Source organism: Populus alba, chromosome 10, assembly GCF_005239225.2.
Source record: "Populus alba chromosome 10, ASM523922v2, whole genome shotgun sequence".
NCBI classification, from domain to species: Eukaryota; Viridiplantae; Streptophyta; class Magnoliopsida; order Malpighiales; family Salicaceae; genus Populus; species Populus alba.
Genome location: NC_133293.1, coordinates 11,546,447 through 11,669,104, shown reverse-complemented (window position 1 = coordinate 11,669,104; position 122,658 = coordinate 11,546,447). Strand labels below are relative to the sequence as shown.

The following is a 122,658-nucleotide window of genomic DNA, read 5'->3' as shown; positions in this document are numbered from 1 at the left end:
ATTTTTTGAGGTTTATTTTAGACAACTCATTTATCTTGCAACCCCACTCAAAAGTTTAAGTAAATCTCTTGCATTTTCTTTTTTTATTTTTGAATTAAAAAAAAATGGTAAATTTCTTGGCCAAGGAAAATATTGGGTGAAAGAAGTTTCGGGATATAATTTTGTTTTCTTATTTTTTCGGCTCCACAATATAGACATTAGGTTTTTTTAATATAAACATTGTATATAATACCAAAAATTTTATATCCAAATTACTTTTATATCAATTTTATCATTAAGCTATGCTACAAATTATAGTTGTAACATTAAAACTATTTGATTCCTAATTATTTGATAACTCTCAATTTCTTGATTAGGATTTCTAATTATTGGATGATTCTTTAATCTAGTTTCAAAGTTATCAAACTTGAGCTCAATTAAGGCCCAACTAGAGAGAAAAGATGGAAAGAGAAATGAATGAGACAAATTGCCAAATCATGTTAGCTTATTATGTTCATGTCATAACTTCGAGCTATGAATTTAATAGTTTTAATTTGAGTGGATTAAAATTAATTTAATATATTATTGTTTTTTGTTTTGATCCTTATTTTTTTGTTTTATTTTATCCTTTGACGACCCAATTACGCTTGATTAAATTAGGCAAATGTTAGAACAATAATGAACTTCAAAATTTTTGGGAGCCATATTGAGTTTTTAACATAAAAAACCAGGTCAGCATGTGGGTTAGTTTGATAAAATGAGCCACGCTGAGCTAACTCCAACACAGTTGTAGTTAAAACTAAGACCATGCAAAGAACCACAACATGATGCAAAGCTGAATAAATTAAAGCATATAAATTATGTTAATAAGTTAGTTTTTCACTTCAAATTGTATTTTTCTTTTTTTTTCAAAAAGAATATTGACACTTGATTAAATAAATATGTTAAATAACATGACACGTCATGTGATTTTTTTTTGTTTTTATTTATTATTAATAATTTTTTATTTTATTAATACATGGAATAATCAATTAATTAATTTTATTGATCACGATTGTCAAACTTTGAATTTGCATTTGAATGTGCATTTCAGATTTTTCATCGCGGACAACAAAACTAGTCAATGCTATGAAGTAATATTTTGTTTCATTTTATTTTTTACAATAAAAGTATCTTTGAGTTCAGGGTTTCTCTCCCTTTTGGCATAGCAGAGCTCCGACATGAAGCCCGCACAATAGGGGTTTTTAGCTCGGTGATAGATCACAACTGCATTGTTGTGCCTAGACTGTGAGGGCTACTGGCCACATAAGTAGGCTTGTCCCTTTTTATTGGTTTTTTTTTTAACGTCCATAAGTATTTTTTGAAAAATAAATTTATTTTTTATATTTTTAGATTATTTTAATATATTAATATTAAAAAAAAATTATTTGTTTATAAATTTAAATAAAAAATCATTACTACGGTACTGATACTCTCCGAGTTATAAAAAACCTATTAATTTCGTACATCAAAACTAGATTTCTTATTTTCTAGTTTTAAACAAGCCATCTAATACATTCAGAACAAATAATAACTTTTGTTGATATGAATTATTATATACACATTTTAGCGCCTCTTGAACATTGAAAAAACAAAAAAATGGGCAACATATCAAAAGGTAAAGGAGTTTATTACTGTTATGTAATTAACTGCAAGATCCCATGGTAATTATAAGTAGAAAGTCAAGTCAAAGTTGACAGCTTCAAGGGTCCTTCCATGAGATAGCAAAAAGAAACCGGCAGCTCGCCATTTCACCGAATCGCGGCAACTCTCGGGGCCTTTTTTTTCCCCTCTCTATGTTGAACTATTCTTTTAGGTGGTCAAAAGGAGAGAACAAGCAGTACGTATGTGTTCAGATGGAAAACATTCAGATTTCAGAGGGTTCGGCTGTATATGATCAAGAAAGTTAATTAGTGCTATTTTTTAAGCATTATTTTAGGTTTATGTAAAAAAAATGTACTATTAAAACTGTTTTAAAAGAGATTTAGTATCCATTGATATGGAAATTAGCCTAAAAAACTATCCTATTTTTGAGAAATGGAAATCCTTCTGTCGGTCAAATTAAATTTTTTTTTTTGTTAAAAAATAATTTTTTATATGTTTTTGATTATTTTGATGTGTTAATTTTAAAAATAATTTTTTAAAAATTAAAAGTATTATTTTAATATATTTTAAAATAAAAAATATTTTAAAAAATAATCACAACTATATTTTTAAACAAAGAATCACGAGAAGAATTCCAACATAAACTTCCTGGATTTTCTAGTTTCAATTGCTCATGTCGCCTAACGTAAAACGTGTCCCTTTTTAAGACACAAGTGTATTTTCATATTTGACTACGTCTATATACCTTCTCGGGTAGGAAAAAATGTGCAAATGCATGCACCGGTAAGCATCGGGTGTTCCTTGCAAGACTTCACTGTCCAATGTTTCCCTTTTTTTTTTTTATGAAATATTATATTTCTATAGGTAAACTGTCCTTTTCTTTTATTTGTCAAGCAAAATTTTCATTTTCAATGACCAGGGAAACACTAATCGTAAAAGCACGTTTCGAGAGAGAGAGAAATTTGGCAAAACAACATTTTGAAATTTGAAGGGGTCAACATTGTTAAGAGCACACAAAGTAAATGATGGAGAAGAAGAAGAATAAGAAGAAACAACTATGCAATAAAGTGATTTTTACGTGGTTTTGTTGTGTATTAGTTAGTTAATTGACCTGAAATTCACCACAGATTAGATAGATATTTTTAAATGTTAAAAAAATATTAAAAATATAGAGATTTTTTTTTTATTGTGTCATTAAATATGGTTTAATGGCCAATCTTTAGACCTCGCGACTTAGCTCTTTACATAACTTGAATTTCCAACTAAATCACGAGGGAGGTAGCATAAATTAAATTAATTGATCTCATTGGCACAAATATAATTTTGATAATCAATAAAAACATGTCATAGCTTTTAACAAAATTTTCAAAATACAACTTTTTAAAAAAAAAAATACTGAAATAGTGACAAATTAGATTGATCTCAACTCCCTGGCGACATGTCTCATGGATTATATTGAGTTTAATAATTTTTTATAAAATATATTTTTTAATCATATAATAAAAATATATATGTTCACCAAAATTAAATATCAACCTAAAAAATAAATATTTATTCGAGACAATGATAACCCTATAGAGAACAATAAAAAATAAAGCACGCATTTTATTTTTCAGCCAATCTAATAATGCACGATAGAATTAAGGAAAAAAAAATAAAAATCAAAGGACCAAAAACAAAAATATCATTTTCATCCGGTGATAGATAAACTCATCAAATTTACGAACCTAGTTACCTGGGCTAACACTCCGAACCTGTGAATCATACTAATAAACCAGGTAACTTGCGCTAACACATCAAATCTGTGAATGAGGTGATGAACTCCTGTGAGATTAATTTTTTTTCTAAAAATATTTTTTTATTTAACTATGTGATAACAAAAACTAGATGATCACAAAATTAAACACCAAACTCTAGTGGGATTGCAATTTTTTTATTTAATATTGAGATGTTGAAAAGATAAAAAAAGCTAAACTAGTCAAATATATGAACCAAGTGAATCAGTCAAACTTATGAACATATCCATGGAATTTATAAAATTTAATAACATGAATTTTCTTTAAAACTATTTTTTTTTTAGAATATGAAAAAAAAAACAAGCAGAAAAAAAAGTCAAGTTCAATAAAAAGAGAGAGAGAGGGAGAAAAGACACCTCAAACAAAACCATTTTTGGTTTGTTATTTTTTTCCCTACAAATAATGGGAAAAACTAAAAGACAAACATAGATCAACATATTTAATATTATAATAATATTGATAATTTACTTGGTTGTATTTAATAAATTTGTTTATTAAATTTAATTTCAAATAGAAATTGACACACACACAAGATTTATTGGTTAAAATAAAAAATAAAAATATATTATGCAAGGCTACACATATTAAAAATATCATAAGAAATAAATATTTTTTATTTCTAAAAATAAATTTAATATATTTAAATTACAAATGAATCAAACTAATCTCTTAAAACATTTAACAAATCCAATATAACTAAAAATTAATATACATGTAAAAAAATTAAAAAAAATCATATAGAAGTAAATTAAAAACTTAAATATTATTTAACGAAATATAAAAAAATTTCAAAATTTAAAAACAAATCAAGACTATAAAAAAAAAAAAAAGAATAAGGTAAGGCTTAGCGCCTGATCCATGTTCAACGGGCCTGCGAGCGGGCCTGAAAGTCAGGACCCGTCACGCGGCCCAGTGTTTTTAAAAAAGATAACGGGGTGGAGTCGTCCTCCTCGATGGGCCTCGAGTAAGGTCTGTATATACTGTGAAGGTTTCTCAAGTTTCCTCTAATGATATAGTTTACAACTTTACATCTTTTCCATCATAAAAAAAGAAAGAAAGTATACCGTAATTTTAAAGCGAAAAGGGAGCAAGAGGATAATTTTGAAAACAGCCCCTTATACTGTTAAATTTTAAAGCGGAAAGCGCTTTCCTTTGGCCCTTTTTTATTTCTCTCTCTCAAATTTAACGGCCGGGAAACCTCGCCTTTTAACCCTTATATTTGTACTAATCTCGCATACAAGCCCCATTTTTATCACCTTTTGTCAATTCCATCTCATTAGATTCAATTGTATACAAACTTCCCATTTTCCCATTGACTATTTCTTACGTAGAATTTAACAGTGATATGAAATATATCTTTCAACAAGAAAGTGTGTCACGTGATGCTCAACTTTTTAAAAATGTGCAAGACAAAAAAAAATTCTAAAAAACCCAATAATTTTATTTTTTAAAATGGGATTTTTTTATTTAAAATAATTGAGAATTATATGATATTATACTAACCTAATAAAATATTTGAAAAATTCAAGAATAAAAGAATAGAGGAGTCTCAGTCACTAAAACTTGGAAATTTTAGGAACCACGAAAATGTTTTTTGGACATGTTCAACCATTATTATTTTTTATTTATTTCTCAAGCATTTTAGGAAAATATAATTTTTTATACTACCAAACAGGTAGTTTCATCTTGGCTGTTGAGAATAAATAAAATTTTTATGTTTTGAATATTTTTTAAAAAATAATAATTAAAGGGCGAGTCTTATAAGAATGAGTTTAATTAGTACCACATAACTTTAAAGCATTTATTATTATTATTATCATTTTTTTTTTGTGAACGTCACATGATAGTCTTTTTGCATAAAAATAGGCGACACATGGCCATTAATTTAGGTCTTAACAGGAGTTAATAGTGCACTTAAGCTGGTTTAAAATCGAGCCTAACGAACGAAGGGTAAATTTGATCGAATTCTTTTTACAGGGTCTGAAGTAGTTGAGACAGACAGAGATGCAACCACGCCTGAAAGCCGAAACATATCTCGATCTTTTGGCGTTCATTCAAGTGTAGTGTCAGACAAAGCTACCCTGGTTCTCCTTTGATCCCCCCTACTAAAGGCATCGTTTTGAGATCCATCATCCGCAGGTATGATTAGTCTCGAACACACAGTTGGATTTGTTTATGTATCATGCGGCTCGTAATTTTTTGCTCAGATCTAATCGATCCCTCTATTCATTCATCTATTTTTCATAGCAATTTAGCTAAAGAGCATCCGTTTTATTGAGGGTTTTATTGTGAATCCTTGTGTTCTGCAAATCTATTTTTAAGATTAGGGTTTCTGTAATGTGACGGTGATTTTGAATTTAGAGCTCTGGGTCGAATTCCTTTTTTCTATTATTAGGTTTTTTGTTTATTAATCTGCTCAAAAGGGGATCGGTTTTGCTTAGTTTCTATAGTGAATTAGCAGGATCTGAATTTCTGTGAATTCTCCTCGTGTGGGTGGTGCTTTTATTCAGTTATTTTCTTATGAATCGTTTGAATTGATTAATTAATTTAATTCGTCAAAATCACACATATTTTGACTTAACAGAAATAGACTAGGTCTGTTAAAAATTCTCCCAATGTTCATAGTTGCGTATCTTCTGAAAGTAGAAATACCAGGTCTGATGACTGCCTCTATGCTTATTAATTGATACGATATTTATTCGGCTTTCATTTTTTGGGCAACAGACGACAAGTATTTGTTACTTTGTAGGAGAAAAGAATCGTTTTGATTACAAAATGCCGTCTCAGAAAATTGAAACTGGCCATGAAGACACTGTCCATGATGTTGCAATGGATTATTATGGCAAGCGGATTGCAACTGCATCATCGGATCAATCAATCAAGATAGTTGGGGTGAACAACAATTCTTCTCAGCATCTTGCAAATCTGACCGGGCACCAAGGCCCAGTTTGGCAAGTAGCTTGGGCTCACCCGAAATTTGGCTCGTTGCTTGCTTCATGTTCTTATGATGGGCGAGTCATAATTTGGAAGGAGGGTAATCAGAATGATTGGATCCAAGCTCATGTTTTTGATGATCACAAATCATCTGTCAATTCCATTGCTTGGGCACCTCATGAACTGGGCCTTTGTTTGGCGTGCGGTTCATCTGATGGGAATATATCTGTTTTTACTGCACGAGCTGATGGCAATTGGGACACATCGAGGATTGATCAAGCTCACCCTGCTGGTGTAACTTCTGTTTCATGGGCCCCATCCACGGCACCCGGTGCCCTTGTTGGTTCTGGTTTGCTTGACCCTGCTCAGAAGCTTTGCTCAGGTGGTTGTGATAATACCGTCAAAGTGTGGAAACTGTATAATGGGAATTGGAAGCTGGATTGCTTTCCAGCTCTTAATATGCATGCTGATTGGGTGAGGGATGTTGCTTGGGCACCCAACTTGGGCCTTCCAAAATCTACTATCGCTAGTGCCTCGCAGGATGGGAAGGTTATTATATGGACCGTGGCAAAGGAAGGTGATCAATGGGAAGGTAAGGTCTTGCATGATTTCAAGGCTCCAGTTTGGAGGGTCTCGTGGTCACTAACTGGAAACATATTGGCTGTTGCTGATGGGAACAGCAATGTAACATTGTGGAAAGAAGCTGTAGATGGGGAGTGGCAACAGGTGACAACTGTTGATGCCTAGGACTTGTGATCTTAAAACTTTTACTTGTAAAACTAGATCGTTTTGATTCCATGATAATCCGTGTTGGAACTCTTCTCCCTTTCACATCTCACCCTACCCTTCAACATTATTCCATTTCTGACTACTGTGCTAGATATTTTTGGATGCAAAATTTTGAACTTTAGTTTTGATTGTTGTGTGCGCAATTAGTAGACTTTTTTTTTCTTTCTCCCATGAATTGATGGATATCATGTTCGATGGATATTTGGACAGTTTCGATATTTTGACAACATAGTGGGGAGGTTATGATTTTATAACCGTTTCTCTGTGTTCACCAACACGGTTACTAGTTTATCTTGGCCATATGTTTGTAACTATTTTCGCCTGGTAAATCTGTTCTGTAAACTTTGAGTCGGAAACCAAAGCGGTGGTGGGACTGTGATGATACCCCCTGTTCAAGCTACTTGGAACTCCAGTATATTGATATAGATGATGGTCATTCGGGACAACTCATTGTTTAGGAACTTCTTGGGGTTTTTTTTTTTTTTTTTTTTTTTTTAACCTGCGCTTCGCCCGGGTTTAATCGTTTTTTTCCAACCTTAAAAATTGTGAAGACATCGGGAAGTAAAAAATTGATGCATCCAAAACACTTTTAAATTACTTAAATAATAACATATTAGATGATCCTTTTGAATTACTTAAATAATGATATATTTGATGTTTTTTTATAAAAAATAATTGGAACGGCAGCACCATGATGAATATAAGTTAAGACAGTGGGTTAAGAACATGATTAATCTTTAAAATTTATGATTCAGGGTATAAGACAGTGATAATCCTATAAAAATAATATTGAAACAATTCAAGAAGCATGATTCTAGAGAATTAAAAGGTGAAATAAAAAAATCAATTTTAAAATAAAAGAACCAGAAAAAGTGATTTTAGTAAACCTGGTTTAATGTTATAACATTAATGGGGTTAAATTTCTCTGAACCAAAAAAAAAAAGAAAAAAAGATAACATGAAGTTTCTAAAGAAGTAAAAATAAAATAAAATTGAGACTATTGTTATTAAATTCAATAAGCTTCATTAATTTAATAACATTTTTAAAAAAGTAATTTTAATTTAATAATATAAAAAACAAAATAAATTTAAACGGAATCTCCTAAACTTGAGTTAATTATCCAAATTCATAATTCATGAAATTCTAGATTCGTGCTCAATAAAAAGCTCAATCCCGAACCAAATTAATGTTAAATGATTCATCTAAAAAATATCAATTAAAAAAATCATCAAACTAAAAAAAAAAAAAATTTTATCAAAAAAATAATGATCAAACCTAATAGGAAAAAAAATAAAAGGGATGAAATAAAAATAATAATTTTTAAAATAATCTTAATTAAAAAAATATTCAATAAAATACATGGATCCAATTTAAAAGATGAAAAAATTTGAAAAAGAAAATTCATAAAAACTTTTCAAACCAAAATAATCTATTCAAATAAAAAAAAAAAAATTGCAACTAAAAGAAGGACAATATCTCTAAGGAAAAACAAGCTGAAAGGTTCATGCGAAGTTCTTGAGGGCGGCACGCAATTGGAGGTTGAGAGAGAAAAAAATCCAACCAATGACAGAGCAGCGAGGGTTACAAACACCTGTATTATAATTCCCCGAGACTGGAGAGAAAAATCTTTAATATATTATATACCATCCATTCCGTCCGTCCTGTATCTACCAAACTACCGCTGTCAGCGTAGATAAAATTAAGAGAAAGTAACGTCGCGACAATAGTAGTTGTTTTGTCTGAAGTATTGTATCACATCACTAGAAGGATACTTAATTTTTAAAACTAAGGATAGGGAATCAAAGTGGATGTCGAGGAATCGAGATATTTTGTATTTTATTATTGCGACTTATTTGTCAATAAATCCTCATGGCTGAATATTCAAAAAAAAAAAAAAAAAAACTAAAAGCACTTATTTTTCACACCTAGATTAATAGTACTGGGAATTAGAATAATATAATTATCATTTTACTCTTTTATTATACACAAAAATCAACAAGGAAAATGAGCAAACTTCTGGTAAAAATTCGCACTTGAAGGCCTTCATTTAATAAAAAAAAAATTCAAGAATAAGTAAGAAATATATATTAATTAATTATATTTTATGGAATGAAAATTATCCCAACTTAGTAAAAATCTTCAAATACAAAATGAAAATTGCTTAAAGACTCCACTCGTCAAATACACATAAAAAATAATAAAAAACTAATTTATAATTTTTTTATTTATAATTTTATATAAAATCTTTATTAACCTTGACCCAACTCTATAACTATTTAAGATTAAAGATTTGTTTGAAAATATAGGTTGCGGTTGGTTTTCAAAATGTTTTTTATACCGAAATACATTAAAATAAATTTTTTATTTTTTTAAAAAATTATTTTTAAAATCAACACATTAAAATGATAAAAATATAAAAAAAATAATAAAAAAATTAATTTTTTTAAAAATATGAATACAACCATATTTTTAAAATCTCTTTAAATGAAAGAAGTGAACTCACTTGTTTGGCATCAAATATCTATCTTTTTTTTTTTACTTTAACAATACCACCATTTCTTTGAGAATCATGTCAGTGAGACATAATCTACAGCTGGGAAGGGAAATCGGGAGGTTGAAGAAGAGAGTAAAAAGGAAGAGAGCGAGAGAAGGATGTGTGTAAATATATATAGCCTGGGATAATTATAATATTTTTAAATTTTAGGGTTATTAATGGAGTTCAGATCGGGTTCCAAGGTCGAGAAAAGTTATATACACAACCTGCCCTTTCAACTTCCGGTATTACTCGAACGGAATGGGCAAAAAACATTCTTATCTATTTGGATCGGAGAAATTAGCTTGAAAAAAACCTGCAAAAAAGTTAAAAAGCATATAGTTTAGGGGTATTTTCAAGTTACTGAAAAAAGGTTGACGATTCAATGAATGAGATGACGTAGGATAACTTACTGGGAAGGGTTCCCTGCTAACTACGCTGTTTAAGGACTACACGGCATCTCAAAGTTTCACTGATTCAAGGTTTAAAGTTTAGAAAGTTCCGTAACTACTTTTGTTTTTTTTTCCCAGACTTTTTTATGCTCGTAGGATCAAAGGACATATTTACCCTTAACTACAGAATGGTTCTCAATTGAATACCTAATTAAAAAAAATTCCCTACTCGACATGATCCAAATAACTCCATAAGAACCCTCTTTTTTTTTTTTTTGAAATTTTTTTAAAAAATAATATTTAAAGACAAATAGGTCTCTTTTAATTTTTCTAAATGGAAAAATTTAGAGGCAAAAGGTCGATTGGGTAATGAATGCCGAATAGATGGGGAGTTGGAGACCCAAATTTGGAAATTATATTTGTATGATAGTTGGGGATAAAATAGTTATTTTCTTATTTGTTTATTTTTTATCTTATAAACCCGTGGGCCATGGGTATCTTCTTCTCTCCTAACTCCTGTGGTTATCTCTGTTTATAAACGAGATCGATCGATCGGATTAGATTTTATCATCTTCTTCGTCGGAATTGTGATCGAATCTTAGGGTGTTACCAGAGAAGAGAAACATAATAAGATGGGTTCGGTGGAGGAACATTCATCGCTCTTGGAAGATGGACTCATTCAACAGGTATCTCTATCTTTCTCATTCTTCTCCTTTCTTTGAAGCTTCTTATTAGGAATTCACTATTTTACCTACCAATCATTCAAGTCTCCCCAAACCAGTCCCAAGCTTGGAAGATTTTTTTTTGTTCAAAGGTCATGAATATCCTGTTAGAATTGTTACCTAGCTAGCTACATGTTGTACAAAGTTGTTTCTGGGTTCTGGTGTTTTTTGTTGTTGTTATTATTATGAAATTTTGAATCCAAAAGAAGAAATAGAATTGAGAATTGGCAATTTGTTTGGATTAATTTCGGGTTTTTGATGCTTAAATGTTAATTAAAATTGAAACTCAAGACAGCTTTCACATGCAATGAGAAGCTTCGTTTTCTGGTCACTTGCATTTTGCAGTGACGACCACTGCCTCTGTTTATAGAACATTGGAATTGTGATTGTCTTGCGATTGGTGGCAGATGTAATTTACCGCTATGCTTTCTCCAGTATGCAGGTTGTAATCAATGCATAGCAAAGTTTAAGTCTGGGTTTGGGTTTCATAGGGTGCAATCATGGCTGTTTTCAGTTTTTTTTTCTATATATATATATTAAAAAAAAAATTGATTTTGCTAGGTTCCTGGTGACGGAGTAGCTATGTTAGCTTCATCAATAAAGAAGTCTTTTTGGTAGAAAAAAAACAACCAACTGTCCTTGGTAGATTTTTGTGTTTGAGGTTTAGAGCCCTTTTGGGATTTTGGTAGCGTTTGTTTTTCAAAGTGATTTTCACTTGAAAATACATCAAAATAATATTTCTTTATTTTTCAAAATTCATTTGACATCAGCGCATCAAAACAATCTAAAAACACAAAAAAAAACATTAATTTGAAGTGAAAAAAATTCATTTTTTTGCAAAAGCGCTTTTCAACAGCATAAACAAATGGGGCCTTAGAGTCTTGGTTTATGGGTTATTTTGTAAGTAGGGGCAGAAATGTGATTTCTGCATGTTCTGCGATTTGTGGTCTATTTTAGTAAATTTTCAGAATTACTTGGAGTTCTGGTCTTATTTAGGAATTTGGTGTCTAAAATAGCCCAGAATAAGAATATGTATTGATTAACCCAACACTTAAAAGTGTTTGACATATTGTTAGCTTTTGCGGTCGCGGTTTGAAAAATTAGGCTTAAAAAAAGATACAAATTGTAGTTTTTTCTTAACTAAGGTTTCAAGAGAGTTTTTAGTGGTAGCTATGCAAAATTGTGGTGTGGTGAGGGTTGATTAACTGAAAACTTTCAAATTCGTGGTTGGGGGAAAACGCAGACCGCATCATGCCGGACCACATAATCAAATGGAGAAGTTTATTAGTTTATTTCCTAGCCAAGTATGAATTAGTTATCCTAGTCTCTTAGGGAGTCTTAATCTCACTATATAAGAATGCTATGTTTTAATTTTTAGGAGAGTTGAGTTATGAAATAAATTGAGTTTCTTAGAGTCATTTTGAAGGCTTAGTTGCCTAAGTTTCCTTCTATTTTCTCTTATTTCTTGCTTTAATATTCTGTTGCTTCAGTGCTTTGAATTACTGTTCAAATCCTAATTTCTCCTTATTTCTTCCTAAACAAGCTCTATTCTACCGTAATTCCGCAAACAATAAACCTCACCTCACCTCAAATCCTTGGTAGAACAGAAATCTCAAATCTGACCTACATCACCTGGTTTGCCCTTGGCAGTCGTTCAGGTGGCTTTCTTCTTTGATGCTGCATTAGTTGATGGCTAAGATTAACAAGTATCCAGTCCTTGTCAGGTATTGATAAGAGTCCTAAATAATAAAAATACAGGATTTATCTCCAAATTTTGACACGTTAGGTTCACTTTCTTCCGAGGAAATAGATATTTAACTAGCTAGAGGTGTCACGTCCCAGAAACTTTGATTTTTATTGGGTCCAGTGTTTGGTAACTTATTTATATCTGATTAATATAGCCAAGTTCACGTAACATAGAAATTTAGTGGAAAAAAAGACATGAAAATTAAGTAAATTCTTAAACCATCTTGTTCATGTGAACTGCAGTTTAGTGAAATTTAAAAAGCAGCTTGTCTGAACAGTATCTATGATATGCATGTGTGGTGTGTCTTTGCTGTTAATCCTCAATTTCTTGCTTTCTTAGAATTGGGTCTGTTGCCATATAGGTGGAGTGTTCCGATTCTGTCCTGTAATTGTGTCCACGCTGCATATAGAGGGAGCCTGTCTTATCTTTTATTTTTTGGTGGCATTTGAAAGGGTTGGTGCCATTTTTTAACCAGTGCAGAAATACTAGTCTGATTATCTGTGGTCATTATAGATGCCCTTTGGACACACTCACAAGTTGTTAAAATCAGAAACCATGGCTCTCACACATGCAGTTTCGTATTATATTTCCAGGATGAAAGCAATGTCTACACAGGAGATGGCTCAGTTGACATTAATGGGAACCCTGTCCTTAAGCAGAAAACTGGAAACTGGAAAGCATGCCCTTTCATACTGGGTACTATTTATTAAACTTCACGCTACTTGGATGATTAAGTATCCTATTGTCTTTCTGACTTTTATCTTACCTCATACAGGTACTGAATGTTGTGAACGCCTGGCCTACTATGGGATTGCTACTAATCTCGTCACTTACCTTACCAAGAAGCTACATGAAGGAAATGTGTCGGCTGCAAGAAATGTTACCACCTGGTCAGGGACATGCTATCTTACACCCCTCATCGGAGCTGTATTAGCAGATACTTGTTGGGGAAGATATTGGACTATTGCTACTTTCTCCTCAATTTACTTCATTGTAATTGCGAACCAAACTCATTAGTTTTATTCTTTGCCTAAAGCTCTGATCAGTACCTCATTTCTAATGCATGACTATATAGCTTCTATCCATGCTCATATCTCTCAATGTTGATGGAGCTACCTCCGGCTCTTATTACTTTTCTTTTCTTTTAAATACAAGCATGTGGTGAATTTGGGCCTGTTATTCAAAATAATCCCTTGAACGTCTCCAATTTTTAATTCATAAGAGTACCAAAAGTAAGGCTTGTGATTGCTAGAATAGATTATTTGGTGTCTTGATAGAAATGCTCTCTCCTAAGGACCATGTAATGCCTCATCATATAAATGACTGATCAAGTATTACCTTTTGTTGAAAATCTTCTTAGTTTATTCTATGGCCAAGAATTTATGTTTGGATGAGGTAGAAGATGCTTTTTATTTTTTATTTGGTTCCTCTTTTTCTCTTAATTCAATTATTTCTAAGGAATTCACTGGTTTTGATAGCTGTCGTGCAAAGTTTACCTGTCAGTTAAATATTTGAAAAAAAAATATTGCAATTTTGTGATTCATTTAAAGAATTGCAGTCATAACCACGTAAGTATGGCATCTAGATATTATGGAATATCAAAAAGGAACTTGTCTATCTGCCCTGTACGTAGATCACTGTGTTAGTCATAGTGGACTTGATGATCATTCTACAATATATATGTAACATGCCAGAGTAGCCCATCTCTTAAGATTTCTTGCAAATTGTATCAAAGGACTTGGGAAGCACAAAAGAAAGTAACATGATTTAGTTGCAGTGGCTATGCTTTGAAAATAGTGTGATAAAAAGGATATTAAGGATGATTAATGGTGTTGATTACTCCTGTTAAACAATAGTTTCTGCTTTTATCAACTTTCCTTTCTTATGGTTTATTCCAGGAAGCCATGTTTGATGTTTAGGAATGGAAAAGTTTCTTGTTTTGATTGTGCCACTAACCATAACTACAATAAAGTCTGGATGAAGTTTTGTTGATTGTTTCATTTTTTATGTGTCAGATGTATTAGCTACGTCGAGCAAGATCTATATTTTAAAAAACATGCACCACTCCTTTACTTGATGCATGTTTTTTTTCCAGTGTTGGTTAAACTTCTACATGAAAATCGGTGCAGGGAATGTGTGCGTTGACTCTCTCAGCATCTATTCCTGCATTAAAGCCAGCTGAATGCGTAGGTTCTCTGTGCCCTCCAGCAACTCCAGCTCAGTATGCAGTATTCTTTTTTGGCCTCTATCTGATTGCGCTTGGGACAGGTGGCATCAAACCATGTGTTTCATCCTTTGGGGCAGATCAATTTGATGACACTGATCCCAAGGAACGGGTAAAGAAGGGATCTTTCTTCAATTGGTTCTATTTTTCAATCAATATTGGTGCTCTTGTATCAAGTAGTTTTCTGGTATATATTCAAGACAACGCCGGTTGGGGACTAGGATTTGGAATTCCAGCACTGTTCATGGGCATAGCTATTCTTAGCTTCTTTTCAGGCACACCCCTTTACAGATTTCAGAGACCAGGGGGAAGCCCTATTACAAGGATGTGTCAAGTTTTGGTTGCATCATTCCATAAGTGGAATCTGGAGGTTCCTCTAGATAGTAGCCTCCTGTATGAAACACAAGACAAACACTCTGCTATTGAAGGAAGCCGGAAACTGGAGCACAGCGATGAACTAAAGTATTTTCTTATTTCTTTTTAGCTGATTTATTGTTCTCAGATCTGAACATTTTATCCTGATTTGATGTTGGTTTGGTTTTTCTAATCAAAATTCCTAGCTGTTTAGTGATTCATTACCACACAATCAGCAGGAGTGGTTTTGAAGTTTCAACATCCTTACCAAAGTTGAATCTTTTTTTGTGTTTTATAGACAAATGCCAGAGTTGGTCATTCAATTTGAACAGTGGTCAAGAATGGTCTGTCTAGTTAATACTAAAATGCCTTATTTGAAACAGTCTGAGCATAACCAACAAACTCATATAAGCCTTTATGAAAGGTGCTATGCAGAATACACTGAAAATTATTTTTTTCTGTGAAGTTTAATTGCTATCTTATTTTAATTTTTTTTACTAATTGTGTTTTTTTAAGCTTACATTTTTGTAAGTGCTGCTGTGTCTAACATGAGCACACTGTTAAATTTGCTCCCTCTCCCTCTCCACCTTCTAACTTCTGTGTTGCATTTGCTGAAATTTAAATTGATATGTATATATATGTCTTAAGTTTAGAAGTATGTGCAACACAAGAGGCTTAGCTAACACATATTATCCTGTGGAACACTCTTTATTTATTCTCTATCTAGTAGCAGAAGAATCGTGGACTTCCACTTGGATAGATTGTTGGGAACATTTGCTGTTGGATGTTTAATTTCTTATCTGTTCTCCTTTCCTTTGGAACTTCATCTTTCCATGTTCTTGCAATTTTTCATGGCAGTGGAATCTTGTCTCGTGTGGTTTCTGAGGAAAGACTAGAGAGCAAATTTATACATCTAGAATTCCTCTTTAATCTTTACAAATAAGACAATGTCCCAAATGATTACTGTAAAGAAGGTTTCATTGGATCTGTTTTTTGTGTCAATATAATAATAGATTCGTTTTACACTGATCTCACCTTAGTATGTTTGTGTGGAAGTTTTGACATCTAACAAGCACTAAATTGGAGATTTTACTGAATTGCTATTCCATGCAGGTGCCTTGATAAAGCTGCTGTGCTGTCAGAGGCTGAGATGAAAAGTGAGGACTTCCACAACCCTTGGAGGCTTTGTACTGTCACGCAGGTGGAGGAATTGAAGATTTTGATCCGCATGTTTCCAATCTGGGCTACAGGAATTGTCTTTTCCGCTGTGTATGCCCAGATGTCTACTATGTTTGTGGAACAAGGGATGCTGATGGACACGACAATTGGTTCTTTCACAATTCCTCCTGCATCTCTGTCATCATTTGATGTTGTTAGTGTTATTTGCTGGGTGCCAATCTATGATAGGATTGTTGTTCCCATTGCAAGGAAGTTCACAGGAAAAGAGAGGGGCTTCTCAGATTTGCAGCGTATGGGAATTGGCCTGTTCATTTCAGTGTTATCAATGACAGCTGCTGCTTTGGTGGAGATTAAGCGCCTACAGCTTGCGAAAGAGCTTGGGTTGGCTGGTGAAGCTGTTGCAGTGCCTCTCAGTATTTTTTGGCAAATCCCCCAATATATGTTGGTAGGTGCTTCAGAAGTTTTTACATTCATTGGTCAGATGGAATTCTTCTATGAAGAATCTCCAGATGCAATGCGGAGTTTATGCAGTGCGTTGTCACTCCTGACTACGTCTTTGGGTAATTACTTGAGCTCTTTTATTCTGACTATGGTAACTTACTTCACAACCACGGGTGGGAAGCCAGGATGGATCCCCGATAACTTGAATGAGGGCCACCTCGATTATTTCTTCTGGCTTTTAGCTGGCCTCAGCGTTCTCAACATGCTGGTCTATGTTTTCTGTGCGAGGAAATACAAGAAGAAGGCCTCCTAAGGTCCCCGGAAGGGATGGCCCGGTGGCCGGCTGTGGAAAAGGTTAAATTTAAAGACGTTGTGTACATATGCAACTACCGTCACATTATTTGCTTCCAGGTTCGAAGGAATGTGTACTATATTTATCAGCTTAATTTGCTTGTCATATGCCACAACTGTGCCTCTGTATCTTAATCAAACATCACATCTCACTTTATTTTATGGTGTCGCCTTCTGAGTAAATTTAAATGAAGGAGCTGTGGGCACATGATTTTCACAGCTCAGCCTGGTTTACATGCATTATGATTTTCTACTCTCTTGACTTGAAACTGCATCTAACCTTGGTATGTTAGAAAAGCAACTACTACCGTGTGAAAACTAGGTAGGTCTCTAGACGATTTTTTATTCACTTAAATCTTTTAATCCAGCCACCCTCGTATTCATTGGCCGTACTAGATGTTCCAAGATTTATTCAAATTTAGCCCATTACAAGCAATTTTTATTAATTATTAGTGATTTTTGCATTTGTCTGTTATGAACCTATCCCGTCAGAAAAAAATGATTTGTTATATATAATCAAGGGAATATTTCGAAGTTTTTGTTTGCGTACTTTATGAAAATAAATTTAATTATGTCCGGTAAATTCGTATGGTATTGTTTCCTAGTCAAAGTATGTAGAAAAAATGACAATGCATATAATAACAAATAAATCCATTTTAATACGTTACCAGTAAATAAACCGTAGGCTATTTCTGTTAATTTGATGGATATTTAATTTAAAACGAAAAAAGAAAAGTAACATTAAAAAGTAACTTCAAAGCAGACCATGTGATATGCTATTAACCAGTCCATCGTGCTGAGTAGTTCGAATGAATAATATTTTGATTGTGTTATTAAATTTGATTTAATAATTTAATCTTGAAACCGTAGTAATTTATTTGTTTAATTTTAGTTTAAAACTAAATTGTACATGAGCTGGGTCAAATTAAATTAATTGATTTTATGAGTCCAAGTGTAATCTTAATGGTTGGTGAAAATATGACTTGGCTTTAAAAAAAAAAACTTAAAATAATAAGTTTTTTTTAAAAAAATAATGAGACATTGACAAGTTGAATTTTATAAAATTTAATAATATATTTTTTCTTTAAAATTGTATATTTTTTTACAATATGAGAAAAAAAAATATATTAAAAAAATCAAGTTTAATAAAAAAAAAAAAAAAAAACACCTCAATAAACCAATTTTAGCTTTCTAATTTTTTTTCCAGAGAATTGGCCATTGTGATGATTAGAAAAACAAGGTCCATGGTTTTTTCATCCAAAAAAATATTTTCAATTTGTTTTTTATCCAAAACATTTTGAAAACACTATAAATAACCTTATGTAAACTAAACCATGATCTCTAAAAACACACACACAAAAAAAAACTCTTCAAGACTCAAAATCAACCTAAAAAAAAAAAAAATTCAGACTCATATGTTTTTTAGGTTTTTTCAAAGTGAAAAAAAATATAATCCTAACCCTCATCGTTATATGAAACTTTTTGACATAAAAGTTAAAAGTTCTAATGGCCTGAATCTTGCATAGCAGTAGCTTTTTTTTTTTTTTAAGTTGAAATTTGATGGCCTTCTCTCTCTCCTTCACTTTAAAAATGACTAATAAATAAATAAATTTGATATTAAAATAATTTTTGTGAAAATTATAGGGACTGGTACCTAATTACTTTAAAAGATGGGAGTAAAAAATAATTTTTTTGGAACAAATTACATAACTGATACCAATTTTAATTGTTTTTGTCACTCTGTTCTCTTTTCTTTCAAATCAATCCTTACCCTGTAAAAAAAAAACATGCAATTAAGCTCTAAATTGAGATTAAAAGGGTTTAATTGTGTAAAAAATAAATTCAAGAATAAATTAAATTTTTTTAAAAAAAATTTTACTTTTATAATTCACAATAAAATATGAAATGACAAACAATAGTCCACCTGAAAGACATTTTACTTTTCTTGTATAATTTCATTTTTTTTTAATTTGCATAAAAGTTAAGGGGGACACTATTTTCAAGAGAGAGAGTAATACTTGCTCTTTTTTTTTCCGTGTAAAAAATACCAAATCAACCATAGATTAATATGCAAAGGAAGAGAGGGTTCCCAACTCTACATAATAAACAGTTTATATATATTTTTTTTTAATGTAAATATCTGGACTAATTTGCATCCAACTCGATTAATTCAATGAGTTTTGAAATTAACGACTATATAAATCTCTAGTAACTATTGTATTAATAACACAGGATTCGAACCCGAAACTATAGAAAAAACAAATCTCTTAATCTCAAGTTTTTATTATTGGACCATTTACTTATGATTAAAAAAAAATCATAGTTAATAATATATTATATTTTAGTTTGTATTACTTTTCACACTGTACAGCTAATCATGATTCTTCAAATATGTATTAAAAATAACTTTCATAACTATGCTAGTGTGAAATCCTAATATAAAAAAATTTAACTATTAAGTAGAGAATAATGAGTTTTTCTAACCACAAATCATGCATCACTAGTTAAATTCAAATGCCTTTTCCAATATAGACTGCCTGAGCATACTTTTATTATTAATTATTAGCTCTCTCCAATTATTTATTCTTTTAATTAGATTCTCTCAAGTAATGTAAATAATTAATTATACGTTTGCTTTTTTAGACTTATCAAAATCAAACGTACTGATAAAACATATTTAAACTCAAAACTAACAACAAACATGATTTTTTCTTGAAAATTAATGTTTATTTATTTTAATTTTATTAACTTTATTTTTTAAAAAAAATATCAAAACACTACACAAATCTTATAAACTTGGTCATGAAAACGTGCAAGTACCATACCATGAGCATAGATTTTATAGAAGAAAATTATTAAAATGTGATTTTTATTTCCTTGATGATATATGTGAAATTAACAGTTTAAATTGAAAATAGAAATAAATATTCCTTTTAATTCACGAAAAGAGTAGTTATAATTTAATATTTCTCATCCATAATTTGTTTTTAAAAAAATCAGAACTACTATTTATTGAAGGACAAAAAAGAAAAGTACATAATTAATTAGGAAACAAAAAGAAGCAAGACTTGGGCTGGAGGAGAAAGGGCTAAAATATGTGGCCGTGGCCTTAGTGGAAATATCTGTCTCCTAGTTTAATACGATAGAAAGAGAAAACCCTAGGTGTTCTTGCTCCCTGCTGATAACCTGAAGTTCCATCTTCATCTCCTTCCTGCGAATCATCAAACACAATCAAAATAATAAATCTCTATAAAATAATATAAAAGATGAGACCAATCTTGATGAAAGGGCATGAAAGGCCCTTAACATTCCTAAAATACAACAGGGAAGGAGATCTGTTGTTTTCTTGTGCTAAAGATCATAATCCCACCGTCTGGTTCGCCGAAAACGGCGAGCGTTTGGGCACATACCGTGGCCACAACGGAGCCGTTTGGTGTTGCGATGTATCAAGCAAGTTCCTATCTATCTCTCCCCTTCATTGAATTATTTTTTTTGCAAGGCTAAATTATGAAGATTTTTGCTTCATTTTTTTTTGCTGTTTTAGTATGTTAATGTTTTATTGTCTTAGGTTAATTATTATTAACAATGCAGGAGATTCGATGCTGCTGATTACTGCTAGTGCGGATCAGTCGGTGAAGCTGTGGAATGTTCAGACTGGAGCACAATTGTACACATTTAGTTTCAATTCACCGGCTCGGTCTGTCGATTTTTCTGTTGGTGATAAACTTGCTGTTATTACTACCGATCCCTTCATGGGAGTCACTTCTGCCATTAATGTCAAAAGCATCGCAGACGATCCTTCCCAGCGTAAGTTAGTTTATGTTACGGGCCTTATGGCTCATATTACATTTCATTGTGTTGTTGACTTAATGCTATTTTTTTTTGTAGAGAGTGGTGAGTCCGTGCTCACCATCACCGGACCTACGGGACGAATTAACAGAGCTGTTTGGGGGTCCCTCAACAAGACTATCATAAGTGCTGGAGAGGATTCTGTGGTCCGCATATGGGATTCCGAGGTAACAGGCGAGTTATTTTTTGCATTATTATTGTTGTTGTTATATAGGACAGCCAGGGGATATGATCTAGAAGCTACAGAAGTTTGTTTCTTACCTGATGTTCTTCAGGCTAAAAGGCTTAGAAATATTTGTGTGGACCTATATTTTTTGAGAACTCAAATTTAAATTCAACTCAACTAGAGCAGTTCAAGATTTGGTGCTGTAATAGTCCCATACTGGGAAAGTGAAAAGGCACCCTTTACCACTGTCCTGGGGATTATCTGATTTTACTTTTGGTTGTTCTGGAAGACTTGTGTATTTTAAGAGCACAAAATCAAATGTTAAAATTTCTATTTGCAAAGTAAAGAAAAGGTGGAACTTTTTTTCTCTTTCAAGTTTCATGCATAGTTTTTGTTGGAATGTTGCTCGGATGGATATTGCATTAGAGAACCTAAAAGAGAGCTGAAGAGCTCTAATATTTGTGTTAAATTGTTCTATTGGTTGAGATATTGTTTTGATTGAAAATATAAGAAAACAACTACAACTTTTGAATTTTCATTTGCATTCTACCACCAGCTCTGATATTTTGCAGTATTCTGTTTGTTGGTTGGTTTGATGTTTGAGTTTACACTGTGTCTCTCTTATTTGCAGACTGGAAAATTGTTGAAAGAGTCAGACCCAGAAGTTGGGCATAAGAAGCCAATAACATCACTCACAAAATCTGCTGATGGTTCCCACTTCCTGACTGGTTCTCTAGATAAATCTGCCAAGGTAGAGTGCCTGACTTTAACAATTTCTTTTTTCTGAGATTTTCTTGCTGTAAAGGCGGCTTGACATTCTCTTGCACTGCTTGTTTTTCTGCAACTTTGTAGCTCTGGGACACCAGAACTTTAACTCTTATCAAGACCTATGCAACAGAACGCCCGGTTAATGCTGTTACAATGTCTCCACTTCTTGATCATGTATGTGTCACAAAACCTTTTTCTTACTGTTTTCATGTTGTACTCGTGTTTTTTGTAAATTTGTTCATCATTCTTTCAGACTCCATTAAAGAGTTTTGCTGCTTGAAAATGTTACAGATTATTGGCTGTCACTCCTTTATTCCTTTTCCATTAAGATCCTTTTTTATGTGCTGATGAAGCTATCTTGCTGGTCAATTCCCACCATATCTTTGGCAAAGTATACATAGTTACAAGGCTGTCACTCCTTTATTCCTTTTCCATAAAGATCCTTTTTTATGTGCTGATGACGCTATCATGCTGGTCAATTCCCACCATATCTTTGGCAAAGTATACATAGTTACAAGGCTGTCACTCCTTTATTCCTTTTCCATAAAGATCCTTCTTTATGTGCTGATGAAGCTATCATGCTGGTCAATTCCCACCATATCTTTGACAAAGTATACATAGTTACAATTGTTGAATGGGCCTCATTTTGGTAGAATGAATTGGTTTGTAATCACTGTGAAGTATACATAGTTGTTGTCAACCACAATTTGTACAACATCAATCTAGGGAGGCAGATGATTTTCATTACCCTAAACCTTGTGAGCTTATCCTTTGGAGGGCTGACATGTCATTGTATCGAATTAGCTTTTGATTTATAGTCTACTAATTGGTAAGATTATCAGCGTACTTGCCTTTTCAGGACCATAATTTGGTGGACCTAAAATTGGGCTTTTTTTGGTTGATGGTTATTGATGATAAATAAAAGTTGATTATTTGTTCAATTCTTTTCCATGTTTCTTCATTTCATTTTGGTAGGAACTAACTGTTGTTTTTCTTGTAGGTCGTGCTTGGAGGTGGGCAGGATGCATCATCTGTCACCACAACTGATCACCGTGCTGGGAAGTTCGAAGCCAAATTCTACGACAAGGTTACTTCATGCTGATGAATGTTCTTTTTATGATATGAAGATCTGTGGCTGTGCAACCTTTTGAATTTGTCTTATTTGACCATTTTAATTTGCAGGTTCTTCAAGAAGAAATTGGTGGTGTGAAAGGTCATTTTGGACCTATAAATGCTTTGGCGTTCAACCCTGATGGGAAAAGGTATGGTTTCTGCCACATCTTATTTCTTACTTCTTAAATTAGTGTCAATGAATTTTAATCAGATATAATCATCAATGACATTCCATTTTTTAACGCAAATCTTTCTACATAGTATCTGTTTTCTGTAGTTTTAAACAGTTTACCCAAAAACACTTATAAATATAGCATATGGATTTTGCTATAGCACTCATTAGCTGCAGCTATAGATGATGTGTGCATACATGAATAAAATATCATTCTTTGACATGCTAAATGATTTTATTTTTTTGCTAATGCATTGGTTGGCTTTACCTATAGATGATGTTTGTATATATGAATCAAGTACCATGCTTGACCTGCCAAATGAATTTCTTTGAATAAGTTTTTAAATTTATAACCAGTTTGTTTAAGGTTATGGATGATATTGTAAAGTGGTGGCACCTTCCTGGTAATGCTGACACTATCAGATGACCGATATTTGTGGGTGTGATGGTACAGCTGTCCTCATAGACTGGCCATAAACTAACCTGGATAGTTTGCACTGTTTTTGAACAAGGTCATTGAAACTTTCAATGTGTAAACAATGACTATCATTAGTACTGGGGATGATAGTGTGCAAATGTTGAGATGGGTTCTACAAGGTTTGCCATGTGGTAAAAATCGGGAAAAGTTTTTTGAACTTCATGTTCGATTAGTCACACAGATTTTAGCAATATTATTAAGACAATCAATCATTCAGGAATCTGGAAACAATTATTTTCTGGTGTTTTGCGCTCCGTTGCTTAAATAATGTCAAAGCTTTTAATTACCCTTGAATGCTTCGTCTGATTTATTCCATAATCTTTTCGAACCTGTAGTTTCTCAAGTGGAGGTGAGGATGGTTATGTCAGGCTGCACCACTTCGATCCAGATTATTTCAACATAAAGATTTAGATTGTAAGCATATGTATCAATATCAGAATCTAGCCAATAGAGTTCACTTAGCTAATGTTGGAGAGGATTGGAAAGAGTTTTGGTGTGGTGTTGTAAGTTGGAGCGTGGTGCCACACAAGAGATTCTATTTTTGCACATGCTCATCATTTTCCTTCTGTTTTACAACGAAGTTGTTACAATTTTTGTCTGGGGTTATGAGCAAGGAATTTTTGTCTGTTTCAATGTTCCTATCAGTGCATCTTTATTTCAACAACTGTTTGCTCGAACTTGTAATATGAGAACTGATATCCAGTTAAACTCTCGTCTTTGAACTGGTCTATTGTCATAGCAGTTGGGTTTCTTAACAGTGCTTCGGGATTGTCTCAGACAGCCGGTGGCCGTTCAAATTTAACTAACATTATGTTATTCGATCTTATTTTATATCAATTAACGACAACAATCCACAAGGTATTGTGAAATTACCGTCATTATTATAAAAAAAATACAAAGATCCCTTTGGATTTGAAAGAAGCTACGTATTAGAAAAGAAAAGAAAAATATTAAACATGGGAGTAGACAAGTTTAATGTTTTTGATAAATAAACTATGGTGATTTCAGTTACCTTTTGTTTTGTTTTATTTCTTAATTTAAAAAAACATTGTCATGCTAGGTGATGAGAGGGATGAAATCCCAATGGGCATGGTTCTTTTTTGGGTAGATGCAAACAATTAAATTTATGTAATGATGCAGCAGAGAAGGTGATTAACAAGTCAAGTTCGAAAGAGTCGTTGGCTTGGATTGTGAGTTTCCTGGATTCTAAATTGAGGGATGTGAACGGGAGATCAAGAGTCAGAGAAAGGTTCCGAAGATAACTGGTCAAGTTCGAAAGAGGCGTTGATTTTTATTTTTCAAGGCAGTTTGTGAATTAAAAAAAAAAATTTTGATAACTAGCTACATGTTTTTTTTTTTTTAAATTAATTATAAATTAAAAGGCCAATATATGTATTTAACTAAATAAATCAAGACCATTGTTTCAATAAATAAAAATAATAATTAAGGTTTTTATTCGTCGTCTTGTTGCGGGTCAAATATTTTATTTTTGGACATAAGAGAATGAATATACATTTGTTATCAACATGTGTTTGTGACATTAAGTAAAAAATATAACTATAAATAAAAATATTAATGTTTATATATTATAAAATAAAGTGAAATTATACATATTAATAAAAATGTGTAATATTTCAAATTAATTTTTAATATAATGAAGAAATAGAATAATGTTACCATTGATACAGGGAAACACTACTTAATTTTAGTTTTGTTTAGTAATTTTTCAAAAAAGTGCAAAGAAATAAAATTTACAAAAAAAAATCATAAAATAATGAAGATAATAACAAAGAGAATAGTAAAAAAAAAAAAAAAAACTATGTGTAAAATGATCAATATTAAATGAAAAAGGTAAAAAATATATTTTTTTCTTTTAAAAAAAGTATAAAGAAAAAAATATTTTAAAAAAGATAAATGCCAAATATAAAATAATAAATATGACAAGTATAAGGAAAAAAAATAATTTTTTTTTTTAAAATATAAAATTATTTCTACATTTAAAAAGGTTTCGTTTTAGTATATTAAATGTATAATAATGATTTATGTATTAACTCTATTGCGGAAAACGGAATAAGGGCAACTGCAAAAACTATTCTCTTCAATCCGCAGATTAACTGCTTCAACCTTCTTTAAGGTATCCACCAGAACAAAACAATAAAAGAATTTCTCCAGGTACAGATGAGAATTATTTTGGTAACCTTGTTGATGATGATTTTAAAAATCCAGTTCAATTACATGCAAAATAATGAAGCCGAGATGGGCAATAACAGTAACTATAAACAGACAACCTTTGAATACCTACGGATTTACAACATGAATAAAGCGAATCTCAAGCTTAATCCTACAATGAATGACTAACATAGGTCTGCTCCCATGTCCAGAAAATTATGGTGATCACAGTTATTTTTTTAATATTTTTGAATTGTTTTGATATGCTATAAAAATAAATTTCTAAAAATAAAAAATATATATATTTTGTGTTTCTTTTTAAAGTCATTATTGGATGAAAACTCCTTTTTTCTTCCCTAAACAAGTGTTATTAAATGAAGTTCTATAACCCTGATGGAAAAAGGAGTGAACTTCTAGTGATATATTCTTCTTATGGATATCTTTTTGTTGTTTTTTTCTCGGATGTGATACCACCAGCTATGCTGCTCATAAAACCAACCACTTCTGTGGCCATTTTTCTGATGCCTGCATGCTTCGACAGTTTTTAACTGAACAGCGAGGTTGATGCTGTTCAATGCTGCATTACAGCATTATGTAGCAACCTTGAACGAATGTATCTCCCTTGGTTCTCTCACAGCTGGTTTTATGTTTTGATTCCTCAATGATATGATAGCAGTGACGGTGGCACGCATCATTATTAGCCTAGATGCTGCCGTCTATGATTTCTGGGCTCATCAGCGATCAGAGAAATCCAGCGGATCCTCGTAGAAGGCTTCAGCATTCAAATCGTGCCTTGGCCATCCAGCTTTTGCTCACCTTCAACAGCTGTTTATTTTGATTCAGGAAATGTATGGTATCTGCCAAAAAAAGTGGAGATATTGAATTGCGATAAAATTTTGTTAATCAGGATTCGGGGAGTGATGGATTTGTGGCACCACCGGGATCTTGTTTCGAGCATCTGTAGAAGACCTAAAGGAGCATATTATGACTTATTCAGACATGATGAGCATCATGTATGTTAATGTCGTGCAAGATGATTAGTAGTTTTTGTTTGAATTTTCTCGATGGCAGATTCCCCTTTTTTAACAATTTGATGAAAATATTCTGTTATTGGCGTACCAGCGTCACTGCTTGCTTGTGAAGCTTGAGCGTTAGCATGCTGGTAGCAGCTTCGGCCTGCCATCCACTATCCAAAATCCAGCAAGAGGGAGACGTTTCCATGTTTCTTTAAAGCTTCATCCCCTCAATTTTCACTTCGTTGCAGGGAAAGCCACCTCTGCTATAAATGGACTCCGTAGCCATTCCTGCAGCTGGTAAAGATCCAATTATTTCTGTTTATCACTCGAACGTTGACCGAATGTGAATGAAACATGTAACCATCATATTTCATACATATTCGATCAATATTCGAGGGATAAACTAGGAAATATTCGATGAGCTCTGCATCAAGCCAGCCAATCAATGGGATGCTACCCAGGTGTTTCTAGCTTAGATTTTAGACAGAAAAAAGCTGCATCTTGATCGGCTTCACCTGAAGGCTGGAACATATTTCTAGGTCTTCTCCTTGTACTAAACATGTACGATCTGTTAGTACAAGAGGTGTGCAGTACAACATTTTGTGTTAGTACGCAATGGTCTGGAGTACATAACCAATTCGTAAGATGTTACTAGACCAGGATGGTTTCTGCCATGCCTTGTTTTAAGTGCTCTATTATATATAGGCTTTGAAAGGTAAATATTCGATCTAAGCAACTTGCCGGTGCTTGACATTGAGAATTTTTTCCAAGAGGAAAATTTCGCAAGCATATAGGTCGAAAAGTATAGCCATCTAGAAAACAGGAATTTCAATTGAGATCAAAGTAGTAAATACATTCCGGCAGCCGTTCCAGATTTAAATGGAGTTAATATTATAATATACGACACTGTTTTTATACATTTAAAGATTTTATATATATATATCAATTGTCTTGGGGTGTGGATCAGTCCTGGGTCTGATTTTGTTTTTTATATAAAAAAATATATCTATTTTGTGATTATAACATTTGAAACTGGGAATGGAAATTTAGTGTAGTGGTATAAATTATTAGAATTTCACAAGAATTGAAATATTCTTATTTTAAGGTTTGCAAGTTATACTTCGGAAATATTAAAATAGAAACTTGCAATTTGCAAGGGTATTGTAATTATAATTCCAACTTTTATTTATAGAAAAAGAAGGACTCCAAAATTGAAAAGCAGAAAAGAGAAGGCCAATATAGCCCAATGGAAATTAACCGAAGCCACAAGTCCACAATCAAGAAGCCCATGCCACTATCCTGCGGTTGCTAAGGCTCCAGAACGTCAGGACTGAAGTCTGAGAAAGAACGAACATTACATTAGGCTTAGCCAAGCCAAGCCCCGAACTGAATCGAAACAAGAAAGGAGAGGAGAGGAGAACAGAATCCCATAATCAATCAATCAATTGGAGGAGAGAAAGAGATGGAAGTGCCAGGATCATCAAAGCCAATGATAGCAACACAGGAAGAAATGGCTGAGGCAAGGGTCCCAATTCCATACAGAGACCAATGCGCCCATTTGCTGATCCCACTCAACAAGTGCAGGCATGCTGAGTTCTTTCTTCCATGGAAGTGTGAGAACGAGCGCCATGTTTATGAGAAGTGTGAGTATGAGCTTGTCATGGAGAGAATGCTTCAGATGCAGAAGATCCGTGAAGCTGAGGCCAAACTCAAACAATCACACAAGCAAGGAACCATCCCTCTCATCCCCAAGACTGCGAATGCTTAGCCTCTGTTTCTTTCAGTGTTCTGGTAAGTGGGTTTTTCATAAAATTGGAATCTTGATTGCTTTTTGTTGGGCTTTTTTGAGAACTTTGGGTGGTTTGCTTAAGTGGGTTAATAAGTTTTGGCGTTGATTATCTAAGGTGGTTTACGTTGCGGTAAAGCTTTGCAGATTATTAGGGGAAAATTTGGATGATTTTTAGTGCTTGATTGTGATTTAGGGGCTTGCCTTCCTATTGTTTGGTTTTCTGATTATCAATATCTACAGGTTACTGATGAATTGTGATTTTTTCAGTGAGTTATTGAATTTGGAAATTTGGGTTTTGATTATATGACTTGGGTTATGGTCTTGTCGGTACTTGATGGTTTTGAGCTTAAAGTAATGTTTTCTTGATGAAGTTTCAGAACAGTTTTGTAGGAGGCATCTTTTGTTTTCCTCTCTGCAGTGCAGCTAGATTATTTGTTTTGGTTGATTTGTCTGTGTGTTATCTAAAGTCTCCATTGACACAAAGAGATTAGAACAATTTAGTGAGCTAAGAGTCTTAGGACTAATGTTTAGTTTGGAATGGATTTCTTTTTAGCTGTTCGACCAATCAATTAGGTTTGATTGGTTGTGGAGTGACGAGTATTAACATGAATTGGAATGTGGAAGGATGCCCGGACCTTAGTTGGTGATGTGAAATGTTAAGGTAGCTCAAGTAGATCTGCTAGTTCAATATGCATGAGATTGTACAATTTTCAAATCAAGAATTTTTTTTTTTCTTAAAGCGTATATTTCTCAAAGTATTGTGGATGTTTTCCCCAATTCCTGTGACCTATCTCTCAAAACATTGTAGTTAAGTGTCGGAATAGTTTCATTCAAGTGCTTAGTTTCTTTTGAGTAGCTTTTAGTACTATTGAATTTTTCTATGACCTCATGTATTATTCTAGGGATTTGATTGGTTGTGAAGTGGTGAATGTTGCTTCTGCAAAGTTGAGGCTCAAACATGGGTTGTGTAGCATATGCAGAACATGAAGGGGAAATTTGAAAGGGTCCCAGACCCTAGTTCATATTTTGATAGGTTGGGGTACTCGTATCAAGATGGATCGACTAGTTCATACTAATAGTGCCATTCAGCCTATTCTAAGTCCAATTGCTCAAATTTTGAAATGCGGAATAGATTGGTATATGGAAGGCAATTATTTTACTTTGTATGTAATTGAGGAAATCCCTTCGTCATGTGGAACTGATTGGTGATCACTTCTCCATTTTTCTTCAGGGAACATTTTAGGCAGTTGTAATCATGTGAGATGACAATCAGATGATTGTAAAGTCTCCAAAATTTCTCTATTAGGAATTTCTAGTTTCAGTTAAATTTGCAATCAATTCTAATGATTTGTTTTGTTCTTGCAAGAAATCACTCATTGAATTGGTAACTGTGATTTACTTTTGGAATCAGAGCCTGTATCTTACTTTAAATTACTACCGCCCTCTGACTCTAGTTACTAAGCTACCTATACAACTAATCTAATGTAATATAAACAAACTCCACTTGCATGGGAAAAAAAGAGGGGGAAATTTTGATTATCTTTAGTCTCGGCAGTTTTGCAATTGAGAAGTAGGATAAACATTGACAGAAAGCCTTTGAAATCTCCTTCAGGAGTCACTAACATCAATATGTTAATCTGTAATGAGTTTGGATGTGAAGAAACTATTGGAAGCAAGTTCAGTACAGTAATGCTTAGTGCAGACACATGTCCCTTACAAAATCTTTTCCGTTTCTCATTTCAGCTCACATCCACTTTGAGAATATTAAAGAGCAATGTCCTCTGTGAATCATTTCTCCATGAGTTCCATCTTTTCTGATTGTTTTATTTTATAAGGCTAAACTATTGCCCTTGGATAGTACATGAAAGACCATGACAACATGCATATCAGCAAGAGGTGCAACCATGCATATTTAGCTTTAAATGTGATAGTAAAGGTATTTAAATTATTAAACCATCAACTTCAAGCAAATCCATAATTCAACCAGTCTTTAAAGGAAGGACCTGCCACACGTGATTATGTATTGACACGTAGTCTTCTTTCTAATTGTTTAAGATATTGATGTACTTGTTGTAATTGCTAGCAAAGTTCATGATATTTGGCAATAGTGCAGGTGAGATATATTCGTACTTCATACAAATCAAGTTTTTGTGTTACATATCGCGTTTGGTTTTATACCTTCTTAGAACACTTGCAGTGGAAAGATGTGTACATGGACGTCAATGGGGATTGATCCACACATGGCTTGATTTTTTTTTTATTGCTGTTGACAGTTTGGTTGTGTTTTGAAGATGAAGAATAGCAAATATTCATCTACTCTTATCTTTGTAGACAGCAGTCAATTTGAATGTTGATCTACTTGTTATTATTTATACATCTAGTTTTCCTCTATGCGGTTACCATTTACCTCCTACTCTTTTATTTTGTGATTTGGTTTGTGGTTCTTACTCTGCTCTGCATGTTCCGCCCATTGACACTGGTGACAGGAAGCTTTATTACTGAGATATGGGTCGTTTGGTGTTTCTGGCTGCTGTTGGCGGGAAGTTATTTTATTGGGAACTGTCAATCTGGAGACAAATGTTAAACACTCAATAATTTTCGAATATTTTGGGTTCTGCAAACTTGTTCATGGAATAAGTTCCTAACTAGCACTGACATTTTATGATTTCACATCTTTTACTGGATTTGAATTTGGCAAAATTGAATTTTATGGATGATGCTTGGGACAGCAGCGTTGTTGTTGTGCAGACATCACACGTGCCATGGCTATTCTTCATTAGTACAAAAGTGAGTTTTACATAAGATGTGAGATTGGATTTCCAGCATTGTTGATTTTCTTCCTGTTCCCTCATTTTATAGGGCACTATTTAATGAAGTTGCGTTCATCTTTCTGGTTCTCTGCATCACAAGCGTGTGAAAGAATGTAATCGAAAAATTCTTGAGTCGCCCCCATTAATCTTTCTTCTGAGTTTGGGAAGCGATTGCATGCTCTTGTACAATTAGATGGATATATAACATAACCTTATAAATGCTTGATTCTGAAGAGCGCCGTCCCAATTACCGTCGAGTTGATTGGTAAATTTACATACCGATCGTTGGAAGTTGATGCTTCAAATTTCGAAGGACTCGGTCTCGTTTTCTTCTTTGCTGTGGACCATTCATCATTCCTGAAGGAAAACAATGAAGCCCAGCTGAGATTTCAATTTTTTTTGTTCGGTGTCAGGACAGTTTGAGGTAGCAAATAGCTTTTCGTAAATTTCAAAATGGAAAGTATAAACCGCATTCAATTTTAGCAAAAAATTGAAATTTTCCAAGTTGCCAAACGGCCACGTTTTCAAGAATTTCGTATACATTGATCTCGCGGTATGTAATTAGCTATAAACAGGCCCACGAGGTACTGCAGTTCACAGTTTGAGCAATGGAGAAGGCCTGTTAGGCTCCTCCCAAGAGCAGACTTGCTTGGGCTAAGAGGGCATGCAGAACACTGAAAGTTTAAAACATGCTGTAGAAGCCACGACATTATTCTAAATCAATTATATAGCTGTAATGAGTTACTGTATACAAACAGAAAAATTATATAAAAAAGAATTCATAGTGACATCTTTGAAATTTATTTTTCGAAGGTGAGATCGGGTTATTCAGTATAGTGCTGTGTAGCCCTGCAGGCTTGGATCTCCCGCTGTGTGAAAACAAAAATATCAAATTCTTGTCTTTCATTCCTTCTTTTTCCTGGAAAAAGGTCCCCATTGGATGTGTTTGAAGTTCTATACTTGTAGAGCATGGCCCTTCACCTAGAAGTTGTAATAAAAGAAATGTGAAACATGTCCCGATGCCGCAATTCATGTCGTTTTTTCGATATATTAGACAAGATGCATGGAATGAAGAATCCATCCAATTATTCAAACCTTTTGAAACGTTATTATAGTATAATATTGTGACACGAATACACACCTAGAGACTATTTGCACGTGATTTGCACCCAGATGCTCTTGCCCTAGTTAAGATTAGCCTGAGTTGGTAATCTTGACATAATATATTAAGGACACCAACTTCTTTTGGATTCCAAGTTTGAAAACAAGGGCATCATCTCCTTGTTTCTTCTTCTCTCTCTCTTCTCACGCTCGCGCAAAGTCGGCTCTCGACCCATGTGGGAATGAAAGTGATTATGACATTAGTGTTAACAAAAACGGTAAAGCATTGCTTGCAGTAAAGACTCTTCTCAGTTTTCCTGATCTTCTGCTTTAATTTGTCATTACTAAAAAGTGAAATACAGTGCGTGCCAGTTATAGAGAGTCACGACCATCTTTTTTAATGATGGTCAAAGTTTTCTTCTTCTTTATTTTTTTAATTTTATGGGTGGAAATCAACAGTGCAATATATAGTGCTTGATGACTCCTAAAAAATAAACTCTACTAATATATGTTGCATTAGACAAAGTCTGATGGTTTAAAAAAAAAACATGAGAATGATCGAGAAACATTTAAAAATAGTTATTTGATATATTTGTTTCTGATAAAAACAGTTTAAAAAAGAGAGTTGGATCACACGAACGAGCACTCCTGGAGTAAATAATTTGTAGCCATCAAGAAATGGATTAGGAGTAAGGGACACGACACCTGTAGCTGTAAGATTTCTTACGTTAACATGGAAAGAAGTAGAAACCTCGAGAGAATGTTAAACAAGTATCTATATATATATATATATATATATATATATATATATATATAATCTTGGTGAGAATGAGGTAGAGAATACCTAACACGTTGATTTTTATTTTTCTTTTTGGATCGTGTTTCTCTAGAAGAATTCAATCAAAAGTGTGTAGAATAAATAAAAAGGAGCAACTCCAGCACGTGTAAGCTAGGGAATGTTGCGATATTCTTGCCAGGTCAGGCAGTGCATCCTTTTTTTATATGGCTGGCCCAGAGGTTCGAGCCAATCGAACGAAGGCAATTTGTAATATTCAACCACTAGTTCCTCTCTTCAATTATCAAGATTCAAAAGTCAAGCAATGGTGGGTCCTGCTTCTTCGATCATCACATATTCCCTGCGCCAATTTGAAGTTGCATTTTCATGCTACGTCAAATATTAATGATATATTTTCTACTAATAAATTTGCTCGAAGAATCCATGATAGCATCCTGGGATGCTCGGAGTCCATGATAGTTATTTCTTTATATTAATATATTAAACGATTTTATAAAATATCGCTTGAAACACTACACCTCTTTGTTTTGGCATCCACTCATGTATAATCAAATAACGAGAGCGAAGAACAACACAGAAGAGGTCAAGAGTACTTCGTCAGTTCCTTGGCTCTGGCCATGGCTTCTCTCCTCACAGACAAAGGAAGATGGATATTGGGGTGCCAAATGCCGATTTCACAGACCAGAAGGGTGATTGATGGTTTGATATTCATCTGACAACCTGCCTCGACGCCTGTAGCTTGCATTTCAAAGAAAAATAAAGGGGTGACGCTGCACATGCTCCTTTATGTTTTTTTTTTTGTTTTTTCAAACACCTCAGCTATGATCAAAAGTAATTTTTGGCTGCACATAAACATATGACAGGGTGATGACAAAACTAGAATCCATAGTCAAAAAACTACCCTTCATGTAAGTCTTTGAAAATTAATGCACCCACGGTAGCACTGCATTACGACTTTGCGAGAAAGGACAAGTTCTATCGTATTGTCATTTTCGTGTGTATCATAATTAAGTTTCCAAAGGTTACTTCTAGGTCATTTCAAAATTTCAACAAGGCATGTACAGCACGCTAAAGTTAAATAAACATGCATAGACAATGAGCATCGCAATACAAGTCGCCAGGACTCCCCATTTCTAGTAATCCCAGATGTTGTTGTTTTAGCGAGAAGATTTTTTGTTTTTTTTAACTTTCTTAATTTGAATTTTAAAATTAGCATCTGAGAAAATTCTTTTCTTGAATGTATCGGACAAGTATAAGGGATAGGTTCTGATTTTTTTAATAAAAAAAACTTAATTTCTCTTAATTTACAACTTGCAAACATAACCTGATTTTGAAAACACAAAAAAGTAGAGAAAAAGAAAGCGAAAGCGAAAACGAAAACACTCCTTTGATTGCTTTTTATGTAATTAAACTGTCATTTTTAAAAGATCGTGGATCCTCGTTTGATCCAGGAATGTGATTACAGATACTCTAGAATAGAAGTAACAGCAACAAGGTTTGATAAAATGTGTACAACTTACCTGTACCGAAGCTCTTCAATCAAGAAAAGAAACTCAATTATTCAAACTTTTAACCTAATTCATTGACACGAGGTTGTAAAGTCAAGATGGTGGGAACCTTCCCTCAATCATTGTTCATTCCCCCTAGATCATGAGAATGAATAATTTCAATTTTGATATAACCAAAAGGTTTCATTCCTCATTCCTGGATCTGCTGTTCGCAGTAGCTTCCATGCATAGTTTTATATCCAGGTAAAATATCAAAGGATAGTTAGCTTCTTTTCACATTAATATTTTTGAAACTCTATTAACCAAAATACATATAAATTAAAATATTCGTTAGACCAGAGATTAAACTTCGTTTTCTCGTATAAATGTGGGCTCTATAAATGATTTTTACAATAGGGTTCGCATTTATATGAGAGAAATTAATGCAATTATTGATGTACTTAATACCTCAATCAAAATAGCTGGATGCAATTCTCTCTCTCTCCAATATTTCATCTTATCGCGTGCAAACGTCCCGATAATAGAAAAGGCGATGCTTATATCCACGTTCCCAAGATGCCAGGCCTCATGAGAACGGATTGCATTTGATCAAAACGGAGATATATAGATATTAAGTATGGGGTGGGTCAACACTTTCGTTTTAGTTCCTGTTAGGGCAAATTAGCTGGTTGCATACAATTGTGGTTAAATGCATGTAACTAAACACGAAGACTAGAGTTAAAAGTAAGAGAGAAAGAAATTGGCTAAAGGGGGTTAGAAAAAACCTGCATTATGTCTCAATTCTAATGTCTCTTTCAGGGTCTATCGTAATAGGAGTTGCTGTAGGTGACCTTGAGCCGAGATAAAGATGTGGAAAATGTTCGTCGAGGTGCTTTAGATGACCATCTTTTTGACAAACTTTGCTTCGCAAGTGAATGTCAAACTTTATTTGTGTAGCAGGTCATATCATGCATGATAGGCCATGTGGGTAGGATAAAGAAACGATTGCCCATTGCTAAACAATAAAGGATTAGATAGAATTAAAAAATGAAACGACATGGAGATTAATTGAACCTATTCTCAAATGACTACGGATACAGACGAGAAACACATACACATTATACGTCAATATAAGAATATTTAATCTCTTGGGTGGTTAAATTAATCAAATTTTAAATTTATTTTTAATCATCATGAGTTTTAATTTCTTTCAGAATTTCCTATAAAGGTTTATATTATTGTTAATTTTAAAATTTATAAAATTAATTTAGATAAATACCATCTGACTTGAATATACATTTTGGTCCAGAAAATCTAAACATGTGCGAGAATTGTTCTAAAGTGGACTAAATCTCTGATATCTTTTAGGAACGATGCAAGTCTTGAATGAAGTTCGATCCTCTAGCTTTAGAGGTGGCAGCGGTTCGAATCTACACCAATTTCCTTATATCCATGTCTTCTTTGACCCGGAAAATCCATATTTGCCACACCTTCATCCCTAACATGGTTTGAAAGGGTTAAATGGGGATCGAGCTTGTTGACCTGTCGAGCAGTCACCAAATACCCAATCTGACCTAATTGTTTCTTTTTTCAAAGTCATTATTCAAATATCCATTGCATGCGTTGCCTTCGAATATCACATCCTAAGGCCTCGTCTTCACATTAAGCCATGCGATTATCTCCAGGCAGTTGGAGACATGCTATAATCAAACAACCCACCTTAAATATTACTAATTATATAATGATTGATTCAGCTGAATACCTGAATCACTCAAATTCTTTATAAGTTTAACTATTTTGTTGAATTGTATTCCATTAGTACAGTAGTTCTGAAGCTTCGTCTGAGATTGCTATATACTTGTTCTTTGTTAGAAACTTGCATACCAGATTTGATCAAGAACAATATTTGATCTATTATTTTATTTTTTTCTATTTGGAATTATAAATTTAAATATTAATCTACCAGATCTATAAATTAATGGATGTAACTTTTTTATTATTATTCTCTATTAAATTAAATTATTTTATTTTTTTTTATAAATAAATACTTGTTTTCATGAAAAAAGATATATTAAAAAGTCCAAAAGAATAAAATATAGTATGAGAAAGCGATTTGATAGGTTTTGGCTCACAAGACAGCACATGCGTGTCCTAGAAAGTGGTGGAACGCAAATTTAAACATGAAACAAGACAAAAATCCTTTTTTTTTAATCATGTCTGGTGCGTGCACTAACTTCATATCTACGCTTATAAAAACACATACAACAATTTAAGGAAGAAAGAAAAGCTTTATATCCAATGGAAAAGGCTCCGACACAGATAAGAGAAAACAACACCGTTTTGTCAGGAATAACACAATAGGGTAAATTCGCCATTCGTCAGCTATTTTAGTGCAGAAGATTTTATATATATATATATATAATAATCTGAGAAGAGTTTCAAGTTTAATCCACCAGCTCCTTGAAATAGTAGTAATGATGATGTAGCTAGCTGGCTGAAGGAAGGAATTGCAACAGAAACGCAGAGGAACACACACAAAAACACGTAGTCTACGTCACTAGTTCTCTCTTAGCTCGGCGATTTGACGAGACTTCTCATAAAAAACAACAACACTATAAATGAGAAAACAAAACCCTACTTGCTATGTATAGTACTGGCTAGCTACTATATATTCCTTCATTTAACCATGAAAAAAAAATTCTCCAGATTCTCTCTCTATCTCATGTGGAATGCTCTCTCTCTTGGCAGCCAAAAGAGAAAGAAAAAAAAAATAGAGAGCAGCCAACAATTACTTAACATTCGTTGCGATCAAAGCAGATTTTGCAAAATCCTTTCCGTCTCTCAAAATTATTTCTTACACATTTTTCGAGGCGAGGCGAGGTTGTCAAATTTTCTCTGCCGCACAAGCCAAAAAGTACCCGGCGGCCTCGATGTTAGCTCTAAATCTTATTCACCTTGGCAAAATGTTAGGTAAAAATAAAAATAAATAAATAAAATGATGTTTTTGTGGCGACGCTTTTTTGCTGCCAGAAAATCAGATTTAAGATCGGTAGTAAATATGCGTTTTGTATTTATATTTAGAGCAATTTTTTTTCAAGTTTTTTTTAAATATATTAAAATAATATTATTATTTTATTTTTAAAATTTAATTTGATAACAGCATGTCAAAAAAATCTAAAAAAAATTATTTTTTTTTTCAAAACTGTTTTTTTACATTGCAAAAATAATTAGTAAAAAGATTGATAAAATAATACAATATAAAAAAATAACATGATTTAGAGAGTCACGTGCATCATCTACTATTTGCAAGTGTCAAATATAACGAGAGAGGCTCTCAAATTGTAAAATTTATAAACGCAAGATTCAAAAAAAAAAAAAAAAAGAGGAGAATGAAAAAAAATCTTTGAGACATACTAAAATTTTGATTACCATATCACCGTTGTTATTGAAAAAATTTTGATAGGATAAATTTAATGATATCAATAAAGATCATCATCGATAATTAATATGGGCCACACGAGGGGCCACAGACAATTGAGTCTCGATATTTTTAGACGACTCGCATGACCTCCTTCGTTTACTATTTGTGATCCTTTTTTATTTTATTTGATTTTTATTATTGAGATTTTTTCAATAATATAGGTGTTATCATTGCATAACTTAATTGTGATTTCTATATCTTTTTTTATTATTTATTCTCTCTCTTTATAATATGTGAAAAGATAGGAGAGATAGAAAATTAAAAATAAAATAAAATAATCATAAAGAAACATTGAAGCTCTAGTAACAACATTATTAATATTATTAAAAATATCTTGATAAGAATATTTTAATAACACAAAAAAAAATCACAAATGATAAACAGAATAAATCACACGAGTCGTTCAAAAATATTGAGGCTCACTTGCATTTTGGATATTCATGTGCCAGTTTTAATTGTTATTGATAACTTTTTTGGTTATTGTTAGATTTATATTATTAAGATTTTTTCATGTTATTATTAAAATTGTCGGTGTCTCTTCAAGATTTTTTTCTTTTTTTCTTTCCCTTTTCTTTTCTATCTTTTCTCCTTATTGAATTAGTGTCCAGCAGTTTTATAATTTAAAATAGCTGCCCAGCACGTGACAAATGCACTCGACAAATGTTATGTAAGATTATATATATACTATATTTCTAAAGATTTATTACACAGTAATATTTTATTTATTTTGCTATGTTTGAATCTGAAATAACTTTGTATTTATGTGAAATGTGAATTCTTTCTCGTTCTGATCTTTCTCTTTTAAATCATTCCTTTTGAGCAGGAAATTCCATCATTCCCTTTCTCTGCCATCTCCCATCATCGTCATCATAACTCACCAGTGGAAACGAAAACAAATTCACAGGGATCCTTTGTCTGTGCAGGCCCTACTATACACGCCCCTCTGCACTCTCTGCTTCCCTTCTGCGTGCTCCTTGTTTGAACATTTTATTTTATTTTATCTTGATATTTCTTTTTAAATTATATTTTTTTGGTTGTTGTCAATAGGGGCGCTTTGAGTGCTCCAATAAATATCCCATTTATGATTTTTCCTCCGTGCTACTTTACTAACCTTTATTTCGTTTTTTTTTTTTTTTTCATTTTATGAAGGGTTTATTTATCATTAAATAACAAAATGTCTATAGAGCAATGTTTGAATTTTAAAAAGTTACACTGATATTAGAATAGGAATTCGACCGAAAGAGCAACGAAAATGTACACCATTCATAAATCAAATCACATTCATAAAAAAAAAAAAAAAAAACTTTAAAAATACTAGAGATTTATATAATAATTAATTTTAAAAATTTTTAAAATTAATCAAAATATATATAAGCTGATTCAAATATTCATTTTAATAAAATAATAATAATAATAATAATTTGACATGTTTTATAATAATAGAAATCATCGTAACAATACCAATTAGATTTTAAATCAAGTGAAGAAGTGATGAAATCATACATGCTAGAATTAAAATCAGGTTAAAATATTGTCTTTCACGATATATATATATATTCTCGATCGTGGTAGGTTCACAGTCCATTTTCTATACATGTTAATATTATTTTTTTTAAGAGACACATTTTGATAAACATCTATGGGAGAACAATATAGGTTGAAAAAATATTTAGGAAATAATACAGTTTGCACACAATTATATTTTTTAATATCAATTTTATAAATAACTGCTATTTTGTTTAGTTGTATTTCAAAAAGTATACTTCTTGTAAATTAATTAGTTTATGAAAACAAAAAACTGAGTAGCTAAATATAAGATCTAATGTTAGGAAATAAATAAGAAACGAGATGTGATGTGACATTACAAGAGAAATATAAGAATAGAAAAAATAATGGGTTAGGAGGACATATATAATAATTTATTTTTAATATAATTGATATTGTTAAAAATATATAAATTAGAAGATTTTAACTGTATTTTAAAGATCATCAAACAAAATCATGAATTAACTAGAATAAAATTTCTAACCAATAACAATCTTGCTCAGTGATTTTTCAACATGTTATTAAAATAGTTTTATCAAGATGTTTATAATAGTATTAGTTGTGCTGAAAACAAATTCTACCCATTATTTTTTTTCTCCTCTCTTTTTATTTCATGCCACTTCAAGGTAGAATTTTATAAATGTTAATTAAGAAGACATGAATTTTAAAATAACCATATTTTTTAATATATCAAACCATATTATTTTTTTAATAATTTTTAACGTGTCCCATAACTTCTATTAATCCTTGTTAGAATAATAAAATATCTCAATTTTAAGAGTCTGTTTGGTAATGTGGTTGTGAATTGCTTTTTAAATAATTTTTCGTACTAAAATATATGTCAATGATATTTTTTTATTTTTAAAAATTATTTTTGATATCAGCATATCAAAATAATTTAAAAATATTAAAAATATATTAATTTGAAATAAATAAAAAAATTAAAATTTTTTAATATTTTTTTTTAAAACATAAAAACACTCTAATCAAACAAGAGAATCATTTCCCGAAAACTGGCAACTCGTTAATTTTCTTATGCAAGTAGAGCGTGATCTGATGTAAGTGGATATGTTTAACAACCTTTTTGAAAAAGCATCAGCTGTGAATTAAAAGATCCATGTATTATATCTTACTGGTTAAAAGACAGACAATACAGCATTGAAGTTGTCTCAATGTCACCTACAGGCGACCCAACGCAACAACATGCCAAGAGGAGGACACGTAAGCGAATGTTCAGTCCTGCTATTGTTTTTTCCCTCGTCCTGCAAAGAAATTACACTGCTACGCTTTTGATTATGCTCTACTAGTACATTGAATATGTTACTACGACTACGTATTGGCACCAGACATTACCTTGACACGGCGCGCTTGCTCCAGCCTCAGCCTGATCGTCGATGGGATTTTGGCTGAGAGTTTATAATATTTTTAAATAAAAAACACTTTAATAAACAATAAAAATCAAATTTCAAAACAATTCCTGAAATCATAGTAGTTTTCTTTCGCAGACTAGAATTAGAATTTTGATTCCATTTTGGACGTAAATTTCAAGTTCTTGGTTCCATAAGTGCTCTGATTTGACACGTCAAAGCTAATAAACTCTGGAAAATATAAAAGGGAGAAAAACCTAGATTAATGAGCATAATCTCACCTTACTCCGTTTCTTATTTATTTTTTTTTAAAAATGAAAACACGAAATCGTAATTAATGATCCGCTAAGCTCATGTGAACACTTTAAATAGGTAAATGTCTAAAATGCCCAAGCCAGCCTAAGGCCACACAAGGCCATATCACATCTCACAGGACCCCAGCAGCCTAACAGCCAGCATCTTTAGGCCTGGCACATCAAATCTTCTCGTTGCTCCAAGTCAGTCTGAGAAAGTAAGCGCCTTGGGTTCAAACCAGAAAGAGAGCAGTGAGTGGGCGCGTGGTATGACGCCCGACGTGCGGAGGGTAGGGGAGGAGATTCGGAAGTGGTTGCAGGAGCTTGACAAAAGCTTCCAAAGGAATTAATAAATGCGCGTGGGAGGACGTGTAAGTGCGCGTATCCCAAAGATACAAGAAGAACAGTAGTAGTAATGATAATTCCCTTGGAGTCGTCAGACAGGAAATATGGATATTCTTTTAAACTGAGAGAGAGAGAGGTCTTTTTGTACCCTTTGCCTGCTGCCCACTGTGGTTGCTGCTGATACTAGTAAATGCGCTTTGTCTTCTCCTGACCCGTACAGAAAAAAAAAGTTTTGTAGTGTTGATTTTTAATATTTTTTATTTATTACAGTAAAAAAATTATAAAAATAACATGTGAAATAATACAGCCTCTCAACTCCGAGCAAAAAAATAAATCAACTCAACCATTTACAATTTGGAAACACGGTTTATAGTTCATCTCTCTCCAACACAGTAAAAAAATCAACATCCTTCACAATTTATCAAAATTAGCAAATTTTAATTAAACATGATGAAATTTCATATAACATTTGATTAAATTTAAACTAAATCTATAATTTTTATAACATCAAAACATATAATTTAACTACATCTAAAAATCATCACAGCTCGTTAACGAGCCTGCACCACCCCACCCCACCATGTCCAAGTCGATGACGAGCCTATAGTGCTCGTGGAGGGGTCAGAAACAAAATCACCCAACTCGTAGACAGGTCTGGATCATCTATGGATAGACTACCTCCCTAACTACATGTCATTGTTCACGATAAGTGATCTCATTGTTCGTTTCAAGACAATCGCCATCCGCAACCTCTTGGAATTCACCACAACACAAATTAACCATATTGTTGCACGTCCCATCTCATCATCTCCTTCATGGTAGCGACTACTACTCTTCGAGCCTCCCGTAACAAGTAATGCATCTAATAGACACATTAAAAAATAACAAGCACTTGTAGTCTACAATAACATTGATGGTATTCAATAAATGTTGTGTAGAAAACAAATATTGCACACCATTTGATTTTATATTGGATATGAAGGCTCATAGTGCATCGGATTGCATAGACAACTCAAGAAACACAGCAATACATGTGTAATAAATTGATGTGTTATGGGAAAAATACAATCTCATTTAGTTGTTTATCTTGATTTTTGGATGCCACTTGTAAGCTGCATGAATCACTCAATCAATCTCCTTCTTGCTTACCATAATGATTAATATTGTGCAGCACGTTACTAACATCAACAAGCTAAACTTTCACATCACCTTAAAAGGCTGATGCATCTAAACTATATCAAAGCAATGTAGCGAGATATGTGTTAACCATAAATCATATCTTTCACTGCATAACGATGAAGCTGGTAATATCAAAACATCGACACATGACATCCAAGTAAACTATCAAGATATGAATGACATGTACTTGAAAACAAGTTGAGAGTTAAAAAATTAAATAAATTTATAATCCATACATGTTATGGATTCCGTGTGCCTGGCTCATAATTGTATAATTATTAAACGTGAGTAGAATTTAATGTTAAATGTATAACTCCACACCATTTTACATGACGAAACACAAAGCTATCTCATTTTTCACACTAAATTTACATAAAAATACATGTTATTCAAAATTTGTTAGATTTGATTATTACTTGGATCTCATAAAGAGTTGCCTCTGCGTGTCAACGTTGAACATATTATTACCCCAACAATCTAGGTGATCGACATAGAGATGTTTTCAATACCAAAGTTATATGAATTTATAATCATAGTCTCGTATTAATATTAAAAAATAATTAATTACAGCAAACATAGTTAATTCTTTATTGTAAATTTTTTAAAACAATAAACACTCGATTACCTGTCTCTATTTTTCTACATATGCTTTACATAGTAGCCAGTAGAGACATGCAAACGCACCCCCTTAACTATAGTAAGCAATGTAAAAAGAACATTAGCATTGCATAACATGCCGTTGTTGTGAATATTAGGCCCATGCACGTATGTATTATATATGTTCGAGCATATATCATCAATTGATCATCTATCATATCTTATAAGGGTTTTAAAATCAATGCAGAATCATGTTGATTTATATAAGTCAACAGAAAAAGGATAATAAAAAAGCAGCAACTAGAAATAAAATTTTGATAAATAAATATTGAGGTGATAAAGGGGAAGTTTTATAATTATTTGTTTTACTATCCACATGATAATTAAAATATTACAATTAAATCTCGAGGTGTAGCTCAATTGATTGGATTTTGAGTTTGTTTTTAATGATCATGAGTTTGAATTTTTTTAGAGCCACTAAAAATTTATATAATTATTAATTTTAAAATCTATAAAATTAGTTAAGATATATATAAACTAGTTAATGCTGTCCATTTATTTTTTTTTTTAAATCTAAACAGTTATATGGATGAATTGCGTGTTTTTAATTGGAATTAAAAATCCACTTCGTACATTAATTGCCTTTGGCGTTGGTTAAAGAATTGTGATTGATGTGTTTGACAACGATTTTAATAAAGAAAAAAAATACCACTAGAGCCACTTCAAGAATCAAAAGCTCTCAAATTAGCAGCTTTCAAAACACTTTTTAATTTTATCGAACACGTATCTTTGTATTTTTAAATCGTGATCGATACCATGATAGTTGTATTTTTTTAAACAATATTTAAAAAAAAAATTAAATTTATTTTAATATCAACACATTAAAAAAGTAAAAAAATAAAAATATATTTTTTAAAAAATAAAAATCAATATTTCTAGAAACACCAAACAATCTTTTAATTCTAAAAGAAAGTAAAAAGGATAGAGGATTGGAAGGGGTGCATCCGGCTCGATCATCATGCAGATTTGTCCCAGTAGGCAGCAACCCTTTCTCCACGATTCACCCATTATCTCATCCTTTTACTCTTCAAATTTCTCTGACTGCTTCCCTCAGCTGTTTTTATTTTTGACCGAGCCCGTTTATGCATGTTTCGCCATGCTTTTTGACATGGTTATTGCCACGATTGACCGTTAATCAATAAAATTGAACCACTGGATAACAGATGCGTATCTATTTACAATTAGAAAATTACAGATTAATAAATTTTATTTCCCTGAGTTTTCAAAATTTACGTGTTCATAAATTTTATGGATGGGATGTGTATACCACTCTAATCATTATTGATATATTTTTTTTGATGTTATTTGATTTATCTCGTAAAGATTTTTATGATGGTAATAAAAGTGTTGTGGGAAGAGTTTTGAAGTGATTTTAGGATCTAGTTATTTCTTTTTTCCTTTTATCTTATCTCATTTATTTTTTCTTTGAAATTTATGCCAACCCATTCTAACAATTTAATTAAAATATAACCATTCTCAACGACTTTGATCCAATCATTTTTTTTTTAAATTGACCAATGCTAATTTGCCCAAATATTTCTTAAACCGTGTTATTTAGAGAGAAAAAAGCACAGTGGTTCTCAACTCCAAGCAAACTTGCAATATATGAAATTTCAATAAATTGAAGATATTAATTTATCAAATACAGAGATACTTTGCATCTCCAATTATTTTTCTTCAAAATCAATATACCAAATCCAAAAGACACATAAAACAATTCTTGGCTTAAGATTCACGAAACTTTTCTTCGAGGAAAAAAAACAACAACCGTGCTGCCATGTGCTGCAACGTGAAATTGTGATTACGGTGTTAATAGTTGAAAAGGTATTTCAATAGTCGGCACCGGCTCTCAAGGTGTGGGCGTCGCGCCGCCCTTCATCTCCTCATTAAGCCAACGCAAAACGCCCATAAGAATACAGAGACCTTTACGGAAAGAAAAGGAAAAATACTAGTAAAACCAAAACGTGATTGATTTGAATTTTCTGAATGCCTAATTCCCAAATTCCATGACGGAAACTCCTTTTCCAGTGATTATCCTCTTCGACCCCGCTGTCGTGTTCATCTTTCTCACGATCTCGCCGTTGATTTTTTAAGAGGTAGGTGCCCTTTTGTGGAAATAAGAAATTGACGGTGAAGATTTAGTTATCGGGCTTCAGCTTTTCACCATTGATTTATGTGCCCATATAGTTGATTTTTATGAAAAGGGTTGACTTGGAAAAACACTGGATTTTTTTATCATGCACCGCGCGAAACCTCCCCTACAAAAAAAATAAATGCAATTGAGCTCTATTCTGGTTTCACAATGACTCAACTGTGCAAAAAAATAATAATTTGATGATCAAATTGATTTTTTTAAATTGTATTATTGTAATCCACAATAAAATCCAAGAGGGTGAACAATATTTTGTAAACAGTAAAAACACAATATATTCTAGCTCTCCATATAATGTAATCCATGGTGAAATGATTAATAATGTTTTTGTGAATATTAAAAACACCTCGTGTTTAAGCTTTGTGTATGGTAATTGTTAGAGCACTTCTCATTCATTTTTTCTTATATTTAAAGTTTTAAGGCATCAAACCTGAATGCATGATCCAAATATTTAATGGGTACTAATATCATAACTGTTATGACTTTAAATTCAAGAATAGACAATGAGAAGTTGAAGTTTATAAATTTTGAGTAAAAAACTTAGGTATTTACAACTTTGGCATATGCATGTTTTGTAATATGATTGAATTAAGAAGATCAAATTAGTAATTTTTATTTTTTTAATCATATTTGATTTTATTATAAAAAAAATTCTTACTTTGAATGAATGTGAATAAACCTGAAAACACTAACTTATCCTCCAGTAGTCTTCACAGTAAAAATATTTTAAAAACAATCTAGGTTATGTTGGATATAATATTTACAGATTGATTTAAGTTATAAGTATGTCTAGTTATAAATAATCTTCGAATTAAATAAGAAATTTTTTTAAAAAAATTAAGTCAATATTTTGATTTAATCATAAAGTTAAAATTTTTAAATTCTAAACTATGAATTATAACCTTATATTATATTTCTTATTTTTTTAAAAAAAAATGATTTGAATAATTTCAATCAAATGAGCTTTAATCTTAAAGTTGTTTCTACTTATTTTTATCGTAAATTATTTACAAAAATGACTTTTGAATTATAAATCAAAAACCAAAAACCATAATTTAAAAAATTCACACTAAAATGACTCTTATTCCACACCAGTGGTCCCTAACTAAATCCAAGATAAAAAATCAAATAAAATATGAAAATAGCTTGGTCTTTAAAATGTTGGTTTAACAAGTTGTTTTGAATAAATTATCTACTGTAATTGTATTTAATTATAATTTTTATTTTAAATTCAATTAATAAATAAACTTAATTCACAAATCTGAAAGATACAGAATTCTATTTATTTTGTTTTTTTATCAATATTATAATTATAATGTTATTATTTCAAAAACTCCGGTTGCATGAAATAAATACAGTCAAATGAGTTGTCCTAAAAGAAAAAGACTGTGCTTTCTTTTGGAAACAAGTAAACCAGGATAATACAATAACAATTGACGTGCATTTTCGTGATCATGACGACGTTGGCGTCTTGTGCTCTACAGAACAGAAGATTTTATTTCCTTTCCCTTCTTTTCCTTTTATTCATTCATTTATTATTGCGTATCAATACTTTTTTTTTTTTTTCCACAGAGAATATGCGTCCATAGATTATCCCACCTGAGAAAACGTGGTTAAAAAAATTGGTTTCTCCCTTAATTTTTTAATTTTTAATTTTAAGGTTATATATATATTATTATATATATATTATACTTTCAAACAATACCCAAAAGTATTAATAGTAATAAAGAAGAGAAAGAAAACAAAGGTCAAAGGGAAGCAGTTGGGTGGTGCTGTGCGTGTAGGGTTGGTACTATATATTGGTAATATTATATAGGTGTAATGATTTTCGGTGAAGATCAGAAACTCGTGATCATCACATCAGATTTAGTTTTACTCTTATTTATTCTGATTCTCTCTCCGTGCCTGCTGCAAAAGAGAGGTTTAGAAACAGAACAGAAGCAGAAGCCAGCAGGCAGGTATTGTCAGTCCTCCTTGAGGAATTTACACCCCCGTCTCTCCCTTTTTCCCAGTAACCCTTCTCTCTCTTTCTTAAAACCTCTCTAATCTCCTTTCTCTGTTAAGAATCCTCCGCTCACAATTCTACATGTGTGTAACTTTGTTTTAAGCCTCTGTGTGCCCTGTGCGAATTGCTCCGTTATACCTAGACACTCCCTACAAGATTGAAAGAAAAAGAAGAAGAAAGAAACAACACCTTTTGAGAAGACAAACCAAAGGGGGTAGAAACTGCAGAAGGTTAGGGTTCTGTAAGAGAGCCCGGTTGGCGAAACATTGTTCAGAAGAGGAAAGAAACGGTCTCTTCTAGAATACCCGTTGGATTTTGAAGAAATGGGTAGCTGTGGGAGGAGTGGGGCCGTGAGGCAATATGTAAGATCAAAGGTGCCTCGTTTGAGATGGACTCCCGAGCTTCATCACTGCTTTGTTCATGCCATTGAGAGGCTTGGTGGCCAAGACAGTAAGTAAACTGCTTGTTTTTTGCTGGATTATTGCTTCCTTCATACATTCCTTTTGGTTCTTTCCTTCTAGGCGCTTATGGTGATTTTGTGCTTTTTTAATCCTGTTTGTTTCCTTCTCGTCTCTTCTTTGTAGAGGCTACGCCTAAACTCGTTCTTCAGATGATGGATGTGAAAGGGCTCACCATTTCACATGTGAAAAGCCATCTCCAGGTCGGTCCTTGTTTTCTCAACTACTAGTATAGTTTGGGGTATTTTACTTTTCTTTTTCCTCCTCCATGGGTTTGATTTTCCTGTCTTTTGTATCTTCGAACACACTTGTTTAACCGGTTTGTTTACATGGGGTTTCCTTTGTTTTGACCAGATGTATAGAAGCATGAGGAGTGGTGACCTGGGCAGACTAGGTATCCAAAGCCTTTTGTTTCCTCCCTCTTTGTTTGAATACACATTAATATATCTGTCACTCTCTCTCTCAACTATCACGAACGGGCCTATGTATCCCCAAACTCCCATCTTTCTAATCTTCAAGTTTATATAATATCACTGATTGTCTGCGTATATGCATGCATTAATGACCGACTCTATTATACTTTCCTATAGTGGTTCTTATCCACTGTTCAAATTCAAGGATTATGTACTCACATGTAAACATACATTTTGGAAAAAAATAGCTGCCTTCATTTATAACCTCTCGTTACTATTACAGTTTATGCCAAAAGAGTTGAGAACAAAATAAGCCTTATATCCATTTCGAGTCTTCTAATATTAGCATTTCTGATGAAACTCACAGCCTCACTTGCATCGCCCACCTGCTTTTATCAGTTACAGTTCCTATTTATTTTACTTTCCCTTTTTTCAACTATACAAAAACCAAATTTCTTGGACTTGACACCTTTTTGTATGCGTTCGGTTTGTGTTTCTGTGTTGGTCTCTTTGAACAGATAGGAGCTCCACCCAGCAAAAAAGACACTCTTTTGATGCCTATAACGAGTGTGTTGAAGAAGTAAAAGCCATTGAAGAATCAGATTCTCACTCGATGTACAGGCCTCTCTCTTCAAAAAGGTCAGCGTAGCTTTATCCTTATGGTTTCAGACGTACCAGATATCTAAAAGAAAAGTAGATATATATAGTCATACAGGGTGCAAGAAACAAACAAAAAATGATTTGCAACGTTGCATGATCTTTTCCTTTCAGCCCTTTGCTTTTCTTCTTTTCAGTTTTTTTTTTTGTTTAAACTCTCTTTTCTACAGGGCCAGAATCGAGACCAGGAGTTCATTATCTGAGGAGTTCCTGCAATGCAGCCAAGGAATATGTGAGACACTCTCAAATCCGTACTCTTTTGATGATTATGCGGGAATAAAGGAGGAGGTCAATGGAGTTGGTTTCAAATGGGAGCAGGCCCATTCTAACCCTAAATCTACAGCCTTCTCTCTGCCACATGATCTTTATAACTTCAACCCCTTGAAACGTGAAGTGGAAGAATCTGATTTCCTCAAGGTAGGCTATTAAACCAACCTCGCTCTCTTTCTTTTGCCAGCCTCTCTATTGAGATTGAGTGTAATGTTGTATTTTGGTTCCATCTTTTCAAGTTTCTGCTACCTCCTGCAAGGTAGCCTCCTTTTAGCTTCCGTATAGAGTCTATGGATATAGATAGATACATTAAGGCCCTTCTGCCCAGTGGTAGGATGGAATATCAACGCTTAGTTCGGTCAACTTGCGTCATCTCTATGGCACCATTGTATTTTCATTTCACAGCTTTAATTTAGGTAAAAAAAAAAAGTTGGTTCAAAGGTATATTCTGCTGCTGCAAGGTCTCAAGACTAGTACATTTTCTAAATTGACCATTTTTTATTATATCCTAGTAGATTAGTCCCGAGTCCTGTGTGGTGCTTGGCATCAGATTAAAACCGCCGATGTTAGCCTTTTTAGTTCCTTGGATAGTGGTATCTGATCAGCAACGAGCAATGCCTGCTTTGCTAGTCCAGTTCTTTAAAACTGGGCTTGTCTTCGAACTCCAATTGAATTAAAAAAAAGTAGCAGCAATCAGATATCTTTTTATGTCCTGGAAATTAACAAGCAACTTGATTCTCTTCTAAGTAACAAAGTGCCGTTTATGTAACTTCTTGGCACTCAGAAGTCCTTACGAAATTTAGTTTGAAGGGTTTTCTTTGCTTGGTCCTAACTGGGGTAAAAGCTTGCCAGGATAATGATCTTTACACCACAGTACTCTTACGTACTGTGGTCCATTGTCGCTTTATATAAATGGGGCCTCGAGTGGGAAGAAGGCAGGGAATGCAAAATATCCCTTGGTGCATAGGAGAAATATTAGTTCTTAGAGCCAGTATTAGCGTCGGTAGGACTACTTTTATTGAATCACAGGACTGCCCACATGTGACTAAGGTATAAATGCATTGGGGCTACAGTGCTTCTTTCTTATTCGGTGCCAATTAATTACCAAGGGAAGTAGAGATGAATACCAACAACTTGCCCTAATTATGTATGTCAATGATTTTTCAACTTTTAGTTACACTTTTATGAACTGAGATCCTGGTGACAGCTGCAATGGCTGTTTAGCCTCTTTAGGTCTTGATATCTGTTACTCAAAAGTTTTGATTCTTTAGTACGTAACGCAGAAAAGCTATAAATGACACTGTCACTGTTTTTTCTTCTAAAGATTGCCAAGCTGGAGGGTCAAAAGTGCAAACCAGAGAAGTCACACGCACCTGAGGTTACTGGAAGTGGAAGAGCAGAAGATGAAGAACCTGCAGATTGCGAGTTGTCACTTGCACTCTCACTACCCCAACCTTCCTCACATAGAAGCGATTCTTCATTGACGAGTGAGATCAGCGAGGCATTCTCATCATACTCGAGGTCGAACTTTAAAGACTGCTCCGGCTTTTCTACCGGAAAACGTGATATTAACTTGGATCTGTCTATTGCTCTTTGCGGTGCCTGATCATGTCGACGTGAAAATAAAAAAAAATAGTATGTTCTCTAGATATCTTCATTCGTCTTTCTTTTATATTCTTAGCCGCTGTTAATCTCCCTTTGGTTTAGCTGTTGAGTACTTGAGTTCATTTCCGGGATTCAAATGTTTGGCTTAGAAGATATGCAAATTCGTTTGCTTATTATTGTTCATATTACCAATATTACAAATGACATTCTAGGCCTAATTCACGGAAAATTACCACCTTGTGATTAGCAAATTATGGCAATCTCCTATGCAGCACAGCAGGAGTTGCGCAGGAAAAAAAATTTGGTTTAGGACTCTGGTTTGTGAGCTTTGGTCATCTAAAGAATTAAAAACGGGTTAATTTCATTTTTACCTCTATGAAGCATGCATGTTTATCAAAATAATAATAATAATAATAATTCAAAAGCCTATTCTTTATAGAGCACTCCTCTGAGGTGGTTAATTTTTATTTTACTCGCGCGAAATAAAAGAAGGTTTTATTGATAAAAGAAAAAATTAATATAATATCTCCCTGAAGTGTCTGATTTTGGTCCTGCAAGTCCCTGAAATAAAAATCATGGCATTTTCTTTTATAACAAGTTTTCTTTTAGGGGCTCCTGCCAGCCCCTCCTATCTCCCCTGGTATGAATGTGTGGACACTTCACTCCCTACTTTTTATTTAAAATGCTTGACGTTGTATGGTTTGTACGTGTAATTTCACATAACATCTTATAATTTATACATTAATATCATTAGTTTTCGTTGATATAGTATAAGATTGTCATATTTTTTTAATGGTGGAGTTGCTTTCGGAGGGGCTTTCTGTTATTGGAAAAGAAAACTAAACATTTTTTGATAAATGTAGGAAAGAAAAATAATGAGGATCAATTTTGCTTTGTGTTTTTAAAGAAGAAAGAAACTACCACAAATAATGGATTGTGTTTTTTTTTTTTTATATATATATATATATTTTAATATATTTTTCATCTTACATTGCTGATTTCAAAATGATTATGATTAACTGAGGATCAATTTTACAAAATAAAATTATAATTATTAAACGAGAGGAAAAAATCTAATATAAAAAGAAAAGACTGAATGGAAAAAAAAAACTTGAGAAGGGCCCATGCAAAGGTAAAATATGTTAAAGGGACCAAATAAAATAAAAAAGAAAGAAAGGATGCAAACAGGGTAAAAAAAAACTTGAGGTGATTGACTGTTTATATTTATATGAATAGTATTTTGATCCAAATTTTTATATTGCATTGATAATAATAATAATTAATTCATGTCGTGACAAAATATCCCGATTGATTAAAGCCATGGCGGTTTGGGAAATCACTCTCCATCGAAGAGAAAGTGACAAATTTAACGTCGTCCCTTCGAGGCGGTGGGGCGGCAGAACAAAGCATAACGCGTGATAGCTATCCTCGTAAAAAAAACGAAAATTATCTCAAAACAGATGTTTTTTATTGCTTCTCAATGTATTTTTTATTTTTTATTAATATATCAAAATATCTGAAAATGGTAAAATATTAAATAAATACCCATCAATTATTATAGAAACTGGGCAGCTCCTTAGAGAAGTACTTGCCCCCTCCACTTCTTATAAAGTCAGGTCTCCGCTTAATTTCAAAAGTTGGAACATACAAGAGAAATCCCACACATCTCTATTTTGATATGGCGGCGATTCCGGCGATTTTAATTTCTCTTCTTTCTTCATGTTGGAAAAATCTCACCTGCATAATTTGATACGAAAACAAGCTGACATTCCCTTGCACCATCTTTTACTGCGCTACATATGAATCCTATTCCCTTGCACGCATGTTATTGTCTTGTCAACAAATTAAAAGCATGGCTGCAAATAGACAAAACGACTCACGTTTTGTCTCCTCCAGCCAAGGAGAATCTCCCACCGTCTGGATCCTTCACCTCCTACTTGGTGCTGCGGAACGCTGTAGTTCCTTTGAGATCCGGGCATTAGGTTGCGTGTTTGCGGAGATGATCAATGGGCGACCTCTGTTCCGTGGTGAAACCGGCATTCCTCAGGCACCTGTGATTTTCAGGCAGGGGGCAACCTTCACGCGTTTAATGTTGAAAATTGTCTATCATGCTCTTTACATAAATCTCCGTAAGCCAGTTGCAGAGACCTGGCCCACGTCACTTTCAGCAGATTTATTAGATGGTTTACCGAGTCTGGTTCAATGGTTACGTGTTTAGGACCACATTTACTCCTGCCATATCCTTTTGCAGTGATGCTCTATAATATGAGAGATTAACCCATGGTCAAGAGGGCCTGCTCTCTTTTAATTTGTAAGCGTCAAACTATATATTAGGCTGTGAAAAATAAAATTCTCGTGAGGTTGAAGAAGTACAGGAGTTAGCTTGAGAACATCCCTAAGATTGAAAGAAAAAAAATCCCTATGCGGCTATGTTCCCCAGCTTCTGTTAAGAAAGATGTCAGTTCTTACCATTGGTGCCCTTTCACCGTGTAGAACCTGGTGAAGAAGGTGTTGATCGTTTTCCGGCGAGTCTAAAAAAGTGGTTGCACTATCTGTACACAATGAATTAAGCACTAATTAACACTCTAAAAAAAACAAAAAAATAAACGGAGCACATCTTTAGCTTTTCCGGTGAAAAGAATCACAGCTGAAGAAGCTTTCAACACCCACGCATGCTTCGATAATGTCCTAAGTAATTGCATTATGAAGCCATAAGATACGAGCTGGTATTATGGCACTGGATATTGGTATATGGTTTAATTTCATGATCAAAATACACATCAAACCATCATGGAAAGAGCCTATAGATGCATGGGCCTGCGATTGCATGAAATAAGTATCAAATCAAGTGTATGGGCTTCAAGTGTATTAAAAAATTATTTTAATATATTTATTTTTTTTAAAAATAAAAAGCCACAGTACCAAGCACATGTAAAGTATGGAAACTTGACAACTGCCCTAGACCCAAATCTGAGGACGGTGATTCTCTAGTACCCAGAGGTCAATTGACTCAATTCTATCAGTATTATCATCCTGCTTATTTAATGTTAAAATATTTTTTATTTTAAAATATTTTAAAATAATATTTTTTATTTTTTAAAATTTATTTTTGATATTAATATATCAAAATAATATAAAAATATAAAAAAATATTAATTTGAAGTAAATAAAAATATATATTTATTTTAAATTATTTTAAAAACAGTTTTAAAAATAAATAGTTCATGTGCACTATAACCCACTACACAACTTCACTTGTTTTACGAGTTGAGCTTGTGAGGCCTTTTATGGGACCTGAATGATTTCAAACTCTTCATCTTCAAGGTCAAATGCAAGCAAAACTTCCAATATATGCAACTCCATTTACGCAGATGCTTTCTTCTCGTAAGCCATCAAATTCATAAGGCTGGGTTCTGATGAACCTTATTAATTAATGCTGCTAGGGTTGCTATGCGTCGTGTTTCTGGTATTGAGTTTCATGTTTTTTTGAAAATTTCAAACTTTTTTTACTAAAATTGATTACGCTTTTTAGATCGTTTTGATGTTTAATATCAAAAATAATTTTTAAAAAATAAAAAATATTATTGGCAACAGCAGACATTCAGCACTTTGGGTTCCTTGGTGAAGGCATTGAACCCAAAAGAATAACAGGGTTGATAATACTCTCAAACATGGTCGCCCCCCTTTTTTAATGCTCGTGTTCGGGAGCCTTGTAATTGTTAAAATTGTTGATTTTACTGCACTGTCTGGGCATGGAAACAAATGTAGAGTTAGTATAGAGGCTTTAAAAATATTATTTTTAAAATGTTTATTTATTCAACATAGATAAAATATTTTTATAGTACAATTAAATCCTCTGAATAAATAAATAAATAAATAAAAATATTTTTTGTATAATTATTCTTTCTATGTAGTAACAAGTTTATATAGAGTTAAAATATTATAATGAAATATTATATTTGGTTTTATCTGAACAATTATAAATATCAAAATTAATTAAAAAAAAAACCCCAATATCCATTTAATAAACTCACAAGTGCCAATTGTCATTTTATATATTATAAATATTCATTTTATAATATTAGAAAACATACTAGAGCCGATGCACCATGATTTTTATTTAATTTATTACATAATAAAAACTTACACTTAAAAAATATGTTTCTTTTTGATGCAAGATAGATACTATTATTTTTTTATTCATTTATAAACTACACCGATCTCTTGAGTTGTGCTAGTAATTATGAAAGGCAGATTACACCATTAATAATTTCAGATGCACGATGTGGACCGTCGGTATTATTAGATCTCGAAAACCTAGCTTGTTTCCAAAGAAAGAGGAGGTAGAGGAGGTTCCTTTTGGAGATGACTTGCCTCATCAACGTAGGAAATGAGATTTCCAACAGAAAGAGCCACCCTCTTGTTTCATCGATACGCACAAGAGCCTCGTGCATTTATTCAAGAATTGGAAGTTGGAAAGGAAATATAACTAGAGCTTGAAACGGAGTCAATGATGGAAAAATAAAAACAAAAAACTCAATTTAAGAATAGGATGCAATGGCAGCAGTTCTAACCTACACCTTCCTTCATCACCCCGGCCTCCCCAGAAAAACATGTTCTGATATGATCCGACATTTCTCCGAACCTGATTTAATAATAATGTCATCTTATTTTTTTCTTTTTTTAATAATTCGTTAAAATTCCTTTTTCTTGAACATAAATATATTACATCCTAAAAAAGGGAAAATCTAGATAATTTAGAAATAAAAACCTGACTCGAATCCCACCCCACTTCAGAACCTGGACCAGAAGACCGAATCCAACCCCACAAGTTCAACAAGTCCAGGGAAAGGAAGGCGGAAACATACCTCGGGAAGTAGTATGCTAAATTCGATGTAGAATTCAATTTAATCTCTCATAAGTTTTAACCAATGTTGACTACCATTACAAACAAACAGGGCAAAGATTCACATGTGGTATAGACGACAATTCGAGGTGATAAGAAATGCCAATGGCTGTTTCATCCAGGCTGCTGGTCTGGTTCCATGATCCAAAATCAACCCTATCTATTTTCATCCCGAGAGAAGGCCTATCCTATTTAATCAAACGAATTAAATATGCATCTTTTGCACCATGCTAAGCCATCCAGGTGAAGAAAAACTGGAGAAACCATAGCTGCATGAAGGGCATTATATTGTGATTACCTGTTATGAAGCTTGCCACTCTTGGTTAGGTCGGATATCTTCGCAACATATTAACTCCTATTCCGCGCATTCGCATCAGAAATTAGTGGCTTAATGCAGAGCCGCGGCTTTACACTTACAAGGTTTTGAGGAAGAACAGAGACAGCAGCAACCAATGATCCATTGGGTAATCCAGAAAGAGGCAACAACTCCACGAGAACAGAGAGCTGTAAGATTTCTCATTATGGTCACCAGCCTGAAGACGGGGCAAAAGAAGAGAAATGCATTGACATGTAAGATTAAGAGCTGGCGAGTTCAATCTCACCTCTGGTGATTTGAGATCAACAGCTGACTCTGGTACGGCATCTTTTATTGCAGAAGCCACAACATCAAAGCATTTGCTCCGGTCCAACATGGGAAATGGATCAGAATCTTTTGGATTACCTTTCAAATTCTTCGTGCATGTCTCTTCAATTCCTCTTCTGTTATATCCAACTGCAAACTTCAGGTAAATCACAGTTAATTTATAACGTCACAGCTGAACAATACTCTGATGTTTTCTCTCAATTTAATGCACCCACAACTGCACTCATGCTCACAAGTGAGGCACGGAGAAAGAGAGGTATGTCAAGATGAAAATTCCATTCTATTTCTTTTAGCATCAGAGCAGTTCAGTATTTGCACACAAGACATTAAAAAGGCCAGGTTTGTCTTTTTTTCAAACCATTTGCAGTGGCACAATTCATAGAATAAATCAGTGTTGCTTAACATAAAAACAAAAGAATGCTGTGGAATTCAAGTATTCACAAGTTGTTTCACTCATAATGGCCAAAAAACCCTTGGATATCTACCTAGTAAATTGGAATGCAGGTTAAAACTTCAATTAACCTGTAGGGGCTACCAACCACTTACATATGTTCAGCATAGAAGACTGGACAACCACGGGCACTAATCACAGAATGTAAGCGTACCTTAATAGGCCGTGCAAGTTTATTTTGTTTGTCATTGATGAATTGAAGAACAAGCTTTGACACAACTGCTCGCAGCTCCTTCTCAATTAACAAACAAGTAGCTTGAATAGGGAAAATGCGATGACACCAGCTGCAATTAAATTGACATTTTTTCAGAGCTAGTTAAGATGAGAAAAGGAAATATAGTACCAACATATCGATTGCAAAAATAAATTTATCCATTACCATATATCTAGTCACTAATGAGTTGCTTGTAATAACCTAATGGTTAATCTATAGATTCAGCAAACCAAACAACACACAACAGGAATGTATAACTTCAAACATTCATGATCTGTGACTTTCCAGTTTTGCGTCAACACAAGGAAACTGAGAATGAGGATACATTTCCAGGAGCAGCATAAGCAGACAAAACCACAAAAAGACACATGATGGATTGAAGCAAATGAGGATACATCATAATGCTCGGGTTTGTGGTATCAAAGCCGAGAGTGATGTAGCCATCTTTCCTCACGTTATTCAGTAACATGGGATATGTGTCCTGGATTGTTTGGAAAAGAGTGTGAGACATGTGCTCCCGAAGAGGGTAGAAGATTTTTGATGATCCCCTTTCTGGGGTTTCAAGAAGGATTTTGTAGTGCTGTGCCATGTTTGCTTTTTGATAATTTCAAGTGTTTAGACAGAAGAGGATGATCAAGTCATCAAAGGACATTTCTCCTCAATACAGGTGTTGTGGGATATGATACTTTTTATGCTTCCTCGTGGATTAATTCCAATGAGTATTTCTTTATCCGACATTCAGGAGGATAGTGGTGCTATTTTATTTTGATCCTGCTTCTTTTATTCTTTTCATTTTTTGAGGATAATGATTGTCTTAAATGTTTGTGTGTATTTCAAAGAGATGGCTATGCAGATTGGAGGATGGATTATGAAACATCATTCTATAGAAGACAACAAAACAAAAGCAAAACTGAAAGGGAAAATTTTAATTGCCTTCAATGGAGCACAGAACCATGCTTACTTAAATAAGATAATTTGAGAAATAGAAACCAGTAACACCAACAACTTACAGAGGTGACTTTAAAATCCCAGATTCCAGACATTGGAAAATATTTGATACAACGTCCGCGGTGACAGAGGGATTTTCTCTGGGAAATGTAAGGAGAACCAAACCACTTCCTGTCAGCTTCACTAGTGAAAGAACAAAATCTCTTTCCACAGGTGCATCTGCTTTTGAAAGAGATTGACAATCTTCTTTTGCAGGTCCACCTGTTATTAGGAAGCACAAGCAATATCACAACAAATAAATAATCAAATGCCTAACCATAGGTGTGAGTTGTGAGTAAGAATCCAAAGTCTGTTATCTAGGCTAGAAATTACCACTAATCTCGTCAATAATGCTTCCACTTTTCACATCTTCATCACATTTCACACTGGTTTCATCAGTCAATATTCTCCTTTTCTTAGCGCTTTTATTTTCATCAGATCTTTCCACGCTTTCAGAGCTTCCACTATTGTAGGATTCAGCATACTGCATAGTAATTCAAGATCGCAGTATTAGTATTTACAGATACATATATTTCAAATGTAGTGTTTTTTTCCAATGCCAGGACGTGATATCTCATACAGAATCAACAGGAATAAAATAAAGACACGGTTTCTGTCATTATTATAAGGCTTAAGGGGTATTAAAAAAAAGTCCTACCAAAATCAGCACAGAATTCAAATTCTGTGCAAGAAACTTTTTTCATGAAACAATAATAGAAAGTTATTCAAAGAAAAATGATTTCTCCCAGCTCAACTACCTTAAAATGTTAGTTACCTTTTTTGATAAATATTTTTGAAAATAGTGAAACAAAAGAGTAGAAAACCAACCCAAACCCACCCTATATAGTGTTTGAATATGCAGTATCTCTTAAAGCAAGGGATGTGGGATTATGACATCAAAACACGGATAGGAAACAATGACATAGAATAAAGCAAGCCTATGCACATATAAAGATAAGTGTCTCTTAACCCCATTCAGATTTCTCAATAACAGGTTCCCAAACCCTTGTAAGTTTAAAATTCGCATCCCAAGGAAACCTAAACTTCTTAGAGAAGTTGCAGCATCATTGGCAGCTAGGAGATCTTGTACTACATTTCTATAATAAATCCCACCAATCCTGCCTTGAACCCCCCAAAAAAGGATCTCCACTGCTTTGTTCAACATTTTATTGAGAAACCTCCATAACGAAGATAAAAGAAGTAGAGCCAAATGATTTCCTCCATGAAGGCCTCTAAAGCAGAAAAGTGCCAAGAAACATGACCATTCCCTAAATTGAGAATTTAGATATAACATCCATGTTAAAGGGCTTTATCAAAATCCCAATGTAAGGCCCGTTGAACAGTTATAAATGCTTGTTCAGTTGGAAATAGAAACAATATAAGAAGATAGATGAACAATAACTACCAAGGGCTCTTTCTAGGATAGCAAACTGTCTTCTTATGACTGTTGGTTTAATAGCTCAAGAAATGACTTTTCATATTGAATATCTCTTAGCTTAGCAATAGATGTGATGAGAGGCGGGGCCAGGAATTATTATTATTATTTTTTGTTGGGGGTGGGGGGGGACTAGTTTTGGCCCTGAAATATTTTGCTAGTTTTATGGGGGGCATATTATAATATTTTTTTTGCAGGGGCCAGGCCCCCTACCAGACCCCCCATTACAAGGAACAGTAAGAACTTCTAAAAGCAAGAAACAGATGATGATGAATGTAAACAAGGTAAAGTGAATGAAACCTTTTCAAGGATTGACATGGCTTCTTTTGTAGCACTTTTCTCCCTTTCTGATAAGAAAAGAAAATTTTTGAAGCTTAAAACCCAGATAGATTAAATTTAAGACATGCATGAACAGTTGTCAAGGAGGATAAGATAACAGTTTTTATTGGCTAGAGATATATTTAATAACTTTTACATGCTTAGTTATTGAAAGATAGCAATTAGAAAAATAAAATGCTTGTCACATATCAGTGTTTATAACTCCAGATTCAACATGAATGCAAAATAGGTAACCAAACACATTAACAATAAAGAAACTACAAAAATGGAGCTATAAGGGAAAAAAGATCATATATATGGCGAACTAACATTATGAGTTTCTCAGGTGCGCGATTCAGATTCTTTGCCAGAAACCATAAATTAGATGCTAAGATAGTTTATACAACATGCATAATTTCAACCTCTAGATTCTCTCTTGAAATATCTTTGAGACACGAGCAGTGACTATATAAACACTTCGGCAGCTATGCTGGGTTGTTAATTGTTACTTACTAAAGGGGCGTCTGTGGTCCCTGATTGGTTCTTTTGGGATCATTTATCTATTTAATGAAAAAAGTGAGTTAAAAAACAAATCCAGATGTGGAGCTCAAAATTATGCAATACTACTGCCATCATTCATATCTTAGCGTCTGAACAATAAAACTACCACTCTGAATCCTGAATGACCTAAGATGTAGAAGATGAGATCCAAATTAGCGTTCTTTTGAACTCAAGCATATTCCTGATACATGATCCTAAATGGGTTTTGTGTTTCAAAGAAACATATTTTGTTCTAATTAAAATAATCCCACAAAACTCACAAGTATACCACGTTCCAAGACAAGATTCTAAAGCCCTCACTTCCGACATACAAAAGCCTTCGGCACTAGAGGGAACTAAGAGTAACAGTACTTTATCCAACGTGTTTTGTTGTGGGTCTCTCAATCTCTGGTTTCAGTAACGAAAAGGTTAGGAAAAAAAAATCCTAAAATAGAATAAGCAGATAGACAAAGGAAATTGGGCATTAGGGCATTCAATGTTTTTGCTTGAGAACCTAGTAAAATTAATGAAACGATAAAAAGGTCAATTATAAATAAGAATAGGGAAAGAAAAGAGGAAACTTACTGATGGAGCAGGTGATGAGGAAGCCAGAGTGAGAATGATGAAGAAGGGCAGAAGGTGCGTTGTAATCGAAACGAGGCATGTTTATCACCCCTGCGTGCTGTTCCCATGGCTTCATTCTTTCTTTCTCTGCTACTGCTTCTGATTTCGATTCCATTTTTTCCTTTTCTTCTTCTCCAACTTCTATGTTAACAGACAGTGCAGCCATTTTCAGAGATTTCCAAAGACAGGACAGAGGTTTTGCAGACTTTTAGGCTGTAAACGGGCGGGCAGAAGCTGTTACTTGACTCGGGTTGGAAGCCCATGCTGTTATCCAAGGTTACCAGGTGGCCCAAATTGTTAAAAAACCCAAACAGAAAAGGCAAAAGCCTATACTATTGTTGCCGGGTGGCCCAAGTTGTTGTTACCAGGTGGCCCAAGCTGTTAAAAAAATCCACTCAGAAAAAATTCAAACGGACGTAGGAAGGACCCACCCTCTCAAAATCCGACGTTCTCGTGGATTTCCAAATATTTTAGTACCTCTCTGATGTCTCTATCGCTCGGCAAAAAAATCTACCTGCCCTCCCCGAATCTCACTCTCACTAAATAAATATATCTCAATCAAATAAGCCATGCTACTAAATGAATAAAGCTTCATTGCTCAGGCCCCAATCCACCACCAGGAGACAGTTGCCGGTCACCACCAGACAACTCCTTCGCGCCAGATTCACCCCTAGCTTCCCTGCCTCCACCTCCATGTTTCCTGACTCCACCGTCCCCCGCGCCGTACTCGTCTTCGTTGCCATTTCCATCTCCGTTTTGCTCCTATACGGAGCCGCTGATTCTCTCCGCTTCCAATCCTCCTCCTCTGGTTACTCCTTTAACATCTTCCCTTCTCTCCGCAACAGCAACAACGGCGATTCTAAATTATCAGTGAGTTTCTTTCCCTTGGCGCATTTTAGCACAGATCATATGATTGGTGGCGCACTTTAGCAAATTTATTTCTTTTAGTTTGAGCATTAATGGATGGATTATTAATGTCATCGTATAGATTAATGATGATGGTGATGATGATTATAAGCTGGAGAAAGTATTGAAAGAAGCTGCGATGGAAGATAAGACAGTAATAATTGCCACATTAAATGAAGCATGGGCAGCTCCAAATACAATTATCGATCTGTTCCTTGAAAGCTTTAGAATTGGGCAGGGTACGCGTAGGCTTTTGAATCATTTGGTGATTGTGGCGTTGGATCGAAAGGCATATAAGCGATGTATGGAATCTCATGCGCATTGCTTTGCTCTTGTTACTCAAGGACTTGAGTTTCATGATGAGGCTTATTTTATGACCCCTGCGTATTTGGAGATGATGTGGAGACGCATTGATTTCTTGCGCTCTGTTCTTCAGATGGGCTATAACTTTGTTTTCACGGTAATAATTATTCAATCCCTGTTTTGTTCTCATGTTCTGGGCGGTGATTTTTGTTTACTTGTTCTCTTTGAGAATTGAGATGGATGATTGTTGAATTTTGTTTTATCGTTGCTGAAGTAAATTAATTCCGTCCTGAAATAGGTACATTCAATGCATAGTTAATTGGCTTTTGAATGGAAAATGTTTATCCAATGCGTGCGTAGAGAGTTTACTGAAAGTAATTTTAAGGTTCTTTCAGGAGGTAAATTAAAGGAAAGAATAAGATGGATTGGATGATAGACTTGGTATCAAGTGATTTAATTTTAAGTTTGTGTTGGAATTGGTGCCTTGTTTTTACATTTCTTTTTGAAATGCAACATTTTTTTGTATCCTTCAACTAGCAAAGGTTGATTTTTTTTTTTAATTGTTTTGCTAAAGCTCTTTAGCTAAGCTGATAAGATTGCAAGAGATCGGTGCTGTTAAGGATGCTGAAATGACACTAGTATGCAATTGTTTTGACCTTATTTTCTGGCACACGTCTTTTTGTACCCAGAAAAGTCTGTTATTGTGTCTGCATCGGAATTTTTATTTGTCGGAATAGAATAGCATTCCCCATAAAAAATGCTGCTATTGTTTTCTTTAGTTTAGGAATGCAGATGCTCATTTCAGTATGCATGTTTATGTCTCATCCTAATTTGGTCATCCTATTTTAAATCTTCCACTGCACATTCAATTCATTTGGTTGGTTTTCTCCAGGATGCTGATATTATGTGGTTCAGGGACCCCTTTCCACGGTTTTATTTGGATGCTGATTTCCAGATTGCATGTGATCATTTCTCGGGCAACTCTAGTGATATACAAAACAGACCCAATGGAGGTTTTAACTATGTAAAGTCCAACAACCGCTCAATAGAATTTTACAAGTTCTGGTATTCTTCACGGGAGTCCTATCCTGGATACCATGATCAGGATGTCCTTAATTTTATCAAATTTGATCCTTTCATTGAGGACCTTGGATTGAAGATGAGATTCTTGGACACTGCTTTCTTTGGGGGCCTTTGCGAACCTAGCAAGGATTTGAATTTAGTTTGTACAATGCACGCAAATTGCTGTTATGGTTTGGATAGCAAGCTTCATGATCTTAGAATTATGCTTCAGGATTGGAAAACTTTTTTATCTTTGCCACCAGCCTTGAAAAGATCATCGTCTATGCTGTGGAGGGTTCCCCAAAACTGCAGGTCAGGAAAACATCTGCACATTGTGTGTCTGAATTTGATCATTTAAAACCGTTTCCTTGATGGATTTTATTTTTTTGTTTATTAATCTCATACAGTCTTAATTCTCTCCGTCGATATGATTCTCCGGAAAAGAGTGTTCAACAAAGTTTGCAACAATGAGCTGTGAATGATATGCTTTGAGGGAGTCTTCCCCTTTGCACGCAACATGAGAAGGTAAGGTTTCTGGTTTAAATTCATCAAGTGATATCTTACATATTATGTTCCTCCGTTTGTATGTTATATTGTTAGCAATAAAGCATTGAAATAGCTGAAGGGAAGTGTAGAAGAGATACATCAAAGAGAAAGCAAACAGACCTTACCTAAATTTTGATAAATGACAAAACTTTGCAGAATGTTTGAGGTTGATGGCATAATGCTCTGGAATTCCTGTCAAATTGGCATTCCGAAGCATAGAGACTGTCATAAGTGTCTTACCTGATATTTTTTGTACTCCTTTTCCAACTTGTCATCTAATAAACTAGTTTCAGAGGCGCCAGCTTACAGATATCTGTTTAATCTGCATAAGGTTGATATATACTTCAAATACATATCTAACAGATATTCAGTAAAGAAAAGTACATCACTGAACTTTTCTAAAAGGAATATTGGTCCTCCCCCTTGTGAAGAATATTCAGTTTTCATGTTAATGGCATGCCTTTTGCTGTCGCGTGTCAGTCAGAATTTCTCTCTAGTACTGACTGTACAGGGAGTTGGTACAATAATAATAATAAGTAAAGATCGGTACATGGTCACTCTGTTTGTTTAAGCTCTCAACATTTTCTTTAAAGAATAGTCACTTGTTTGGAAACTTGACAGCATTTGGTTTTGCAACCTTATGCTAACTATTTTCTTTGCTGCATTGACAGACTTTTTGCTGGAGCTAAAATAAAATTCTTGAAGTCAGAAAAACTTCTGATGTACTTGAACCGATCAATCCATAAGTTGGTTGAGTGGTTATAAAAATCTTCTGCTGAGATCTCATCTTTATTTGAACATTTGGTATAAGGCAACCGATCTTGTTGTTTGTTATTTGTTATTTCTCCGGTAGATAGACCTAGGCATGTATAGAACATAGCTTTAATAATGTTTGGCTAGTCGTGATAATTAATTAGATGTATTTCCATGCAACTGCTACTATCAAGCTGTGTTTAATTTTTTTCTTAAGAGTTTTGGAAAACTTGATAGCTGACATTTTTGCTTAAAGCTGTCAACTGGATTTTTATGCTGCTTAAATGGTTTGTAGGAATATGCTAGATGGGCAGCCTCCTGAAGATCTGTGTTTGGGCCAAGTTCTTGCTTTTCTGTGTTGTATCTCTGCCCTACAATATGCACCGAGGGAAAAATGGTACAGGGTATGACAAGTTGGGTGGAATAGTTATTAGCTGTAACTTTGCAGGAATGGTTGTTGAAATTCGAAAAAAAAAAATGTCTGAAGGGTGAATGAATGCTCAGCTGGATGACGGGAGAAGACAAGTCTACACCGTCGCATTGGTTCTTCATGGATTGCGTCGTGAAACTTGGAAACGTAAGCATTGGGCTGTGACTAGTAAGCTGGCCGCCAGGTGCTGCAGGCAGTCGTCCAAAGAAGGTTGATTTGTTTATTTTTTGCAAAGGTTTTCAGAAGCTTATATCAAGCAAACAAAATTCTATGGAAAGAGAAGGAATTTAGTAAGTAGATTTTAATTTTATTCGGCCAACAAGGGTTCTTGAAATTTTGCTAAAACTAGTGAAAATCTTTTTTTTTTTTCCATGTCAAAGGACATGCAATATTTTCCGTTCTTACAAAATCTTTATGTTTATTTAAGTTTATAGTACCTTAAAAAATTAATTAATTCATGTGTTTGATTATGTGTAACAAACCCGATACTTATTAGGGTTGTGATAATAGCAATTTTATTAAATTAAAATAAATTGACTACAAAGATCTAAAAAAGATTAAAGATGGTTTTGAATATATTTGAGGTTGCTCAGGTTTCTTCCTATAGAAAGTCTACAAGTTTTTATCATGATTTAAAATGTTCTAATTTGATAATTTTAGATTTAAATAGAAGTAAATTAAGGATATGATTTTTCTAGTGTTAAACCATCGGGTGTATTTCGTAAACAAGAAAACGACAGCTGGATGAATCCCTCCACCGCAGCCATCCTCAACCGCCATCACCATCATTCAAGCAAGAGACATACCCTGACCCTACTTGCTCAGAAGATAACCCAATATGTTGCCAACGTTTTCGTTCAATCCTCGAATAAAATCCCCAATTCTCTCTCCATCCAAATTGAACCCGAACAAATGTTTCATCTTAATGCATGCGGCTGATTAGGGCAACATCCAGAACTTTCAAGAATTCGCTACCACCCTAGAAATTTCAGCGGAAATCATACAAAACCGCCGCCGCTATAACAAGAAGAATAATTTCTGCTTGCTTTATAAGAAGTCAGCTGTCTTCTTAAGATGAATATATAACTAACCATTTTCCTACAAGATGTTCATTGTTTTCGAATTTATCAATATGGCTATTGGAAAAACAAAATCAATGCACAACTGCTTTACAAACTACACCTTCTAGTGAACATGCTGCTTGGGGAGGGATGTTGAAGAACACCACTGGATAGCAGAGTTCTGTAGCAAGGTTCTGAACATAACTTTCAAACATATGGAATGCATTCTAAACCTATAGAAACAGATAACGGCTTTACATGCAAGTGCAAAAAAATAAATCAACGAGAAGTATAACTAAAATTATAAGATTACATAATCTTTATACACCACCATTATCGGAGTCCAATTGCTCACGGCTTACAAGAACACCCTCATCCCACGTCTCAACATACCTGTGCACATAGAGAATTTGTATTATTTGATTTATATACCAAGATTTGGGGTCATGCAAGTCAAAAGTATTAGTGTTTACACCTAAAGAAGCGCTCCACTTGAGCTCGTGCAAGAAGAAGAAAGATGTATCAGCATGAATGTTCCGGACTTCATAGATTGCATTTATAAATGTAAATCTCGTGTAAATATGTAGATGTGATGTTTATTAATACAATACCAACGTTCATTGCATAACAAAAAGATTATGCCAGGAAATGAGAACAAATTATTGAACAATTATTAATGAGAACAAATTATTGAATAATTATTTTGCATAACATGCCAAATCAATGTTATTGAAGACTGGCTGAGATTAAATAGTATTCCATAGTGAATTGAGCACATACCTTGCTCCATCAACATCAATACAAAGGAAGTGGCCATGTCGCCATCCATCTTGGAAATGGCCAAAAAATACATCACCAAACTTTGAATAGAAGCGGCTTTCACCATTGGCCTTTCCCTTCCAAAAGTTTGCAAACCACCGATCCCCAGAATGAAAATAAAACCAGCCCTACACAACCAAGAAATGCAGAGCAACACTCAAAAACAAAGTTTGAAATGCAATTATTTCCATACCGACAATAAAGGATAAAGTGGCACTTCAGAAAGAAGAGGCCTGGACATAGAGCAGAAAAATGCAGTACATTTAGGTTGGTCTTGATTGAAATTATTAAAGCACAATTTTTTTTTTTTTGTGGGGACACGAATGAGGAGAGGATATAGTGCCTAGGCCCTTGCCATCCTCAATAATGGAAGGTGCAGCAGCAGTTCAGAAAGTAGGGCCCTGGATGTAGAGCAAAGAAAATGCAATGCATATGTGTTGGTCTTGGTTGAATTTATAGAAGCATTTTTTCTTTTGTGGGGACAAAAATGAAAAGAGGATATAGTGCATCGAACCTTGCCATCCCCATATCACCACCCCCACTCGCACAAACCCACCACGCACAGGCACATGTTGTGGATGTGTTTTGGATATTGCCTCTTACTAAAGTAACTACCAAAAAGATTCCCAATGCCGTCGGAACATGTGTACCAAAAATCAGCACCTCTTAGGACTATGTTGCACCTATATATGTATATTTTAATCTTCAAAATGCTTCCAAATGGTGGTTAACGTTATAGAGCCATCCAAGATTAGAGATTTTAGTGTTAGAAATAACCAAGATGTTGCCTTAATGCAGTCACTAAGAATCAATTCTATCTAAATTTGGCACAAAACACAGAGCCTCATAATGCTAGAGAATGATGAAGTTGGTCACAAAGATTCTCTTATTTTGAAGGACATCAGTCAAGTTAGAAAGAGGAGGAAGAGGTGAGAAAAGTGAGACCAACCTTGCCATGCATTACATCATCCCTCCATGATCCCTGGAATACATCCCCATTGCTAAAGTAGAATGTACCTGGGCCTGATCTCTTACCATAGCGCCACATGCCATCATACATGCTTCCATCCTGAAGGATCAGACGGCCCTGCATAATAACTTATTCAAGTGGGTTCTGGTTTCTTCTACTACAGATGAAACAAATATCACCAGAAATTGAACTTTCTGAACATTCTAGGGCTTATAGCAAAGTACCTTCCCTTCTGGCAGACCTCCTTGGCACCGCCCCCTGTAGACGCCTCCCCTGTACTGCATTTCCATAATAGGACTCCACTTCTTTGGTGAATCTCGCTCAGCTTCCTGTGTGAAAATTGGAATCAGAACAGAAATAGATCAATTGATCTCAATGATAGAGGAAAGTTTCTCAATTACCAGAAAGAAAGAAGAAAAGGTAAAGTATTTCAGGTTCATGGTTGCCTGAAAATATCTGAGTGAAATTATGGTTTCTTTGTCCAAAATTACAGTAATTCAAATAAAGGAGTTCCAGCTTAGGAAAAAAATAAAAACAAAAGACAATGCATGGCCATTGAACTGTTTTTATTTCTTCAGAAAATCGGTTTTTAAGGAACTAGTGTTTCACTATCTTTCACTCCATGGTGATGTTACCAAACATGGTTTGAATGTCAGATAACCATTTCAAAGAAAACCCACCACTAACCAACTCCATCTAAACAGATTAAATGCAACAACAATAAATTTGTAGAATTAGTAGAAAATATTGGAGTATTAGAGTTTCATGGTTCTCTCTTTTATGCACAGATAATAACCACACATTCCAATTTATAACTAGAAAATTTAGATGACAAGTCTGACATGAAAATGGGCAGAATTTTCCGTTTAAAATTAAAAGCAGCTCAGATTATTATACTAAAGTACTAGCAAGTACAACTTTCTTCCAGAAACAGGATTATTCCAACAATTAGCCAACAGAAACAGAATGTCTAGCTTCAAAAAAATAGCTTTTCAGATTAGAACCCAGAACCGGACTTGCATTTTTGGATCTGTTTTCATGAGATGGAAATTACCAGCATAGATGCAGCACGAGCAGAAAGAATTCCTTGCTTTTTAAGCACATCAGGATTTTTACCCTTTAACAGTGTGGATGCATTATTATAAAAATCCCTCACTGCTACAAAACCTGCATCACCCCAAGAAGGGATAGTTGAATTAACAAGTGTCTGGCCTTTGAAATCATCCTCAGTTTTAGGTTCTGAGAGTTCTGTGGCATATGAGATGTTCAGACTGCCTTTCGACTCTTCTGAAGGTCTTACACCAACTGGAAGTTGGAAGATGCTCATATCATCAAGCACTGGAGTGGCTCCGGCCCTTTCTTTGGCCCACTCCTGTGCAATCTGATATCCTGGCCCCATATTCCTACTAATGAGTGGTTCCCTTTGGAAAGCAGGAGTTTCTACACGTATGTAAACATGGTGTCAAACAAAGAAATTTAAGACCTCAAAATAGATTAATCCAAGGTGCTTTAACCAATTGAAATTTGTGTAGTCAGCAGGGACTGAAATACAACAAGGAACTTTTTGGTGCAACCTTCCATGTTTTGATTGTAAAAATTAGAAGACTCTATCGTATCTTCTTCTAATAGGCCAACCCCATCTTCTTCAACTCCATTGTTGTAATTCCTAAAATACCAAAAAGCAAAAATATTAGAAAAAACGATGGACTGTGAGTGTAAGAGATCTCAAAATAAACCAATGCTCAACAGAACCTTGAACTATAAATGTCAACATAATCACTGCCTGATACCCTCTCAGAGTCCTTGGAGTGCTTGTCAACACCATTGACTAAACCTTCTACAGAACTTGTATTTTCCACCAAACCAGAGTCTGGTGAATCTATCCCCTTCGATAGCTGTGCATCTTCCATATCTTTTCCTTTGTTGCCATAAGGTTTTTGGTGGGATATCCTCAGAAGTTTAAAAACAAAAGGGAAATGCTGGGCCAGTTTGGAGAATATGCTACTTTTCTGAGGAGCCTGTTGCTCAATACAGCTGGTGATCACATAAAATTTAAATTAAAAATTGAGAAAAAATGCATAACCCTAGATATAAACAAAACCATCACAATTAGCAATGGTATACTTAACATTTACATAGGAATACGGGGGTGAGGGAAGACTTAAGATAAAACCAAACAAAGAAACCACACAATTTAAATGAAGTAGCACACAGCTCTAGGCAATAAAAGAGGTAACTAGAACTACAACAATCATAACTAATGCGATGCAAAGTAGCTTTCTTACATTTTCATTATTTCCAGAAGAACGGTTATCACTGGAAAAGGCTTTTTCAGATTTTCTCAACATTGAGAGACTGTTACATATTCCATAATCAAATGTCAATGCAAAAGGGGAGCGAACGCCTAGTTTGTGGCCTAAACTAACTCAACTCAAGAATGACAGAACAGCATATTAAGGGATACCAACTCCAACCATTGCACAAGGAATTGAGAATCAAGATTTAATCAATTCAAGTTTTTATATGCAGAGCAAGGATTATTACCCTACAATAACAACTGTTGTTACCAGCATGTTGGGCTCCAGATTAGGCTCATGAGATGTACAAATAATGATTTCACCCGTGTAATTTGCTGTTCGTCGGAAAGTAAGCAGAGAGGCATGTACATCTTTGTCGTCCATAAGAATGGAACTTGCAATAATGCATATAACAATTCCATTTAATTCCTGTGCACAACAAACAACCAAAGAATGGACAAACATGAGAGAGCATGCATATGCATTGAGAAAAATGGCTATTCAGTCTTCATATGTAGAGCAAAATCGTTATTTAAAAATATCTATCATTGCATAAGGCAGAAAAGAAGAAGCCATGCCTAGGATACAAGTGCAATCAACACTTGTTGAAACAGTTAAAGGCAAAACTTTTGCAAGTTCTCCACTCAAATTTGTTTTAATTATACCTTAACACCGGCACCAATAAATGGGCAATCATATAGAGCCTGTATAATTGAACTTCTAATGCTGTTACCGGTGCCAAATCCAATTTTTGCTTCTTTGTAGCTCTCCAGTATCTGTAAATGGTTGGGATAGCTTCAGAAGATAAAGCAGAAAAATAACACAGAAAAGAAAACAGACAAATAACAATCTATGAATGAGAAAATTTGTTTAAATCTTGAGTAAAAACCTAAATAAAAAACAAAACAAAACAAGAAAGACAAGAACAATGAAAACGCATGAATAACTTGCACAAATGGGGATAGTCACAGAGACTTACTTTTATAACTTCTGAAACTTTAAGTTCTTTCACATTATTATGCACTGCATCAATTATTTTCTGGTGCATCTCCTGAAAACGACCAGTAATAACCAAATTAGAGGAACCATGGCATGAATATTGATTGTCAAAGAGAAAGGACAGAACACATGCTAACCGAGATAAGAATAGAGATGGCATTTATGGCCATTAAAACAGCACTGTTTGCAGACTTCAAGGCCTCATCTAGAGTGACCAAGTCCTTTTTTAGGAGTGCATCAGTGTCAATATCTGTAATTACAAAACACAACATATAAAGCTTATCAGGCTTACCAGTCTCCTAGCAGCCCCAGTTGTATAGATGATGGTCTACTTTTTATATTGAGCAAAAAACATTAGTTAAATATGACTTAGTCCCTATAGTTTAATGCAACTAATTAACTAATCATTATGGTTTCAGAAACTATATATTCAATCCCTTTACTTTTAAATTCGTTTATAATTTAAAGCTTTCATTTACAGACATACAAAGATAATCCAGGCCTAAATGGGAAAAAAGAGTGAATTCCCAGAAATTGCTTTGGCCACCAGCAAATAGCCTGCTATTTTACTAATGAAACGGTGGCAAATGTGCCAGAGAAAACTAAAAATAGAGGTCATAATAAACAAAGACTTCTAGCTGGTTTTGTGTAAAAAGACGAGTTATTATCGAAGGATATACCGCATTGCTTACCAATACAGAAATTTGTATACTCTTGAAGCTTTCCTACCAAATCTTTCACCTGTGAAATGATAGACAATCACAACGCTGAGGCAAATACTTGATTAGAAAGCCAAATCACAAAATTGTTGCTTCAGACACACTACACGTGAAAAGGGTATAATCTCAATAATTATGGAAAATTCTTATTGATGATATACATTAGACTAGTGGAGAATGGAACAAATAATTAAAATATCCAACTCCAACAAATTTGCAAGTAAGGCTTAGTTGGGTGAGTTGGGTAGAATCTATAGCCAAGAAGTTACAGCTTTCTACTTCCTAAATCCCATGAACTGAGTCAGAAACTGAATAATAAAATTCCTAAAATTAAATGCTCAAATAATAATCCTTCATGTGTTTCTTGGTTCTTCATCAACAAGAGAAAGAGTCTCCTAATTAATTGATATAATTAAACTCCCATGTCTAAAGTGCAATGGAAAGGAAATCTTCCTATCCCAAAGGACAGTGAAAGAAAACAAAAGGAGGTTTCAGATGTCTGAGTCAACAAACATCCAACAAATTTCTGGCCTACCCAACATAAGGCAGTTCTTTGAAATCACCTACGCAAATTACTACTATTTCAGAAAAATGACATATTTTCAGCCTGTTATCTCCTGAAGTTATTGAGTCAGTTAACATGACAAAATGAGCAATGAATGTTATCACCACATATCAGAAAAAATAAACCACATTATAAAGTATTGCATGCAACTTAAAATAATGAACAAGGGATTTTCACTGTCAGATGGAGAGGTTGTTGGGTAGCTTCCAAGTTTCCCGACCATATTTTAATGCACATATGAATAGATACAACTGCAAAGAACATCTTCCAGTGGACTATCATTGATGAATATTTTTATTTTATTTTATTGCAGTAAAAAAGCATCTGACATCAACAGTTTCCAAATACTATACCTCATCTTGGCGCCTTTGTCCTTCAAAACTGAAAGGCTTTAGAAAAATAGCGACAGTAAATCCATTCCTGAACCTCCTTGTTTTAAGAATATCAATTGCTGTAATATGATCCAAGCCATATCCTGCACTAGCCACCTAGAGGGGAAAAAACCACAGCATTGTAAGATTGCTAGTTGAGAATGAGGAAGCAATTAGCATGATATAATTTTTTCTGGTTTCTGTTTATTCATTAAAATTGGATCCTACAGTTAAGTTTTCTTCACAGACCCAGTTATTTCCAAAAAAGTGTTGGAATTATAATGGCATACGTTAAAGAGATACGCAAAAGTATTAAGAATTGAAAAGGGCAAGGTGGGACTTGAAAGATTATATTTCAGAGGATACACTTTCCTAACAAAATCCATTTGGGCAAGCTAGAAATTTCTCAGTTCACATGCTTATATTTTCTGACTACATCTCGTATTTGATGCACTAAAATTGTTTCCCCTTCTCATCAGTGTTGCACAAATACTCCAATTGAACGGACAAGATTTCTAAAGTTGAGGTCTTTGAATCTTTTCTTATTTCAGCAGGCAGCTATGAAGCATTAACGAGATTGATGCCAGATAGTCAATATGACAAGTATTCTGATAACATCAATCATGCTTGTTGTGGTTGATAGATGTGTAAGTCGATAGAGTATTAGATACTCCCTATGCATTGGTAGTTATCATGGTAGTTGCCCTCCATTGTAGCTATCAAGGCAGTTCCTCTTTTTGTTGTGAGTGGAGGAACAATACACAGAGCTGAGGGTACTAAATAACTTCACATGCCAGTCTACCTTCATAAGTATACTAATTTAGTTTTAGCAGATAACAATTTAATCAGACTAACAGCAGCCCAAAATATAAGAGAGTGATAGTTAAGGAATGTACAAACAAGGACAATGGCCTTTGAAGGGAACTTTAGAAACTGCGAAACTTCCATAACCCTTGGATTAACATCTGCAAACATTAATAAAAGAAGAACAAAAAATTGAATTATTGCTAAAAAACAAAAAAAGATTGGTACCTAACCTAAGAAAATTAGAAACGCAAACCTTTTTCAAGAACCCTTTCTTGCAACTGAACATTCACGGAATCTTTGGTTTGAATATTCCTACCAGAAAAAGAAAAGCAAAAACAAATTAAGGAATTGCAAGAGGATCTATGATAAAATAAAGTAAAAAAGAAATAAAGAAAGAATTGAGGTGATACCAAAATCGGAGGAGCGAAGACGATAACTGTAAAGGCGAGTCGAAACAGAAATCAACAACGGCGTCCTTCCTGCTGCCAATGCTAATTACATCAACTAAATCGCCGGATTGTCCTCCCCCGCAAAAATTAATAGCGTCGCTCTTAAAACTCAATGAACCATCATCATCATCCTTCTCTGAGCTCACTTTAATTCGAAGACGACAACGCCTTTTGCAATTCAATCTCTTGCGAAAGAAGCTGCAGCGATCCATGTAAAGGGCGGTTTTGGAGGAGAGAGAAACGGAGTGAAAGCTCGTCAATACAGGAACCTCCATTTTTTTATTTTTTGGAGAATTTGTTACACTTATTTATTTAAATAAGCGAGGGAGGGTTTAGAAAATGAGGAGGGAATAGAGTAAGAGATATCTGTTTGTTATCCACCCCCACCTTAAATCAACTCAGCTGAACTAGGTGAACCAAACAGGGGAGGGGAGGGCTACGAGAAGCGTTAAAACGATCCAAGGGTGGATGCCTCCAAAAACCCTATTTTAAATATCATTCGGTGGCTTTTGATTATTATTATTATTTTTTTATGTTTTTAGATTATAAATTAATTTAAAAGATGATGTTTAGGGGATATTTAGTGGTGTGACAATGATTGTTTTAAATTTTTATTTAGAAATATATTAAAATAATATTTTTTAAAATTTTATTTTTCATTTCAGCATATTAAAACAATTTAAAAATATAAAACATTAAACATAAAAAATATTTTTCTGCAAATTTATATTTGAACAACACTCTTAAACGTGGCTAAATGTATTTTTGAATGAAAATAGTTTTTCAATTCAAAAGACTCCACTCTTGATATTTTAGCTATAACTGTGATGCTTGGATTCTAAACACAGCAGTCTACCCGTCCTGTGGTTATTTCTTTTCGAGAACAAATGGTGTTTGTTAAAATAAAATTGGAAATAAAAATAAAAAATAAATTGATCGCGATTTTCTATTTATAGTCCTGTGGTTAAAGTGACGGTATGAAATCTAAAGAGTTTCTTTTATTCCAGCTTTTACTTTTTGGCCAAATTTATCTCTTCGTGTTTTTTTTTTTTTTAACATTACATGCAACTGAAATATAATTTATTAATAATAATTTATTATTATTATTATCTTATTTATCATATTAATTACTAAATAAATTACATAGATTTGGATTTCAAATTCATTAAATAATACAATGACTCACTTTCTATTTTTTTATTTCAATTTTTGAGAATATGTGGGAATATTACATTACCATATAAATTTTAATTTTTTTTATCCAATATTGATTTCTCACTCTTTTCAATTCTCCAGCCATGTAGAAATGTCTATTTATCTATAGTATATTTACATTGATCATACTTCTTTTCATTCTATTGATGTGATTTCTTGATTGTGACCTCAATTAATTTCACTGACTCGTCCTTGAAGCTCGACCAGCAAAACAATCTCGTCACTGGACATATCAATGTTTTGGCTTCAATAAGATAAATATTTTAAGCTAAAATTCCTACAATAATCAATCAACAAAACTATACCATATTTAAAGTATATTAACAGTTGTTTTTTCTTTAAAAATATATCAAAATAAATTTAAAATAAAAATTTTAACATTAATATATCAAAATAATATAAAAAATTTAAAAATATAATTTTAACCCATCTTTACTCACAATTCAGACAGGAGATTAATTTTAACGCATGCCACGAACATGAGCGTGTAATGTCTATTCTTTTTTAATCTCTTGTAGCGTCACGTTGACTATAAACCAACTTCATAAATCAATGTTTGCTGGTCTAACTTTATAAGTCAATTTTAAGTGTACCTATTCTTCAATTTTGAAAAGACAATTGCACACATTCAATTTCCTTTTTTTTTTTTTCCATGTTTTTATTGAGAATTGTTTTGCATCAAGGGTTAATATTTTTTATTTTATTTTTTTAATTATAAGTGTCTGGATCAACTTATATACACTTTAATTAATCTCTTTGAAATTCTAAAATTAACGATCATGTAAGTTTTCAATAACTCTTAAATTTGTGATACTTGAACTAATAATCTTTGAGAAATAAATTCAGGTCTTGACTAATTAAGTTATATTCTTTAAAATTACATTTTTTATTTTCATGGACATAAATAAATTCAGGCATAAAAATTGTTTTTCACTCATAAATATATTAAAATAATTTTTTTTAAAAAAAATTATTTTTTATGCCAGCGCATCAAAATGATATAAAAATATTAATTTAAAGAAAAAAATTAAAAAAAATTATTATTTTTTAAATATTTTTAAAATACAAAAATAAACATGGCTGAAAAGTGTAATGGTTAAAGAGGTTTGCTTCATTCCATGACTTTTTTTAATTAGAATTTTAAAATCGTAGAATAATTTATTTTTCTAGAAGTTAAAAGGTGTCAAACCCCATAAACTAGTGGTCAAAGTAGAACCAGCTCCTGAATAAAATTATGTGGCAATCGAAGTTCCCGAACAAAATCAAATAGCTAACTAGTCAAATCCAGGTCTTCGTATAATCGGTGTTAACTAAAGCGTGTGAAATGCACGTGGTTCATACCTCAACCTTTAAATTAGTTCAAATTAAAAAAAAATATATTGAAAAAAAGAAAAAAAATCCACTTTTTTTCAATTATTTTCCTTCTCTTTTTCATACTTGATCCGATTTTAAAGCTCGAAATTTAAAAATCACGTGCATCTCACATGCTCGAATCAACACTAGTTGAATGAAAATATGAGTTTATCTAATAAAAAGAATTATATTCAGTTCTTCAATTTTGTTTAGGAATTTCGAGTGTCAGATAATTTATTAAAGGATTAATTCTACTCTGATCAACAGTTCAAACTTCAAAGAGATCTAACGTCTTTTGCATTTTTTTTAAATATTCTAAATTGATACGAAGGGTATGCCTTTAAGATATTATATAAAAAAAAAATTTAATTTCAGTCATCACATAATATAATATAATTATGATTGTTTTTAAATAACTTTTCATGTTAAAATACATGTTAATTATATATTTTTTATTTTTAAAAAATTATTTTTGATATCAACACATCAAAATGATTGAAAATACTAAAAATATATTAATTTAAAGATAATAAAAAATTAAAAAAAATTTAAATTTTTTTTAAAAATATTTTTAAAATATAAAAATAAACAGACTGATAATATAGCTAAATACGGTCAACACAAAAACTTAAATGACTTTTTAAATTCTTTCTGGGGCCATGGCCCCTTCATTTCAAGTTAGCGTGCTGCCCGTGTAGCCCAGGATACCCTTCACCATCAAATATTTTCTTTTCTTTTCTCGCCTACGTATATGTGAATAAAAATTATTCTCGACATATATTAAAAAAAACTCAACAATCCTTGCAATTCATTTTTGAAGAATCAAAACAAAAATAAACAATAAAATTAATTATTCTTACAGAGACAAGAAAGTTTAAAATAAAAAATAAAAGTGTTACATAATATTTATTATCATAGTTTTCAAACCCGGTTTGATTTAACGGGCCGACCCGGGACCAGGTCAACCTGAAACTAAAACCGGGTCGGGTTAAATAAAAAACAGGAAAAAAAAATCATGTGTGACCTGGCAGGTTGATCCGGTCAAAAACCCGGTTACAACCCGTTAACTTAAGTTTTTTTTTACTAAAACAACGTTATTTTAATTTTTTTTAAAACAATTAACCCGGACCTTGAACCAGACTAGGTCTAAAATTTATGCTTATTATATAAAGTTTCAATAAATTTCTATTTTTAAAAAAATCCTTCACTTGAAATAAATTTAGACTGCAACTTACCAACTATGGTCTTATTTATTTATTTTTTCCCGAGAGATTCAAAATTCAAATTACCATTTTAGTTGGCGTTTTAAGGAATATATGTCCACAAAAACTTAATTCTAACAACTAACCTTTTTCATGGATTATTTCATCCAGAATTTTACTTGACTCATGGGCTCTATCCTTAAAAAGGTTAAAAAAATATGTGGGCCTAAAAGGCTAAATTTAGACTTAAAATTCTAAAACTCCAGATATTGATTTCCATGGCTTCTTTATATGTATGGAAACCTAGTAATTTTTCATATCTCATAAAAAGAGAGAACATTGAAAATACTTTCATATTAGGATAACTAGTCTTGTTTATATAATAATTTCCAATTTCATCTAGAAATCAACAAGATTTTCTGAAAAAATATACTTACGATGTTTATTTATTTAAAATTTTCTATAAAAATATTTTTCTAACCATTAAGAAATTGATTTTTTAATAAATATTTTATTTTTTCAATAGCATTTAACTTGTGATTGTGATAAGAAAACTAACACCAAAGTGTACGCATAAATTAAAATAACTAGTGCCCCTTATACATGTTTCATATTTATGTGGAACCCACCTTTACCTGATGGAAGATATGATACTATGCATTACAACGCCTGGGATAATCACTGTGTTGATACTATGTACATATAATATTTATACTATGTATCATATTATATATAATATTGATATTGTGGATCACATTATAAATATTTAGAAGACGGGGGCATTGTATTTTTTATTTTTTATTTCAAAAGCTACTAACAGGTCAAGGCATGGCCGCCAAATTCAAAACTCTTAAATTTAATATTGTTGTCAAACCTAAAATACTTAAAATATTTTTTATATTTAAAAATAATTTGTTATTGACTCACTCCGAAGTATGGCCAATATGCTAATACACACACATTGCAATAGATACATCTCACGTCAACCTTTTATGTCAATTTTAAATTTTCATGTATAAATAATACTAAGAGGTATTGTTATTGTTATTAGTTTTACTACTATCAAGGGTGGGTTTATTTGCCTCGTTTAATGGTCTTTGATAGTGTAATAACGGTTGTTTTTAAAAGTATTTTTTTTTGCTTGAAAATGCATTAAAATATATATTTTTTTATTTTTAAAAATTATTTTGACATAAACACGTCAAAAACAATAAGTTTTTAATATAATACGAAGAGGTATTGTTATTGTTATTATTTTTACTACTATAAAGGGTGGGTATACTTTGCTTTGTTTAGCAGTGTTTGATAGTGTAGTAACGATTGTTTTTCAAAGTGCTTTTCGCGTCGGAAATGTATTAAAATAATTTTTGATATAAGCATATTAAAATAATTCAAAAACATGACAAAAAAACTAAAAAAAAAAGACCAAATTCATCCATAGCTAATCTCCCAAATCCGTGACCGGGTCATCTAGGTGAAATTACCTCGTAGAAAGTAAACCCAAAAAAATCACAAACTCAAATTCTAAGTTGATAAAACAAGCAATTTTTATGTATTTTCTCTTTTTGTTAATTGGGAATTTGATTTATGTGTTTTAATCAGTAACAAAAAAAAAAAGAATAAAGTTTACCCAAGTTAATTTGTTAATCTCAAGACTTAGAACATGAAACTGAAATAACCTCATAAAAAAAAGTTAAAAATATCATGAAACTCGATCCTTATCCAATATAATATTGAAGGATGAAATTGAAAAAATATTAATCTTAAAAAAATACAAAAAATCATCTCAAACTAATCTCTCAAACCTATGACCCGGGTCATAAGGTCGGGATTACCTCGTAGAAAAAAAAACACAAAGCCTAATTTCTAATTGACAAAATATGAAGGGGTAAAATTGTAATTTTTTTTATAGAGGATCTAAAACATAAAAAAACAACAATAAAAAAATAAAGATCAAAATTAACAAAAAAAAATATGAATTACTCGGCCATATTAAGTTGTTTTTTATTTAGTTTAACTTTTTTTTTAAAGTTAGTGTTATCTATTTTTTTTTTTTGAAGTTTAACTTTTTTTTTAGTTTTTTTTTATATTAGATTAATATTGAATCAAACATAGATTCATATATGTTTTTTTTTAAAAAAAATTTTTGTTAGTTTATTTTTGTTGTTATTTTTTTTATATTATTTAAATTATCATATGAACCAATACCTTGGACACTTAGATTTGTTTTTAGCCTAGCATTCTTTTTACATGAAAAACAAAATTGCTCGCGCTTGTGGCAAAGTGCAAATAAAAATATCTAGTAAAAAGACTAAAAAAAGTTAAACATTAGGTTGGTAAGAAAAATGAGTTGTTGGAGAGGATAAATGGGGTATTTGATGGTATAATAAAGTTATTTTTAAAAATAATTTTTTCTTAAAAATATATTAAAAAATATTTTTAATATCAGCATAAACAAACATATTTAAAATATTTATTTTAAATAAAAAATTTTAAACCTTTTAAAAATACAATTTTAAAGGAGTTCGTAAGCAACTCTACGTAAGGAAATAAAATAAAAACGGATGGTATCGTGCTAGGCCGCCGTTATTGAAAATGAATATAAAGCGTGTCCATCTTCGAACAGAACTATCATCCTCGTGATGCCAACATGCTGTTGTGTTGTCACTTAATGGTCTTATTGTCTGGATAGATGCCTCTCTCTTGTTACCATATCTATATCTCCATCGTCGAAGTGACCAATAATTGTCTCTTTAATTATCCTGTTATGTTTCCTATGAAACTAGCTTCATTGAAGGCTTTAAATCTAATTATCCAGCAGGCTGCTGATGAAATGATAAACTAATACCTACGATTATTTTTCTTCGTTTACATATATTTTTGTTTTGTTTTCTAGGTTCATGCAGACCACAGTTAATTGTTGATTATACTCGAGAGTAAAAAGTTACGCCAATTTAATGTGTTCCGACTTGCTTGTAAATAAAAGAGAAAAAATGCTGGAGGTTGTATATACAAAATTAAAAAAAAGCCAAAAAATAAATAAAAACATACAATAATACATAAAAAAATTATAGCCAAAATTAACAAGAGTTTACTAAATAGACCAAATAAAGATGCCTTATAGACCTCTAAACAAGTTCATTCTCGTGTATTAATAATTTTCATCAACTGTTTTAAAACAAAACATCAAATAATAAATAATTTATTAAAAAACTTATCTCAATCTAATAGCTTAAATTGTTATGTCAGACCCCAAAAAAATGATGAGATTCAAACTCACATTATCTTATGTTTAATTAATTTTTATCAAATAAATAAAAATAATGAAATTCGAACTCGTGACCGCTTAGTTATCAAGATTTTAATACTATATCAAATAATCATCTCAACCTAATAATTTAAGTTATTAGGTAAGTACCTAAAATATGATTTATATTATTCTCTTACGTAATTAATTCAAACAATGTCTCCCGATTAATAACTCTTCCTTGAAATCCAATTTGTTTCTAACCAACCAGATTCTCCGCAGGATATCATAACCTAATATAAAAATTACGTCGAGCATATTTTTTTAACAATGAATTCCCATTCAAACAACAATTAATCTATGATGTTCGATATAGACCACTGTAAATTCAACTATCTTAGAAGACAGCTCCATAATTTCCAAAAAATATAGAAAAAAAGGTGACTAACCGTTGATGTATGCATCAATAGGTTAATCCACCGGCGTCGATAGGAATAAAAAACGCAGCTGGCATGGAATAAAAAATATTAATCTGGGAAATTTAAAATAGAATACAACTGTCCCAATCCAGGCTTCAAATTCCCACTTCAAGCACATTAGTCTTTTTACTGCATCACAGTGTTCATGACTACCTGGACCCTATGCATATCACTTTTTATGGAGGCCGTTTGGATATTTAATATTTGAATAGAAATAAAATCATTTCAATATCATTCACTCCATTCTAAGTTTTAGAAGATTTCAAGCAATACAAATGAATTCTACAGCTAATTAATTAAAATTAGAGATGTTTATAATTTTGCAAATCACATTAAAACGCGTGTGATTTGTTTCAGAACTTGATCCCTTAAACATTAACTTCACCACCGTCCTTCTCCCACACAAATATGATTGACGCAATTTTTTCAAGAGATGAGAGAGAGTTGAGTGATTTTTCACTTGTTCAGGTCAAATAAATCTCGCAATTTCAATTAAAACCTGTTTCAAATAAAGACTTTCGATTAGCAAATCAAATCAAATCAATTTACTTAAATAATTACAATCAATCTTAGCATAAAATCGATTCCAAAGAAACTTTTACGATGCCAATTTACCCTTTAACCCTGTAAAATCCCATGGCCAGATTTCAGAGGCAACATCCTAGACATGACGGGGATTCATGTATGAAGCTAGCAAGGAATACTGCAAAGCTTAAGAAGATTAGAGACCGTGCCTGGTGGTTGGATATTAGGTCTTTTCTCCAGGTCGTTCGAAATGACTGAGATGCCCCCACACACCTTGATGTGATAGCCAGTGTCCCTGTTGCATGGAACCGAACTCAACTGGATAAATTCCCGTGTACTTGACAAAGGCTAACTGCTGACCCTTTTTTGCCCTTTGCATGCCAGTCAACCAGAGGGGTGTCAAAAACAGTGATGAACTATGCTATACAGTCCCCAAGCTGATTCTCAGACGGCCACCAGCTCCATGAATGCTGCCGGGGTCCCCAGTCAAGTCTCAGGCGGGCTACCCTAGTTTTTCATCAGTACACAGAAAACCAATCTTGTATCCTTTTTTTTAATATAAAATGTCACCGTTGGAGTACAATTCAAGGAGTTTACTCTCTTCCGCGTGTTTGTTTTTTTTAATTACAAAATACAAGTATTCGGACACGAGAATTTCTATTAAAACAGAGAAACACTCGTACTGATCATCATTAAATTATAGCTGATTGAATTTTATTTATATGATAAGAATTAAGTATTGACCCGTTCAGTCTGGATCGAATGTTTGTACCGCTCGATTCATGCATTATAAATATCCTGTTGAAACTAAATTAATGTACACGTGGTTGAAGTGAGAAACAAAATCAATCGTTTTATGTTTTTTCAAAAAAAGGTATCGCCAAATTTGCTTTGGTTAAATTTGGTTTACTGTTACATGGATCCCAAATGGAAAATTAGTTAAGTATATACTAAATATTTCGCTGTGAGGTCCACTGAGAGAGGGAGTGATGGGGGAAGGTTTGTCTGGAAGTGAATAGCCAGATACGAAATATAAGGGAGAGACGGTGTAGCTGTTCATGCTACCCTCGCAAACCATCCTATGTCGTTTTGTGTGATGGATTGGGTCCACCGACTCGTAAGCCTTACCCCCACCCTGCTCTATCTCTCTCTCAATTAATTATCTTCATTTGGTAATGTCATTATAAGGTAGGAAATTATTGAGCAATATCAAGAAAGGAAAAAAACTGTGAAACAAATTAAGAAGATAAAAAAAATAAAAATAAAAAGAAGTAAATCATGGCATGTATATGTGTTAGTGTATCTGCATGACACCAAATCAAAGAAAGAACAATAGTAACCTCACTCGTTCAAAATCCGAGCGTTTAAAACAAAGGGAACAGAAGAAAAGAGGAATCTAATGCGACGCCATGGGCTGCAATACCTTTTGCCTTTCTCTTCATATATCCCTTGATTTTAGGTTCTCTATCAGATATTATTTCCCATTTTAGGGTTCTCATTAATCAATACCCCAAAGCCTGAATTTGCTGTTTTTTGCCCTTATAAGATAAGAATATCTAGCAGGAGCTTAAATTGCATGTGGGGCTGTGTTGGTTTTCAAGACTATTAATTACCTTGCGAGACTTACAGCAGAAGAAGCGAAGAGAACTCCAAGAAGAAGAAAGAAGGTAGAAGAACTCTCTGAAGAATATGGCTGCTTCTTCTTCGTCGGCGCCTTTTTTTGGAATCAGGGAAGAAGATCAAAACCAGCAGATGAAACAACAGCATTCCTCAACTCCAACTTCATCTTCAGTTCAGGCTCCACCGCCACAGAAGAAAAAGAGAAACCAACCTGGAACACCAAGCAAGTATCATCAATTTTATCTAAAGATCGATCTACCTAGTTACATAAGCAACAAAATGATTTTCTCAATATATATTTCACTCAATCGTTTACATTTTTTCCCATCTTCGTTTATGCTTCTTTCACAAAATTCCAATTAAAAGAAACCTAAGTTTTTTAGTGGAATTGGCATGGATGTATATAGACATATACCATGTTTTAAAAATGTCTTCCCCCAAGTTTCCTTTTCCTTAATTTGTAATTAAAATTTTGATTTTTCTAATAATTTGTTGTTTGTCATTTTTCATAACAGATCCAGACGCAGAGGTGATAGCACTATCTCCCAAGACCCTAATGGCAACAAACAGGTTCATATGTGAGGTATGCAACAAAGGGTTCCAAAGGGAGCAAAATCTACAGCTCCACAGAAGAGGACATAACCTGCCTTGGAAGCTAAAGCAGAAGACTACAAAAGAAGTGAGGAGGAAGGTTTATCTGTGCCCCGAACCCACATGCGTCCACCATGAGCCTTCTAGAGCTCTTGGTGATCTTACTGGAATCAAAAAGCACTACTCAAGAAAACATGGTGAGAAGAAATGGAAGTGTGAGAAGTGCTCAAAAAAATATGCTGTCCAGTCTGATTGGAAAGCCCATTCTAAGACTTGTGGCACTAGAGAATACAGATGTGACTGTGGCACTCTCTTCTCAAGGTAACTGCTAATTAATTAATTAATCACCCCATCTTCTCGTTAATGCTGTACGTATACATCTTCCTCTTCCTTGGAAGGAGGACGGCTATCCCTCGATTCAGATACGACACCAACAAAAAGGTTGAAAGAGAAGAAACGGAAGAGGCGTTACGAGTATAGTACGACCACTAAGCTTATTTGTTTTAGGGCGAAGATTCCTCGATCAAGCGACAAGAGAGAAGAGAAAAGTTTTAATACTTTTTCTCCATTTCTTCTACCCTTCTCTTCAAGTTTTATTTTTCTAAAGACTTTTCAACTGGTTACTGCAGTGGAGATGGTGAGAGAGCAGAAACATGCGCTCGCACGTGAATAATCTATTGAAACTGCCACCATGGTCATCGAGGTTTTGGTGAGAGGCCGATTAACAAAGAGAGAGGAAAAAACAAAAGAGCGAGTACATTTTTTTTCGTTCTCCTCAAAACCACCGCCCTTTTTGGCCGTTTATCCTTTTTCCTATTCACGTGTTGTTGCTATGCCATATTGGAGAGCTTGCTCGTGTATCTTACCATCTTTGTTCTCTTATGGCTTGGCTAGATGTGATCAGGTCTGTGCTCTTGCAGGTACTCCTTTTAATGATGAAGTTAGCTGGGCCCTAACAAACCACCCTTCTCTCCCTTCATCTCCCTCTCTTCCCCCATTGATTCCGTTCTGCTAGAGCTGCGTGGTCTTACAGCTTAGAGAGAGAATTGCAGTGACATATATGGGGGTGTTTAGAGTTGATCACCAAGGAAGGGTTTCAATAGATGTGATGATTTTAGACTGGTTCCTCGTTTTTGAACAGTCAGCCCACAAGCGGGAAATCAGCAGGCATCATGAGACTCGCATTAAAAAGAAGTCCTGAAATGGACTTTCTTTGATTGATGTCTTATCATGAGGTTAAACACATTCTCTTGTTGCATTTATTGAAGGGCCAGTTCTTCAAATGGTGTTACATGGTTGATTGTTTAATAATACTGTCCCTGTCCAAACCTCTCTCACACCTACCCCTCCATTGCCCTTAATTACTATGTTTCTGTCTCCTAAGGAAATTATGGTTGAACTCCTCTCTTTCACATTCTTCTCTACTTTCTACATTTTTTTACCAACCTAAGTCTTCAATTATTGAAGACTCATGCATCCTAAACACCCCTCTGCCCTTCCCCATGCTTCATGTACCATTTTTCTACAACTCCTTTTATTTTTACAGCCGGTATGGAACCCTAGTTTTTATTTGGATGTGATGTATAGCTATTCTAAGTACTGGATCTACAAGCCTTTGTCATTTAATTGCTGGACCACGACAATTCGGGCGCCTTTTGCTGAAGATGGGACGCATCAAGAAAATGGGGAAGCCAAGAATAATGGACAGGAACTCATGAAATCTTCATATATATATATATATGTGTGTGTGTGTGTGTGTGTATTGATTAAATGCCGGCCATCAGTCACGGAGATGAACTTAATTTTTCTTTATTGGCTCTATAATTTGGATTAACTATATATATGTATTAGAATCACGCGTCTATTATCACAGTTTCTATAATAGTAGTGGACATACTCATGTGCCTTGAGGTAGCTGGCATCATATTTCACAATTATTCATATCTATAACTATGTATTTTTTTCTTTCAAAATTGTATAGTTTGATGTAGTAGAGCTAGCAGACATAAATTCCTGTTTATAGTTCTTTTCAACTTTTCTTTCGTCTGTGTACTTTTACTATCTCTCTGAGATGATCTAATAGCTTCTTCTCCTAATAATTGTTGCAGGCGTGACAGCTTTATCACTCACAGGGCATTCTGTGATGCGCTGGCTCAAGAAAGTGCAAGAAACCCTCCTACCAACTTGAACTCAATTGGAAGCCATCTGTATGGAAGTAGCAACATGACCTTAGGCTTATCTCAAGTAGGAACTCAAATCTCCTCATTACAGGACCACAACAACCAGTCTACTGACGTTTTACGACTTGGTGGCGGTGGTGCCCGGACTGGACAATTCGATCATCTTCTCCCTTCATCAATTGGTTCATCGTCGTTTCGACCTCCACAGCAAATGCCCTCACCTGCTTTCTTCATGCAAGAACCAAACCAGAATTATCATGATGAAAACCAATCTCAGCAAGACTTGTTGCAAAATAAGACGTTCCATCATGGACTGATGCAATTTGCTGATATTCACAACACCACAGGCAACCCTCCCTCTGCTGGCAATCTGTTCAACCTCAGCTTTCTTTCCAATAGTAGCACCGCAAGCAGCATTTCCAACAGCAACAATGCAAACAATTCCAACAGCAACCTACCACCTTCAGGATTGCTAATGCCCAGTCATTTCAACAACCAAAATGGTGTTGGTGGTGGTGAAGGGAGTAATATCTTCTCAAACAATGTAATGGGTAATCAAATGACCTCCGGTGTCCCTTCTCTCTACAGCTCTTCGGTTCAGAATGATAACATGGTCTCTCATATGTCTGCTACCGCGCTGCTTCAAAAGGCTGCTCAAATGGGTTCAAGTTCAAGCAACAACAGTGCCTCATTACTTAGAAGTTTTGGTAGCTCTTCCTCAAGTGGTAACAAATCAGATAGGCCGCTTGTTGGTGGGAACATTAGTGGCATGTTCAGCGAAAACGAGAATAATCTTCATGACCTAATGAACTCATTTGCTCCTGGGAATTCCTCCATGTTTGGTTCCGGACATGCACAAGAAAACCCCTATGATGGATATACTGCAAGCAGGACAAGTTTGGAGCAAGAAAAGCAGCACCACGGCCCAAATTTTGGCAACACTAATATGGATGAAGCAAAGTTGCACCAAAGTCTCAATGCAAGCATTGGTGGGTCTGATAGATTGACAAGAGACTTTCTTGGTGTTGGTCCTCAAATAGTGAGAAGCATGAGTGGATCATCAGGGTTTTCACAGAGAGAAAAACAGCAGCAGCCACAGCGTCAGCATCATGGCATGGATATGGGCGGCTCCTCCTTGGATTCAGAGAGACATAACGCGAATATTTCTGCGGCGCCGACAAGCCAATCTTTCGGAGGAAATGGGAGTTTTCAGTGAAGAAAAAAAATGCTAGATGACAAAAGTAGCGGTACGTGAACTAAACTCTCTTCTACTATAGTCTAGTGACGTTTTTAATGATCATACTCGGATATGATTAGAAAGTAAAATTTTTCTGCTTCCATTGGTAAATGTGTCCTTGATGGTTTTACCTTTCTTTTGGGGGTTTTGGAAAAAAAGAATTTCTATCCCTATTATCTGTCTGACCTGTTTCTTTGCATGAGGGGAGCAGTCATGAGATGGGAGAACATGTATTGGCTTTTCACTTTTGTTTCTTTTCTTGTCCTTTTGTTCTTATTTCTTTTTACCTGAATTTCTTTTTTCCTACACATATATCTGCCCGAGTCACGAGTGCTAGCTGCCGGGCTTAGGGTGCTCAAACGAAATGTCTTTTCTGTTTGGTCATGTGTCCACTTCCAGATGTCTAATTAATTTTATTAGGCTCCTATTTATAGATTTTTAAGTATATTATAGCTGATTTTTACTGGTTGAAAATCAATTTTAGCATTTAGGAATGCATTTTCTTATCTCTCGTGGATAGTCTTCTATTATTATAATATGCCTAATTGTGTGAGAATAGGATAAATCCAACTTCTACTATCATTATCATTAGTAGTAGTAGTAGTAACTTTGCTAAGTGTGCATGATTTCCCACGAAAAGTATACTAGGGGAAAAAGTCTTAGAAGTAGGCCAGACTTTCTCCCACTTTGGCTCCTCCTTTCCCATTTGAATTTTGGCACCTTGACAGAAACTAATGGCAGTAATCGATAATCCAATGATTTAGCGGAAGGGATGAAGTGAAATTGGGGTTAAATGTTAGGCTAACTCTCCCTAGCTCATCCCCTATTATTATATTTTTCTTCCTTTCTATTTCCTTTAATACTTGAAGAGCATGCCTTGCAGTATATCTACGATTTCTTTCCCTCTCTGAATTTACCGTGATATAAAAAATATACTTAAAAAACAATTCAAACACCATGAACAATTATTTTTCAAATCACTAGCTAGTAGAATAACTCAATCTTATTTTCAAATATCGAAACAAACACATACAAGCTCAGGGAAGAAATTATTTCGTGGTTGCATTTAGCAGGAGGAGAACGTACATATTAGAGCCCCACCACTTAGTTTTTCTGATAGGAAATTAAGAAGCCCCACCACATGCGATAACAGCCATGACCGAGACACTTTCTACCGCTGCATGGTAAACTCACTCCCCCTCCCGAGTACAATCACTTTTAATTGAAGAAGAAAATGATTATCGATATTATTTCATTAATTCTAAACTTTTTCTCTCCGTGTCATGATATATATGCCAATTAAAAGCTTAACCCAGAATCTTTTTTCCTTTTTCTGTAAGTAGTGCTTCGTTTGATGTCCAAATTGGGAGGTTAATTCCGATGGCATTTTTTTTATCAGGCCGAAAAAAGAAAGAAAGAGAACATGTGATTAACAAAGTTCGGGATCGTTTTCCAGGTCAGGAATGCGAGTCGTTTCGTGGAAGAAAGGCCTTTTGGAGACATGATCATGCAGTTACCCCGGAGATCTTCACATCATGGGGTTTCAATAAGAGAGGCAGCTCAATTTTCTTCAAGCTGTTTCTTAATCTTCTCTTCGAACACCTCAACTGTACCTAAGAGTTTTAAGGATTTCATGTCTTGGATAGTGACTTCTATAGCCGCAGTCTTTTCATGTTTGCTTTCGGACCAGTGTTACTTTATTTTCTGGTAGTTAACAGTAATATTACTATACAACAATTCAGGAACTTTCGTATATTTGCTTTACTTGAAAAAAGAAGAAGATTATATATAGTGGGTCATATGATAATATGCCATGTATATAATATGCTAGAAAGTTGGAGCTTAATTTTGCAAGAGAGAAGTTTGCAGGACAACGTGTGTGGGGACCCTCACCTTTGAAATGAAATCACTCCATGAGGCATTTTTTGTGGACTGAAATGTCACCATTCTTGCATCCTTGCTAGATTTCCTGTCTCGATTTCAAAAAAAGCAAAACACCGTTTTATTGGATTTCTTTGGATCCATTGCCACCACGTAGATAGGTTTGTACAACTTCGTGTCATCAGTCCTAGAGCAAGTCCAGAATTCATCAGAAGCGGCCAGAAATTAAGAAGAGTACAAATTGAAAAAAATCACGCGTATTAGTTGTTGAGTTGACTGATGTGTGTTTGTGATATAGACTACAAATTCAGATTTATGTTTCTAAGAAAATAATTGAGCGGTTAACATTTGAGATCCTCACTTTGAAATATTAGATTTATAAAAAGAGAAAACCCATTAGTTTTTGTGATGAAGAAAAAAAATTAAAAAGAAATCGTCACTCCCCAAAACATCAAATATCAGGAAATCTCCATGTATAATTTTTATACCATCAAATACTTTAATCCAAACACAAATATAAGTAATAATATAAAACTTTAATCTGAATAATTGTCCCATTATCCATAATTAATTAAACATCAACCGAATTCCTTCTTTATTTAGAATCCATATGGCTAAGATAAAAATCCTTATGAAAAAGGATGAGTTTTCATGACTGAATTATAATCAAAATAAATCCATGATGATTTACTTAGAAATTCTCATAACATGATATAACCAAGTTATATCAGTTCATGTCACATCAAACATTTCACATCAAATATATCACATGCACGCCTCGCCCGCGAGCATGCATCACATTTCATCATAATCATATAATATATTTCATTATAATTGTTCACACCATATGCAATCACAAATATTTTAAAATTACTTTTTAAAAAATACACTTATATCAACTACGCACTCCATCTGCACACAAACATTTTATAAATACTTATAAAACATATTCATATTGATCACCCACAGTCATATATCGAGTTTTCACCTCATGATATTCGACCACTTTCCATATAAAAAAGCTGTATGTGGTATCTGACCTTAACTTGTTGAAATCGTATCATCCATCTTTCCCCTTTCTCGTCATTTCCTTCTTCCTCTCTTCTTCTTCTCCTTTCTGTTTTTTTCTCTTTTGTTTCTGGCTTCTTCTCCTTCTTCCGGTTTGATCTCTTTTGCTTCTGGCTTCTTCTTCTTTTTTTACCCCCCCCAACACACACATCAAATTATATGAAAAGTTGAATTTGTTCCTTAATAAAAAAAATCCAGATTATTACAGAAATGTTTATATATTAAGAGTAATAGAAATGGCTGGTAAAGATTTCCCAATGAATCACTTACTTTCAGATTGTGCCAGTGCAAGAAAAAGTCCCTGCTACGTATAACCTTTAATTTCTTTATCACAGGCGAGAGAGTAAACTCTATATTTTTGAACATATATAGAAAGAAAGAAACAATTTACATAATTTGGTTTTGTATTCTACTGCTTTTAATATATATCTCGTAGAACAAGCGACTACGAAATGCGGATGCTAAAGTAGCTGTTGATATTTTGTTGAAACAGTCTTTTTAATCTCTTCTTTAGTCATTTTCATTACTACATGTGAAAGCACAGCATATGATTCTTATTATTATGATTACTATTATATATATAATAAAAAACTGCTAGTAGCTTGGTCTGAAGATCTCTTTTGATTTTTAGCTTGGTAATTTAGCTTGACAGATCTGTTTGCATGGAGGCAAAGCTGCATCCTATGGTTGTTTCTTTGTTTGGTGGTTTTCTTGGTCCTTTTCCTCTTCGTTTGTTTCATCTGCTAAACCTGAGTGTTATGCAGATTTGTATCTTCTCCTTTCCGCCATCTTTTGGCGTTTTAATGCAATACTTTAGCTATATAAAAAAAATCTGTTAAATACTTTCAATCTAGTTAGAGCTCCCTTAATCACTGTTAAAACTAAGATTTACCATGACAGATCCTATTCTATGTGGAAGAAGGAACACTAGTACACTAAAAATATATCTCATAAAAATTAAATCCATAAATGGATGGATATAGATGGCCACGTGTTGGACCAAAATATGAATAATGTTTACCCATTATCCTTTCATGAGCTGTTCATTTTTAAAATGGATATTCATATTTATCCTCTTAAACCCACTTGACTCATAATTTTCTATCCATCAATCCATTTAAATCCACGTGTAGGGAATTATTGCAATATGTATTTATTTTTTTTAATTCAAGGATTAAAAGGTTTTATCATAAAAGCATAAGGACAAATTAAAAAACTCAATTAAAGACATATTTACAGGAAAAATAAAATATAGAAACTAGAATAACTTCCTCCAAAAACTAGGGGACTAAAATGAATATTGATGAAAATCTTACTTTTCTCTTGTACATGTATTGCTTCTTCGGATATGTTTTTAAATAAGTTAAATGGGCAATCCTTATCTAACTCCACCCAACCCGTTTAAGAGTATTTTTTGGGGTTAATCCATTAATGTCCTATTTAAATTTTGTACCAATCCTTTTTATGACCCATAACGCAAATACGACTTGATGTAACCAGTCTTGAGTCCTAGGAGATTTTTTTTGTTAGAATGAAAAATAATGTTTCATTAATACCAAAATAAATGAAAATATATCATTATTTTCATTTATAAAAAAAAGATAACAAACATGAAAATTGAATCAAGCTATTGAAAAAGATAGTGAAAATAATAACAATAAAAACTAGCATTCTATGCAGTAACTTAACCAACTAAATTTTTAAAATTTTTTACTCCTGAGAGGTGTAGTTTAAGTGGTCAGACCTTGAGTTTGCTTTCTAAAGATCATTAATTCGAGTGCCACAAATCTCAGGACCGCTGGAGACTTATCTGGTTATTAACTTCAGGATCTCGAAGATTAGTCGAGGCACGTGTAAGCTAACCCGGATACTAATGGTTACAAAACAAATTAAAAATTCTCAAACTTGTATTAAATTTGCATAAACTTGTAACACCACATGATCACAAATGACTTGAAGTAATCTTCAATTAATATGGTAGTGTTTTGTTCCTATCTTTGAACAAAAAGAAAAAAAGACAATATAGATAATTTGGTTAAAGAGACAAAGAATGAGACATAAAAATAAATGTTTTTGGAATTTTTTGGAGTGAATAATTGTGCCTTCAAAATATGAGGTGATATGTAACCAAAGACAATATTTATATTTTTTTTATTTCTAAAATATCATTGTAAAAAACTTTCAATTTCAAAATTGTCTAATTAAAACATGTAAGGATAAAAATGATTACAATCATAGATTTCAAACCCAACATGGAGCAAACTCCAAGTCACTAGTCGAGGTCTGGGTCACAATCATATTGACCCGGGTCGATGTAAGAATAAAAATAGTTATTATCATAGTTTTAAAACTCGTTTCAGAGGTCTACCCAGGATAAAGGCTCAAGTCATGAGTGAGGTTTATTATTGACCCGAGTGAATATAAGAACAAAATGATTATTTTTATAGTTTTAAAATTTAACTCGGGGGTCGACTTAGGACAAAACCTCAATTGTATGTCAGGAGGGTTAACATAAAATTAAAATTGGTTATTATCATAGGTTTAAAACTCAATTCTAGAGTCAATTTGAGGCAAGGCCCGGGTCACATATCAGAAGGGTCAACCCAGTTTAACCTGAGTCAATGTAATTATAAAAAATATGATTATTATAGTTTCAAAACTAGACTTAAGGGTCGATTAGGACAAGACCTATGTTATGAATCAGGAGGGTCAACACAGGTTAATCCGGGTAAATGTATAGATAAAAGTGGTTATTATCATATTTTTAAAACCTAACTCGGGAGTTGATACAAGGCAAGGTTCAGGTTACAAGTCAGGAGGGTAAACCTTATTGACTCAATTTTTTTATATATATTTAAAAATAATCAAAGTAATCTTGTTTTGACAAAGATTTTTTGTCAAAAAAATCAACGAGTTTTTAACATGTGTTTTATATCGAGTTGACCTAAGTTTTTTTTTATCATGTCAGGTCAAGCCAATATTTCCTATATTTTTTCTTAAACTCGGACCAGTGCAGACCCCAGACCAATCCACTAGGCCAGTCCTAATTTTATAACTAAGGTTATTATAATACCATTCTTTTCAACATTCAATATAAATTAAAGTAAAAAAAATAATATAATATTATTTTTTTTCAATATGTAAGTTTGACAACAATACATATTAAGGGTAAAATAGACTTTTTTATATTTTATTATTTCTTATTCACCATAATTAAAACTTGATATAAAAAAAATTATTTTTTCTTGTATATCACCACCAAACATAATTTTATCTTTATTTTTTATTTTTGTCTCTATTGTCTCTATTTTTTTTATTCCAAGATAGTAACAAAACACTACCTTAAAAAAACATGTTTATGCTGCACTAGAAATAATATTTGTCAATTAGTATCAAAGTCTTCCAACCAATTAGAAAATATCACCAATTAAATTCTTATTTAAAAGGAAAAAAAACTAAAACAAGGAACCAATTCCTTAATAAGAGAAAACTAAGCTTCTAATAAGAGGGGGACACAAATAAAAAAATCTATAAAATGTAGATCTAGACACTGATTTATATCTATCTATAAATACACAAATAATTCAATCTAAAAATCACACAAATCATATTTTTATTAAAATTAAATAGAAAAAAAAGAGAGAGAGAAGAGGAGAGAAAAATGAGGGAGGAGAAAGGAGAAGAAAGTAAAAGAAGTGGCTGCCATAGGTAATATCATCGACGACAACAATAATTATTTTTTAGGGAGGGGGGCTTTGTCAAAGATAAAGGAAATAGAAAAAAGTTAGGGTTTCAGTAAGTCATAAGAGACTTGTGTGTGGTGTTCTGAAGTGATATGCAAATATTCGCTACTTGTAGATATAAAAGAAATATAGCCCAATTAACTTAGATATAAATTTAAAGCTTACATATCCATGTTGGGTTATATATATAGTCAAAGAATAATCTTATACAATTCAAAAGATTAAACAGTGAAGTAGGGTTCTAATAATAATTTTATAATATTTTTTTCAATAAAAATTATTTGGGATTGAATTTACTTTTATGATTAATCTTAAACTTAATTAGAGAGAATAAAAATGATAAGATTCAAAATATTTTAATTTTTAAGATTTTAATATCATGTTAAATAATCATCTTAATAAAACAAATATAAGCTATCATACTAGATTTTAATAATAATTTTATTTTATTTTCTAAACATTACAAATATCTACATTTTATTTTGTATATATCAAATTTTTATTAGTAAAATTGTTAAATCTTATAATAAAAACATTAAATTAACTACTAATTCAACAAGTATTGTAGCTCAACTAGTATTAACATATCCCCTCCCTTGAAAAAATATCGAACACAAAATTCAATGTTATACTCAATTATCCAATAAGCCAAATAGAAGAAGACAATTCAAGAAACATAACCATTTACCGTCAACATAAACTAATGGAGGGGGGCCTGGTATCATTGCTTTGTGCTTTTGAAGAGCTACTCGCTACGATTATAGAATAATAGTTGCTTGCTTCAACAGAGAAAGATATTCATTATTATTTGTCTTGTACAGGTTGTTTGGATTTGTCGATGACCATATTCTATTTGTTTTTGAAGAGGCAATCACCCACTTGACTTAAAATTAAATTATGTACATGTATTTATTTATAAAGAACAACAAAACAAATATTTGAAGATTCAGATTGATCAATTCGGTCAGAAGAAAACTGTAAAGCAAAGAAGGAAGGAGCTGCTTTATATCTCGAGCAGCAAGTGGTCAGCTCAACCAACCCAAAAGCTCGATGCCTACGTATCTCATAGGCTTTTCCACCGAGGTAACCAACTGCATCATCAGTTGAACAATCAACAGAGTCGAGCCTGGAGAAGAAAGTTTCAAAACAATGCTTTGGGGGAGAAGTCCAAAATTTGAAAGCATGTTAGACAGGGCTTTCACAGTCACGGATTAATGATTCCAGAAGGAGATAGAACAGACAGAAATCACGACAAATTTGCCCTATAATTGCGATAGCGAACATTTATGGTGCCTTTTCCTGCCGTTTCTGCAGAATATATGGCCAGGATTACTATCAGTACTCATAAGGCAACAAGCCAAGACACAATCTTTCAAAGAATCCGATTAAAACTATTAAATTCTTTGGTTCTTTTCTATACACCAATACCAACAAGAGGGGGATAAAAAAAAATAAAAATGAAGAACTCTAACGTGGGCTTTGTTACGCGACTGCATGTTATCTTAAGATAAAAGCAGTCAACGTAGAAAGCCATCGGAACAAAAAGTCATGTGTAGAAAATGTCCACAGAATGTCAACAAGGAGCCTGAAATTTAGCAATTTTCTTCTAGGTTTTGGTATTGCTGTATACGTTCAGGTAGGGTTAGGTATTAGGTGAGCAAACAAATTCTTTTAGAAATAATAAATTAAGAAATCGACTCGCATCATCTTCTCCTTCTTTAATCCTTTCGCTTTTCATATTACATTAAATAATTAACATGAATCAACTGGACAAATAACAAATCGAATTGGTACTTGTCTTGTCTCTTCGATGTCATCAGCTGGGTGTCGCTTTTTCATTAAAATACTATTACGTGTCCTTGTTCCTGACATTCCACTCAACGTAACAACCTTCCTCATCAGATGTGCAGAAAGGATACGAATCACAATGGATTTTTTTCTTTGCAATTTGCTTTAAAATTATCGCTCCATAAAATGAGTTTTCTTTTCATTTTGTCGGTTATATATTGAGAGCAATTCTCTACCCTTTTCACCTTCTACATTCAAAATAAACTCAATACAAAAATTTGTTTCGTGTTTGTGAGAGAGGGATCACCTACTCCATATATGTGCTGAATAAGCTCAGCATATTGTACCACCAAAGCAAGGGGGAAGGGGTATGCACACACACACAATTATATACTGTACACATGGAGAAAAAAACATAGTCATTGGTCATTAGAACACAGTAATCTAGCTTAACGAAGCCTTGTGAACATTTGCTGCTGGAAACCCTAATGGAGCCAAAAGATCTACAGAATATTCAACCTGCTACATGCGTACCTGATGCAAAATAAAGTCTTAAGAAAATATTACATGCAAACCTAAACCGCCTCTCCTTTTTTTTTCCTTATTAAATGCTGTCCACTGTAATTATGCCCTTGCAAAAGGTTGACAAGCTTGTGCTGACTTTATATATATCAGGGTCAACGGAGCTTATATATTATTGATGCCATTTTGTTGCTGTCTTTGTGGAAACCCTCCACCAATGTTTCTTACTCTGCCCCCGACACCCAAAAAATCCAAGGTCAGTTTATCTGACCCAGCAAGACCTTGATGCATATTTCCTTCGTCTGCTTTGCTAAAACTTGAGCTATCAAACCCGGTGTAGCTGTTGTCCTGTTCATTTCCAAAAATTGACGAGCTTCCATTGGCAAGAGAATTCATCAATCCTTGAAGTTGGCTTTCACTTTCCATGTGTGTTTCTAAGCTTTCACCTACATTTGCATTGCTGAAACTGCTGCCAAAGTTGGTGGAAACAAGTGGCCTAATAGATTTAGCACCAGTTGTTGAAGAACCCCCCAAGCTTCTCAGTAAACCACTTGGACTGTTGCTGCTAGTAGTTGAACCCATCTGAGCCGCTTTTTGAAGCAATGCAGTGGCGGACACATGCGGTGTGATGTTCTCTTGTTGCATTGAAGTATTGAAAAGGGAAGACATAGCCGATCCAACATGATCACCACTCATGTTGGTGGGGAAAACTGATGTCCTTTGGCCAGCACCATTGACGTTGTTGAACTGGTTAGCATTTAACAATCCGGGACTCACTAAGTTTGTGGTTGTGCTTCCAGTGTTGGCATTGTCATTGTTACTTGTACGGCCTGTGTTACTATTATTTGAAAAGAAGCCGAAGTTAAACAGATTGGAGGCCGAGGAGGGGTTGTTAGTGTTGCTATGAAGATCAGGAAGTTGCATTAGCCCATGTAAAGATTTGCTCGGAAATGGCCCTTGGTTTGCATCTCCCATGAAGAAACCAGATGGAGGCATCATGGGCATTGAAGGAGGGTTAGGTGGAGGGATTAGATGCTCGAAATTGGCTGCCCCAGCACTGCCCAGCCGTAACATGTTATTACCAGATGGGTGGTGATCTTGTAAATTATGGGAAATTTGGGAACCCATTTGAGATAAGCCTAAGCTCATGTGGTTATTTCCATACAGATGACTTCCTATAGTATTTAAGCTGGTAGGATGCCTTGCAGTTTCCTGAGCTAGTGCGTCACAAAAAGCTCTATGTGTGATAAAACTATCACGCCTGCAACAGTTGAACCATGAAAAGAAAGTCATTAGACCAGCACTCAGTTATCATTGGAAAAGATGGAAGGAATTTGAGACAGATAAACTTGAAAATGCACAACTACATATAATGATAAGTTATTTTTTACTAGCCGTTTCTAAGATGCTAAATTCAAATGCTGATATTCTATGTGACCATTCAAATCTATGAACGTTGCCTTCGATAAGGAAAAAAAATGTTTAGCATTGTCACCTCTCCCCATTCCCACGATAATGTTAATAGTTGAAGCCCAAAAAAGAAAAGAAAAGAAGGATAAATCAATCCAAATCTACGAATGGTCACATGAATATTTTTTCTTTATATCACATGAATTTCGCTTAGGAAAATAGCAAACAAATAGGGAATGGGGAGAAAATGTAGTAAAAGAAAATGGCAAACAAATATATGAAAAGAAGACTTTTATTTCTGAAGAAATAGGGAGAAAATGTAGGGCAAAGAATTATATATTGGAATCAGAAAATAAAAGAGGGATAAATCAATCCAAATCCAAATACTATTTTAGGTAGTGGCTCTTCAATAAATGAACAAAAGTATTATGTGCTATTAGATGAAAAACCAGAAACCCAGAAGCCTTTCTCGGAAACTAGCTTCAATTAACGCAAAATCCATGAAGAGTCTTCCTTTCTATAGAAGGAATATTTTCCATTTCCATGAAAGTTGTCAATAAATGACCACATTCTCAGGAACCCTCTGATCAAAAGAGACTGCAATGCTTTCAAAAGACCGTAAAAACATTCTCTCTCACTCCCCCGTCCCCTCGATGACAAAAGGAAAAACAATATGAAGGGTAGATAATTTTAGTTACTTAATTACCGCTGCTCTCTGAGAAGAGGAGAGAGATGGAGGTGCATCTCAACCCCGCAACCCTAACGTTTTCATGGGAAGAAGTACTTGGAAGAACTGAGCCAATCCAGAAGAGAACAAACTAAATAGCATATAAATCCATCCAACTCGCATGAGAACAAACCCAGTAACAATTTACTACCTGACACACTCTATAACAACAACACGTGAATAGAGAAAAGAGATGGAAGGACCGGCGGTGTTACCGATGAAGAAATAGTTTTCTGTTTATATTTTTACTTGTGTTTTTTTTCTTTCCTTAATTAATCATCATGTCTTTTGGAGACCTTCACACAGCATGGCAGTTTCACAGATTGTTCACATGCAACTAGTCCTTTCTGTCAAGTGGGTGCATGAGAGAGAGATGGAGTTAGCTTAGATTAGTTAGGCCGAAAGACCCAATCTACGAGTAATCCAAAAGGGGAGAAGAAAAGTACTACTGGACTTTTGCACCCCCCTCTCTTCTCAGCCTTCTCAAACTCTCAGTCTCTCAATCTTACAAAGCTTTTTATCATCACACTTTTGTCTATAGCTACGATGAATTAATACCTATGACGAATATCATTATGGTTATATGATTAATAATGGAGAAAGAATTAAATAGTTACCTTGAGAAAAGAGTGCCACAGTCACATCTGTATTCTCTGGTACCGCAAGTCTTAGAATGGGCTTTCCAATCAGATTGAACAGCATATCTTTTTGAGCATTTCTCACACTTCCATTTCTTCTCACCGTGCTTTCTAAAGTAGTGTTTTTTTATGCCAGTAAGGTCACCAAGAGCCCTAGAAGGATCATGGTGAACACAGGTGGGCTCGGGACACAGATACACCTTCCTCCTCACTTCTTTTGTAGTCTTCTGCTTTAGCTTCCAAGGCAGGTTGTGTCCTCTTCTGTGGAGCTGTAGGTTTTGCTCCCTTTGGAACCCTTTGTTGCATACCTCACATATGAACCTGTTTGTTGCCATTAGAGTCTTGGGAGATAGTGCTATCACTTCTGCATCTGGATCTGTAAAGAGAAATTATCGCCACAATATTTAGTTTTAGAACAAGAACTAGCTGGCCGGTAATTAATATAAGGAATAAAACATGTATAAGAAGAAGAAATTAAAAAAAGCTTGTCAATACTTCAACCGTTGCTTGAAAGTTGGTATAATTAGAGTTAAGTATTCTTGATTGTTATCGGATTAGGGGATAGTAACATATGTAACAAGTACTTATTTGATACATGGATTGACATATAGGATATAAATAGAGCTACTTGCTTGGTGTTCCAGGTTGATTTCTTCTCTTCTTTTGAGGTCCTGTGTTTGGAACTGTAGAGGAAGTGGCTGTTGAAGAATGCTGTTGTATTATCTGGTTTTGATGTTCTTCCCTTGCCCGGCCGAAGAAAGGTGCAGATGACGAAGCGGCGGCCATCTTCAAGATGTATTTACGCAAAATATAGCTTCTTTCTCTCTTTCTTCAAAGCAAGCAAATCTAGAACTCAAAATTGACCAAATAGGATCAACACATACTCGAGGGCTATCGGTATAGCATTTCCACTGAGGAAAAACTAGATTTCTTGTAAAAAGCAAGCAATAATATCTATTCAAACAAAAAGAAAAGAAAAAAAATCCTGGTCTTGGATATTTTACCTCCTTTGTAGCCCTTCAGATACAACCCACAAAGAACCAAGAAGAAAGATGAAGTTGAAACCCACAAAGAACCAAGAGAAAAGTATAGAAAGGGACAACTACAATCCGGAGATGAAGAGAAGAAAACAAGCAATCTTTAGACCTATTTTGCTTCTACTCTTCCTGAGCTCTTGTTGTTTATTAATATATATAAAAACTTGATATCACTCAGTATCATAATTTTTCGTCAATCATTTAATGCCATGTATGTGGACAGCAAATACATGTCTACCTTACGCATACTCCTCCATATAAGGTCTCCGTCCTCTTATATTTCCTTTTTTTTTTTTTTTGACATATCTAGAAACTAAAAAAAGAAGATGTGTTTTCACGTATTCATATTTTTTCTTACTGTCAAAATCACCCAACTCAAAATTTTTATCTCTATATTATGTAAAGATCAAACAAAAACTGACGTAATGTAGTTTTTGAAAACTCGCCATTTGAGATTTATATATATATAAATGAGAAATTAAATAGCTCTATATTACTGCGTCAACTAATAAAACTTTTAACCTATTAATTAGTGCAAAGTAAGATAGAATTATACGAATTGATTATTTTGAAGAGAGTCTAATTCAAATTTTATACTCATGTCTCTAGAAATAGAGAGAGCATTATTTGTGAGTTAATTGAAGAGGAGTAACGGTGCTACAGGCTCTCCTTCTTCTAGTTCAGATATTCTTGTTTCATACATCAAGACAACGTACCCTTCCTTTAGTCACCCATGCCTCTTCGTGGACTCCCTGTTTTGCCTATTTATTTATAAAGAGGCATGGAGTCACAGGAAAATGTTTTGATTTTATTTTAATAGATTCATAAACTGTTTCAAAGAAAATATATTTATATTTAAAAAAACACATATGTTATTATGACTGCGATCAGCACATTAAATATTGATCTTCCACCCAAAAAACATCATCTGCCAGCGAATGCATGTGCGTGGAGAAAGGAAATGCTAGAAAGATTCATTCTCAAGCTCATCTTTTGTCCTGCTCCGGTTTTTCTTTTCTATTTGGGAATCGGGATAAGTTGCTTCATTGGCTATAATTAAGTGTAGTATTTGGGACATGTGATAAGTGAATAATTCGTTTCTCACCAGCTTATCCTAGGAGATGTTAGGATGCATCCGTCTCCGTTGAATAGTCTGCGAACTATCTCAACTGAAAATTTTAAATTCTTGAACTTTATATTCTTGTTTTCTCCCGTATGTCCCTTTTGCCACTTAATTTTCATACCATAGTTTTCAATAACCATTTGAAAAATATTAATTTTGAAAAGTCAATAAAATGAAAAAAATACATTAAATGTTTTTTACAAAAACACTTGGAACAAAACCCATAAAAAATAACAGCATTAAAAAGCCTAGAAAAGGATTTTAAAAGTTGGTGATTCCATTGATGATGATGTAAATCAAACAAATACATCACCGTCTTAATCTGTGGCACAATGATACAACAAACTAAGGAATTGTAACTTGTTATATACAAAAAAATAGAAATAGACAAGACCTTTTTTACAGCAATGGTGGATAATGATCTTCAATGTAGCAAATATTAGATCTCTTTATGGACGTTACTAAAAGCTCACTGAAATTTCTCGATGAGGATTGCTCAGTATGAAGCTTTTCTTGCATATTAAGTTTTGCTTAGCCCACTCACTATAAATAAATGGAATAACATGTCTCACCATATCAAGCTCTATTGATGAACAATCTCAATCATTCAAAATTGCCAAGGCGCATCCATCTCTTTCAAGCAACGAAAAAACACTCATCACAGTCCAACAAAAGGATATCCTAACAAAGTAATTAAGAACTCTGTGCACAAATCAAATCTAGATAAAAATTATTAATTAACACGTCAAAAGAAAAATAAGGACAAAATAAAGAAAAGAAAAGAAAAAAAAGAGGAAGAAAAAAAAAGAACTAGGAAGATGAAGGGCTATTTGCCAGTGATTTCTCCCCAACAACAACTGAGTTTCTTATTTAAGAGAGAATCAAGAGAAAGGAGAGAAAGAGATGGCAAAGATTTCTCTTAATTGAGTGGAAAGAATAATACACTACAATTTATGATAACTCGGGAAAACTCGCGTTGACCCCCCCAACTAGTGACTCAGGCCTTGCTTTAAGTCAAACCCTAAGCCATGTTTTAAAACTATGAAACTTTTATTTTTACGTTAACTCGAGACAACTAGAGTTTACCCTCTCATCCCATGACTTGGGCCTTGTCCTTAATCGGTTTACGAATCGAGTTTTAAAACTATGATAATAAATATTTTTATCATTATATATCTTAGTTGAATAATTTTAAAATTGAGAGTTTTTTATAATGATATTTTAAAAATAAAAATAATAAAACATTCTATTTTGAAAATACAGAAATTCACTCCAAAATTATACGATAGATAAATTTATTTTTATGTCTTTATCTTTATCTTTTTAATCAAATACATTTTTGTCTTCACTATCTCTATCATTTTTATCTCGAGATAGTAATAAACGTTATCATAGAGACCATAATGTTTTTGCCTATCATTTTGAATATCAACGGAATTATTTTTAAACAAAAAATATATACATTGTGGGAGTTTTACAATAAGAACTCGAACTAATTAATTAGGTGAAGATTTGTGCATTAATCTAACAATTATTAACAATTTTTCAACTAAATTAAAAAATGCCTAACTCATTTAGTTGGTGGCTGACTATTTGAACTACGTTCCACCACAAGTCAAATATCTTCTTTCTGATAAAAGAAAATTGAATACGCAGACTTTTCCAATGTGTTTTTTACATAAAAGAATCCTAAATGTACATCGAGAAGCTTGTGCATGCATCTAATTAAATAAATTGAGAACCATTTGTGTAAATAAACAAAAAAAAGTCATTAACGATAACTAAAAAAAAACTGGAAAATCAAAAACATATATAAATCAAGATATTTGATCTTGCAACGTAGATCATTTACTTGATTGTGTTTAATGAATTTGTTTATTAAAATTATTTTTCTATTAAATCAAATTATAATAAAAACAAACACGTACATAAAATTGATTGATTAAAATAAAAGAAAAAAAATATTATACAAGACTACACATCAAAAATATTATCTAAAATATTTTTTTTATTATTATTATTAATGAAGAAAATCAAGATTAAAACAAGAAAATGGGATGACAAAAAACTCATGAGTATAGTGAATCCATAGTGTCGAGGAGTGTTTCTATAGTTTATTACCCTCACTTTTTAGAGTTTTGTTAATGAAGTCGTTCAAACTTTAAATTGGGTTTGGCTTTCTATGAATTCATATTAAACTGGTTATGTGACTGGACTTAACCATTAATTGGTGAGGTGACAAAGTGACTTTCTCAAGCTCTTTTGCAAAAACAAGTTTCATATCATAATATATATTCCAATGCTTAAGTTAATAAGTGCAAAAGAATAATATTATGTGATAGCAAAATATGCAAGAGTAAACCTATAGTGTGAGGAGGTGGTTATGATTTAAGGTGATCACAGTGTCAAGGGTTGATCAAAGTGTGGGAAGGTGGTCATAAAAAGGTGATGGTAATGACCTTATAAAGTGGCTAGTCTGAATGGCTCGGATGTCATACTGTTTAAATGAAACAATATAAGATCTTTTTATATATAATTTTTAATGCACCATCAATTAGTATATATATTTGTACATCTTTTAGATATAATTTATTTTGCAAAATAATAAATCCAAATTAAATCTTCAACCATATTACGTACATCTTTTTACTGGAAACATTTAATTTGCTGATTCTTCTTCTTTAATCACAGTGATATTAATACCATTGAAAAAAATAAGAAGTAAAAGCACAAGTTACGGGTAGAAACTGAACAAGATCATCTTATGAGAAAGAAGATGCATATTGGCCAATTAGGCAGTCATTTACGAGGTATTGTAGTCTTGCATGGTGTAATTGACCTATAGGCTATAGCTAACTTCTTTAGATCGTTGGCGAGGAGTTGAGAGACCGGCAGAAGGAGTGGGAGACATGAGTTTTTATGAGAATAAAGCAGAGGACAGAAAAATCAACGTACATACAAGAATGCTTCAAAGAAACACTTTCCTTGAACATTTGTTGCCTTGCGTTGTGATTTGAAAGTAGGTTTTGTTCACACCCAGCTACAAAGGAACCTTCATCATTCTGTTGCTTTTTAACCTAGCACCAACGTCTGAAATCTCGTGTGTGTTTTTTGTTTTTGCTGTTTCACTAGGAAAGAGACACGATTGTTGGTTTGTGTAAAGCCTAAGTACTCTGGGCTTTCCTCTGTCAACCTCGCTAGCTTAGTCACGTAATTCTCTTTAAATCCTATTTTACTCAAAAATTGTATGTTTTCAACTAATATAGACGGGACCATCTGCTTTCACATTTGTCTGAATTCAAGAAAAGAGATAACTTCCTTGGAGAGGCCATCTCGAGAAAACCATTTGTGATGAGAGGTCGATGCTAAGTAGGCCCGTCTCCTATACATGGTGGGCCAGAAGGAATATTTGATCCAACGGTCCTTATTTTCTGAAGGGATCAAATTAATATTTTGCCCACTGGTCATATCTAGTACTGAATTTGATTCTTTTGTAACAACCAGATCCAGCTACCTTGCAATGGCCTCCATCAGTGCTTGATTATCGTCACCGGCCGTATCAATTCTTTTGGTTTTTTCTATGATGCCTTCGGAAATCTTAAAGGGCATTGATCTTACGACGCCTCTCATAAATAATTTCCTCTTGTTTTTTTGTCTGAAATTATTTTTTTTTCCCTTCCAAAATAGCTTGGGGGAAAGCTAGGAACGTCTGAAGCGATTCTGAACCATCTATCCGAATTCTATAAATTACCAATTGAATTAAGATCGTATCAAATAACCATGACTTTGTTTTTGCCTTTGAAAAAACAAAGGCACGCCCGCATTAGCAATGACAGAAACAGGCAAAGAAGTGGGGTTGATTCAGGAGAGGCTGCGTATACGAGACCTGCAGGTCTGGCCTTAATGTAGATACCACCTGGATTAGCTGAGTTAAGCCCGTCGTGTACAGTTCAAATAATAAACAAGAAAAAAAAAAATCAAGCCCGCCATATATAAGTTACAGTTAGTAATTAATCATAGCTTAGTCGCTATATCTTTAACAAAAATAAAATCATCTTTTAATTATTATTATTTTTTTATCATAATCGAAGAGTTTTATTGAAGAAAACTAGCCAGCTAGATAGTGGCTGAGAATTTCAAAAGGAGTACTGGGAGAATAGAAGAAAGAAAATACAGGAAAAAAAAAAAAGAAAAAAAAGCCAAAGGATTATTGTTTACAGCCAGTGTTATACCAATTTCTTATCCCATCTGAGCTTATGAGTAGACCATTACCAATATAAACAAAGCTATCTTCCCAGCATCTTAACCATGCTGATAGCCTGTGTAAAGTTAGAGCATAGCACGAATTATTGAAGGTGAAGTTGTTTCTGGTTAACCAAGTGCTCTAAGCAGTACCATATGAAAGAAAGTAAGTGTCATTTTCCTTTGGAACTTTACTTTAGCCAAGTTTTTCCAATGGAATAGCAAATATGAGGACAGCACCACACAACACAACACCATTGAAGAAGCCTGGCCCAAGATTTCCAAGCACGAAAGCACTGGAGCAGAAGATGCTCTGTTGTTTCCACAGCGACTACACAGAATGGACATGTTGACTAATCTATAGGAATTAACTGCCAGTTGTATAAGAATATTTCAGTGCATAGACGACTCTGAACTGCCGACCGTATGAAAGTTTGAGAGTTCGGAGGAGCGGGTGGTATATAAATTCAAGAGACAAAAGGGCAAGTACCCTAATATTCCAATCTGTCAATTAAAGAACCACGTGACTTCACTGAGAATTTTCCATCCTTTTTAATATTCCATACCTTAATATCGTTTTTCACTTGCTTGAGATGGACTCCATTAGTCAGCCCAGGGATAATAATTGATCCCATTCAAAAGTTCTCGAGTTTCTTTTTCAGAATAGGTGCTAGAACCAAAAACCTTGAGTTCAGTTCTTCGTATGTGAGATTTTTGCGTAGGAAGAAGAAGAAGAAATCTTATAAAGTCTAGGAAACTGAGCCTCAAGTTGTGAATCCCCCAACCATGCTTTCCATTTCATCTCTTATACTTCGCTCTTAAAGTTTATTCAATATTTACGTCTCCAGATTTCAATTCCGTTACACCAGAAGCAACCTTAGTTGAAAAAAATACTCAAATCACAAATTCACAGACTTAACAAATTTGTTTTAATAGCCTAAATGAGAAAGTCGAGGCACCAAGTAAATGAAGCACCACTGGGTATGAAAATTAAGAGGAAGTTCATGGTTGAAAATTCAAAGTTTGTAGCTCATATTAGAATATTTCAATTCAAACCAGAGGTTTCGAAAGCATTTTCCTTCTCCGTTTTAAATTTCTTTCATTTAAAAGACAAATTGTGAACGAATTATGGTCTAATTGACATTAGTGTTTTTTCTCCCCTCGAAGAATCTTAAATTTGAACTTGTTTATATATATATATATATATATATATAGGCCATCTTCTTGAGTTTAATACCAGTATTCTAGAGCTTCTCTACGATTTCTTTAGCATGATATGGTTTTTTGAGCTTAAGAGATACATTTCTCATGTAGGGGGCATGACTGTAGGCATACTGAAACATCAAAGATGCCCAATATTCCTAGTCAGCGCCATATGTTTGTTTACCACACGCACAAGAGTTTAAAAGAAAGAGGTAGTTGTTTGCTGGGAAGAGGTCCTTTTCCCTTTTCTCTTTCGGTCGGTCATTCATTCTTACGAAACACATAATTTCTCGAGTATTATATGTGACAAGTATGGCGTCGCTATCATCCTCCCTACCTAACCTACTGTTGAATGAATCGATTTATTAATGGTAACCTTCTTCTTTTTTTGGTAATAAAATAGTAACCTTGTTAACCACACAGGTAATAGGAGTTTTTTTTACCTCCTCGGTGAACCGACCAGGTGTAAACGAGGTTATGAAGCTCGTTATATTTGATAATTCATTTGTCATAAACCTCTATAACCTTCTTATTTTCGGGATGGATGTGACAGCAGAGGTCATTTCCCTTGGGGGGTCTACTCGATATTCTTTCATGGATGCACTCCACACCTTTCTTCAATAAAAAAAATTGATTAAATTGTGAAAAGAGGCACGTCCTTTGGAATGAAAACCATTGATTGGCATGATAGTAAGGAGAGAAATGAGCTGATAAAATAAATAAGAGAATTAGATTGTGATGGTGGGTCACCTTATCTAGAGGGAGAGACATTTTACGGTTTGCAAGGATTCCCTGTGTCCCACGATGCAGTGACACATTGAAAGCAGCCCCAGAATGACGCAAATCCCATCCTTCTTATGGGTTCCACTCGCACCGTGAAGAATCCTTGCCGGCACCACAATAAGGACACCATGAAAGACAAACCGCCTTCCCTCCTCTTGTCCCTTTTCTTCTATATATATTCCTTTTTCTTTAATGATCTTAGATTTATTGACTTTTTGCCTTACATGCATGCAAAAGCAAAACAATATTCATGATCACTGTCTCCTCCTGCAGCTTATGATCAATGGAGGATCAGCTTGTTTGATCCACGGGACCTTTTAGGATTTCTGAAGAATGCGTTTCTCGGTTGATATATATATTTGAGTTTAGAAAGTTTAATTCGTTTGAGGAAAGGGCATTGGCAATTTACTGATGCTTCAGTATTTCAAACAGTAATCTCTTTCCGATCTTTTTTTGTTTTTTATTATATCATTTCTCCCCAAGGATTAAAAGCCCCGATATTTTTTTTTCTTTTTTTTTTTCTGTTCATGTGGTATTTCTCCTATAATCTACCGATCCCCTGGATTTCAGTACCTGAGCATGTTGCGAGAGGTCACGTAGCAGAAAAAGAAATGGGATATTGAGGCTCCGATCCTGCAAAACAAGGCGGAGTTCCTTCTTCGGAGTGACTGTCCGATGGTTTAATCAGTGTAAAAAAAGTAATATAGAGTCCTTTAATTTGATCTTAAGAGATTACTCGATCGAGTTTGTAATATTCTCAAAGATAGAATGTTTATCATCAAGAGATATAATTTTTCAGGAAAATGATTTCATATATTCTTATTTTTAAAATTTTAATATAAGAGACGCATGTGAAAATCGCATGATATATTTTTGTTAGTTTTAATAGTGAAAAATTAACATAATAATTTATTAGAGACCCATCAAATACTTTTTAATGATAGATTGAATGAAATTAAACATATAATGATAGATTGGACATGATTTTTTAAAAATATAAGAGCATATAAAACTATTTTTTCTAATTCTACAGTAACAAACAAAGAGAGCATGTGAACTTGTCTAAAGTGGGTTGTATTGAATTTATAATCTACATTAAATAAGAAAAGAAATATTAAATATCTATGTTTTTTTGTCTTTTTTTTTTTTTACTAAAATCATACTGTTCACTTGAATTAATTTCATTTTTCCTTATTTTCTATAACAGGAGAAAATGTCATTAGATTGAAAAGATATTATAGAGCCACTAAAAGACCACATGCATGCTCGTGAAAATCGACAATGCAAACTAGAGCTAGCTAGGTCTTGAATCGGGTAATAATCTACGCCATGGGAATTCAATGTAACAGCCACTTACCAATGAATAGTTTTTCATCCATTTATGTTTTGTTTGAATAGCTAGATGCATTGGATGCTTTAGCTCAGGCCCCGCTACTAATGAGACATGTCAGGTTTCGTTCTTGGGCTAAGCCTGCACATGTTGTGGGCCAGACTTGTTTCATCACTTGGGCCCAATATCGTTGATTTAATTTCACCATTTTTATTTTTTTAATATGTATAGAATTTCGATGTGAAGGGAAGAAAGAGTTGTTGGTGGCTCGTTCCGTCCTAAATGATGAAGCAAGTGAGTTTTTCAAGTCTCTTTGGAGGGTTGAGGTTTGCTCCTAAATTTCCAGTTCCTCAGCTCGTGTCCTTCTCCTTATCCACAAAAGCGTTGGAAACTATATATATGATCCTCGTCCTTAATTTCTTCTCTTCTTTATCAATCGTAGGTTCACCTCTTTATACTACTTAGATTTGGACAGACGCGGTATCATGTTCTTACATAAACCACACAAGCGAGCAGCCTCCTCCACACCTGCTTTTGACCTAATTATCCCTACTTGACCTAACTATGTATATATAAATAAGTCAGCACTTTCCGTTTGTGATCAATAAACAACGAAAGTAGTAGCACTAAGCTAGCGAACAGATTAGGGATTTGAAATGCTATACATTTCTCTACATTCCGATATTAATGTTATGCTCAAGGTCAGTTAATTATAGATAAGATAGAGCGCAACCACCAGACAGAATAGTTCTTGGAGAATTTTTCACGCCATGTTTCTTTACGTGGTTTTTGTTTTTGAAAGAAGTCGATATATTAAAAGGGCTAACCAGAAGGTAACCAAAAACAAGATACACAGAAGAAAAGTAGAAAAGAAAAGAGAAGAGAATCACAAAAATAAAAAGCAAACACAAAAATAAATAAATAAGTCAACAGATCTATAACCGAAAAGGAACTTCAGGATTGAAAGAGCTGATACGCCATGCTTAAAGCCTTGATTTGGTGATAGATCAATTTATAATACATTCAAGTCCCATAATTAAAATAGTGTCAATAGCCATGAAGAACTTATCTATAGACTTATCGATAAGAGATAAAGAATTAAGGAGAAATTGTCTTCGAATGTCGCATTTCCATCATTGAAGATTACATGTTCCTCATAAGTCATATATTCCAGCTAACACAACAAGAGAGCATAAACCAAGTCTTACGCCGGAATTTTTCAAACACTAGGTTGGGCCACTAATGTAACAGATCTCCACATAGCAGGGAAGGCAACCACTAATACCCCACTAATCCAAGAATTTCATCCATAATTTTCACACTGGTCTACAATAGAGGAGAAGATGATTTGAAGTCTCAATCTCATTTTTACAAAAGATACAAAAGGCTTGATCAATTGGGATTATATTATGGCAAAGTAAGAAATTCTTAATGCATAATCTATTCTGAACAGCTAATTAAAGAAAAGATTGAACATTAAAAGGAACCTCTTTTTGCCATATCAAAGCTTTAAAATTTCTAACCCCTGGATTCACAATTTTGTCAATAAATAAAAAACAAGTTTTAACTCTATAAGCTCCATCTGCTGATAAGGACCAAACTTTCTTATATGAAGTTGTTACTTTTAGCTGAAATCTTTCTAAAGATGAGAGAAGGTAGACGATAAACTCAATTTATTTCAAAGAGGAACAATTGTCTCCTCCAAGCTAACTCCCACTTCCATTCCCTTTGTTCTCAATTTCTCATATCAGCAATTGTGGCATTCGGTTTAATGGAAAGAATATAGAGTCATAGGTAAATGACTTTCAATGAAAAGCTATAATTAAACCAAACATCATACTAGAATCGAGTAAGATTGTCTTCTTTACGTGGTTGATAAGATCACAAGGTAGAAGCATGGTAAAATTGTCTTGCGGTTATTTTTATTCTTTCTTTTCTTTTTGATAAATATAATTTGTCCTTGTTGGTTCTGTGTTTGTTGTGGGAATTACTTGTGATGATATTTTGTCGTTTTAGGTTCTTATAAGCGATGAATTTTTAATTTGTAAATCATCATAAAATGCATCGATATAATATTGTAAGAGACTAAACAATATATTAATTGTTGCCATAAAAATTACAATGATGTCAACAAAATTTTGTTGACTGTCTGTTTGTTCTCTGAAGTAGTCATGTGTATAGAAAGGCAACGAACTTTTGCCAGTTAAAAGTTTTTTCATGTTTGTTTCCTGCTTCTTTGTTTAGGGAGTGCAGAAAGATTAAGAAGGAAAACGAGGTGAAAGGAAAATTAGATTTTCTTTTATGGATGGGATGAAAATAGAAGGAAGAAAGTGGGGGAGAAAGTAGAGTTTTCTTTTTAATGGAGTGTTTTTTAAACAACAAAAAAATGGTAGTAAGAAAAAGATTTGCAATTACCAATATATATATATATATTCTTTAGCTTGAAAATGACAAGAGGCTTTTAACGAGAATAGAATCAATTACATACGTTTTCCAGTCACTTCTCCAAATCGAAGAGAATAGTGCCTGTTTAAAAAATATATATTCTTCCCATTTTCCTTCTCGAGAAAATGCCTTGAAATTCGTGTTTTCTTCCCTCGTCAATTCGTCATTCTCCACTCTTCGAAACAGGTTGTAGAATTCTAGTCGACAAGAGCTGCTTTTTTTTATTAACATAAGAACGTACGAGCAAATTTATTAAGAAAAAAGATGAGACATAAAGCCGAAAATGTAGAAGAAAAGGCCAAAATCCCAAAGTGCAATGGATAAGAAGGGCATGGATCACCCAAAAACATTAAAAAAACAAAGGCACCAAGATGAATTTAAGAAAAAAAATCAGAAGGATTGAAAAACACAAAGCCCAAAAATATATAGGAATCCGGAGCGTCAAGCTTGATGACCATCTGTAACAGCGAGGCTTAGGCTGAGACAGCTTTAAGGTTATTAAATGATAAAATGTAGCAAGACAAGTAGCTGAAAGGGATCAACACCATGATGAAAGCGCAGCAAGACAACATTAAATTGTTCTTAAGTACTGTTGGAAAAAGTCCTGGCTTTCTTAAGTATTGTTTTCTACGACTACATTAAAAAGATTTAAACTAAATATATATTATCCATGACTCTCTTCACTATGTAATCGGATATTTAAGGTAAAGCAGCAGATTAAATCTTTGCAGTACTTTTACCAATTTGTTCTTTTAACGGGCCAAGCATGCATTTATTAAATGATAAAATGTGACTGACATTGTGTTTTTCACAAAACAAAACAAAAAATACTCAATTTTGTTTCTACCATCTCCGTAATAAACAAAAGAAATCCAAGCCCGAATTAATGCTTATTCAATTCGGCAATGCATGGATACATGGAATAGTGATTTGCCTAGCTAGTCGATGCATGTGAGTGATGGTGACATTCGAAGGACACTGATTGGTTGTGCTGGTCTAGAGAGGGACCCCTGTTCTCTGTAGTTTTCCTATCCCTTGATGGGAGCTGAAGAGAAGAGACATCCATGCCTAGACAGGGATCGGGAGAGAAGCACCCTACCGTGAGGGAAAGGATGGTTATTGTCGGGTCCCAAGATAACAACAAAACCTTGATGGTGAGGTAACTTCCTAGTGGTACTACATTTCAGGGATGTGACAGAGAGGATTTCACGGGCCGGGACTTCTCATCGATAAAACCCGATGCTTAATTATGTCCTACCGGAGACGGAGAGGGGCCGTTGTACACCTGATGATGATGCGGACAAATATCTTGTAAGATGATCTCATGGCTTGCCAGTTAACAACCTTTGCCTGCCTTCTCCATGGATTTCCCTGTTTGTCCGCAATGAAAATAACTCGAAAGATTTTATGCTTTAACAATCTATTTATACCCTACAAGTCAGCCTGCCCATGCTGCATTTCTATGGTACCTGTGGAAAATTCTCAAGGCGTTGGCCTTGCGACGCCTTAGTTTCTTTCCATTATTACACCAATATCATGAACGAGTTTCGCGAGTAATTGAGTAGATTATGATTTTATTCCATTGCACACATGCATAGGTACTGTTTATACATAGCAGTATTTATTTATTTAAAACACTACTGTTATTAACTAGGGTTATTTAAAACACTACTCGTATTTTGATTTCTTGTTGTTTTATTTCCTTAAAATAAATATTGAAAATATCAAATTTCATTCTTTTATTTCAACTTATTATTTCAAACAGGTTCTTCTATTTTCATCTCAAACTCTGTATCCCTTCACTGCCACGACGACTGTACCTAATTTACCACTAACATTATCAGTAATTTAATATGATTTTTATAACAACTATTATCACTATCTCTACCATTATTGTCAACAATTTTATTACTATCATCACTGTCTCTACCATTATTGTCAACAACTTTATTAGTATTGTCATCCTCACTAAAATAATAATTTCTAAGAAATTTAAATTTCATTTGGATTTTGGGTTTACTATTTCAAACATTTTCTTTCATTTTCATTTCAAGCTTGGCATTCCTCGTATCCAAACAACCTCCTCCTTAAGGAATTTAGTAAAACTCCAAATCATATGCATGCAACATGATATAAAATCTTAGGAGGCAGGGTTAATTAAGGGAGTTCACAAATTACCAGGGAGTTGGTAAAATTGAAGTACCTCTCTAAAGCTTTAGGAGAATCTAAATGACTTTGATGGTGAAGATTTGAATGACGGAGGCCTAGTTTAAAGAAAATAATAGAAGTTTAGGGAATAGTTCAGAGAACCCTCCAAACCTTGAAGGGCTGTGTTATAATATTTTTATCCAATATTTCACGTCTCTTGCCATTTTCAAAAGCCATTCTCTCATACGTGCGTACGTCTTAGAATTCAGATCCATTCCGTAACGCAAGAAACTCACCATAGATGGATAAACTCCAGATCCATATGAACCCTCCCAAGCAACAGATCGGCTTCTTGCAGGCCGAAACCGAGATTGGGGGGCTGAAACATGAGATTGTATGCACACTGCAGGGTTGGGTCTGGGCATCAGGCCACGCCTGCACTCCACATCTTACGCTCACCCCCTTTGCCACTAGTGTCAATCCCATTCACTTGGCTGTTACCTTTATAATATACAAAAGCACGGGAAGGCAGAGGCTCTATCAGTTGTCATGACTCATGACAGGAGAGAAAACTAAGGAATACAACTAGCTAATTTTATCCGTATCAAAACTGGGATATAAACTATCTTTTGTTAAGAGCCCTGAATTTCAAAGTAGCATTGGCTATACATCCTATCCCTGTAGCATGCTCTCTTTTCCTATCAAGTCGTTATATGAGATCTCCGGCGGTGAGGGAAGATTAGCGAAACCAAAACCAGCATTCAATGGGAGCTTTTGGATTGTGTTTCATGGGGTCAGCGTTGAAGACTGGTGAGTAAGAGAGAGACGAGTGAACAATATAAGCAGGCTATCTAAAAGTTGAGTTTGACAAGAGATCTGTGACACGTACCCAGCAAGGCAACTAGCTTCACAGCATGGCAATGAAGTCATAAGCAACTTGCCTTTGATCAGATCATGTCTTAGTGGTACGTGACCGAATGTAAGAATTGAAGGGCTATTTACACCCATTAAAAATAGAAATTATATAAATGAATCCCCCCCTCAGGTCGAGCCTAACTAATATAGCGGATATCATAGAAATAACGGGCAAAAATAAGAGTGAAAATCCCCAGATCACAGAAGACTGACGAGCTGTTTATCACTGCATTGCACACATCCCCAAAACAGGGAGCACGCTCGGAAATGATCTGGAGCAAGTCTCTGTGATTGCTTAGACTTTCTATACCATCAAAAGTGATGATAATATCTCCCCCATAGTTAATGTGTCTCCCTCATTATTTACCTCCACGCCAGACTCGAGCACAGCAGCATCCAGCACTAGCTTCCGTTTTGCTATCTCATAAACGTTCTCATCAACCGTGCCCTTGGTCACCAGCCTGCGAAGGATGGAGCAGAGTCAGAATCACACAAACCACATTTTTTGACATAAAAAAATTAAAATATGTAAAATGGTATGAGGGAAAGAAATGATGCACGGGGTTTGTCTGTAATTGTTTGCTTCATACTGTAATTCTCGGGGGAGTTATTAAGCACCTGTATATGGTAACAGGCTTTGTTTGGCCAATGCGATGACAACGATCTTCTGCCTGCCTATCAATTTGTGGGTTGAAATCCAAATCATGGATAATTACAGTATCAGCTCCTGTCAAGTTCAAGCCCTGACCTCCAGCTCTAGTGGACAGCAAACATGCAGATATGGAGGTGTCATTATTGAAAGCATCCACTATGGCCTGTCTCTCTGTCACCTGAGTACTGTCATTGGATGGAGCAACAGATTAAGCTAAAACGAATTTCTAGTGGGCATATAAAGAGTAAATTGACAAACCAATGACCAACATTATGGAGCGCAATTGAAAACAGAAAATGCTCAAAAGTCCAGGTAGTTCAAAAGGACAATAATTGTGGTTGAGGATAATAAAAAAAATTACTAAATGATGTAATAATCTGTGATAGACATAGTTCAATGATGGTAAATTTATTGCTACGATTATCACACCATAGTTAGAAAAACTTGCCCAGATGAATTTTCCACATTGATTTGTTCAAGGGATATAGTAAAAAAGTGCGAGTATCCTTAGCTAATACTCTGCAAATGATGAAAAAACAGTCGTTTTGCATGCTAATAAGGGGGGGGGGGGGACATCCTTCTCGACAAAGCTCAAAAGAAAAGGGAGAAATTCCTCCAGCTATGATCCCACAGAAGCAGTAATTCAGGAAGAGAACTCTAGACTGGCCTACCATTCAATGTTTTTGCATGAAATGATTAGTCTCAGGCTTCAAACCTTCAACCAAGAGGTTGCATGCATGCACATGATTTCCACCACAGTACTCCCCAAATAGCACACAGACCCTTTAGTGTCAATCATACCAGTGGTCCAGCACATTGAAATACATAGCTTATTAATGTGTTTTGAATTGTGCTAGCCACAATCATCCATTCGCTTACTAAAACTTCCACTGCATGCACTGAAAATCATATTAACATGCCAGATGCAGAAAACAATTGCTCCCATGAAGAATGTCAAATAAGTATAGTGGCAAACCTTCCATCAAGTCTTCTATATGTAACCCCAAGTACATCTAAAGTCCACTCTAGTATGTCTAGCATCGAAGTCCACTGGCTAAAAATCAGAACCCGATGCCCACACTTCTTCAGGTCAGGAAGAAGTTCAGCTAATGCCTGCATGTTATATGAAATTTGCAAATTTTAGCTCATAAAAACTCAGTTAACAAAAACCTGGTGAAATTACTCGATCCATACCCGACATTTAGCTGAAAGCATAACATACTTGTCTGAAAGGATTCCTTTTTTCTCATTTATATCATGATAGAGTAAAAGCTGCAAGAAGTTGTTGGAGAAATGGTTACAATTCCAAATCAAGATATATAGCTGTGCAAGAGCAATAAGTTCACAAGAATTTCACCAAAGAACATCTATTTCAAGTCTTTATCATAGCAATAAGAGTACAGCTGGGTATAACCCTGATTCAGTAACAGCTGTCAATATGCAATTCACATAACATGGTACAAGAATTATGCCACACATACTAAGAGTCTCTTGCTAAAGTCACTTACGAATGATGTCTCTTTCACATTGATTTTGCTAAATTGATGGGATATGATTTTATTATTACGAAAGATTTTTGAAACTCATATGATGGGCTGTTCCCTACCTTCCCCTAGATAACCCTGTCCAAGCTGCTTCAGATTAGGTCACCACTATGGGTGATCCCAATCATGTACCATCATATCCAGAATTAAGATCCAGATTGCAACAGGAGTACTGCATTGTTGGTGGCTATGGTCCTAAATAGGGAAATCTCCAATTTAATCAAAACTTAACTTGGAGTTGAAGAAACAAAACTTGTAAAGACAGACATTCTTAGGCTTGACTGCACAAACTGACCTCCCCTAAATAACCTGATTTCAAACTAAAATCCCACAAATTTATTTCAACCGACTCAACCTATATAAGAAGGATAAGCCTTCCCTCCAATAACACTGACCTGCATACCTATTTGATAACAGTCCAAGAATTCTCAAAATTGAAATTTGAATGAGGAATAACAACTACTTCTTTACATGATTGTTAGAAAAACTAGGAAGAAATCAGCTGACTCTTATAAATTCATTCCACATTTCATTTTTCTCTCAAATCAAAGAACTGAACTCCTTATCAAAACTAACAAAATTAGCAAATCCAAGAACCCTTCCAAATATGATGACCCACAATCAAATTGAAAGAATGTTAGCCCCTATCAAATCCAAAAGTATGATTGAAAAAATCCAGTAAGTGGCCCCTGACTAGACAATCCAAGAAAACTCTCCCCAAGGCCTCAGCAAGCTCAAATCAAATATCTTGCAGTCTCGAAGACAAAATGGTCACAGCTGCTGAACCAAGCAAAGGAGGCTGGCCATTTCTGAACAAATGCCAGCAGTCAGCATTCGCACCCCACATAAAGCTACGCATCCACTTGAGTTATTACTAACACTCTCAACCATTTGTACAGAAAACTGATCCAAGTTTTGACAAAGACAAGATTCTCTGATGCTGAACCATGCACAATAAAAGTGCTAGGATCTGACATTCAGTTGCATGCCTCGAAAAGAGAACTGTGTCTGACCCATCCCCAAAACCAAGGCTACTCAAGGGCCCTGAGCCTACTAGTGCACGGCTTATCCAAACCAATAACAATTAACTCATGATATCTCTTTCACGTCAGTGGAATTGGAAACTCTGAAGTTCACATGCAATGACATGAAATCAAAAACCATGAGCTCTTAGTATACCTTACAGGACCTCTCAGAGAGAGAGAAATTACCCGGTGAATAGAAAAATCGCTGTAGCTTTTTAGTTCCTCTATCACCCTTTCCAAGGTACATTCAAAGCCAAATGCACCCATTGGATGTAACTTTTTGGCAAAACGAATGACATCCTCATCACTGTAAATTCGCCTCACCAATAATGGATGATTGGCAATCTGAAATAAACTTATAAAATATGATCGACTAGAATGATATCAGAGAAATAGAATAAAAAATGACAAAAAATTTAAGAGAAATGGCAGTACCTTGCGGAACTGAACAAAATAATTTGAGATCTGCCGCCGAGGAAGAACTCCAACGATAGTATTTGGGTCCCCATCTGAAACCTTTGCAATACGAGCATGCGAAACTGCACGATATTCCTCTATTGCTTCTTTGTAAGCATACTCCTGATGCTTTTCCATTGAAACATACTCAACCTGTGAAAGTCTTATTTAGCCCTTCTATTCTTCATAAAAAAAAACTTAAAAGGGTTGGAAATTTCATTGTAAAATCTCAACAGAATAATTGGAGAACAGAAGATCTAAGTTGAAATTTTATGATTTCAGCATACCCGCTGTATCTTTGGAACTAGTTGTTGCATGACATCAGATTTTAAACGCCTCAAGATGAATGGTCCCAAAATAGACTTCATACGACCAATTAAATCTCCATCTTCTGCATTCAATAGCTTTTTCAAATCCTCGTCCTCGGTAGCAAAAAGATCAGGCATCATAAACTCCAATAATGACCATAGCTCCTGCAAAGATTAACATGAGTCAAGGCAAAGCACATAACCATAGCAGAAATATGAGCATATATAAAAGATAATATCTGCAAACTGTCAATTCATATAAATTTTAATGTTTAAGGAAATCTGGTATCAAAAATAAAATCGACACAAGTGCTACTACCTACATGAAGAATAACTGATGGACTGTGTACAATATAACATAGAAATTCTGCCTCAAATAAAGTAGTAGCAATAAATTCGTAGAATTTTCTCTAACATCCATCTCAACTCTGTAAAAATCTTTTTTCCTTGCTTCTTGAGTTATCGGTACAGGAATTCAACCACCAGATATTATAGAAACAAGATCATAAAAGAATAATCATATTCCAACAGAATTTTACATTTCACCAGTTAATTTGAGCTTTTCAAAGAGTATAAACTGTTTTTAGACATCACAAAAACTTCATTATAAGAGCGCAAAAAGAGAAACCATTTGTCCTTTCTAGCATGAAGCTAAATAAATACAATGACAGTGATTAATAGAAAAGTAAGAAGTTTAGAGGGGGAAAAAAGGTCTTTCAATATCAATACATGTAAATCATTCTGCAGAGGCGTCCCGGTGAGCATCAAACGCTGGTTTGCATTCCTTGCAACTGACATCAGGTTTTTCCACCTATAGCTGTTCTTATCCTTCAAAGCATGAGCCTCATCCATTATAACACAGCTCCATTGCCAACGTTTCAGAATTTTACGATCATCTTTCTGCTGAGCACTGTACAATCAATGATGAGTAATGTATTTGCGTTACATATATACATATTTTGGGGGGAAATAAAAGTACACAGATAATGACCTGTTTCAGAATAAGACACACCTATGCCGCTCAAAAAGTGAGTAACAGACAAGGAGCACATTGAAAGGAGGTGGCAACCCAGCTTTGGCCAATGAACCCAACTCTTTTGAATAGGCAGATCTCATAGCCCCATGATACTGGAGTACAGAAAATGACGGACACCACTTTTTCAGTTCTCTTTCCCAGTTTTCCAACAGAGAGGCAGGACACACAATTAAATGTGGACCAGGGTCATTGTGTAAGTATTTCAACAACGTCAAGTATGTAATTGCCTGTCACACAAGATCAATCTTACATTTCAATAACAAAAAGGTTAACCCTATTATCACTGAAAAGGAAAAAAGACAAATTGCAGGTACCTGAATGGTCTTCCCAAGACCCATCTCGTCTGCCAATATGGCTGCATGGATACAAATGTGAGTGATTATTGATCAGAGATCTTTCCAGAGCACATATAATCCAATATCTATTATATAAAAAAAAAAATGACACCCTAAACTGCAGCTAGAGAACATGCATTTGATGGAGTAGAAATACATCAGCAGTATCCAAGAATAAATTAACTTCCTTCGCTATGCTTGGACCATTCAGGTTTCACTGCTAATAACAAATGAGTCTCCTGACCAATCCACGAAGAATTTCATGGTCCTGGTTGGTATATTTTATCTCCTTCGAAAAAATGCTGCCAGAAGGTGCAATGTAATTTCAAAAGTACAGGTGATTCAACAAATCTCAAGATAGAGTAATTTACCCACGACAAAAAGTACAAGAATACTTCAAACTATTCTCATAGTTTTGCCGATTGATTGCCATTGTTAGCAATCCTGGATTATGAACTATAATGTCAAAAAGCAATTAAACTATAGACTTTAGGGCTCCTGATGTAACAGCACAATGATGATGAAAAAGGAATAGTAGAATTACCTCCTCCAATGCCCTTTCGGTGCAGCAGAAGAAGAAAATTGACACCAACCAGCTGGTATGGCTTGAGGACAGGCTGGAAATCTGAATCTGCCACTGCACACGCTGCATCAATATCATCCTGCAATAATAAAACAGAATCCCCAAGTTTATGACCAGACCAGTCTAAGTGATAACTCTACGTTTACTGTTTGAAGGCAAGGAAAACAAAATTATGGATCATTTTCTTTTAGTAAGGGAACACGGAATGCACATGCACACGCATGCATACCGCAGACCCATAGATGCAGGTAGTTAGCTTATTTGAAGTAAAATCTTGACTGCCTATTAAATAGAGAAAGATCACCATTCTGTTAGTTAAGCTAAACAATCCAATTTTAGAACAAAAAAATAAAATAATGCAAATCAGTTATAATTTCATTCAAAAGAGAACATATAAGAACACATCGCCACCCTTTTCTGGAGGGGATAACCAATACTCCTTCAATTTAAAGGACCTGAAAGACAATTGTTGCAGAATAAAAAGAAAACTACATATCTATAAAAGAGAGAATAAAAAATAGGAAACTACATGCAACCTTGATACAACTAAAAATGAACAGAATGTCAGCTTTTTCAAAACGAATTGCTCCAAAATGAAAACAAGGGAGTACCTGAGTAACAATCTTGACTGAAGAAGCCTCCACCTCGGCGTACCGGTCGCACGAGGTCACTCCAGAGCCGTACAGCTCCCTCTTCAACTCCACTGATATTTTAGAGCATTTCTGCAATGCTTTGCCCACCAAATCATCATCTTCCACCGCCAGTCCCTCCTCCTCCCACTCCTCGTCGCTCGATTTTATATCATAAACCTCCGCCAAATCCCCGCCGCGCTCTCGCTCTTGCACCTCTTCATCCTCGTCATCGTCATCGTCATCGACCACGAATCGACGACCACGATTCACCGCTGATGGCCTCGCAGTCTCCTCCTCCTCCTCCACGTCATCGTCCTCCAAATTGAAATGCTCGGTGACTTGGACACAATCGTCGACAACGCTGCTAAATGAATTTTGTTGTGGTTTTTTGAAAGCGAAGGATTCTAAAGGAGGATGAAAAGAAGCAGAAGAAGACGAATTGGATTTGTGTTTGCCGTTTTGTGTGGTTGTGAGAATGCGAGAGGGCTTGAAGGAGTGGTTAGCCCACTCGTCGTCTGAAATTTCGTCGAAATCGCGCTTCATTGCGGAGAGAGGAGGGTAACAAACCCTAGATTATTCTTATTATTATTATTATTAATTTGGGTGCTTCAACTTTGTTGGGAGAAGAGAAGAAGCGCCATTTGTAGTTAGGCAAGTCAGAGCGAATAAAAATAAAAAGATAAAAAAAAGGCGGTATATGAAAGTGACGAGAACGGACTTGGGGATATATTCGTTTTTTTTTTTTTTTCAATTTTTTGCGTTAATTTTTTTCAAAAAAAAAAAACATGATAGGTATGTGTACTTTAAAAAAAATTAAATAAATATTTTAAAAATTATTTTTTTTTCAGATTAATGTATAGATTTAAAGTTATAACAGTCTAGTAAATTTTGAAAATGTATTATGTACACGAAAACAATGGGTTATATCATTCAAGTGATGAAGTGCTAATAAATTCTTTATATTTAAATTAATTTTTCTTATTTTTTAAACTAATTAGTATAACTTTTTTATAGTAGTTTTAATAAAATAGAAA

General features: G+C 33.9%; 11 protein-coding genes and 1 long non-coding RNA gene across 23 annotated transcripts; 7 read left to right on the top strand and 5 right to left on the bottom strand.

Annotated features, from left to right (window-relative positions):
- Positions 1-5,327: 5,327 nt before the first annotated feature.
- Positions 5,328-7,268, top strand: LOC118046491 (protein transport protein SEC13 homolog B). 2 transcript variants are annotated; one of them, XM_035055421.2, is made up of 2 exons: positions 5,328-5,558; positions 6,144-7,268. In XM_035055421.2, the coding sequence occupies exon 2, from the start codon at positions 6,195-6,197 to the stop codon at positions 7,098-7,100; it is 906 nt and encodes a 301-aa protein (XP_034911312.1). In that variant the 5' UTR covers positions 5,328-5,558; positions 6,144-6,194; the 3' UTR covers positions 7,101-7,268. The 2 variants fall into 2 exon arrangements, with proteins under 2 accessions (XP_034911312.1, XP_034911311.1); XM_035055420.2 differs by having other exon boundaries at positions 5,330-5,558; positions 6,169-7,268.
- Positions 7,269-10,558: 3,290 nt separating this feature from the next.
- On the top strand, positions 10,559-17,325 carry LOC118046492 (protein NRT1/ PTR FAMILY 8.3). Its single transcript, XM_035055423.2, has 5 exons — positions 10,559-10,753; positions 13,130-13,232; positions 13,312-13,529; positions 14,666-15,222; positions 16,228-17,325. The coding sequence occupies exons 1-5, from the start codon at positions 10,700-10,702 to the stop codon at positions 17,045-17,047; spliced, it is 1,752 nt and encodes a 583-aa protein (XP_034911314.1). The 5' UTR covers positions 10,559-10,699; the 3' UTR covers positions 17,048-17,325.
- A 2,859-nt stretch (positions 17,326-20,184) lies between these two features.
- Positions 20,185-24,270, top strand: LOC118046493 (eukaryotic translation initiation factor 3 subunit I). Its single transcript, XM_035055424.2, has 8 exons — positions 20,185-20,535; positions 20,677-20,892; positions 20,974-21,101; positions 21,732-21,851; positions 21,953-22,042; positions 22,869-22,955; positions 23,051-23,130; positions 23,967-24,270. Exons 1-8 carry the CDS (start codon positions 20,352-20,354, stop codon positions 24,040-24,042), a joined length of 981 nt encoding a protein of 326 aa, XP_034911315.1. The 5' UTR covers positions 20,185-20,351; the 3' UTR covers positions 24,043-24,270.
- Positions 24,271-28,143: 3,873 nt separating this feature from the next.
- LOC118046495 (NADH dehydrogenase [ubiquinone] 1 beta subcomplex subunit 7) lies at positions 28,144-31,305 on the top strand. Of its 3 annotated transcripts, none has more exons than XM_073412162.1 (2): positions 28,144-28,607; positions 30,719-31,009. In XM_073412162.1, exon 1 carries the CDS (start codon positions 28,279-28,281, stop codon positions 28,582-28,584), a length of 306 nt encoding a protein of 101 aa, XP_073268263.1. In that variant the 5' UTR covers positions 28,144-28,278; the 3' UTR covers positions 28,585-28,607; positions 30,719-31,009. The 3 variants fall into 3 exon arrangements, with proteins under 3 accessions (XP_073268263.1, XP_034911317.1, XP_034911316.1); XM_035055426.1 differs by lacking the exon at positions 30,719-31,009 and adding an exon at positions 29,508-29,974 and having other exon boundaries at positions 28,145-28,607; XM_035055425.2 differs by lacking the exon at positions 30,719-31,009 and adding an exon at positions 31,092-31,305 and having other exon boundaries at positions 28,147-28,607.
- A 16,262-nt stretch (positions 31,306-47,567) lies between these two features.
- LOC118046496 (myb family transcription factor MOF1) lies at positions 47,568-52,195 on the top strand. The gene is made up of 6 exons (XM_035055427.2): positions 47,568-48,273; positions 48,408-48,484; positions 48,636-48,675; positions 49,213-49,333; positions 49,522-49,768; positions 50,946-52,195. Exons 1-6 carry the CDS (start codon positions 48,147-48,149, stop codon positions 51,225-51,227), a joined length of 894 nt encoding a protein of 297 aa, XP_034911318.1. The 5' UTR covers positions 47,568-48,146; the 3' UTR covers positions 51,228-52,195.
- Positions 52,196-56,108: 3,913 nt separating this feature from the next.
- LOC118046497 (uncharacterized) lies at positions 56,109-61,559 on the bottom strand. 3 transcript variants are annotated; one of them, XR_012171021.1, is made up of 8 exons: positions 61,306-61,559; positions 60,163-60,209; positions 58,761-58,911; positions 58,451-58,649; positions 57,381-57,510; positions 56,735-56,911; positions 56,431-56,636; positions 56,109-56,320 (listed from the first exon to the last, which is right to left on the bottom strand). XR_012171021.1 is itself a non-coding variant. In XM_035055428.2 (7 exons), the coding sequence occupies exons 1-7, from the start codon at positions 61,508-61,510 to the stop codon at positions 56,481-56,483; spliced, it is 1,065 nt and encodes a 354-aa protein (XP_034911319.1). In that variant the 5' UTR covers positions 61,511-61,558; the 3' UTR covers positions 56,109-56,480. The 3 variants fall into 3 exon arrangements, 1 of the variants encoding a protein (XP_034911319.1); XR_004687178.2 differs by having other exon boundaries at positions 56,109-56,315; XM_035055428.2 differs by having other exon boundaries at positions 56,109-56,636; positions 61,306-61,558.
- A 268-nt stretch (positions 61,560-61,827) lies between these two features.
- LOC118046500 (uncharacterized protein At4g15970) lies at positions 61,828-65,689 on the top strand. 3 transcript variants are annotated; one of them, XM_073412065.1, is made up of 6 exons: positions 61,828-62,214; positions 62,333-62,710; positions 63,446-63,927; positions 64,023-64,140; positions 65,210-65,318; positions 65,402-65,689. In XM_073412065.1, exons 1-4 carry the CDS (start codon positions 61,924-61,926, stop codon positions 64,084-64,086), a joined length of 1,215 nt encoding a protein of 404 aa, XP_073268166.1. In that variant the 5' UTR covers positions 61,828-61,923; the 3' UTR covers positions 64,087-64,140; positions 65,210-65,318; positions 65,402-65,689. The 3 variants fall into 3 exon arrangements, with proteins under 3 accessions (XP_073268166.1, XP_034911321.1, XP_034911322.1); XM_035055430.2 differs by having other exon boundaries at positions 65,210-65,689; XM_035055431.2 differs by lacking the exons at positions 65,210-65,318; positions 65,402-65,689 and adding an exon at positions 64,833-65,169.
- A 701-nt stretch (positions 65,690-66,390) lies between these two features.
- Positions 66,391-74,850, bottom strand: LOC118046499 (protein ACCUMULATION AND REPLICATION OF CHLOROPLASTS 3, chloroplastic). 2 transcript variants are annotated; one of them, XR_012171020.1, is made up of 17 exons: positions 74,363-74,850; positions 74,206-74,264; positions 74,046-74,110; positions 73,128-73,262; positions 72,183-72,231; positions 71,628-71,740; positions 71,471-71,542; positions 71,157-71,267; positions 70,739-70,920; positions 69,947-70,228; positions 69,769-69,860; positions 69,249-69,634; positions 68,419-68,523; positions 68,174-68,311; positions 67,186-67,352; positions 66,527-66,798; positions 66,391-66,442 (listed from the first exon to the last, which is right to left on the bottom strand). XR_012171020.1 is itself a non-coding variant. In XM_035055429.2 (16 exons), exons 1-16 carry the CDS (start codon positions 74,674-74,676, stop codon positions 66,726-66,728), a joined length of 2,343 nt encoding a protein of 780 aa, XP_034911320.1. In that variant the 5' UTR covers positions 74,677-74,850; the 3' UTR covers positions 66,391-66,725. The 2 variants fall into 2 exon arrangements, 1 of the variants encoding a protein (XP_034911320.1); XM_035055429.2 differs by having other exon boundaries at positions 66,391-66,798.
- Positions 74,851-83,621: 8,771 nt separating this feature from the next.
- Positions 83,622-89,839, top strand: LOC118046501 (protein indeterminate-domain 5, chloroplastic). 3 transcript variants are annotated; one of them, XM_035055434.2, is made up of 4 exons: positions 83,623-84,265; positions 84,558-84,954; positions 86,742-88,060; positions 89,507-89,839. In XM_035055434.2, exons 1-3 carry the CDS (start codon positions 84,112-84,114, stop codon positions 88,027-88,029), a joined length of 1,839 nt encoding a protein of 612 aa, XP_034911325.1. In that variant the 5' UTR covers positions 83,623-84,111; the 3' UTR covers positions 88,030-88,060; positions 89,507-89,839. The 3 variants fall into 3 exon arrangements, with proteins under 3 accessions (XP_073267993.1, XP_034911325.1, XP_034911324.1); XM_035055433.2 differs by having other exon boundaries at positions 89,450-89,839; XM_073411892.1 differs by lacking the exon at positions 89,507-89,839 and having other exon boundaries at positions 83,622-84,265; positions 86,742-88,061.
- A 141-nt stretch (positions 89,840-89,980) lies between these two features.
- On the bottom strand, positions 89,981-91,480 carry LOC118046503 (uncharacterized). Of its 2 annotated transcripts, none has more exons than XR_012170958.1 (3): positions 91,270-91,480; positions 90,972-91,178; positions 89,981-90,118 (listed from the first exon to the last, which is right to left on the bottom strand). It is a non-coding gene; the product is annotated as an uncharacterized lncRNA (long non-coding RNA). The 2 variants fall into 2 exon arrangements; XR_004687179.2 differs by having other exon boundaries at positions 90,972-91,122.
- A 5,452-nt stretch (positions 91,481-96,932) lies between these two features.
- Positions 96,933-101,006, bottom strand: LOC118046502 (protein indeterminate-domain 4, chloroplastic). Its single transcript, XM_035055435.2, has 4 exons — positions 100,832-101,006; positions 100,460-100,673; positions 99,807-100,203; positions 96,933-98,313 (listed from the first exon to the last, which is right to left on the bottom strand). Exons 2-4 carry the CDS (start codon positions 100,611-100,613, stop codon positions 97,218-97,220), a joined length of 1,647 nt encoding a protein of 548 aa, XP_034911326.1. The 5' UTR covers positions 100,614-100,673; positions 100,832-101,006; the 3' UTR covers positions 96,933-97,217.
- A 13,962-nt stretch (positions 101,007-114,968) lies between these two features.
- LOC118046504 (protein CHROMATIN REMODELING 19) lies at positions 114,969-122,294 on the bottom strand. Its single transcript, XM_035055436.2, has 12 exons — positions 121,604-122,294; positions 120,954-121,071; positions 120,389-120,429; positions 120,051-120,301; positions 119,768-119,948; positions 119,018-119,203; positions 118,710-118,883; positions 118,461-118,619; positions 116,900-116,977; positions 116,682-116,818; positions 115,672-115,890; positions 114,969-115,514 (listed from the first exon to the last, which is right to left on the bottom strand). The coding sequence occupies exons 1-12, from the start codon at positions 122,165-122,167 to the stop codon at positions 115,358-115,360; spliced, it is 2,265 nt and encodes a 754-aa protein (XP_034911327.1). The 5' UTR covers positions 122,168-122,294; the 3' UTR covers positions 114,969-115,357.
- Positions 122,295-122,658: the final 364 nt, after the last annotated feature.

Coding starts and splice junctions, on each gene's coding strand:
- LOC118046491 (XM_035055421.2), top strand. CDS start 6,195: ATGCCGTCTCAGAAAATTGAAACTGGCCATGAAGACACTGTCCATGAT.
- LOC118046492 (XM_035055423.2), top strand. CDS start 10,700: ATGGGTTCGGTGGAGGAACATTCATCGCTCTTGGAAGATGGACTCATT. Junction 13,233..13,311: donor AGCATGCCCTTTCATACTGG/GTACTATTTATT, acceptor TACCTCATACAG/GTACTGAATGTTGTGAACGC. Junction 13,530..14,665: donor TCTCCTCAATTTACTTCATT/GTAATTGCGAAC, acceptor AAATCGGTGCAG/GGAATGTGTGCGTTGACTCT.
- LOC118046493 (XM_035055424.2), top strand. CDS start 20,352: ATGAGACCAATCTTGATGAAAGGGCATGAAAGGCCCTTAACATTCCTA. Junction 20,893..20,973: donor CGCAGACGATCCTTCCCAGC/GTAAGTTAGTTT, acceptor TTTTTTTTGTAG/AGAGTGGTGAGTCCGTGCTC. Junction 22,043..22,868: donor TGTCTCCACTTCTTGATCAT/GTATGTGTCACA, acceptor TTTTTCTTGTAG/GTCGTGCTTGGAGGTGGGCA.
- LOC118046495 (XM_035055425.2), top strand. CDS start 28,279: ATGGAAGTGCCAGGATCATCAAAGCCAATGATAGCAACACAGGAAGAA.
- LOC118046496 (XM_035055427.2), top strand. CDS start 48,147: ATGGGTAGCTGTGGGAGGAGTGGGGCCGTGAGGCAATATGTAAGATCA. Junction 48,676..49,212: donor TGGTGACCTGGGCAGACTAG/GTATCCAAAGCC, acceptor CTCTTTGAACAG/ATAGGAGCTCCACCCAGCAA. Junction 49,334..49,521: donor AGGCCTCTCTCTTCAAAAAG/GTCAGCGTAGCT, acceptor TCTTTTCTACAG/GGCCAGAATCGAGACCAGGA.
- LOC118046497 (XM_035055428.2), bottom strand. CDS start 61,510: ATGGCTGCACTGTCTGTTAACATAGAAGTTGGAGAAGAAGAAAAGGAA. Junction 60,210..61,305: donor CCTCATCACCTGCTCCATCA/GTAAGTTTCCTC, acceptor TTTTCTTATCAG/AAAGGGAGAAAAGTGCTACA. Junction 57,511..58,450: donor GGGATTTTAAAGTCACCTCT/GTAAGTTGTTGG, acceptor ATTTAATTGCAG/CTGGTGTCATCGCATTTTCC.
- LOC118046500 (XM_073412065.1), top strand. CDS start 61,924: ATGAATAAAGCTTCATTGCTCAGGCCCCAATCCACCACCAGGAGACAG. Junction 62,215..62,332: donor ACGGCGATTCTAAATTATCA/GTGAGTTTCTTT, acceptor GTCATCGTATAG/ATTAATGATGATGGTGATGA. Junction 62,711..63,445: donor GCTATAACTTTGTTTTCACG/GTAATAATTATT, acceptor GGTTTTCTCCAG/GATGCTGATATTATGTGGTT.
- LOC118046499 (XM_035055429.2), bottom strand. CDS start 74,676: ATGGAGGTTCCTGTATTGACGAGCTTTCACTCCGTTTCTCTCTCCTCC. Junction 72,232..73,127: donor GACAAAGGCGCCAAGATGAG/GTATAGTATTTG, acceptor ATCATTTCACAG/GTGAAAGATTTGGTAGGAAA. Junction 70,921..71,156: donor TTATTGGTGCCGGTGTTAAG/GTATAATTAAAA, acceptor TGTTGTGCACAG/GAATTAAATGGAATTGTTAT.
- LOC118046501 (XM_035055434.2), top strand. CDS start 84,112: ATGGCTGCTTCTTCTTCGTCGGCGCCTTTTTTTGGAATCAGGGAAGAA. Junction 84,266..84,557: donor AAACCAACCTGGAACACCAA/GCAAGTATCATC, acceptor TTTTCATAACAG/ATCCAGACGCAGAGGTGATA. Junction 84,955..86,741: donor TGTGGCACTCTCTTCTCAAG/GTAACTGCTAAT, acceptor TAATTGTTGCAG/GCGTGACAGCTTTATCACTC.
- LOC118046502 (XM_035055435.2), bottom strand. CDS start 100,613: ATGGCCGCCGCTTCGTCATCTGCACCTTTCTTCGGCCGGGCAAGGGAA. Junction 100,204..100,459: donor AAATCAACCTGGAACACCAA/GCAAGTAGCTCT, acceptor TTCTCTTTACAG/ATCCAGATGCAGAAGTGATA. Junction 98,314..99,806: donor TGTGGCACTCTTTTCTCAAG/GTAACTATTTAA, acceptor CAACTGTTGCAG/GCGTGATAGTTTTATCACAC.
- LOC118046504 (XM_035055436.2), bottom strand. CDS start 122,167: ATGAAGCGCGATTTCGACGAAATTTCAGACGACGAGTGGGCTAACCAC. Junction 118,620..118,709: donor ATTTTGTTCAGTTCCGCAAG/GTACTGCCATTT, acceptor AGTTTATTTCAG/ATTGCCAATCATCCATTATT. Junction 115,891..116,681: donor TATAGAAGACTTGATGGAAG/GTTTGCCACTAT, acceptor ATCCAATGACAG/TACTCAGGTGACAGAGAGAC.